This window comes from Colias croceus, chromosome 25, assembly GCF_905220415.1.
Source record: "Colias croceus chromosome 25, ilColCroc2.1".
Classification (NCBI taxonomy): domain Eukaryota; kingdom Metazoa; phylum Arthropoda; class Insecta; order Lepidoptera; family Pieridae; genus Colias; species Colias croceus.
Window position 1 is genome coordinate 2,035,724 of NC_059561.1, and position 123,216 is coordinate 2,158,939.

General features: G+C 33.0%; 7 protein-coding genes across 8 annotated transcripts; 4 read left to right on the top strand and 3 right to left on the bottom strand.

The window, feature by feature from the left end:
• Positions 1–2,228: 2,228 nt before the first annotated feature.
• LOC123703271 (ATP-dependent RNA helicase DHX30-like) lies at positions 2,229–31,072 on the top strand. 2 transcript variants are annotated; one of them, XM_045651217.1, is made up of 22 exons: positions 2,229–2,465; positions 2,797–2,946; positions 3,435–3,633; positions 4,141–4,358; positions 7,975–8,067; positions 8,413–8,460; positions 9,388–9,532; positions 15,802–15,997; positions 18,641–18,758; positions 19,418–19,574; positions 20,207–20,366; positions 20,966–21,117; positions 21,669–21,832; positions 24,085–24,165; positions 24,618–24,690; positions 25,815–25,951; positions 26,420–26,608; positions 27,511–27,675; positions 28,399–28,600; positions 29,840–30,029; positions 30,604–30,674; positions 30,848–31,072. In XM_045651217.1, exons 1-22 carry the CDS (start codon positions 2,357–2,359, stop codon positions 31,053–31,055), a joined length of 3,225 nt encoding a protein of 1,074 aa, XP_045507173.1. In that variant the 5' UTR covers positions 2,229–2,356; the 3' UTR covers positions 31,056–31,072. The 2 variants fall into 2 exon arrangements, with proteins under 2 accessions (XP_045507173.1, XP_045507174.1); XM_045651218.1 differs by lacking the exons at positions 2,229–2,465; positions 2,797–2,946 and having other exon boundaries at positions 3,444–3,633; positions 4,146–4,358.
• Positions 31,073–31,863: 791 nt separating this feature from the next.
• On the bottom strand, positions 31,864–37,914 carry LOC123703273 (serine protease inhibitor 77Ba-like). The gene is made up of 2 exons (XM_045651221.1): positions 37,885–37,914; positions 31,864–33,241 (listed from the first exon to the last, which is right to left on the bottom strand). Exon 2 carries the CDS (start codon positions 33,213–33,215, stop codon positions 32,004–32,006), a length of 1,212 nt encoding a protein of 403 aa, XP_045507177.1. The 5' UTR covers positions 33,216–33,241; positions 37,885–37,914; the 3' UTR covers positions 31,864–32,003.
• On the top strand, positions 34,169–35,716 carry LOC123703272 (serine protease inhibitor 77Ba-like). Its single transcript, XM_045651220.1, has one exon. The coding sequence runs from the start codon at positions 34,258–34,260 to the stop codon at positions 35,491–35,493; it is 1,236 nt and encodes a 411-aa protein (XP_045507176.1). The 5' UTR covers positions 34,169–34,257; the 3' UTR covers positions 35,494–35,716.
• A 4,041-nt stretch (positions 37,915–41,955) lies between the features above and the next one.
• On the bottom strand, positions 41,956–84,511 carry LOC123703014 (photoreceptor-specific nuclear receptor-like). The gene is made up of 12 exons (XM_045650883.1): positions 84,487–84,511; positions 84,054–84,131; positions 63,142–63,270; positions 62,564–62,678; positions 57,077–57,180; positions 47,582–47,696; positions 45,185–45,321; positions 44,372–44,462; positions 43,718–43,826; positions 43,234–43,348; positions 42,521–42,640; positions 41,956–42,227 (listed from the first exon to the last, which is right to left on the bottom strand). Exons 1-12 carry the CDS (start codon positions 84,509–84,511, stop codon positions 41,989–41,991), a joined length of 1,377 nt encoding a protein of 458 aa, XP_045506839.1. The 3' UTR covers positions 41,956–41,988.
• Positions 84,512–84,939: 428 nt separating this feature from the next.
• On the top strand, positions 84,940–103,324 carry LOC123703239 (meiosis-specific coiled-coil domain-containing protein MEIOC-like). The gene is made up of 10 exons (XM_045651179.1): positions 84,940–85,081; positions 87,521–87,603; positions 87,988–89,012; positions 89,588–89,693; positions 90,906–91,128; positions 91,463–91,662; positions 93,333–93,445; positions 100,032–100,141; positions 102,066–102,182; positions 102,879–103,324. Exons 1-10 carry the CDS (start codon positions 85,016–85,018, stop codon positions 103,086–103,088), a joined length of 2,253 nt encoding a protein of 750 aa, XP_045507135.1. The 5' UTR covers positions 84,940–85,015; the 3' UTR covers positions 103,089–103,324.
• On the top strand, positions 95,233–96,531 carry LOC123703240 (putative nuclease HARBI1). The gene is made up of 2 exons (XM_045651180.1): positions 95,233–95,505; positions 95,636–96,531. Exons 1-2 carry the CDS (start codon positions 95,270–95,272, stop codon positions 96,498–96,500), a joined length of 1,101 nt encoding a protein of 366 aa, XP_045507136.1. The 5' UTR covers positions 95,233–95,269; the 3' UTR covers positions 96,501–96,531.
• A 12,600-nt stretch (positions 103,325–115,924) lies between the features above and the next one.
• Positions 115,925–120,020, bottom strand: LOC123703061 (elongation factor Tu-like). The gene is made up of 7 exons (XM_045650937.1): positions 119,600–120,020; positions 119,092–119,196; positions 118,650–118,798; positions 118,084–118,207; positions 117,507–117,757; positions 116,918–117,146; positions 115,925–116,596 (listed from the first exon to the last, which is right to left on the bottom strand). Exons 1-7 carry the CDS (start codon positions 119,901–119,903, stop codon positions 116,391–116,393), a joined length of 1,368 nt encoding a protein of 455 aa, XP_045506893.1. The 5' UTR covers positions 119,904–120,020; the 3' UTR covers positions 115,925–116,390.
• Positions 120,021–123,216: the final 3,196 nt, after the last annotated feature.

The window sequence follows — 123,216 nt, forward strand, 5'->3', positions numbered from 1 at the left end:
TAAAAGAGCAATATATTGCGTATACTAGCGGTCCGCCCCGGCTACACCCGTGGTAAATATCTTCATCCCCTTTTTCAAAATTAAAAGATAATTATAAAATCTGGCTTAGATCTATAAATTTCCTCTTTACTCAGGAGCAGTGATAAAAATTGGCAGATATTTGGCGCTATCTTTATCCACACACGAGCTTCGTCGTCGATAAATCTATAGATACTAATATTATAAAGCTGAAGAGTTTATTTGTTTGAACGCGCTAATCTCGGGAACTACTGGTCCGATTTAAAAAAATATTAGGTGTTAGATAGCCGAGATTATATCGAGGAAGGCTATAGATCATTACGCTAAGACCAACAGAAGCGGAGCAATGCGGGTGAAACCTCGGAGCACAGCTAGGTACTTTTATAAATTCTAATCTAAAGGCTAATGCATTCAAAAGCTTATCTTATCATAATCCATGTCACTTTGTCAGCTTATGCATTGAGTAATGGATTCAAAGAACCACTTACCTACAGTGAATCAGAAAGGATTCAATATTTTTAAGAAATACTTACGCACCGTACAATAATTTTATGATTACCTTGCGAATAAAACATGATTGATACTTCGAATATGCAGTGTCATCAGCCCATATTTGTTCCCACTGCATACACGGGCCTCCTATGAGGGTACGGCCATAATCCACCACGATGGCCAAATACGGGTTGGCAGATGTCCCATGACGTCAAAGTTTTTGGTTTTTTGATATACGGTTTTCCCTCGATGTTTTCCTTCTACAATTGAAGCAATGATGTGGATAATATGCAGAATTGACAAATTAATTTAATCTCCTGTGACGCGAGTTGCTTTATCCCCTGACTCAGTGGTTTTTTTGTATTCGGTATGTTTGCGTAGGTACCTATAGGTCGTAGATACTAATCGATACTTATACTAATCTATACTAATATACTTAATAATATTAAGCTGAAGAGTTTGTTTGTTTGAACGCCCTAATCTCAGGACTGGTCCGATTTGTAATATTCTTTCTGTGTTAGATAGCCCATTTATCGAGGAAGGCTACATAATATCATCACGCTAAAACCAGTGGAGCACTGCGGGAAAACCGCAGGGCACAGCTAGTATTATAAAACATTGGAATTACAGGTTTACACTTTAATCATGTAGCGATAGCAAACCAATATAAATTAATAAATATAGTTATGTACTATAGAAACTATAATAACGTTATTAAAATCCATTATTATTAGTATTATTAGTAGTTGTAGTAAGTATAAATTATAATACTTAATACTTACCCAATTATATTTTATACGATGAGAATTGAGAACTACACAATACAATATATTACAAGAATAGCCATGCATTGATTACGTGAAAATGCGTCAGTATACTTCCACAATTTCAAAATACCTGCATAATTATTAATTTATTAGTATCGTGGAACCTTTGTTTAATATTGCGAATTTATTTATGTACATAAAAGTTTTTTTTTTATCTCAATCGGCGAAAGAATTTAAAACGACTAAGAAGGCGAAAATGTAATACCTAATAACTGGTATTTCTTGTTTTCATTAATTTGTATAAATGATTAATTAAATAAGTAAACCGTTTATATTTAAAAAATCATGTACTTACGCCACAGATAATATAAGACATAAGACGTAGCAATTTACTAATAAGCCTACAGTCTACACGAAAAAGAAACATAAATCGAAAATTATAGCGACATAGCGACTAGCGTAGGTATTGTGAGTTTTTTAAAAGCTTAAAAGAGTACCTATACAAGTATACAGCTTGTTGTACAGTGAACAAAAAATTTAAATACATAATTTATTATTTATGGATGGTACTCTCCCGCGTTTTCTTATGGACTAAAAAAAATAACAGCTCTTACCAACTTGTTAATCATACTATTTGCGACTGTTTGAATTATATAAAGAAATGATACTTGTTAATAACATTATAAAAATACAATAACGAAGTCTACACTAGAAATAATTTATAATTATTTTTATTTATCACAATTAAGATCTTTTCGCCTTAAAGATGCAATTTTATTAATCAATTAGACCTTTTATCAAAATTTTGTGGGCATTATGTGGAACGTATTTTCCGTCGTCCCAAGTGACATCACTCAAAAGTCAACTGTCAATGTGCGTAATGTCAGTGTCGAAGTTTTTCGCGAAATTTAAATTACTTTATTTTTAACAATAATTTTAAAATTAAAATATGATCAATAATATAATTGTAAATATAATTTGAATTGTCTGTGAAGAAAATGTACAAGTTTTAAGCTACGAACGATACCTATCTCTTCTTGAAAAATTAGGTACAATAAAATTGATATTATTACATAAAAATGTTTTTAAGGAGAATTTTCATTTCGAAAACTAATAACTGTAGACATCTCAAACTTCTGAGACATACCAGTAATGTAAATTACGACATAAAACATCAGAATTACAGCAGTAAGTTATTTCACCTTTATAACCTCTACCATTATTATTGTCATATTGTTTTTAGTTTTGCTGTATTTATAATAAAACTAGCTGTGCTCCGCGGTTTTACCCGCAGTGCTCCGCTCCTGTTGGTCTTAGCGAGATGATATATAGCTTATAGCCTTTCTCGATAAATGGGCTATCTAACACCGAAAAGGATTAGCACGTTCAAACAAACAAACTCTTCAGCTTTATAATATTAGTATAGATAAAATAAATCTATTTAGTATATTTATATCTTCTATTTATTAATCCGAAAGGGATAGTCAAAATTAAAAAAAAAATTATTCTACTTTTTCAGGCATACCTCATTGCCAAAATGTTTGTGCAAATAAAAACAACAGGATACCACAGAGGCTTACAACATATTCTTATCTGATTCATACTAAATATTACTCTAAACAACTAAGTGATAGTTTAACAAACGAACAGAAGGCACAAGAGGAAAAAGGTATGTCTTACTGCCTGTTGAGACTATTTTTATTTTTATTGATTAATGTTTAATTAGTTTTAATACTATTGAACATAACAAATGTATTAATTAAAGGACTTATTAATATTAAGTGACTTCCTCCAGACAACTAAATTAACATATATAAATTAAATCAAAGGGCAATAGAGAAAATTCTTTAAATCATTTATTTCTATTTTAATTTATTACCAACTAGCTGTGCCCCGCGGTTTTACCCGTATTGCTCTGCTCCTGTTGGTCTTAGCGTGATGATATGCCTATAATTTTCCTCCAGAAACGGGCTATCTAACACCGAAATAATTTTTCAAATCGGACCAGTCGTTCCTGAGATTAGCGATTAACTCTTCAGCTTTATAATATTACTATAGATTTTGTTCTAGCATTTCACATAGTAATATGTAAAATAAATTAACAACACATGCCAATTATCATTTAAAAGTAAACAATTATTAAAAAATCTGTTTCAGAACTAAACAAAATACGTGAATTATTCTCACAACCGAGGGTAACGCTAAACGAACTTGCAAACAAAACTCCAGATAAGATATTCGATATACATTACAAGCAGGCCTCTGTCGCACCAAAGGGTAGTAAAAAGAAAGTGCAGCAGAATGACTGGACATGTACATATTCGTTTGTTTGGCCGGAAAAAGCTAAGTTTGAGGGGTAAGTTTTATATTTGTTGCTATTACAAAATATTGATACATAATGTGGTCACAATATGTCGCCAGTGCCAGTGTAGTGTTTTAATTTAACTTAAAATTAAGTTTTTTTTTAAATTGCCATCTGCAATCAGTTGTTGACTATAAAGGTACAAGTCCGAGACGGGCCCCAGACCGCAAACTGCAACAGCAAACTGCAAGCGACACCACTTTTTTCTATGAATATCTATGAATCGCTGCGCGTTGCGTCTGCAGGCAGCAGTGTCGCCGCGCTTAGAATCAATTTCATAGATGTTCATAGAAACAAGTGGTGTCGCTTGCAGTTTGCTGTTGCAGTTTGCGGTCTGCGGCCCGTCTCGGACTTGTACCTTTAGCAGATATTTGGGTCAGTATATTTGGCGGTTGAAGAATTATAGCCAGTGCCCTAATTTCCTGATTTAATAGCTGTAAATTATGTACCTGTAAGAATATCTACTTACCTGTACCTTTACTGTTAAATATAACTTTTCAGTACAGCACTATCAAAACGTCAAGCAGCTGAAAAAGCAGCAATCCAATCGCTTCATTGGCTCTACTTAAACAGACGGATAAACAACAAAGGCGAACCCATATATGATAGAGATGTTCTCGATGAACTGAAGAGCACATTGAATAGTCCTATTGAAGTGTCGATTAGTGACAAGTCGATGAAGGCTGTGGATAAAGTGTGGAATGAATATGAGAAGATTAGTAAGTTTTATTGTTGATTGGTAGAAATTGATTTGTGGTGTAAGCCTGATATGTAGTTACTTATTATGTTAAACTAGCTGCTCCGCGCAGTTTCACCCCGTGGCTCCACTACTGTTGGTCTTAGCGTGGTGATATATAGCCTATAACCTTCCTCGATAAATGGGCTATCCTAACACCGAAGAATTTTTCAAATCTGACCAGTAGTTCCCGAGATTAGCGCGTTCAAACAAACAAACAAACTCTTCAGCTTTATAATCTAATATATAAAAATCAATGCCACTTTTCGTTGTAATTCCATAACTCGAGAACGGCTGAACCGATTTCGATAATTCTTTTTTTATTATATTCCTTGAAGTACGAGGATGGTTCTTATGTAGAGAAAACGTTAATATGTACCACGGGCGAAGCCGGGGCGGACCGCTAGTATTAGTATAGATTAAATTGTTATATTGATAATTGATATGATTTTAAGAGCAACTATTAAAAATATGTTATAATAATTCAAAAGTGTTCCTAGAAGAAGTCTAATAGAATAAATAAATGTTTGAGTTTGAGGATTGTAAATAAAATACGGAATTTTTCAGTATAAGGGCCGATTTTTCAATGCCCAGATAAACAGCTAGATAGACTTTATTCTTCAGTTAACAAAATATTCAATTTTTCAATAGACGAATAGGACATATCTATCGAATAACTACGTTATTTGAGGACTAAATCTATCTGCTCCTCCAACGGCCAGATAGCGTGCTATTCGACGATTAGACGTTTGAGTTGACAACTGACGCGTCAAATTTGGGATATTTTCGTATGTAATAACATAGAGCGTAGAATTTTTACAATAAAGCCTCTTTCTATAAAATAATTATCAATTAAAATCATATTGAAATTGATGTTTTTGATAGTACCTACTGATGATCATGCCATTGAAAATTTGCCGGACGCTGCCTTTATGTCGTTTCCATCGTAAATTATATAAATTTTAACACAAATTTAATCAAAACTCTTTACTCGAATCAAAACAATATTCAACAATCATAGAACCAAGAAGCTTATATCTAATACACTGGAGATTGCACTATGACCAATAACTTGTAACAAGAAAATATGATCTAGAATGACGTCAGTCATGTTTTTTGTCTCTTTCTGTTGAGTGACCACGCTGGTTTGTAAATTCAGGATTTTTCAAAATAGAAAAAACTAAAAATCATGGTCTATAAATAATAACGACAAAGGTATATTTTTTAACAGTATTTATATTATAATATTATGGTCATACTTTATAGGTACATACAATTTTAATTGGTATAGAATGATAGTTTTAAACAACTTTTGGCTACAAAGCTTGGATATGAACCGATATATAGCATTAACATCCTTTGTAAATAGAGGAAAGTTGTGATTTGCATCAGATGCTGTTTACCAAATTGTAAGCTACTCAGATCTTCTTTTGAAACGCGTTGCGCCACGGTCTGCGTCACGTCACGCCACTGGTCAATTTCAAGCCAAAATCATCAAAGAAAAACTGTTTAGCGGCCTTGCACAAATTTCAGCTAACTTTACAAAGTTTATTTTTCAAAAGGTATTTTTTTCTGGGTCGTAATCCTCAGTAACCTTGATGGGCACATATATTTCTTTTTATTTTACTTTTTGGAAAGCTGAAATACGTAAAACAAAAAAATATAAGGTAAGTTAAAAAAGTATAAATTTCAATGTAAAAACGAACAATCTTATAACTACATGTGAGTGCAATACCGATGTCGTGTGTTGTTTCATTACTAGTAACAATCTTTAAAATGGTGTTCTAAATTTTCATCATAATATTGTTATTACAATATATTCTCCTCGCTATCCATAAAAACTCGTCATCATGGTTACCTTACTTGTTAAATTTGTTTATTGAAAACTTGTTGAAAAATGATAAAGTATTGGGGAAATAACAAATTTAACATGACTGCTTACTAAAATGATGCTAAATTAGACAATTTTTGCCATTGAAATGATTCTAAACAGGTAAATGCAGGAGTATTGAGGAATATTGTAAATAACGTAAATATACACTTGCCTGTGAAATTCTATGCCAGAATTCGGTGTCCAAACGCTTCTGCAATTTTGCACAATACAATGCATTCTTTATATTCGGAAAATATTCATTAAATAAGCAACAATATTAACTTAAATATTCGAAGCGACGCAATTTTTTTGACACACATGCCATATTGACAAAGTGAGAGTTGCTACAATTTTATTATGGTGACTACCCATAATCAGGGAGTATCGCTTTTTAATAATTGGTTCAGATACTTATTTTATTTAGCATAAATAATAATTGTCTCATCCAACAATGCTTCTGAATGACGTTTTTGGCAATTTATCAACAAACTCATGTACAAAAACTAACCTTTTGCACAGAATATTACAGCATACATAGTAGCCTTGGGAAAACTTCGTATTAACAGTGGCAATACCAAGTTAGGTGTGAAAGTGATAAAAAACATGAACTGGGCAATATTTTCTTGTTACACGTCAGTGTTCATACCGAAATCTCCAGTGTATTAGATATAAGCTTCTTGCATAGAACACAAGATAAACTTAAAATGCACTCCTGACGTGAGTCATAATGACGGTTGTTGACATATTGCAAGTTGACTCTATCCCGCTCTAACCTGACTAATTTAATATGTTTGTTTCGCCACTCCAAGAGCAGAGCTGCCAATATGGAAATATTTGGTCAGATAGTTATTCATCAAATAAATCACGATTGAAAAATAGGCGAGCCGTTATGAGTTAGATAAGCAATTGAATAAATCTATTCGAGGGGTAGTTATTAGACTGTTTATCTGGGCATTGAAAAATCGGCCCTTAGTGCAATAAACCTTTCAATTACAGAACTGTATTTTTCAAATTCAAATAACAATTGAAGACAGACATGCAAAAATTTATTTCTGGTATAAATGATGGAGAATAAAATTTAGTCAGTAGTAAAATCTAATAAACAAATATTTGCATCTATACATAATATAATAAATCTGTAGAAGGGTCAATTCTGTACATTGAAAATATTGAAAAAATAAATAGCAGGGGGTGTTACTGGATCGATACCAAGCCCAAATATGTGATTAGAAAAATTTTTGTCTGTCTGTCTGTCTGTCTGTATGTTCAGGCATCACGTGAAAACTAACGGTTCGATTTCGATGAAACTTGGTATAATTATTCCTTATTATCCTGGGCATAAAATAAGATACTTTTTATCCTGGAAAAATACGTAGAAAAAAAATAAATCTTAATTTTTCTTAATTTTTCCGCGCGGACGGAGTCGCGGGCGGAAGCTAGTTTAAAATAAATTTATAGTATGCCAAATATTATAGCTACCTATATATTATATTTATTTTTACAGAATTGATATGCGAAATCCATACTAATATTATAAATGCGAAAGTAACTCTGTCTGTCTGTCTGTTACTCAATCACGCTTAAACTACTGAACAAATTTGCATGAAATTTGGTATGGAGATATTTATATCGAGAAAGGACGTAGGCTACCTTTTATTGTGAAATATGTACCACGGGCGAAGCCGGGGCGGACCACTAGTAACCTATAAATTTATCTACTTTACAGAATCAATATATGATACAACTTTCAATGAAGCCAAACAGAGGAGTTACAATTTCCCAATAAGTATAAAAAAGGACTCTACAATAGATGAAAATGGTAATTATTTATTTAGTAGCTGTGCCCCGCGGTTTTACCCGCGTTGCTCTGCTCCTATTGTTCTTAGCGTGATGATATATAGCTTATAGCCTTCCTCGATGAATGGACTATCTAACACTGAAATAATTTTTCAAATCGGACCAGTTGTTCCTGAGATTAGCGCGTTCAAACAATCTCTTCAGCTTTATAATAAAAGCACAATATTAGTATAGATTTATTCAGAATATCTAACCGATAGCTGTTTTTATTGTATTTTGTTTTATATTATTAATGGTTGTTTTTGCATGATACTTAGACTTATAGATGTTTTTTTAATTAATTTTGTATTATATGTTTTTGTTGTAGATGGCTCTGAAGATCTCAGTATAGACAGTGAACAGGATGTCCTATCAGGTATGTAGCAAAAACCTATCTTTAATCTTAATATATATAAATCTCGTGTCACAATGTTTGTCCTCAATGGACTCCTAAACCACTTAACCGATTATAATAAAATTCGCACACCATGTGCAGTTCGATCCAACTCGAGAGATAGGATAGTTTTTATGAAAAAAAAACGTAAACCTGTAGGTACCACGGGCGAAGCCGGGGTGAACCGCTAGTTTTATTATAAATATTAACATAGGTAACACATCTTAATTTTTCTGTTTAGCTTATCTGTCAGTTAATATAAAATGTCAAAAATATCTAAATCAAAATCAGCGTTTTTGCAGTGAAACTTCTTTAGGTGCGTTGAGAGTAAAATTTCAAGGTCATCCGTCATGGCACGATTTTGGTATCTTTGAATATTGCCTAAGAAGTTTCACTTCTGACACGTATGCTCGGCACACACGCTCATTTTTTATTAAGTTTTAATTAAAATAACTCTTCTATAATACTTCAAAATATTTATATGATATATGATAGATATATATGATATATAGATATATGATACTAGCTGCTCCGCGCGGTTTCACCCCCGTGGCTCCACACCTGTTGGTCGTAGCGTGATGATATATAGCCTATCTAGCCTTCCTCGATAAATGAGCTATCTAACACCGAAAGAATTCAAATCGGACCAGTAGTTCCCGAGATTAGCGCGTTCAAACAAACAAACAAAAACGACGTGTGGCACTCGGGGACTGCCGCGGTTGCGCTATTGCATGCTATGCCTTCAAGCCACACCTCCGCCCGTCGGAGTGGGGAGCGTGAGGTTTTTTCGTTACGGAATTTCTCGATTCGGTCCCCGCGCTCAAGGCCCGCGATAGAAGCTATGCAATAGTTTAAAAACAAACAAACTCTTCAGCTTTATAATATTAAGTATACATAATTTTTCAACAGATTTCAAGAAACACGTGCACCCCGTGTTTGGAAAAACATTAGAGCCGCCATCTTCCACAACTCTATCGAGACGAGAGAGGAATTTAAACAAAATGTTTGAACATTATGACGAATCTCTCACTCCATTGCCGATTGATCAATATTCGTGAGTTTATTTATTTTTAGCAAAACCAGTGGTTTGTCCCAGCTACAGGCTACGAAAATTACATATAAATCTGCGCATAGCTTGCGAACGGCTGAACCGATTTCGTTATTTATTTTTTTTATAATATTCCTTGAAATATGAAGATGGTTCTTATGGAGAGAAAACGTAAACATGTACCACGGGCGAAGCCGGGGCGGACCGCTAGTTTTGTATAAAAATACATACATTAAACCAATATCACACAGGCATTACGTAAATATACAACAGTGACACAATTTTTGAAATAATTTTGGTAGTTCCTACGTTACGTTCCTAGTTTAGCGCGTTCAAACGAACAAACTTTTCAACTATTGCTTTAGATGATTATCGTTTAAATGTCCTTGTTTATAATAAGAGCTAGCGCCCAAGAGCAACTTTTGTCTCCGCAACTATTTTGTCTCTCCCATCAACTCTATGGGGAGTTGCGTCGCTACGTGCGCGCACTTTCTTACTAGCCCATAGAGTTGATGGGAGAGACTAAATAGTTGCGAAGACAAAAGTTGCTCTTGCGCGCTAGCTCTAAATATTATGAATATTTGTCTTTCTTTCACATGAAAATGGGGCGATTTTGTAAAATAATTTTTCGTCTCGATATAGTTCGAAGGAAAGTTAAGTCCCGTGTCCCCGTAGTGGGTTAAGGGGCAGATGCATTATCCATACATCTGTTTCACTGATCGATTTTCTTACAACAAGTAGGTGATCAGCCTTCTGTATCCTACCAGACTGAGGCATTTTTTTTTTCTTTGTCTCCACCGGTAATCGAACCCAGGATCCCTCGGTTCTATGCTCACGCGTCAACCACTGTACCGAGGAGGCGGTCAGGTTCGAAGGAGCACACCATAAAATCACTCCTTTACGAAGTGAAAGAGAGATAAACAAACACAATTTCGAATTTACAATATTATTAAGCAATAGCTCGCGGTTTTACCCGCGGACGAACCCTCGAGCAAAATCAAGTAATTTTATAGCTCATTTGTTTTTCTGACCTTTAACCTTATATTTCTGTAAAGTTTCATCAAAATCCGTCTAGTAGTTTTCACGCGAAATAGTAACAAACATCCGTACATCCATCCATACTTACAAACTTTCGCGTTAACAATATTACTAAGGATTATACTAATACACTTTTACCTCAAACTTGTATCACTGGGTTACCCACATGACCCCGATGTTTCTGCGAAAGTCACTTTCTGACCATAATATAATACAATGACCGAATAACCGAGTTACCGATTCTCTTTAAAGTTATACGTGACATGCTTTTATTTTGGCGAAACAAAAGGAGAACCTACATTGTTTTGTTAAAGATATATTCGATCATATTTTGGAATACATTTGATTATGTCTATTTGGTTTGAGATATTTGCTTATGTTGAAAAACAATTGACGATCTTTTTTGAAGCTTGGTTGTGGTGTAATTACAAAAAAATATATAAGTAGTACAAGTTCAAATAATATAGTAATGGATTTTATAGATTACTTCTTAATTCCGTTTTTGTTTCAAAACAAATAGTAAAAATATATAGATACTTTTTTTTGAAGTGAAAACTTCTTTAGCGGCATTGGGTATAAAATCTTACTCGCGTCAGGACACGTGGCCTGATCGAAAAAGCGTAAGACTTACTTTTTTTTTAGCCCTTATATTCCATGCGTAAGATGGATACCATTCCAAAATATCAAACATGCTGAACGTTAATAATCAAGTTTTCACTTCTGCCGGCACTCCCGGAGTGCAACCCGTCTTTTTTTTTTGTAATGTGTTTTTTGTTTTGAGTTTCTTTGTGTAATGTGTTGCCTTTTGAACAGATTTCATTATTATTTTATTCGAAGCACATATTCCAATTAATCTTGATCATGAGCTTCAAAACGCGTTTTTTTCTCACCTTTTTGTATTTCTTTGGCAAAAAGAACTGTTAGAACTAAAGTGATATCATACAAATATTTTTAGTTCAGACGGGGATTTTTATTTTTATTAAATCAATACAGAATAGACTGTACTTTATAAATTCCAAATTGTATTGACGTAATTATAAAGTAAATACGCATGAGGATTTTGTTTTAGATAAACATCAATGTTTGTTTTACATTAAAAAATAATTCTTGGAATTACATTAAACTATTGTTTGATATTTATATTTGGACTTATGTAAACATTTTGACTTTATGTAAGTTACTAGCTTTCCACCCGCGGCATCGCCCACGCATACAAAGAAAAACCCACATAGTTCCCATTCCCGTGGGATTTCCGGGATAAAACCTATCCTATGTCCTTTCTCGGGTATTACAACATCTCTATACCAAATTTCATGCAATGTTACTGCATGGTTCAGTAGTTAAGGCGTGATTGAGTAACAGACAGACAGACAGAGTTACTTTCGCATTTATAATATTAGTATGGATATATAGGTGTTTTGTGGTAAATAAATGAATCTGTTATTATTTTAAATGTTTTTAATTGAAATAGTGTCTAAATTCACCTTTAAAATGATTTATGGTTAAATGTTATCTACTGGTTCAATCAATACACGTAGGTACTAGCATTGTTTCCAAAATCAGATATAATTTTTATACACCATAAAGTAATGTTTATAAGGCCATTTTGAAGGCTGTTTGTTTTATAACCTAGCCGCTTATCTCTGCTTCGCCTGAGTTGATCAAAAGTCGCAAGAATAATCTATACTAATATTATAAAGCTGAAGAGTTCGTTTGTATGTTTGAACGCGCTAATCTCAAGAACCGTCCGATTTGAAAAATTCTTTCGGTGTTTGATAGCCCATTTATCGAGGAAGTCTGTGGGCTATTATCATCACGCTAAGACCAACAGAAGCGGGGCCACGCGGGTGAAACCGCGGAGCGCAGCTAGTAAAAAATATAGCCTATATTTATGTAAAGTCTAACTTACTCTTTAGTGCTTCTAAAAGTAAAAATATTTGTTTAATTCGGACTATAATTTTAATATCAATCTTTAAAAACAAAATATCTTATGTTTTCTCAATTCTCTTATAATATTAGTTTAAATCTGGGACAGTCCTATTAACCTGCGACCTGCGTTCAAACGAAAGCGAAAGTCTTTTGAAATCGAAAGTGTGACGCTTCTTACGATTCAAAACGTCACTTAACGTCATTGTGACGTCACTGTGACGTTTCATTTTACGTCAAGACACAGAAAGCGGAAAGCGAAAGTGTTTAGAGTTTAGACTATTATAGAGAGTAATATGTGTGTGTTGAAAGTTATGTTGGGATGTTGTGATATCGAATTTTAGTAGAAAGCGTCTAAATATGAATTGAATACGAAATATAATGTTCTAAATGTAGGTCAGTTGTATCATATACGCGGTTTCTTATCAGCCTTTCTAATCACATCTACCCTACTTGCGGATTTCTCCAATATACATGTGTCAATTGTTTCTATAAAGAATGATGCTATTTGTATAGGTACCCATTTCATTTGCAAAATTTCTCGTAGTTTCTAAAACTATAAATTTTGTAATAACTGGAAATCTTTAACTAATCCTCCTTAAAAAGGGGCCATCCATAAAGTACGTCACATGTAAAGGGGGGGGGGAGGGGGTCGACAAAGTGTGACATGGTGTGACAAGGGGAGGGAGGGGTCCTATGTTTCGTGACATCACATTTCAAAATACTAATCATGTAATTGGAAATATAAATTAAACTAAAAAATATGTCCAACTCATAGAGATAGAGAGATGCCAATCGCTTGCGCTGAGTACGAAACCTGGTGTCTCATAAAAATTTACTACACGGCCGTACTACCCGATCGAACGTTTTGTTAGCTTTAGTATGTTCATTATACATTGCGGTATTCGAACTCCGCGTTTGAATAGAGTCACGTACAGAAGAAGCATTGTAAACTATTTACATAAATTATTGTGACTGTCGTTCTGTCACATAATAAAACCAAGAATCACTGTACGTAATATTGTTTTTGATATTTTAGTAAGAAAATCGTATAATTTTCACTACTTACCGATGGTATGTGATTCCATTTGACTTAAAGTTGCTGGTTTCACTTCGGTTTTTACAAACTTTAACGGAACAACACGGCATTGTCAAATAATACCCGGCCGACGGTCGAACGTCAACTGAATGCAACAAACAGCATGTGTTCTTTTTTTGGGCATATTGCTGCGACACCGGCCCCGCCCCCTAACCATATCTCCCTTTAGTTTCTGTGATCTGTGGTCCAACTCTATCTTAAGGGCAATACGGTTTAAGTTGTTTGGTTGACAATTTATATTTATTCATTAGTTTATTTTTTGCTATTGTTTCAAATATTTGATATCCTAAAAAAGTACTTAATTTAAATAGAAATAAGACTAATTTCGGAACTGCTGTATGTGACGTCACACTAGGGAGGGGGGGGTCTCAGAAATGTGACCACCTGTGACAAGGACGGGGGGGGACTCAAAAACTCATGAAATTAGTGTGACGTACTTTATGGATGGCCCCAAACCCTCTGACACATAGCTTCCATACACTTCAAATGAACCTACGTCACAGTGACGTATACATGACGTTGACAAGCGAAACGCGTCTGACGTTTCGGTTTTCACTTGAACAGCGTTCACTTTTGTTTCGCCACAGATGTTGGATGGTAATAGAAAGTAGGTCATGATGTTATGCGGGCAAGACGTCATTGAAATGATGTTAAAAGATGAACTCAATTTTTGGTAGTGTCGTTGATAACGTAGTTAAAGCTTGTGGGATTAACTATGTAGGATTTCAAACAACTTTTAAAAGTAATAATTATTTTTGATTCGATTATGTTTGTTAGGTTGAGAGTTTAATGTTACTCTATAAATAAAATGAATTTACAAAGAATATTAAGCTGCAAACCTTGCATCATAATTTCTCATATTGTATACAATGTAGTATGAAATCTATATTTGGCTGTATAGTGTATAATGTACATATATGTTATGTTGGTTACAACCCATAGAAATATCTTTAATCTTCCTCAAACCCACGAATTTTTATTTTTCCAACAAAGCTACAACTAATTTAGGTATTTGCTTAAAAGCAACCATCTACAATAGACATGTACCTTCTCAGTTAAATTGACTATTATCTTCGCGACATTAAAACTGGCATAACTCAAAGCAAAACAATCTTACATCCTCATTCTCTACTTGGAAAAGTTCTTTTGAAAATGTACCTATACTGAATACTCTATAAGTCTATAGCTTAAAACTTAAAAGGATGTTTAAATACATTAACAGTAGACAATAGATGCGTACAAGACTAAAAACTTACCATTATCTTGGCGACATTAAAAATGACATTACTTAAAGCTAATTCTAAACAATCCTACATCCTCATTCGCTACTTCGAAAAGCTCTTTTGTCCAAGTCGTGACAGATAAACAAAAAAACCCATCATCGTATTATTTATCAGTGATTTATGATACAAGGAAAGTTTACTATCTGCTCGTTCATCATGCTCTGTGGTTAACCCAGAATTTATTATGCCCGTATCAATTAGCTTTACTAGATAAGCGTTGGGAAAACCATATCGTGTGTTAATTTTCTTAATGTAAATGAGCGTTGAAAATCGATTTGATAGGTATGATAATTGCCTGTTGAAATAGCGCAAATGTCTGTGGAATAGGATTGTAACATGGACTATGAGTTGTGGTCAAAGATTAATGGATGTGTAATTTTATGAATGGTTTTTTTTATGATTTAATGTAGGATATAGTTTGTAAGTATTTCTGCAATCTAGATAGATAATCTTCACCTTCACGTGAACCTACTTTGGTTTAACTAAATTTACATTAGTCGTTTTGAGAAATTTTCCTACTTTTTACAATGACAAAATGTCTAAATTATGTCAATGGGTAGGTATCAAGAATTATTTTTTATGTGAATACAATGGTGTGAAGACGAAGGATTGAATTACTTATAGGAAAATATTCTTTATATAATTTAAATTATAGTTAATTACGGACAGTTTTTTCATTTCATTTTACCGGCTCATTTCATTTTACTTTTACTAGTTCGCGCCATTCTTCATTGATCATTGAATTAACTGCAGCTCGAAATATACAACTAGCGCCATCTACAACTTACTACATAAATAAATTAAAATATGCAACTACAATTACAATTATCTATAACTATGCAACTATAATTATATATAAATAAACGTCTTTCAGCGGCCCAATAACCAAAACACAACATAAATAAATCTTATTACTTTTCAATTTTCAGCGAGCAAATAACAACCACGCTACAAAACTCCCGCGTTCTAGTTATAGTAGGAGCGGCAGGTTGTGGTAAATCGACTCGAGTACCGGCGGCCATTTTGAGGGGTTGTGGGGTTGGAACCACCGCGCTAGTGTCGGAACCGAGGAGGGTTGCGGCTATTGGTCTAGCGCAGAGGGTTGCTGATGAAATGGGGGAGGGGGTAGGTTATATTTGACATATTTGGTGTGACATTAATTACTATATTTTTCCTCCAAAATGCCACATATTAAGATATACATATTTTTCACTGTTTTTAAATTATTATTTTTAATTTATATGTAAAGACTGTGATAGCAAGTGTATAAACCAGAATCATTTTAAACTATTGGATCAATTTTACTGTGATATTATTTCGGTTATGCAATCATCAGCTGAAAGAAGTTTTAATAATAGGAAAAAATGTAAATATAAAATAGTTGGTTGGAATGCTCACGTTAAACATTTTCATCTACTCGCTAGGCAAACTTTCTTGGAATGGGTGTCCTACGGTAAGCCGCGTTCGGGATACTATTTCGATGCTATGTTCTCGGCACGTAAAGAATTTAAGACTGCACTAAAGTATGTTCAAAATAATCAAGACAAAATAAAGTTAGATATTTTAGCTCAAAGTCATTCTACCGGTAATTTTATTGAATTTTGGAAGGAAACTAAGAAAATGGACTACAAAAACGTTTTACCTGCATGCGTAGATGGACAACAAGACCCTAAAGCTATAGCTAATCTTTTCAGGGCACAGTTTAATACGAACCCTATAGCTAATGCAAATGGTAATGTATCAACTTCAGCTGAGACCGTACGATCAACTGAGAAACGTAAGCTAAGTAATAATATCATAACATCTAGGGACGTTTCTCAGGTGATTAAAAATATGAAGCGCGGTAAGTCACCGGGTCATGATGCTCTTAGTATGGAACACGTTTTATATGCTGGTAAAAACATCTACCCTGTTCTGGCTCAATTCTATACTCTCTGTCTCAAACATTGTTATTTACCTAAGGATTTAATTAAAACTATAGTTATCCCTGTCCCTAAGAATAAAACCGGTAGTATCTCGAGTGTGGCTAATTATCGACCTATCTCGCTGGCAACAATTGTGGCCAGGATACTTGAAAAAATTTTGCACTCTAAGTTGTCACCATATATTAATATTGACGATGCCCAATTCGGTTTTAGACCTGAATTGGGAACTGATATGGCTATATATACATTAAAAGAAATTGTTAACTGTTATAATAATCAGAATACTAGTGTTGATGCATGTTTTTTAGACTTAAGTCGTGCCTTTGATACCTTGAACCATGAGATATTATGGAAAAAAGTTCGCAGCAGTGATGTTTCTTCTGACGTTGTTGGTCTTCTTACATATTGGTATGATAATCAGACGAACAGCGTTAGGTGAGGCAGTACTCTGTCCGACAGCTATATTCTCCCGTGTGGTGTTAGACAGGGCGGAGTAACCTCTCCCGATCTGTTTAACTTATATGTTAATGATTTGATTGTGGAGCTGAGTAGTACTGAAGTTGGACTTAAACTAGATGGCAGATATGTCAATAATTTGAGTTATGCTGATGATATGGTCCTGCTCAATCAAAGGGCTTCGAAAACTTGTTGGCATATGTGAAAGATATGCTCTTTCACATAGTCTACAGTACAATGTAAAGAAAACAGAAATGTTGATATTCAGATCGGGTAAGGGACCGGATAACATTCCGCCAATCTGCATTAACGGTCACCCTATTAAAATAGTAGATAGCTTTAAGTATCTTGGCCACATTGTTACATCCAAAAGAAAAGATGATGCCGATATTGAGCGACAACGACGTGCACTCTGCGTCGTCGGCAATATGATCATCCGGAAATTTCGTAGGGCATCCAATTCCGTTATAATTCATTTATTTAAGACCTTCTGTCAGTCCCTCTATACTTGTCAACTTTGGACTAATTACACCAAAAAAGCATACGATGGCATTCGAGTAGAGCACAATAACATCTTCCGATATTTGATGGGGCTCGACAAATTCTGCAGCGCTTCGGAGATGTATACCAACTTTAGAGTAAACTCCTTGAATGCCATCCAGAGACACAGAATTGCTACATTTATGTCCAGAGTTGACAAGTGTAGAAATAAAATTGTACGTAGTCTGTCTGACAGAAATATAACTAGTAGTATGTATAAAACTTGGATCTCAATTATTATGATTTAATTAAGTAATGGCTTTATGTGTTCATTGGTTTTTTCTGTATTAAAAATTATGGGACTAAATTGTATACATGTAAATTATGGGACTAAATTGTTCTGAAATAAATAATTTATTATTATTATTATATATTATTATTTTAACATTATTAATTTATTTAATTTAAATAGAATTACGAATTTTTGCTCATTAGACAAACACGAGAAAAACTCTGCTTAATACATGACTGGTAGGCAGAGTTTTGCTTCTTACAATTATTGGGCGCGATTGTATGTCTATTGTATTTTGTATTCACTTGTGTTTGATTTTACGCGTGTATTATACATTTAGAAATTAAAGATTTTAACGGATTTTAAACGCGATTTATTCATTTTATTATTATCCCGACGTTTTGAACATTCATTTTATGAATAAATCGCGTTTAAAATCCGTTAAAATCTTTAATTTCTAAATATATGTCTGGTTGTTTATTGTAACGCATTGATAACAGGCCGAAATGCAATATCTTCAAAGCTAATAACATAGACTCTTTTTAGGTATTTTACAAAAAACCATATTCATCGACTCGTCTTTTAAAATCGATTAATTACAATATATTTCTACAGGTAGGTGAAACAGTAGGTTATCAAGTGCGACTGCAATCGAAACCGCCTCGACCGCCAGCAGGCGCCATCTTGTATTGTACTTCAGGCGTGTTGTTAAGAAGATTGCAAATGAATCCAGGTTTGTATTTTATAGATAGTTTAAGTACATTATTTTGGTAATTCAAGCTATTTTTTTTTTTATAACTTAATGTCTAAATTGCTAGAAAAGAGGCATAAATGTGCGCATATTTTCTTGTTAGGTAAAATCGTTAAAGACACAAGCTCTACTTGCTAAAAAATAGCCTTAGCACTCTTGAAGGTACTATCTAATTTTATTATTAAGGTCTAAAAACTCACTTATGCATACTAAGTGGATGAATGGTTTGGAAATTATTAAAAAATAAATAGAATTAAATTAAACAAGAAATACATAGCTGTATTTCACACTACATGGCATTTTATCCATTATCTCTTTCTCGTTTAAAAATATTCACTTATTCATTCATTGTCGTCATTCTGTTGTTGTTGAAGCGCCATTTGCAATATTTGCATAATATGTACTAGTTATCCGCCCGCGGCATCGCTTGCGTTGTCTAAAACTTAGCTAATTTTATGCTTAAATATTTCTCGATAATCACACTATCCAATGATGAAAACAAAATGACAATCGATGCAGAAGTTTTTGATTTTATCGCGAACAATCATACAGATACGAGACTTGGCGGAGGTCTTTATAGAATCTAGTGATTAATAATGATTATGATTATTATTAATTCATTCATTCATTTATTCCTTCAGGTCTCGAAGGCTGCAGCCACGTTATAATAGACGAGGCTCACGAGCGTGACGTCAACACTGACGTCACGCTGTTGTTGTTGAAACGAGCGTTAAACATCAACAAGGATTTGAAGATTGTTGTTATGAGCGCCACGTTGGATATTGAAGTTTTTACAAGGTAATTATAATGATTTTTATTTAAAACTAGCGGTCCGCCCCGGCTCCGCCCGTGGTACATATTTACGTTTTTTCTACATAAGAACCATCCTCGTACTTCAAGGAATATAATTAAAAAAGAATTATCGAAATCGGTCCACCCGTTCACGCGTGATGCCGTGACAACGCGAAACGGGTTTAATTTTTTTATATAATATTATATAGATGTTGTATATTCTTAAAATGGGACAAAAGTATTCCAGAAATGTTCATACATCTGTTTTTTTTAATGCATTTGTTAAAAGTATGTTTGTTATGTTACCTACCGTGAAAGAAAAGACGCGGGTTCAATTCCCGCCTCGTGATGGATTTTTTTTTCTAAAAATTATATTGTTACGGTGTTATTAAACATGACTACATAATAATCTAACAAAAAAATCCCTAATAATAGCATTAGGGATTTTTTTTGTTTGTAATAGGTACCTACCCGCGCATAGCAACTGATCAATTGAGCAATCCCATTTTGTATTGTAATAAATACAATACAATGTAAATTCAATTACTTAATTGTAATTGACATAACATCATAAATGTTGTCATTACCTTACATAATACTTGAAAAAATAAAATGGTATTTATTTATTGTCTTTTTAGGTATTTCGGTAATTGTCCCTTAGTTGAGGTACCAGGTCGTACTTACCCCGTGGAAGACTTATATTTAGAAGATTTAGAAAAGAATTTCAATATAAAATTTAGGAATACCAAAGAAAATTGTACTAAGGAGGATGGTAAGCCGCAGATTAACTGTCAAGAGGTTAGTTTATTTCAATAATAAATATAATATACTAGCGGTCCGCCCCGGCTTCGCCCGTGGTACATGTTTACGTTTTCTCTACATAAGAACCATCCTCGTACTTCAAGGAATATAATAAAAAAAGAATTATCGAAATCGGTTCAGCCGTTCTCGAGTTATGGAATTACAACGAAAAGTGGCATTGATTTTTATATATTAGATTGTGTACATAATATGTAGATATGTAAAATGTATGTTTGTGTCTGTTGAAAAACTCTCGTATTTTAATACTCTATATATATATATATATATATTTATAAGATCTATATTATGATATTGATTGCATCAAATTTCAGCATAAGGAAACCCATTCTTCTCAATTCTAAAAAAGAAAGAAGTGATGGTTGGTGTGTGTGTGTGTGTGTGTGCGTCTTTAAAATTAGTATTTTTATAATAAACGAATCTGTCTCATATTATAAAAGGAAAATAAATATCAATTTCACCGAAAAAACAAACATAAAATGATTCGGCTCGACATACCGATAAAATGTTTACGAACAAATTATCCTTTTATAGGTAAAGAATATAATTATTACAATAGAAGATTATTGAAATTTCAGGTAGTGGATTTAATAACAGCAGTAGACAAAACAAGGCCAGAGGGTGCTATACTAGTTTTTCTCCCGGGTTGGGCTGAGATCAAACAAACTAAACAACTATTGGACGAAATATATAAAGATGGATTGCATCTAATTCTGCCTATACATTCCAGGTATGTTCATTTATTAATTTACTAGACTTTTGTACTGGCTTTTCCTGGGTTGCAATCTCTTTTTCAATTTTAGTTTTTCTTGATAAAAAGGTAAAAAAATAATTCAATATTTTCCAAGCTATACGCGCACTGAATACACTTCAGCTATTTATTCTTACTAGCTCCAGTTGGCCTTAGCGTAATGATAGGCCTATAGCCTTCCTCAACAAATGGTCTATCTAACACCGAAAGAATTTTTCGAATCGGACCAGTAGTTCCTGAGATTAGCGCGTTCAAACAAACACTTCAGCTTTATAATATTAGTAAAGATGTAGACTAGTCGAACTACGTTTTATGTTTTATTTCCTTTGTTTTCACATGGGTATTATGCTGTACTTTTATGAACTATTTTTTAAACTTTTAACTACTCTATAGCTTTTTTTTTTTAGATATCGTCCTCTATTTTGTACCTTCTAGTCCTTTAAAAATAAATTGTATGATAGATTTTTTTATTATTATTAATTTAATTTCTAAACTGCATTATTTAATAGTGTAATATAATTATTTTCCAGACTATCAACGCAAGATCAAACACGTATGTTCAACGCACCGCCCCCCGGTATCCGCAAGATAGTGCTATCGACTAATATAGCGGAAACATCAGTTACAATACCAGATGTAGTGCATGTTATAGATACGGGAGCTCATAAGGAGAATAGAGTTAAACCGGGGACTGGTAAGTGAATAAAAAAGAGCAAAAAATCACAAAAAGTCGAAAAAAAAAAACGAAATTTTCAAAAAATTTGGTAAAAGGTAATTAAAAACGCTTTGTAAGACTCGTCAAGAGCACAAAAGTACCAAAAACGTATATATTACAAGAAAGTAATTATTAACGAGATATGACTGTATTTTATTTCGCTGATGACATTTGTTTAACAATTCCTGACGATCTGAAAGAGACTAATTATAACGTGACTTTAAATAATTCTATTCATAATATAATAAGCTGGTTAAAATGTAATGGATTGACTCCAAATTTAACAAAAACAAAATGCGTGCAATTTTTAAATTATAAAACGCAGAGATTTCCTATTAATATTAAATATAATGACGAACAGATACAACAAGTAAATAGTATACAATTTCTAGGACTACGATTGGACGAAAACTTAAATTGGAAACTTCAATGCGACGCAATGTGCTCTAAAATAAATAAGTTTGTTTTTGCTATAAGAAAATTAAGAAGAACTATTTCATACGAAGCTGCTTTAACTGCTTATCATGCTTATGTTGGCTCTGTCTTAAGATATAGCATTATTTTCTGGGGTAACTCGACAGACGCCATTAAAGTATTTATTGGTCAAAAAAAATGCATAAGAGCACTTTGTAACGCATTTCCTCTGGATTCCTGCAGACCATTGTTTAGGAGATGTAGAATATTGACGTTAACTGGAATTTATCTATTAGAGGCTGCTCTTTTCGTGAAAAAACATTACAAGATCTTCAATAGTGCAGGGGAGAACTGTCAACTTGGACAGAGAGACCCGACCAGGTTGATAATACCAAAGCACAGAACAACTTTATGTAAAAAAAGGCATATATCATGGCCATAAATATATTTAACGCCTTACCTAAAAATATAAGAGAGCTACCGTTAGATAGATTTAAGTTTAAGCTTAAAAACTGGTTAATTGACAAATGCTATTATAATTTAAATGAATTTTTTGATGCAAATATGTAATAATTTATTTTAATTTGATTTGAATCTCTGTCATCATCGCTAATAAAATGTTTATAATTTATATTAAAATTTAAAATGTAACAAGCACTGTAAAATTTAGTTAATGTAACTATTCGCATGCCAGCTGAGACTGGCGAATTGTGTAGAACATGTTCTCTCATAACACCAATGTATTACCACTTTTCTTGCGAATAAATTCATTTCATTTCAACATTATTAAAGTAAAAATATAGCGGAAACATCAGTTACAATACCAGATGTAGTGCATGTCATAGATACGGGAGCTCATAAGGAAAATAGAGTTAAACCGGGGACTGGTAAGTTAAAAAAAACAGCAAAAAATCACAAAAAATTATTAAAAAAACCGAAAAAAAATACGAAATTTTTCAAAAATTTCGAAAAATAAATAAATAAAACGTATGTAAGACTCGTCAGGAGTACATAAGTACCAAAAACTTATATATTTAATAAACTTATTATTAACATTATTATAAATAATAATATAGCGGAAACATCAGTTACAATACCAGATGTAGTGCATGTTATAGATACGGGAGCTCATAAGGAGAATAGAGTTAAACCGGGAACTGGTAAGTGAAGAAAAAAATTTGAAAAAATCGAAAAAAAAAAATGACGAAAACAATCGAAAAAATGACTAAAAAGCTTTGAACTCGTCAGGAGAACATGATTGACAGACAAACTTTTGAATTTATAAAAAAAAGGAAAAATTAACTTTTAAAAAATTGTATTAAGTAAAACAACTGAAATGTCTGTTAAAAAAAATCGATCGTAAAAAATGTCTCTAAACGTCGCTAAAGCAATAAAAGTCGTTGTTTACTTCTCTATACAATAACTAGTTGCCCCGCGTGGCACCACTCCTGTTGGCCGTAGCGTGATGATATATTATAGCCTATAGCCTTCCTCGATAAATGAGCTATCTAACACCGAAATAATTTTTCAAATCGGACCAGTAGTTCCTGAGATTAGCGCGTTCAATTAAACGAACAAACAAACTCTTCAGCTTAATAATATTAGTATAGAAATATAATTTCATCATTCAATTAATTTAAATCTCATTCGCCGGTTCTTCTCCATAGATTGCTTTCCGAATCGGTGGTAAATGTTAAAAATATGTAATGACGATTCAAAAGTGCTTCTGAGAGAAGTCTTATTGAATAAATAAATGTTTTAATTTGAGTTTTATATATTTTTTCGACATTTATTTATGTAGATCTATCTATTTCCAGGCACAGCAAGTCTAGAAACAGTATGGGTTTCATACGCGGCCGCGAAACAAAGGGCCGGTAGAGCTGGCCGAGTGCAACCGGGTGAGATATTTGTGTAGTTTAATGTTATGGTATTTTATGTTTAAGCATATGATACTACTAGCTTTCCGCCCGCGACTTCTTCCGCTTTGTCTAAACTCTATCTATTAAAAAAACTGTATCAATATCCGTTGCGTAGTTTTAAAGATTTAAGCATATACAGGACATAGGTATTAGGGACAGAGAGAGCGACTTTGTTTTATAATATTTAGTGATAAGATACTTTGATGGTTGGATTCGATCTTTTTCGTCACTTTAAAGATTTTATATTAAAAACACAACTTTCTTTTATGCAATATTTTATAGATATTAGATGACATATAACTTACTCCCACTTCCTTCCCGTGAAAATTTGCTTTCACTCTGCGGGTGAAAAGCTAGATTATATTTCATTTAACTGATTTTTACTAAAACTCATATTTTAGAAATTGAACGAATGAATTGTTAATTTTCAGGATTCTGCTATAAAATGTACACAAAGGAGAAAGAAGCTGAATTTTCGCCTCACACTACGCCAGAAATATTACGGCAAGTTTTCTAATTTATTATTCTATTAAATACTATCTATTCTATATCTATACTTATAATAAATCTATAGAAGGGTCAGTTCTGTACATTGAAAATATTGAAAAAATAAATAGCAGGGGGTGTTACTGGATCGATACCAAGCCCAAATATGTGATTAAAAAATTTTTTGTCTGTCTGTCTGTCTGTATGTGAAGGCATCACGTGAAAACTAACGATTCAATTTCGATGAAACTTGGTTTAATTATTCCTTATTATCCTGGGCATAAAATAGGATACTTTTTATCCCGGAAAAATACGTAGAAAAAAATAAATCTTAATTTTTCTTAATTTTTCTAGTACATATAAACTAATGTATTTTGTAAAATACGTTCGTTTAGTAAATGACAACCTTTTAATAGCTATAATAATTCATTTTCAATAATACTTTAACTAGAAGATTTACCGTCTTATTACAAAATCTTAAATAAAATAAAATTAAAATTAAAATATCTTTATTTCACAACCAAAATTACAAAATATACAAAAATGATGGTCCCGTACTAGACTATAGTCTGTATTACGGGTACCGATGTCCTTCCATGTTACAGTTGAGAAATATATTGACGTAATTTAAACAGAGAATAAAGTAAAAAAAATAAATATATTATATAAAAGTTGTGTCTGTGGGTGTGTTTGTGAGTGTATGAGTGTGTGAGTGTGGGTGTGTGTGTGTCCATGTTTGGAGGAGTTCATGTATTGTTAGAAGAGTAGTAGAAGAAAGTAGAATGTGTTTACGTTTCTATAACTAAATAGTTTAAACCCGGATTATAAAATCATGGTTTATCTTTAGTACAGAGGTTTAAAATTATCCTTGTCATAGAGAACGCTTAACCCTAAAATTTGTTTTGTACTAGCTGTGCCACGTGGTTTTACCCGCATTGCTCTGCTCATATAGGTCTTAGTGTGATGATATCAAGCCTTAGCCTTTCTCGATAAATGGGCTATCTAACACCGAAAGAAATTTTTCAAATCGGACCAGTAGTTCCCGAGATTAGCGCGTTCAAACAAACAAACTCTTCAGCTTTATAATATTATATTTTGATGCTCAACTAAAATAAATAAAAGCAAATATCTATAATTTTCAGAATACCCCTAGACCAAACAGTATTAGACTGCAAGAGCTATGCGTCAAATGAAAAAGTGGAAAGTTTTCTATCGGAATTACCTCAACCGCCAAGCTCTGAGGCTATAAGATTCGCTGTTAGAGATCTTATTGATATAGGTAAGTATTTAATTATTTAGTTAAGTTTGTATTATGTTTTTGTGTTTATTTTTACTATAATTAGACTTATTTCCGATTTTATGATGTTTAGATATGTTCTGTTTAACGTATTTATCAGGTAAAGACAATAAATGCAATTTTAAACACAAAAAATAGTGAGTAACTACAAGCTTTTGTTTTTTTCATTTCATCTAACATTTACTTTATCTTCTTCCAAATTGATTCATATAGTAGAGACAAATTCTCTCAATTTTCAATTTTATAGACAAAGTTAAAGTTCAAACTATAAGTGCTTGAAAAACACATTTATTTTAAATTACATGACTGATGCTTACATACGACAAGCGCCACTGACGTACGCACTGATGGTCGGTGTAGCTCTGCAACCGGCCTTATTTATTTTATTTTCTATTTAAACACAATTTATAATATGTCAATCTTTTACATACATGTTCTTATTTTCCCCAGGTGCCCTATCAAAATCGGAACAACTCACGCGTCTCGGCACTTTAGTATCACAACTAAACGTACCGCCGCGGTTGGCACGCGGCGTTTTGCACGCCGCGATTGTTGGCAATGTTGTAGCGGCTGGGAATATGCTGGCTCATTGTGCTGATAATATTGAGGTGTTTAGCAACGCTGGGGATAGGAAGGAAGGTGAGCGGTTGGAACGCGGCGTTTTGCACGCTTCGATTGTTAGTATATAATATAATAATTATAGGGCCATTGAAAAGGGACGTTTTACACGCCAAAATTGTGAGGACATAAGATTGATAGAGAAAATCGTGAGCAGTGGGAACGTGGCGTTTTTTTGCGTGCATGTGTAATGTGTATGTAAGCAAGAAGTTAGAACGCGAAGTTTTTTTTAGAATAATAATCTATACTAATATTATAGAGCTGAAGAGTTTGTTTGTATGTTTGTTTGAACGCGCTAATCTCAAGAACTACTGGTTCGATTTGAAAAATCCTTTTGATGTTGGAGAGCCCATTTATCGAGGAAGGCTATAGGCTATATAATATCATCACGCTACGACCAACAGAAGCGGAGCCACGCGTGCAAAGCCGCGGAGCGCAGCTAGTAACAAGTGATAACTGCGTTAAAAACAACCGACTTCAAACTGGCACTTGCAACATTTACAAATACAGACAAAAATGCTCATAAAATAAAAACTACTGGGCCTATCCGAATAAAATTTTTATGGGACCAATTCGACACCATCCCGCATCGAACAAAAAAAGAATCACGTAAATCGGTTCAGAAACCTCGGAGTAATCGGTGTACATACATATAAAAAAAAACATACCGGCCGAATTGATAACCTCCTCCTTTTTTTTGAAGTCGGTTAAAAAATAAACAGCTGCAGCCGTTAGAAGATGGAAGTCGCCGTTTTTCAACTATCGTAACAAACAAACGTTATATCAATAAAATAATAAAATGTTTACTTATGAGTTAGGTATCGTAAAAATAAACTACATATTTCCCTAAACTCATTACTAATTGGTCATTATATATTATTATTAATAATAATTAATTCTCAATAAAAAACCATTTATTCCAGAGATACGCAACATAAAACGCAAATACAGCAAGACGTCCGACCATTCAGCGCTAAACTGGATACAGGATGACTTCGAACAACAATTGGATGACGTTGGATGGAAGAACGTGGATGTATGGTGCGATAAGTATGGCCTGAGGAAGGATAGACTGGGCTATGTTAAGTGTAAGTATGAAATTAATACATTCGAATTCTAAATAACTTGTTTGGAACAAAAAACCAAATGGACATAAATTGAAAATACGACAGTCACAAAAGCTCAAAAGATTTCACAAAAATTAAGAGAAATAAGGCATTAAAAAGAGCGTGTGTGCCGAGCATACGTGTCAGATGTGAAACTTCTTTGGGAATCTTCCCATTATCCAAATAATTTGAATCTTCAAAGATACTAAAATCGTCGTCTTACTTTATGACGTGACGGTATTGCCATGACGCGACCTAGAAATTTTACTATCAACGCACCTATGATAAAGAAGTTGACTTCAATAAATAAATAAAATGAATATTTTGTACATCGTAGGTATGGTTCTTATGTCAATATTTATTTTTCAAATGTAGCCTTATCAAATACTAGCTGCTCCGTGCGGTTTCACCCCCGTGGCTCCACCCCTGTTGGTCGTAGCGTGATGACACATAGCCTATAACCTTCCTCGATAAATGGGCTATATAACAGCGAAAGAATTTTTCAAATCGGACCAGTAGTTCCCGAGATTAGCGCGTTCAAACAAACAAACATACAAACAAACTCTTCAGCTTTATAATATTAGTATAGATTGACTTGCATCAATTATTAAATATACTTTTTTGATATGGCAACATTATGTTTACCACATTATTTCTTTCAGACGCTAACTTACAATATTTTTATTATTTTTAACCTTTTTTCAGCACTATCAAACCTTCACCTAGAACAAATACTAAAATGCGGCATCCTAGAAGCGAACCCGGACCCACAGACACTAAATCAATTCTCGAATATAGATGAGTACACGGCGGCCATTTTGTTGTCCGGCACAAACACGTTGCTGTTGACGAAAAGGCAGATAAAGATGAAGGGGAAATTGAAAACTGCCGCTGGGTTATTCACGAGGTAGTAAAAAACTAGCTTTTGCACGTGGATTCGCTTGAGTTAAAACCCCTTTGTAAATCTGAACTCTCGAATCCCACAAACAAAAAATTCATTGAAATCGGTCCAGCCGTTTAGGTCGTGTTCAGTGACAAACACAGGCACAGTATAAATATTTCGTGACAATTTTCACACACGGCACGATCTGATCCCATACTAAGCTTTCGCTTGTGTTATGGGAACCAGATGGCTGATAAACATTCATTTTATACATCCATACTAATATTATAAATGCGAAAGTAACTCTGTCTGTCTGTCTGTTACTCAATCACGCCTAAACTACTGAACCAATTTGTATGAAATTTGGTATGGAGATATTTTGATACCCGAGAAAGGACATAGGCTACCTTTTATTGCGATATATGTATCACGGGCGAAGCCGGGGGGGACCACTAGTTTTATATCATTTGAAATAACTACTTATATAGATAGTTAACACCCAGACACAGAGCAAACGTCTATGTTCATCACACAAATATTTGCCCCGGGTGGGAATCGAACCCACGACCATTGGCTTGAAAGGCATGGTAACTAACCAAGCCAACCGGCCAGTCTATAATATATTATATACTTAGTATAAATATATTATGTAAAATGGTAGATAAGCAGAAAAACACACATATGGAAAGGCACAAACACTAACTGCTCGCTGTTTGTGCCTTTGTACTTTATGTTAGTAAGGATAAAAATAAGTGATTTGAACATTGGCGTAAAATAAACATTACTCACAAGAACGCTCAAAAATTGTCCGCATCAAAACTCTTACCACGCGTGTATTAAGCAGAGTTTTATAATCGGCGATGCAATCGATTTTGAACACTACTACCACGAAATAAGGTATAAATTTCAATGAATGTATCGGTCTTTTTTTATTTATAATAAGCGACTGTGCGTCTAATTGTTTATAGTATGTCAATATTTGTGACTCTTTTTGAATTGATTTAATTTGTTGAAGTGAAACTTCTTTATCGGTGTTGGAAAAAAATTTAGTGTAACATTTTTTCGTTACGCGTGAAATTTTTCCGTTACGCGCCATCTTTTTCTTATCCCTACCACGCGTGATTCGACGTATTTCTGTAAAGTTGCATAAAGTAAATTATTTTTTTGAAAAATAAGGTCATAAAGAAGTTTCACTTCTTACGTTTGTACAGTAGTACACGCACACATTTTTTTTTATTTGAAATATTTACAATTCTTTTTCAGCAATGGTGATCTAGCACACATAGGCGGTGAAAGCATAAACTACGGTATAACGAAACGCAAGCACCACACTCACTTACTGACTTACTTTGGCGGTTACCATTCGACTGAAAGACGAGCCCTTGTGGTGTATAAAACTTCGCTAATATCGCCCTGCTGCGCTCTGTTGTTTAGTATGGGAGATATTGTAAAGGTAAATTATCCTACATCGAAATTTTGAATTATCCTACATCAAAATTTTCAGCCACTCTCCTCAAAAATCCTACAATCCCACATCAAAATATTGCAGAAATATTTAGTTGTTTACAACTCTTTATTCTTAATTCCTACCTTATACCTTGTTTTTTAAAATAATAATCTATACTAATATTATAAAACTGAAGAGTTTGTATGTTTGTTTGAACGCGCTAATCTCAGGAACGACTGGTCCGATTTAAAAAAATATTTCGGTGTTACATAGCCCATCTATCGCGGAATTTTATATATTACTCTGAGAATAACAGGAGCTGAGCCACACGGGTGAAACCGCGAAGGGCAGCTAGTATAACATATTTCTCGATCAAACTACAGCGTGCTAAGTTTTACAATCCTACTCCTTGTTTTTTAATAATACCCGCCTATAATTTAAAAGCTGAATCACTACACACATATAAATTAAAAAAATTGAATTAAAATCTGTTACAAACACAAATTTGTTTGTAATGTTCATAACTGCTTTCATAATATGTATGGGATTTATTAATTTATAATATTTTTATATTTTACAGAAAGAAAACAGTGAAGATGTTACAGATTTGTATCTACCAAGGCACAGGCTTACTATACAAGTACCAGCTAGGTAACTATTTTTATAAACTACCCGCTTTTATAATAAAAATATTTTTTTTATATAGGATGATTTTATTTTAATTTCGATTAATATTCAGGGATTTTTAAGACATTTTAATTGCTTGTTATTATTTTTTTAATGAATAATTAAATGTTTTTTATATAATTTTATTTGTTTTTCAGTCAAGCAGATCACATACTAAAAGTAAAAGAAATGTTGTGGAATACTTTCCAGTATTATATTGATAGAGATGTAAATAATATATCGTATGAAGAATTCACTAATACACAAGAGTTTAAGACAAAACTTATGAAAATTATAGGCAGGATTTTGGTTGAAGCGAACGAGGAATATGTAGAAAAATATATTAAAGATAGTGATTTTAGATAATTAAATTTTTAATGTTATTGGTGGTTTTATTTAACCTAAAAATATGCTTATCCTTATACTAATGAGTTATACATGGTTATACTATACTAATCCATACTAATATTATAAATGCGAAGGTAACTCTGTCTGTCTGTCTGTTACTCAATCACGCATAAACTACTGAACCAGTTTTCATGAAATTTGGTATGGAGATATTTTGATACCCGATAAAGGACATAGGCTACTTTTTATGAAAATGACGCAATCCCGGAAATCCCACGGGAACGGGAACTATGCGGGTTTTTCTTTGACTGCGCGGGCGAAGCCGCAGGCGGAAACCTAGTATCATAATAAATGAATAAATGAAAAATTATTTATAGTACACCTTATAGGACAATTTAAAACACATAATAACTTATTTAAGAATGTACAGAGGGCGGCCTTATCGCTGACAGCGATCTCTGCCAGGCAACCCAAACGACTAGGACAAATGCTAATATCATACTAAATTTATGAGAACGTTTGTGAGGATGGATGTTGTATGTTCGTTAGTCTCACGAAAAACAACTGAACGGATTTTGATGAAACTTTTCAGTATTATAGAGCAAAGCTAGTAATATTTATTTGCGTGAAAGGTTTGTGGGAAGATCTAATATGGCGCACATGTCAATTTAATCCGAAATCTATAAATTCTGATAGATGGCGCTATATTATGTAATGTGTAAGTCTGTATTTGGTCTGTATGTAATATACAGACGATGTAATGAAGGAAAAACAGATAAAAAATATGTATCAACAAGAGTAGGCATAAGACAAATAAATATCCAAAAAAATTTAGTAAAGCTTTTATTTAAGTAGGAGTTACATAAAATATTTTTATATAAAAAGTACATATTCTTAAACGATTCTCTGAACCACATAATTTCGGACAAGATTATACATTTAAAAATATTAAATCGTTTAACCAACTCATGTAGGTACTACATAGAATCCACAAAACATAATTGTCTTTGTAATTTTCTCGACTACAAAATATACGAACGGTCGGTTAGCTATAAAGGTGAGACCACCCACTCGGGTACCAATCACACTATTCATTGCTTCAGACTTAGTAACACCTTCCTCATTAAGATCTATTTCTACTTTATGAATGAATTTCTTTACATATATCGGCCTTTTAGCCATTTTCGGCAATGAAATGTACCTCTCAGTATCAAATAAATCATAAACGCCCATATTTTCAAGCGTGTTTCTCAAATTTATGCGCGATTTTGTGCGTATCTTCGGCATAACAACAAGAATTTCTTTCGGGCTCTCTGTAGCACTCACAGTCTGTTGAAATTCATCGAATACTTCACTGAACGATGTTTTGGCAAAGTTTTTAAAAGCGTCGTGCAAAGACACGCCCGCGTACGGCAAAAACACCATCATGGACAATTTATTGTCATTGGCGAACGGTAATTCGACAGCATGTGCTTGTAATATATCAATATTAACGTTCGAAAATGTATGTCGATTGTACATCATGTCAACCTCCCCAATTTTATTTCCATTGTCATCGTAGAACGGCTTTTTTGTTGTAAAATGTGTATCGAAATGATATGTCCACAAACCTTTATAATACAACGCGCTGTAAGGTAGCATCATGTCATTCTCCAGGTGTAAATCATCATCGTTGATCAGCTTTAATGTATTGAAGTGAGCCTGAAGCTTCTTTAGGTCATTTTTTATTTTGACTGGATCCAATACGTCCAGAGGTATAAATGTGGTTTTGTACTTTAATGCTTCTTGGAAGAAGTCCATTTCTGGCAGTCTGTTTTTGTCAATGAATATTCCGCTCACCTTTTGTAGGTCTAAATGCGGTGATTGGATTTCGTGATTTTTTATGAAAGCATTGAAATCACTCGTCAAATTCCCTTTTCGGAAGCTGCTAGACGCGACGCGAATAGCGCGGCCTATTTGTCTTTGAATGTCGCCTGTAGCCCCTACCTCCAGAACTATTAAAGACGTCCACACCGTCACTGGAGAAATTACTAAATTAGCCCCATTAGATGAACTATTTGAAAAGAATAACAACTCGAGTGTGAAGTTATTAATTTTTTCGGATAAGAAATTTAGTTTGGCTTCTTCAGTTCTACAAAATGTGAATAAACAACACACCGCAATCACGTAAAGCTTCATTTCAGCGTTCTGGTTTCCTGTATGTCCTGCCGAATTTTAATACATAGTACTTAGCTTTAGCATAAAATTAAATAAAAATATTTATTAAATAATAAATAAATAAATAAATAAAAATCGTTTATTTAGTACTAAGTTAATACATAACACAATACAATTTGAACTCGACGATCGCCTCAACTAGGTATAAACCTGTGCTAGAGGCGACCGACGCCTTCCACACAAGACATAGCCAGTATAGCACTGTACAAAAAATGACAATGATATTCTGTAACAATATCTATAACTAGGTACCTTAGTACCTTTAGTAGTTACTTTTTTAATTTACTATTATGGTAAAGCTGAAGCTAGGTAGATATTAAACACCGAAATGAAGCTTAACACCGAAATGATTTTTCAAATCGGACCAGTAGTTCCTGAGATTCGCGCGTTCAAACAAACAAAATAAACTCTTTGTAATAAACGACATCTATGAGACATACTAGATAACATGTTCAAAGTAAGCACAATCATATTAGTACTCTGTGCATAATTATTTTACTATTGATCGAATGGCTCTTTGGAACCAAATTAATCAAGCAGCTAAGCTAATAGATGGCACTCAAAACCTCACAAAAACAAACAACATTGACATTTGACATTGAAATAACTTTGCTGCTTCCTCCTATAATTCATATCATAAAATTAAAAAATATTAGTTTAATTAATTGTTCACTTACTTGAATAATAACGTTACATGTTAAAATATAATATAATACAACTATTTCGCCTAATTCAATTCGCGCACTAGATTGAATTTTATATTCTAAAATAGTCTAAACTACTATGATGTCGATAAAACTATACGAGTACCTAACATATAAACCGGTTCTATCTATATTATTATTGGTTTTCCCCAACACGATTAATTATTTGACTCTGTCTGCACACACGAGTCACTTGCTGTTTGGGCTGTTTGTAGGAAAATGGTGTACGAACTGTAAGGTTGTTTTTTTACATTTATAAAATAATAATAAGTTCATAAATTTATCAGAACCTAATAAAAATGCGTGCTTTAGTGAGTGTGTTATTATGTGTGCTCGTGCCTTTGTGTAGTGGTCAAAATGCAGTAATTCCTGATAAAAAGAACCTACATCTGGGACTATCTGAAAGAATAGGCAATTTTTCAGTTGAACTATTGTACTACACTACCGCAGCCCAAGAACGAGGTACGAATTTAATTATATCGCCTATAACTGTATGGACAGTCCTTGCAGTGATAGCTGAAGGTGCAACTGTGAACACACTGACTGAAATATGCAAGGCCATACGAATTGTACCCAAAAATAGACAATTAGTTCGTGATAATTTCCAAAACATCCAACAGTTTCTAGAAGTCAAAACGAAAACTGTTGAATTGCAGAAATTGAACTCGATGTTCGTCGACCAGACGAATCGGCCAGAATCAGATTTTATTGAAATAGCCAAACAATACGAAACGTCGTTGATCCCACTTAATTTCTCTGATCCGGATCATACATCCAACACTATTAACGATGTTATATCGAATTTCACTCATGGCAGGATTTTGAAGTTAATAGACAGCAATGACTTAAGGGACAGTCACATGGTTTTATCCAGTGCTTTGTACTTTAAAGGACAATGGACTCTTCCATTCAATTCATCATTCACAATGAAGCGGCCTTTTTATAACAGTGCTGGGGAAGTAATAGGTCAAGTTAACATGATGTACAATAGATATACTTACCCATTTGCTAATATAGAAGCCTTACAAGGTAGAGTGATAGAAATACAATATGGAACTGAGAACCGTCTGTCCATGTTAATAATGGTCCCTTATCCAGGCGTATCTCTTCCAGAGATGTTCTATAATTTCAATAACATCTCTCTCGACTTAGTGTTTGCAGAATTGAAGATAGCAAAAGAAGAGTATGCAGACGATGAAGTAGATGCATTTATTCCGAGATTTAAAATTGAAACGAACATTGATTTGACCGAATCTCTCAAGGAAATGGGTATTCACGATATGTTTGATGAAACTAAAGCTAGGTTGCCTAAAATTACTAGAGTGCCCACTTTTGTCAAGAAAGTGGTGCATAAAGCAGAAATAGAGGTAACTGAAGAAGGGACAACTGCATCGGCAGTCACTGCGGCTGAATTTAGCAATCGTATTGGTGTCTTGCGTTTTGAAGCAAACCGACCATTCTGTTATTTAATCGTTGAAAAGACCACTAACACCATTGCGTTTGGTGGGTTCTACCAAGTTCCAGAATTGTTCTAGTTTTTAGTGGAATAATTAATAATAAAATATAAGATCTGGTCATTCTGTGATTACTATGATCTAATTGCCCTAGATTGCCTAGATTAAGTATTCTTAGATTATATTTAAGTTACTTGATATTTGTGAATGAAATTTATAACAATTTATTCTATATATTGTCAAGAAAATAATAGTCAATTCTGATTAATACATATCTGTAAAATAAAAAAATATTATAAAACTACTGGTTTTTTGATACTAATAAAGTGACCTTACATATGTTTTAGTATAATAATTATAGAAATGGACCAAAATATGTGATGATTTATGATATTTTTTATTCTCCTTAGGGCCGAGTTTTCAATGCTTGGATAAAACTTATCCGTCCAATATAGTACCTATTACACGATAATATTAAAATGTCACGTAAACTGTCAAATACGGGCAATTAGAATACGTTTTTAAAATGGTAGTTTTATACATTATTCGACGAATAAGTTTTAACCAAGGATTGAAAAATCAGCCCTTAATCATGTTTGTCTAGAGGAAATAGTTTGATAGAGGTATCGAGAGTTCTTTTTTGTAAGTTCTCTATGCAATAAGTTTTCTATTTATGCCAGCCAATTTTCAAATTTAATTAAAATATAATATATTTTGTAGATAGCAGAATACTCACTGCACAAGTGTTATATCAAGATTTTTTACTTTTATTAATATATTTTTAAACATTATTTTTCATAGTTTCATTTTAACACCCTTGAGACATGAATACTTACTCCTTTTTTGCAATATTTTTTTTAATGTTTTATTTATTGGACTTGTAAAATATACACACAGGATTTTTTTTATATACTTTTTAAACTAGGTATTTACCTAACTACATCATTGTTCTCAGTTTTTAAGTAAGTACTCTTTACACTATGATTGGTGTATTTTTTTTTCTTGTATACTTATAGAATTATAGATATGGTTGAGGCAAATTAACAGTTTCTGTCCTCTAATGTACCTACCTACATATTTTTCCGCTATTTCAATCTCTTTATGTTCTGTTTCGTGACAAAGGTATACTCCAAGGTACAATCTGTGGTACAATCTATCTTATACGTCCAAATTCATCCAAATCGGTTCAGACGTTATAACGTATCACACAGACAGCCTTGTGCATAAATTATACCTATTTACTGCACGCCGTTTTCCATAATGTAAAACTATTGTCTATTGGTTTTCCCTACTATGTATGGTTCATGTTTGTTATTACCTATAAGATTATTATTTTATTCTATACTAGCTTTCCGCCCGCGGCTTCGCCCGCGTTTACAAAGAACAATCCGCATATCTCCAGTTCCCGTGGGATTTCCGGGATAAAACCTAGCTTATGTGTTAATCCAAGTCACTCTCCATATGTGTGCTAAATTTCATTCTAATCGGTTCAGTAGTATTTGCGTGAAAGAGTAACAAACACACACATACACATCCTCACAAACTTTCGCATTCATAATATTGAATTAAGTAGGATAATACCTTTTATATATTACGCAAGCAAAGCCGGGGAATACAGCTATCTTTAATAGAAGAGTAGCCTTATATTCCAGTTGAAGTATAAAAAGCAACGATGTTTACCAAAGTTTACCTTAACCCAAAGAATATTTACATTTAGAATGCAACCAGTTTTTTTTGCGTGGGTTTGACCACTTTCTTATTAATAATTAATTTATATAAACAAGCTGTGCAATATTACCCTACATTAGCCAACAACAAATAGGTATCTGTATCAGCTTTTCTCTAATTCCATTCATATAAAGATCTATTTTAAAGGTACATTTCTGTTAAAAAATGAACATTTTAATTTTTATTACTATTTAAGATAGTTACTACATAGACAGACATTTATAGATACCTACTAGGGACAAAGTTAGTACTTATTTACATATAATAAAACGTAATTAGGACATAGGATAGGTTTTATCCCGGAAATTCAAAAGGAACGGGAACTATGCGGGTTTTTCTTTGACTAGGTACGCGGGCGAAGACGCTGGTGGAAATCTAGTTATTTCCACAGACTAATAATAATATACTACGTACTTACACTATTATTTCATAAGAAATTTGTTTTATATTAGCCGTATTGCACTCATTTTAGACCATGATAAAATTCACGTATTTACCCATTATTTTCCTTCTGTCGTCGAGAGTTTTGTAGTACTAACTAGGTATAACGTATACTTACTATTAATTAGTATTTTATTACGATTTTAGGCCTGGTAAACCACATGACATAATAGTTAGATAGAATGAATAAGCTGTAGGTACCTAGGCCTAGAAGACCTTCAATATTGGCATTGTTAGCTAGGCTTTATAATTTAAAAAATTGGTAAGCTACTAGTCCTAGTAAAATTATTTAAGCTTACCTACCTATCTGTCGATAGAACGCTTTATTGTCTAGAATTTTTGTTTACTATTGATCCAGTTGTATTAACACGTCTGTCTGTTCGGTATACCGATTAGGTACTGAAATCTGAATCAAAATATTACACAAGGGTAAATAACACAAACACAAGTAACTACATATCTATAAAAAAATTACTTATCTGCAAACGCTGTAGGTATAATGAGGAAAAAAAGAAATAGGTAAGTACTTAAGTAGTTTCGTCATACGAGTGACAAAATTTCGAGGAATGGTTGATTATACTAAACATAGGTAGGTACCTACCAATTCGCAAGATGGCATTCACGGTTTATCTGGAATTAGGATTTACGTCAGAATCTATACAAAAATAATAATTACATAGGTATTTATACGCCGCATGTCCCAAACGTAAGTTTAATTTCCAATATTAAAATAATACTATTAACTAATAATTTAATAATTAACTAAGCATCTACAATCTATAGTACCTAAGTACCTACCTACTTAATCATTTATTGTTATTCTTGATGTTGTGTCGAGGAATAAAAAATAATTGAACAAAGATATGCACAAAACATCATAATAATTAATAACTATTAATATCTTATTAATATTATTCAAACCGGGACTTTCCTATATTTTGTAACTAATGATGTCACACGATTGCTCAAAAACAGGAAAATAAACATAATGACTATGCACCTTGGTTTACTCATAGTGTTATTAAGTAGTTATTTAAATATCAATCAAGTCTGAGCATTTGTGATATTATGTTCTTCCCATTCCAAATTTTTCATTTTCATTTATTTTGTATCATACCTACCTAGTAGGTACATCCTATCCTATCTTATCATATTACTTGCTCTGTGATCCTTTTTTTTTATCCTACTAATATTATAAATGCGCAAGTTTGTGAGGATGTGTGTGTGTGTTTGTTACTCTTTCACGCAAATACTACTGAACCGATTACAATGAAATTAAGCACACATACTTATAGAGGATAACTTGGATTAACACATAGGGGGAACTATGCTGGTTTTTCTTTTAAAACGAGGGCGAAGCCGCGGGCGGAAAGCTAGTACAAAATAAAGTCGCTTCCCGCTATTTGACCGTCCTTAAGTAGGTTTGGATCTATTAAAACGCAACGGATTTTGATGAAAAGAGTGTCTTATGGGTCTAAGTAAATAATTTGTTAATTTTATTGATTATAAAGCTAAATTCACTCATTCAAAAAAATATCAAAACATTTTTATCTCAGGTCAATGATTCTTGATAATTTATAAGTACGCCGGGCCTTCCCATTAAAACCGTTAGTCATCTGAAAATATATAAATACCTACTAATGTACCGTTATAAAATTATGAAATATAAATATAAGATTATTATGAACAATTGAATTGTAAAATTAAATTAATTATCTGTAGCAACACTAATCGTTTTTTATAAAATAAATTTATTGGCACTTGTACTAGAATCTCGTTAAGATAAATAAAAAATAATTAATTTGTAGTAGACTTAGTATGTAATAGTAGTAACTAGAAATATCTGTTACTTGTCATAAAAAATCTGAATACGAATACGAAGTTAATTTAATAAAGTACGAAATACTACTAAGTATATAATATATCATACAAAATATACAGCAGAAAAAAATTCGCGTTCGCAATAATTTGAAGAAAAAAATATCTAAGGTCAAAAGTTCACATACCTACGTCTACATTTTGAGAAGTAGCAAATATTTTATTTGTACCTATGTGGAAGTTTTGAACCAAAAGCCAAAAGACATCTGTTTCTAAACGTTATGTTTTGATTTTTATTGGCTGTAATTATTGTATTATTGTAAAAAAAACTACACTGCCATTTACAAAAAGTATGTAATTACTAATTATGTAATAAGTATTATATTTTTAGTTAGCTAATAGGTACTTAATTGGCGGGAAAACGTTAATTTTCAGAATAATAATTCGTAGTCATGCAGTCGTTAATTAAATGACATAAGAAATGAATGAACTTGATTCATGTACAATCTCAAAAGAGCTATGTTTATCTCACTATTGCTATAAAATTAATTTTGCAATTTAACTGCGGAAATAATAATCATTTGTTTGTTTGAAGGCCTTGCCTTGTCGCACGCAGGGATGTTTACACAGACGTATATTAGCATTTTTTACATTAATTTACTGACGTTGCTTTAAAAGTGTGAATAAAATATAATATTATTTCGACATCAAAAATAATTTTAAATATTAAACTATGTAATGAATAATTAGTACCTATTTCAATCATAATATTTCAATAGAACATAAAAATATTATAAAAGCGCCATCTATTGAATAATTTAAGAACTTTCTTTAAGTATCACGTCATGTAGTAAATATTTTTAATACTGAATAATAGATGGCGCTTAAATAAAATAAGAAGGTTATAAATAAAAAAACAATATATATTTTTAAACATCACATTTATTACATTGAATTAAATACATTAGACAAGTAATTATTTGGTAGATTCAGCGCTTATCTATGAAAAACTATTTTATAAGTAATCATTGACTTTTCAAAGAGGAACATGAAGCTTTTTACAAATTTAATTATTATTCTAGTTTACATAATATAAATTTTGTAGTTATATTTACATGTGCATCACATACATCAATATAGTGTATTTACAAGAAAAATGTTATAAGTAAAATTACAATCTTATAAATAAATTGAATACACGTCTATAACTGGAATTTCAGAGTCTACTTTTATATAATATAAGTTAGTATTCCCTTACATTTTTGCACTGCAAAAGATTGAAGCCTTTACAATCTAAGTACTTTTCCTACCAAAATCTTATATTACACGTCATAATATGTATACATCCAAATTGTACATGAACTACCTATTTTCATATTTCTGTAATACCTACTTTAATGATTTTAAAGTTTAAGTTGTTTTTATTGGAACGAAGTTCCTTATCGTGCGTTGCGAAAGAGGGCTAGACGGAAAAAATTAAGACGAAAAGTTGGGACGGCACTTTTTGGTGCGTGTTTCTCTCTCTGTCTCTATCTCTCTCTCATAGAAAGTAAACACTTCGACTGTAACTTCGTTCCACCGGTGTCCCTTGAAACGTCCTATAATATTTTTATTTATTTAATTAAATATAAAAGTAGGTTTCATAAGTAGTTGAAGCATTCAATTTTGAAAGTGAAACTTTACATTTTTTATGTAGTAACTAGCAGATAATATATTATCTTACATTAAAATAATACTATTACAAACTTAAATTTAAGAGGCCTTTAATTCGTTTAATTGTTTTACAACTTACACGCTATTAATAAAATAAAATAACGCATTTATATACAAGTTATAATAATAATATACTTACTTTAAAATGACTAGTTTAAGTTTAGTAAAACTACATCAATTATCAATAAGCAACGTTGCATTTTTACAATTACATAGTTAGTGCGTTCTTTATATTATTAATATTGGTTACCCCCAACGTCTGATTTTTACACAAAAATCGTTTTTGTGTTGTTTTTTTTTTTCATTTTCAATATACGCAATACTGATAAAAATCACTAGTATCTTACATTTTAAGCAAACTTCTATATGTAGGTATTTCTAATTTCTATACGCCAATATCTATCAGCTTATGTCTAAGGGGGCGTCCATAAATTGCGTGAGGTGTTTTTTTCAATGTCGCTGGAACAGCCGCATGAATTACTGCCTAAGGCGTAATTTATTCTAGCAAACAATTCCAACTGCCCCAGGGGCAAATTAAGTAATAGAGGCAATAATAAACTATACACAAATACCGCTTAATCTTCCGAAAAATGCCAGAAAAAGCCCTAATTCTTATACATATCAGCCAGCACTTTTTCTATAGGAGTGTGCCCTATTATAGTTCTCGCAAAGAATTGCCTTTCCAACTGCCCCGGGGCACAGATCTTAATAGGGGCAGAAATAATAACAATATTCGAATCGTCCTTATGCCAACGCGTTCATTACTGCCTAAAGCGTAATTTGTTCTAGCTAATAATTCCAGCTGCCTCAGGGGCACATTTTGAAATAGGGCCTTTTAAACTTTACACAAATACGGCGTTATCTTCCGAAATAGCCTTAATTCTTATACATATCAGCCAACACTTTTTCCATAGGAGTATGCCCTATAGTTCTCGCAAAAAATTCCCTTTCCAACTGCCCCGGGGGCACAGATCTTAATAGGGGCAATAATAATAATAATCTGCCGAATCTAGCGGGTGCTGCCGCGTGGGCAGTTCTAGAGTGGGACATGAGCATTACTTGAGCTTGGTCTTGTAAATTCTCGATTTGGAGCGGATCTTTGAGACCACGGGTTTCTGTGGATAAAAAGACATAAATAAATATAGATGAATAATTAATAAAAATAAATAATATATGGATGATTAATAAAGAAAAAATAACTACAGTCGTGAAATTGTGAACACCTTTGGATATAATCTATTCTCATTTTTAAGATATGTACTTAGGCATACTATATTTTTACAATACAATATACAAAAATAAAATTTCTTTAGACACCTTATAGCCTTTTTAAACATGTATATTTCATGTGTACAAAATTCTACATCTAAATATTAATTTTCACCATTATAATTAACAAAAAACTCACCAGACTTAAAAAGCACAATAGCCTTCATACACGCGAACTCAGCCGGATCGACTAGTACAGCGCGATACCGGGACAGTACTTCGCGCAAGCGACGCAACGTGGCTGAACTAGTGCCGTTTTCTGTAATTTATTATATTATTTTAGTACATATAACAATATAGTATATGGTATCGCGTTAAAACAAAAAGATACAATAAAAATTACTAGAACGACTTGTTGGAAAAAAAACTTGAAAGGTATCAAGTGACACTCGGATGGAACGAAGTTCCTTTCGATTAATTAAAGAGACAGAGAGAGACATACAGAGAAACATCCGCACATAAGTATATCAAAAAGTGTCGTTACAGCTTTTGTTTCCCATCTAGCCCCTTTTCGCAACGCGCGATATGGAACTTCGTTCCAAAAAAATTTCCAGTACCAAAATGTCTTTAGAGTCAATAGAAAATTGATTTTAACTTTAACCGTGGTCTAGAAATAGTTTAAACGTAGTTTAAAAAATAAATATCATTTGTAGCCGAATTTTACCGATTCGTCACAGTCACTCGTTCCTTTTTGCGGCAAAAATTACTATCTAAACCAACGCTAAAAAGTCGCACATTCAAATTCCCGACAAAACCTATCCCATACCATTTTCCATTAAAATACAATTAAACATTTTTATCCCTAAATTATTTTCTATACAGTTTCAATGAAATAATATAAAAACACAATACCTTGATCAGTTTGTTCGTTGCCAAAAAGCGCTGTACAAGCGGCATCCAAAGGCAGGCACCATTGTATCGCGTTCAAGAGAAACAACTCCGACCACGCTTCTTCTAGTAATATTACCTGTAAAAAATGTGTTTTTATTTCATTTCTAACATAAAAATTATGCGAGGGTAGTTTAAAAAATCATAATTAATTTTATGTATAAGTAGTCGAAAACATATTTAAAAGCCGATATATTTTTTATATTAAAATATTGGAACGATTATAAAAAGTTGAAATTCTGTTCAATCCTTCTCTTGTTATAATTAATAGTGTAAGTAACTAAAACTATTTTTCATCGAGGTACAGAAATTTTTCAATGTAAGTATGTTATAGAAAATAATTGCATTAATGTTTACCTAAAATAGATATATTTCTTTTTAATTTTATGAAGGATATACCAAAAAATCAAGTACAAAAATCCTAAAAATCTAAATAATAATGCCTTACCTGATCTCTAAAAGCCAGACTAGCGAAGGAAGGCAAATTCTTGGCCCATTTGACCGCCATGAATAAAAGTCGAGCCGCTGTTTCTGCCGCGCTTTCTACTCCTAGAGGACTGTAATAAAATATAATTATTAATACAACTTACAACACAACTTATAAGGATTATAATGAAATATTTTTTTACAATAAACAACGAAACTCACAATTATTATGTTCAAAAACTGTCCGCAACAAAACTCTGCTTCGGTGCATAGGCAGAGCTTTCTAATCAAATATGCTTAACTTTCAATAAAAAACTAGACTCATAATAAAAAGTGTCCGAAACAAAACTCTGCCTTTGCGTGTTATAAGTATAGTTTTCAAATAAATGTTTGTTTATAATAACTGTACTGATAAAACTAACAAAAAACTCTGCCTACACACTCTGTGATTGGCAGAGTTTTCTAGTAACTGTTTGACGTACGTTAAACAAACGCAGACTCACAATCTCGCTCAAAAATCCAAAACAAATTATTACTACGGTACTAGGCACATTAATATCTTAGGTATTACTAGATGTCGCTCCTAGTATTACATTAGTTACATATTTCGATGAACAAACAGTTATAGTACGGTTATTATACATAGTTTTGGTAATAATAGATTAATTTCCCTTACCCATATGGCATGCAGTTCTGGGGGTAGCTGGTGACATTCGGTGGTGAATATGAAGTCGAATCTTCTTCATTTGTTACGTCGATACTGTCATCTAAAAATAAACCACAGAGCCTTTTAAAAGTGGCTTTCATTGCTTTTTGGGTCCATTTTAATTTTATACGCATACCTACTAACTACTACATAATAAAGCTAAGAGAGTTTTCTGGTCATCATCACGATTAGTATTATTTTTATATATATAAGCTTGCCATTGAGGCATTTAATTTTAAATGTAATTACCATCAAACTGCATGGTCTGGTAGTGATAGCGGGCGAGGGACAGCGCTACAAATGGTCTGGTGTTATGACAATGTCTCCTATTAAACCCCGTGTTCCCATAGCTACACAGGTACTCATCAGCTTCACAGGTGGTCTGGTGTTATGACTATATTAACTACCATTAACCATCGCTATGAGTATTCTCTATATAATCACTATCAGACTAAGTATTCTCGATAGCACGCGAGGGACAACGCTATTGCTAGCTACTCAGAACTCAGATGGCCTGGTATTAGATATCACTAATCTGAAGAATGTGACAGACAACACCATATTATTATGTTTAAGTTCAACCACTTTTTTACGATTTACAGTTACTTTCATTAATATTATATAATTCTAATACAGCTATAATAGGTTACTATCAAAATATTTAAATTTTCTGTTTCCTTAATATGTTATCTCAAAATTCTTGAGATACCATCAACGTCTTATCATCTCTGTCAGACCGCGTTTTCACAACTACACAGCTCGTCTGGTGTTAGCTACACTTACCATCACTATCAGACTGTGTGTTCTCGTGGTGGTCGTGCGAAGAGTCTGGTAGCGGCTGCGGCGGCAGCGGCGCGTAGTGCGGCGACAGCAGCGGGTAGCGGGCGGGGGATAGTGCCATTGCGAGCGATACAGGTGGTCTGGTGTTGGGATAATATTAATTTAAGTATATCACCACATTATTGGTTAGATTAAAAAAAATAACGCACTAAATCATAAGTAGGTAGGTATTAGAACACAATGCTGACCAAGTAGGTAGGTATATATGCAAAAATACTTAATAAACCTATCTTACTATTAGGCCATTTACCACTGAAAGTAAATGTACCTAACCGTTTTTACTTTTAAATTAAATAACTGCCTTAATTCCTTTATTACACTCTAGAAATCGATATCTGACCTAACAGTTCCTTATATCGAAAATATTATTTTATTACACGTATTTTAAACACAGCGACAATTTCCATGTCAAATTGAAACCTTTAAAAAGCATTAAACCAATACAATCATAACGCTCCCGTACAAACACATTACGCCCCGGCGACCCCATAAAATTCCCATACCGTTTGCAAATATTACATTAGCATACTCCTCCCATGATTTACCACTACAGCGTTGTGCACTCTCTCGATTGCGAGATTTGACTGCCAAATGTGATTGTATTGAATCGTATTTGATTTGCATGGGAGCGTTTTCTTTGCGAATGGTTTGGGTCAAAGGGCAACGGATTTGGATTCAATTTGTTGGATGGAGACAGTTTTGTCGGAATATTGATATGTTAGAGAGAAATTGATGAAGGCGTAAGTATAAAAATGATAATAAGGAACGCAAATAATACATATATAGGTACATTTGGTATTTCTTAATCACCATGATTTTCATTTCACCAAATTTAAAAAGAGTTTACTTAAAAACAACTTGGTCTTATAGATCAAATGATTCGTTAAAGAAGGCGTCTATATAGTTAAACAAAGTTGTTTATAAAACAATTTCATTTAAACACAACAAACAAGAAAGCCTTATATTATCGATTACCTATATCCAACCATTACATAGGAGTTAACGGAACCAGACGCCAGTCACCCGTCCCTGAATCCCGACCCTTGATCACTTTGAAAGTTGATTTACGTCTCAATGATTTGACGTCAGCCAACTCTAAACTGATATGTACACTGTACAGTCTGGTTATAAAAGGAACAGTTATTTATGCTGTGACGCTATAAGTGACATTATCTATTAATAGGTGGAAATATTCTAAATATGTATTGAGAATTTTATTTATGACTAACTATATTATTATAATGGGTGGAAATAGGATTGGTTGATAGAAGAACGCTTGGTCTGGTAAAGGTAAGATTATGTGAAGTGGTAAATTTTTCTAGGTTTAACAGTGGATTTCTTGCTGATTTGATAATATTAAAAACAATAGTTAGAACGTAAAAATTGGAAATATGCTACCTACTGTCAGACATATTATAAGATACCTAAAAAGAGGAGATTTTTTTTATTTGGTAAGCTGAAAAAAAAATTTTGCTTGTGTGTCTTTTCAACAGTCTTTCAAAATTAAAGATAATTAGGTGGTACTGTATACGTATATTTGATGATAGGGACCTATCTATTTTCGCAAGATTATAATTATAAGGCCAAAATGTAAAATTAATAAAAAATGTGACAAGTATCACTATACCTACTTACATATACACAAATAAATATCCTTATAAACCCACATCTAACATTTTCTATAATTCTTTAATAATTCTACCTATATCATTATACCTACCACTCAAAAGACATTTATTCACAACACAGTTTCCATAGTCCACAGCATATAGTGAACAAAGTATTTCAAAGGCTTTCCGATAGAAGAGTCAAAGTGCAGTCACTCGCGCGAATGTGTATGGTCCTTTGGAGAATATACGAATAACAAAATATTATGTAGTTTTTTAGATATTGTTTAGATATTGCAATGTTTTGTGGTGTGTGGTGTGTGTGATAAATGCAGTTAGAATTATATACGTGTAGGTATTTGAGGCTAGTTCTACTACCAGAAATTTTAGTTTGGTTTCTAAGTCTACGTCACAATAAAATATCTATTACCCAAATAGGTAGGTACCTACCTTTTCGTTAGTTAAGTATGTGTAGGTACCTGCCATTTAATAACGAACAGGTATTAAGTATTTGGGTCATAGATATTGTAGCAATCTAGTATTTTAAGTAGGTTAGGTACTTATAAGCTCTTCATTTTTAAATTATAGGTACTATTTTTTACCAAACATATTTATAACTAGGTATCTTAGGACATGACTTTGCAGGTATCCCCTTATTACGAAAATTGAATGTATAGAGAAGATGAGAATGATGCATAAACGAATTTCAAAATGAATTTTATTATAAACTTACCCAAACACTCCTACAGCAACCGCCGCTTCTCTAAGGGCTCTCTCTTGGTCCATATCTCGTAGGGCTTCAGGTCGGATGGTGGCCGTGTTTCTGGGTTGACGCTCGTTTTGTACCGCTGCAGATAAATATATTATATTACCTTACATGTTTCATTTAAATAAAATTCTAGTATCTTCAGTGTGCATATGCACCTGGGAAACAGATTATTATATCTTTTCATTTGAATACAATTTGTTTCGTCAGTTGTTATTATGGTTGTTATAATAAATAGTCCTGCGAAACGGCTTGACTGATATTTATGGAATTACCTATGACGTTTAAACTAGCAAAGGAACACCCGCATATTTCCCGTTGTCGTTAGATTTCCGAGGAAGAATTAGTCCTTCTTTCTCAGCTAAAAATAAGGTGGGTACATAAATTTCATCAAAATCGGTTACGTTGTTTAGGAATTAGGCGTGAATACCTACGTCTTATGAAGTCTTCTCTTACGTGAAGTAGAGATATTGGAATGTCCGTCTGGGAAAAACTGATCAATAAGCTAGATACTATAAATCTAACTACTTATAGAACTATAAATCTAACTACTTATAAAATGAATGAAAATAATATTCATTCAATCATGCCAACCCCATTTAAATTCATTAAAGAACTAGTTACAAATTTAAGACACTCGTCAATATAGCACTGAAAGCACTAAGTTCTCCTTTCTCGTAAAACCTACGGTTCGTAAATTATTACAGTCACGTAGGGAAGCTAAAATAAAGTCTCCCGACCCTTCATTATATGATGGTATCTTTACTATTGAGATGAAGAATACGTTACCGTAAGTAACAAAAATTATTTCTATATAGGTAGGTAATATTACAATGTTTTCTATTTGCAGAGTCAATACATACCTAATATTAAAAAAATTGATTTGTATATTAAGTATTTTGATTTACTTCAAAAACTGTAGAGCTGGATATGTTTCATTTCAAATGGTATAGGTATCTATTTGATTTTATATCCTTTTTAAAATCTCAAATTATTTACCAATTTAAACACGCAATTCGATAACATCGAATACTAACCAACAAGTCTCGAACAAACAGAAAAAAACTGCAATAAATATACAGCTCTACAATTATTCTATTTATTTTATTTTATTTATTTTTATTTAAGAAGCATATTTATTTACCAGCAATACCTTTTGTCACATAACACAACCTTTCGTTCTAGCATGTCACCCCTGTAAAGTTACGAAGGGACGGAGGCTTTTATTTAATTTTATTGCCCTGAAACTGTAGGCACTGTCTAGTGAACTTCGATCGATGCCGTTGTTTGAGACAGTGTACCTATACCAGCTACCTACGTAGGTATATTACTTTCATGTTTACATTTTTACCTACCTACATACCTACTTGGAAATAAAATTATAGTATACCTACCTACCTACTGTCTGTAAAAATATGACTGATTAATTTATTTCTTATAATTATTTACAAGAACTATAATAAAATAATAATTAAAATAATCCGTTTTTTCATTTATTTTCTGTCTGCCATATTCTTAAGTATTTGAATCTACTGTGTAGGTACTTTAAGGTAAGTAGTTCATTATTAATTTTTTAGGGTTAATAAAATGGGTTAAATTATAAATAAGAAATTAAGTTTGTTAGGTATATGCTCGAATACTTAGATGAATAAAATACAATAAGTCCATGATCTAAAAGAAGAAATAGAAAAAGAAACATCTCCACACGGTTTGTGAAATCCAAAATATCCATACGATAAATTATTTATAAAACCTTATCCCATTCCACAATATACGAAGAAGCAATTAATCGCTATCATAAATAGATTAACAATAGCATAGGATTAAACTATGTTTAATCAAAGTCTAGAATTTATACTAACTTATAACGTGTAGTTAACGGTAACCCCTCCATAGCCCACTATAAATCAACAGGCCCCGCCCACTTCCGACCGCCATCTTTGAGCTCTCACAGCTCACTTCCGGAAAGGGATGGACTGGTTGGTTTGGGAATATTTTTTATAAGTATGTATTTTTTTTAATTACACATACTATGTGTTAAAAGGAGGTTTTATTAAAAATCTGAATAAAAGTAAAATATAATAACAAATTTCCATCTGTAAGGTATTTGCAATTTTACAAATTATTGGAGAAAATAAAAGTAAAAAACTCAAATTCCTACCTACACTAAATTAATTTATTTTTATTCATTCGTCATCATTCAAATATATTATGCAGAAATAAAACTCCATCTGTTTAAATTGTACTGAAATAAAATTACCCTTTCAAAAGACTAGCATAATTGAAAAATAAAATCAAGATCAGGTGCAAGCCTCATCTGCTACAGATCCCTAAATCCATTCCGCACGAAAACGACTAACATCATACCGTCTCCCTCACACACACACGATTTCCATCCTACCCTCCCTGTCTACCGAGCTACAAATTCATTCGGCTTTACTGGTTATTGATTCTTGGGAACTCGCCTCACATAAATGTGCACTCAAACGCCAAAGCTTAGGGTCGAAAATGCTTTAATCGCGACCGCAGATTTATCATTCTGACAGTTCAAAACGCGACCTTAAGCCTTTTGAGATTGAACGCAAACTTGGACGCCTTAAAAGTTAGAAATCCTTTCAGGTACTTCATTTGATCGTTACTTCATTATTTATGGAAATTGAACTTCAACGTTATGGGGATAGAGTTCAATATTAATGTAATGGTGGTTGTGACGTTTTGTAAGGGGGGGCGATTAAAACGGGTCGGATTTAGGGGTTTTATGGAAGGATTAAAATCGCATTAATCAGTGTCTATAGCTTTAACTCTGATATAAACAGTTAAGTGTTAGGGTACGATGTTGGATTTCAGTACAGTCGCGACGCGAAAGGCTTATAAATTATGCGGATTAATTGAAAATACCATTTTATCGAATGTGTCGTGACAAAATTCATTCGTCGTTTTCAATTCCACTTTTTACTTTGTCTATAGGCATTTAAATGTTAATTCAAGACCTTTATCAGAATCAGTTTATTGATTGGTTGAAATAAACTGAGTTACTATATGAAAAAGTAATATTTTGTTCTAATTAATAGTTAGGTAGGTAATCCAGGACTCGAATGTGACATAATTTACAACTAAATAAAACGAACGTGTTCTTATCGTTGAAAAATGGAACAGCTCAAAAATACCTATACAGTATACACATTAAGTTATTGATAATAATATGTATTACACAAAACAAATAAAATTGGAAATTTTAAAATATTGATAAATATTAATCACATTGCAAAACAATTTTGTACCCGACGGTTCGCAGAATACCGGGCTTAAAGCTCCGTAGTAAAGGCAGAGTTGAGATTAAAACATGAAATCATCCCATTAGCATTTCATTTCCCAAATGAATCTTTAATTTTCTCTTTTTCAGCTTTTCGTTAGAATCTTTTGTAGGATTATTGATGGTTTTTGAAGTATAAAGAATATGTTAGTTACTTCGAAGTTCGAATGCTGAGTCAGTTGCTTGTTAAAATGTTATCTATATTTTTTATCTGAGTTTTAAAATTTATTTTTAGAAAGAATTCACGCAAAACAACAAGCAGTCTATAACCATTTACTTGAGTAACGTTATAATTTTACACACAATAATAAATTCAAATGATAAAAACGAGAAACAAAACGCAAATTAAATTCCGCCAATTAAGTAGCAAAGGAAGAAGCCGAGGCGTTTGACAAAGTGAGCCATCGTCACAACCCAACATAATGAGATTGTCGCGTCGACATCTCAAAGTGTAACTCAATTAAGCTCTCCTTTACACTGCAGAGAGCCGAGAGCAAAATAATGCAAAGCTTAAAGCAATAAAGGCCAGAATATACGTCGGGTGTGCCGCAGGGAGGCGCACCACGCCCTCATTACTTCAACATCTTTTTGTCAGTTTCTCTTCGTGTTAAATTAAATCAATGTGACATTGTTCGAGCACTCGGCGGTTATGGTAATCGTCGGATGGAAGTTTCAAGTTTGATTGCGGGGATTTTTGTTTGCTCCGAATTCGAAATGTGCTTTGTTTGCCGAGTTTTGTTATTTTTCTTACTTAAATTTGATCGTGTCGAGACAGTGTACATTTATATTTAAAATGCTTTATTGTAGAGTGTAGAGGATTCAATTGAATGATTGGGATATAAAAAAATAATAATATATGAAAGTTATAAATGTATGATAAGATATCGAATAGGTTATTAAATAAATAGTACACATACACATTTTAAACCTAATGGTAACTTTTTTCAACATACAGTATACGAAAAAATTTGATTTTCTTTTTACTTACCTACTCTCCATCTCCATCCACAAATGGGAAATACACAATGAAAACTTTAATAATAATTCTATGTGCATGCATCATTCACCACCACAAATAACGATCCAATTACTACATCTTTCACATAATCTAATGTTATTTTTTCATCACAAAGCGTAACCACATCCACCTTCACGGTAGGGCGCTCATTTGAATAAGTGTGAACCGCTGTAGGGCACAGCTTTGTAGTTTCTGTCTAATTATCTACATTTGGAATATGCCCATCATTATCGTGGAGGCGGGAATCTTTGGATCCGGCTTAGGGGCTTGTGGCTTTTTTAATTGTTGCGTTTGAATGTTTAATGATGTAGGTATAGTGGTTTGGCGACAAATGATACTAATGTACTGTAAATTTAAAATTTCTATATTTAATAAGAGACGATGTTTAATAAAATTGGAAATTTAGATAAGATGAACATCGTTATATTTCATAACCAATCTTCGAAATTTTACGTTTTTAATTTTTATCCTAAATCGATTTTCGTGTACATTATCAGTTATCACGCTGCTTTAATACATTTTATAAGCGATTGTGTGTGAAACAACAAGAAGTTCTTCTATTGTAGGGGAGGGGGGGCATAGCGGGGCCACGGGGCATAGCGGGGCAAGCCTTACGTAGCTCGAAACGAACGCTGTGCGAACTGTCAAACGGCTCGCTTTGATTGGTCGTTAATCGGCGCGTGACCTCCATATGCGAACCACGCCATTTCGGTACGCGTTTGTGTGATGTAAACAAAAATATCAAAACCAGTGTTTTTCTTAAAATTTTTAGTGAAATTGAACAGTAATCCTTTCTAAAACGTACTTATGTACTGTGGTGTGTTATAGTTTATTATGAATCAGTTCCCTTTCGGTTCTCTTAATCAACAAGCACAAGGTCATTGAATCAAAGGTAAGATGCCGTCAGTTTGTGTTTAATTTTAAACGAGCTGGTGGGGCATAGTGGGGTATGGTGCCTGGGGCAAAGTGGGGCACCCCTTTTTTATTATAGAAAAGTGCCCCACTTTGCCCCGTTTTAAACACTTCTAAGTTGTAACATATTTATTTTTTACGTTTTTAGCCAACATGGTCCGCACATATAAGAGGAAGACTGAACAGCATTCATGGTCTGTGGAAGCTATGAAACAAGCTGTATACAGTGTTGTGTCCGGAGAAATGGGCTACAGAAAAGCAGCAAATATGCACAACGTTCCACAAACCACTCCAAGAAATTTTGACCGGTAACATAAGACACCACCATCGCAAATACTACAACAGGATAGTAATATACAAACCCCACCTAGGCAACCTTCTCCACAGCCTGGTTGTTCTTGGATGGTCGATAGGCCCTCGAGTTTTACAACAACTCCAGAACAAATAATGCCAGTGCCTAAGGAGAACAGAACAGGCAAAAGAGTTAGTAAGCAACGAGGGAAAACAGCAATCATCACAGAATCGCCGTACAAAAACGAGCTTCTAGCCATAAAAAAGGCCGCAGAACTAAAAGAACAGAAAAAGAGGTTAGCTAAAGATTTGAAATTGAAATCCATCAAACAGAAGAAGAGAAAGATTGTCAAAAAGAAAGGCAGCAAAAGCTCTGCAGAAGAAAATGCTGAATGCATCTATTGTGGTTACTTGTGGTCAGAGTCAACCGAGGGATGGATACGTTGTCTAAAATGTTCTCGATGGGCACACTACTCTTGTGCTGGAGAGGATGAAAAAGATGAAGAGGCTACTGATTTATGTGCGTTGTGCATTGAAAACTAATTTTGTTAAAGGTTAAAATGATTAAAAATATTTTTTTGAAAGCCAAAATGTTTAAGTTTGGAGATTTAAAGATGTATACGAGTAGTTACGTTGATTTTTTGTTATCTTGATTGAAATTTTAAAGTAGATGATTATAACTAACTAAAAGTAATTCATTACTTAACTGTACCAAAGTTCTGTATTTCCTTTTTTTAATATTTAAGTTTTATAAAAATAGATATGTGTTAGGTACAGTTTTTTGTGTGATCTCTGATTTCTTTATCTTACATAAATAATAATAAAGAGAAGTTTTTGTAGTGAATTTGTTTTGCTAAAGTGTTGTTGTTTTTATTTATATATATTTTATTTTTTTAAACTGTCGTTATGTATCTAAGAAATAAAACTATTTCGTTTTGAAGTTGTGTTTCGTTCCTTATAATGACTACCCCACAATGCCCCATACGAGACCCCACTTTACCCCTATACATGGGGCATAGCGGGTCAAATGCCTTTTTTCATTTAAGTAATTATATCTCGTAGATTAATAACGTTATCAACATAAATGTATACATAGGCATTCGCAATGAATTAAGCTATGATTCTAAGATAAAATTTTTAATTTAATTACATTATTTTAGTTTTTAGGAATGATTAAACGTTAAGTACCCTACTTTGCCCCCCCCTCCCCTACCTACTAATTACCAAATAAAAAGGCTCTTTCAAGTTACACCTTACGATCTAAGTTTTTCTAGGTGAAAAAGTCTATTTTTCAAAAGACTATGATGTTTTTAAAAATTACAAGTCTATACATACTAAACTAAATTTGTTTAGTAAATACCCACATCCCGGATAACTAAAATTTTACCAGAATTAAAAGGAAAGCGCACCAAAGACAACATGACGACTATTAGAGCGAATTCAATTGTAACAATGGACTAAGCCTCCGGCAAGGGTTACTAATAACAGATTTACTAGCGAAGGGTGGGCTTGCTTAGATAATGACACGAGTAGTGACATATTGATTGGTACTTGGGAAATTGATTGGGAATAGAAAGATAATGTTCCCACGTAAAGTGAAGGTAAAATTATACAAATAGAGGAAACGTTGGAAGATGTTTTAGACATTGTAGCAAAAAAATAAGATATGAATTCGAAATCTGGATATAAAGTAAAAATACCTAGTTATGAGAGAGAGAGAGAGAGAGAGAATTACGAAGATAAATAGTGAGTCAGTTAATGCTTAACATACATTCTAAAACTACATACCTATAGAATTAATTAATACTCTATCTCTATCGCGATTCGCGATCCTTATTCGAATTGACACTATTCAATTATTTCATTAATTAAGTGAATAAAACAGATTTAATTGAACGCAATTAAATGATATGTTCACCTATACCATCTTTAAATCCTTTTTTTAAACACTTTGAAGACACTACCAATCCTGCCTTAATCATTAAACTTTGCATACTTTTATCTTTTATTTCATGTTGTTTTTCATCCGAGCAATTACTCCCACCATTTAAATTATTACACCATTTCAATTCCAGCGGAATAGATTGCTAAACTAACAAACGTATGCACGGGTTAACCCGAAAAAATTACAATTTTTAGGGTCCCTAATCTCCCATTTGTATACAGAAAAGTTTTAACACGTGGCGGCGCGTGGCTGTTTGATTTTAAAAAGCGTCTTTAAGTATGACTTATACGATTTGCATAATCTGTGATGTATATTCTTGTTGCTATTTCAATAATTGTATGAGCCAATAGATGTATTCCAATTGTTTGTTTGTTCGTAACATGAGAGAAATTTTTAACCGTATCTAATAATTTTCTGGGAATTAACGCTTCGGACTATCTGCCAATGAAAAGAATGGAAAATGCCAATGGAATCTTGATGATCTTGAAAAACATTTTAAAGACAGAAAAAAATCAATCATGAGGCGTGATTCGAACCAGTGTCTTTCGCCGTGGTAACGTCTGACCTCTTCATCTTTCTAATACATATCTTCTTTTCTTCCGGTTTTATGTGCCTTAGAGACACATGAACATTATCTCAACATGAACAAATTATAAATATTCAAAGCAAATCTTATCTCTTCTGACTACTTGATTAGATTCATAATTTGATGTCATTTTTCATCTTATAATAAATATTTTAACGCGCGAAATATTTCCAATAAAAAAGACCTGAACATAAACTCATAATCAATCAAATCCAGACCTAAATTCCAATCCAAGCATGAAATTTCGTTACCAATATTTGCAAACACGTCAAATTAATAAGCTTAAACAATAAAAAGCTCGGAATCGTTCCCATAAAGCCCGAAACAGGGAATAATATCAAATATGGCATCCGTCAAGTGCAGGGCTGCGTCAATTAGACCGTGAGATATTGGAGCAGACAATTGCCTAGGGTTGGCAACTTGGAGAAAAATATAATAAAAAAATTATGAGAGATTTGTGTTTTAACGTTTGGATGATGAAATTAAAAACTATTGGACTTCAAAAATTTTTTACCGAAATCTGTATTATTTCTCAATTCTCATTGATACATATTTTGTTTTCGTTTTAATCCCGGGTTATGTTGTACTTGCACCGCCCGCGCCGCGCCGCCGCGCCGTCAGAACTCAGAACGCGTGTCTCGAATTTTTTTCCGGTTTTTTGTCAATAAGTTGAACATAATCAAATACTGTTTTGTATCACCTATTTTTTTTTTCTGAAATATCAGAAATTTCAGAAATATGCAAGATATAATGTGTACTATTTCATTGAAGTATTAAAAACATAATCAAAAATTGAAAAGCAAATAATAATAATATAACAAGTATATTTTGAAGCAATTTTTTATCAAAATATTTCCAAAACTACTTATTGACAGCCCTATTCTTCTAGTATGGGGATATTTCATAGTAGCTGAACAATTAAATATCCGAGATAATTTATTGAGTGCTCGATTGTTATATTGTGACTAGAATGAGAAATGTTATTGATTTCTTACAAGAAATTTTATTATAAACCAGATAGTTTGACATCTGAAACGTAGTTTTTGCAATAAATACGGGGAACTGATTTAACTGGTTCAATCCTCTGTAAGTATTAAAATTCCTCTTCCTTAACTCAAGGTACCTAATTTATTCAATTTTGTAAAATCTATCCATGGAGATTGTAATAGTCGAAATTCAGATACAAGGTAAGGCATTAATTAGATTGGTAGATTAACTAAATCTCATTTACGCTGATAAACAAAAAATTCTGGCATTTTTTAGAATGTGTATGAAATTTCATACTGTAATAGGCTGTAGCCGTCTTCCTAATAAACCTAAAGTTGCAAAAAATCCATAGAATCACACTACATAGGTACCTACTAATTATAATACTGCCAAATCAAAAATACACTCACCATCTTTATTCATGCCCATAGCCAAGCACTTCTTTAACCTGCAAGCTTGGCATTGGTTCCTATGAGCTTTGTCAACCACGCATCGACCCGTCCCCGCTTGACATCTACGGAGAAAAATAGTACATTTTAATATTGCTTGAAAGTAATTGAATAAAGGAAAGATTGGGTGGTTTTTATGTGTGTAACTGTAGATATTTGTTTTTGCTTTGGATGAACTTTTATGTAGTACCCTCATAGGAGGCCCGTGTCTAAGCAGTGGAAACGTATATGGGCTGATGATAATGATGATGATGATGATGAACTTCGACACTTGGACCAATCGCAGTTCGTTTCATGTTTTTCATTGATCTGAGAAATAGACATGAAACGAACGACAATAAATTATAAAACTGTCAAAGCAGATAAACTGCAAACAAGGTAACTGCATGCATGGTTTTCGAGACCCTTCCTAGGATAATATGTAATAACAATTCTAGGTCTGTTAACATACAAAGGTACAAGAATTAGTATTGCCTTGAAAAAAAAAGACGACTTTCAATTTATGTAGCCACTACCACAATACGCATGATTACAACGACACTTCATACAAACATACACTCCATCTTTGCCGTCGGATAATAATATAAAAATGCATAAGTAGGTAATTGAAATTAGGTAAACCGTAAAACAGGTGACATGACCATTTGTACAAATGATAAGTACAGATATTTGTTTTACACATATAATTATATTATGATATTACCGTAACTGTTTTCCGTTCCGACTACTCAAGTATCTAATAATCTACTAGACTAAGAATAATCTAGGAGTTTGTTTGAACGCGCTAATCTCAAGAACTACTGGTCCGATTTGAAAAATTCTTTCGGTGTTGGATAGGCCATTTCACGCTAAGACAAACAGACGCGGAGCCACGCGGGTGAAACCGCGGCACGCAGCTAGTGTTCAGATATTTGCATTTTTGTGAAATATCGAGACAGCAATTTTTAATAGGATCTCTATTGATAAAATACATAGAAATATCAATTAGTTCGCAATCCTAATAAGCGAATATCTCTTCCAATTATTCAGTGATACTTCCTTGATCCTATTAAAATAGTTCCGTTCCTGTTTACTAAGCATAATTCTTACAGAGATTTCGCAGCTTCTGCAATCTCGATCCGTAAGAAATGCCTCAAAAGGAATCTATCAAAGTGAATGGCCACAATCTGTACTAATAAAGATTAAAGATATTTCATTACTCGTAAGCCGGGGTATAATAGGCTTTGGCTGGATGACATTTGTTGCAAACTAAACTATTGGAGGGCTGTAAGGGCATGTTATGTACAGGAATAAGTGTAGTGTTGTTTACTTTTGTACCTATCTAAAAGGAATTTTAGGCGTAAGTTAAAGTACTAGGTATCTATTAGGTAGAAATAATGTACTTAGGAGTTGTAGTTTGTGCGTAATACCTACAGGTACTTAAATACACAAGTTACAGTACATAAATTATTATAGAATATATAAATCTAGGTATTATAAACAGACAAATATTTTTGAAGTGAAATTTCTTTATCGGGGTTGGAAAAGAAATAAGTAAGTGTAACATTTTTTCGTTACGCGTGACATTTTTCCGTTACGCGCCATCTTTTTCTTATCTCTACCACGCGTGATTCGACGTATTTCTATAAAGTTGCATATATAGTAAATTATTTTTTGAAAAATAAGGTCATAAAGAAGTTTCACTTCTTACGTGTGTACTGTGTACACTAGTACACGCACACATTTTTTTTATTGATACGACAACAACAAGAAAGTAGAGAGACAAGAAGAAAAAGTTATACATAGCTAACGAAGAAAGAACGTTTAAAGATCTTCAATTGTTTCCCTTACTACCACTTACCACAGATAATTAAAAATGAGAATAAAATAGAAAATCATAATTCAATAATTAAAAACACATTAAAATACTGTAACGAATCAAACAGACATCTCCAATCACAACATACAAAGGGCAAAATCAATTTGTTCATAAAGAACCACATGTCACACTTATATTTAGGGGTGACTTCAATTGATAACATTAGGCGGGTGCCGAATTAATTGCAAGGGGATGAGATCCAAATGTTAAACGCTTTTTAATATATCTATCTACCCTTGTATCTATTTGAAGTATAGCGTATGATTTGCTGGTGGCAAAGATTTGAAAACATTTACCTAAAAGATGGTATTTTACGATAACGTTAAAAACCTGGGTTCGGGAGGTCAACCAAACAGTCGAACAGTAAAGGTATACATATACCTCTAGTATAGTAGAATAAAGAATTAAACTATAAGGAAGCTTTTAAACTTTTCAGAAGATACTGATTATAATAAAGATCACGAATAAATGAAGAAATTGAGTGGAAGAACATAAATTTAAAAAAGTATAGGTACTATAGATGACTGATAGACAATAATTAATGAAATGAAATGAAATGATTTATTTTGCAAGAAATGTGGAAATTTACAGATGTTACATAATTTATTGTTCAGCACAAATCGCCAATTGATTGGCATGCAAAAATTAATAGTTATGAAAAACGAATAGTTAGGTTATGGAATGTTATACGCTTCTTCAGTGGTTAATAAATTAATGTCTTGTGACTTAAACTTTTCTAATCAAGCAAGTCATTGTTAAAAAGTTAATGTGTTTCTATAAGTAGGTAATCTCTTTCATCCAAAACAACATAAACGAACACGTGACCATCTCGTCACATCATAATACTGTTTTGTTGCTGTGAATAATAGACGAACCATACATTCAACGACCTACATCTAACTGACAGTTATAGGTAACCCAGATTGTATTGTCTGATTTTACAGATTCTAATTCTAAAATATAACATATCGAATAAAACCAATCATAATTATTGTTATACAATATTGTTGATTGCTCATTTATGCATTTATTATTTATTATTCTCAAATGTTCCAGAACATCATTCTTTAAAAAAAAACCGCATTCAATTGGTCAGAACTGCACTAAATTTAAATTCGGAATTCGGAAGGCACTATAGCTATCAAATAAATATAGAATTATCAAAATCCGGTTATCCAGTCGAAAACTCTCAAGTAACAAACCCAAAAATCAATCCAAAAACCTCCTCCTTTTTTGAAGTCGGTGGAAAATGCTACAAAACGCTCCAACTCTGACCAGGGCCACAGATGCACGAAGAATTAGAAATATGCTCACAATGGCTTAAGTGGATTCGGGCCATCCCCATTGTCATAGCTGCAGTAAGGTTACAGATGTGTACCAGGTTTTTGATAGGGATTAAAAGATTTTGCGTTTTTGATAGCAAGGGGTCCGAGCACTTGATTCCGCTGTCGTTTTTGCATTGTAATTCGTATTCAAGTATGATGGAGTATCACATGTAGCGTGTAGGAAATTAAATGGTTCTACGATTAAATTATAAGTAGTTGTTTTTAGTGGATAGTCTTTTTGAATTATGTTTTTCTCATATTGATATTATACTAAATTAATAATTATTTAGTAACAGGTTCATAACCGATGTTGATTTAGTTTTCGGTATCATTTATTTTAACTGATTTTATTCTTACATAAGAAACAATACTCAAAGTCAAATATTAATTTATTCGAGGTCTAATTACCTCTTCTAGAAGTAATTTTTAATCGTCAAAACATATTTTTAACATTTACGACCGATTCGGAAAGTAGTATCTATATGGAGAAGAACCGGCAAGAAGCTCCAAAGTTGCTCTTTTAATATATCAATATGTACCTACTCGACCTTTCATTTCAACCTTCAAATAAATACAATCACATTCCTGTCCGTTCCAACTTGTCCAGTCCCAATTAGTTTCTCTTTTTCCTTATGTTATGTCATACAGAATTAAAATATTCATTAATGTTAATCTCAATTAGTCTTCACTTTACTTTATACATTCCGTATGTTTTCTATAAATGTATCTATAGGTATTTTATGTTTAACTAGCTGTGCCCCGCGTTCTAACCCGCGTGGCTCCGCTCCTGTTGGCTTAGCGTGATGATAATATATAGCCTATAGCCTTCCTAGATAACTAGGCTATCTAACACTGAAAGATTTTAAGAAATCGGACCAGTAGTTTCCGAGATTAGCAACAAATAAACAAACTGTTCAGCTTTATAATATTAGCATTAGATTTGCATCTAGATCTATAGGAATCTATATAGTTATCTTGGGATTAATAAACCTTCTTTCTTCTTCCATTTCACCATCCGCATGTTAATTAAAACTTAAACTATCAAAAACAACACAGAAGTCATTGAGGTCACAACTGTGGCATAGTTTCAGACGGATATGATTCCACTACACTTGTGTCAATATCTTATGATCAACCGAAAAAAACAAATTCAACTATTGATTTGGGCTACTGAGTCACAGGTGGTTTGTGAAATGTCAATATATGAATGACTTTTATAATTTTCAGAATTTTTCAAGCGAAGAGTGAACCGGTACCTACTAGGGAAGCGCGTACCATCTTAGACCACATCTCAGCTTTCCATCAGGCGAGATTGTTATCAAGCACTTCGTGATTGTATTCCCTATCTACAATTTTAAAAAATGTAGGATTTATAATCGATGGTATGTAATATGTAGAATGCGTTTTCGGATAGTCAGAACAAACGGAATAGGAATAGGAATAGGCAATGCATTTTCTATTAGTTACAAATCTATTTAGTAATAACAGCTATGAATAACTATACTTCATGACGTCTAAAACATAATATAGCATTTTGCCTTAACCGTTATTGATTTTAGGTAGTTAAAAACATTATCATAGAGAATGTGTTACAACAAACATCCAAAACGAAGAACAACACATTTTTAATGAAAATGCAGAAATGGGAACATCAGATTTTGAAATTGTCTGACATCGTAACAAAAGCAGTTGAACAAACAGATGTAAGTATATTTGAATAATCTATATTTGAAACAATTAACTTCGTTGATGAAATGTTTGATGATGTTATTACAAACATGAGTTCATACACCCTAAGAGCTAGCGCGCAAGAGCAACTTTTGTCTCCGCAACTATTTTGTCTCTCCCATCAACTCTATAGAAAGTTGCGTCGCTACGTGCGCGCACTTTCTTACTAGCCCATAGAGTTGATGGGAGAGACAAAATAGTTGCGGAGACAAAAGTCGCTCGTGCGCGCTACCTCTAAAACTACAGATTACTAAATAGTTACTACATCTTATATGGTAGGTATGTATAACATGAAGCAGTTTAAAAACTGCGTGAGGTTAACAATAGGAATTTTTTGTTAAATTTACATTAAGTACTTAGTAGTCAAGTACATGCTCTGAATAAAATGTGTTAAGTACCAAACCAATAACAATATTACCTGCATAAAATAAATCAGCAAGGATGCATTAAAATTCCGAATCAACATTCAACAGCCATTCAGACCCAAAAGAAATGATAAAGCCTAAAAATAATTTCAAAGATAAGTCAGATATTTACCTGTAAATAAGCTTTCTTCTAACAGACCGTTTGAAGAAGCCGCTGCATCCGTTGCAGGCGAGGATCCCATAGTGCTTGCCCGAACTAGTATCACCGCATACCACGCACACCAGACCTGATGAAAATGATGTCTAAGGTATTATAAATTCTTCCGATTTCAAAGAATTTTGATAATATGGATCAGCTAAATAATAACGTACGTACACAATACGCATGATAGATGGCAGTTGGTAAATGTTTTATTATACAAAAATGTATAATTTTAATATTTCAAGCCATTTAACATTTATGCAAATTTTCCCTCGCTTTATCTAACTTTCTTGTTCAAAAACACGGTAAACATTTTATATAGATCTAATTTACTGATGAATTTTTAATCTTACTAAATTAATAATCCCGAGATTTGAATATTAAACAGCGAACGTGGTTACGCCACATTTTAAACGACACGTCTGCAATACTTAAATGTAAGTATTACATGTTCGTGAAATCAAATATAAGGAAACATGCCTTCTTTTTCTTTCTTTAATAGCAGCTATATAATATAATAAAGTTGATCTGATGCCAACCTGTCTTACCCAAGTGGTTGGTCTTCTTACTGGGCGGGTCTGGGAGCCATGGTCTCAAGGTTGGTGGAGCGAGCGCTGCTGCGACGAGCGCGGCAGATGTTGGTGGTGACCAGCGAAGTGGTGATGTGTTCTCTTCTCCTATGAAAAGAGAATCTTTAGTTCAAACTCAAATATTTATTTATCAGATGTTTATCAGCTATACTAATATTATATAGCTGAAGAGTTTGTTTGTTTGAACGCGCTAATCTCAGAAAATACTGGTCCGATTTGAAAAATTCTTTCGGTGTTAGATAGCTCATTTATCAAGAAAGGCTAATATCATCACGCTAAGACCAACAGGAGCGGAGCCATGCGGGTGAAACCGCGGAGCGCAGCTAGTTCAATTGTACTTCTTTTAGAAGCACTTTTGAATCGTCATTACATATTTTTAACATTTACCACCGATTCGGAAAGCAGTATTCGGAGGAGAAGAAGCGGCAAATAAGATACTTTACTTAAGTACCTAATCATTAAGATAAACTCAATTTACTTATTCAATTAGACTTTTTCTTGAAACGCATTTGACTCTTCATCTAGATTTAAATAAGACATTATACTTTACAATATTGATAAAATCAACTTTATAGCAATTCAAGTCAAATCAAAGTTTAATCATGCATTTATAAACATAGAAATGCTTCAAAAGGTGTAACGATTTATTAAATACACAAATTAAAATAACTATCCTAATAACTAGCCTAAGCTACACAGAAAAAGTTGGGGATGCTACGTAGCATATTATTCATATTTTTCTGAGATTTGAGAAAGTTATTAATGTATAGGTTAAAATATGTTTAAAATTGATATAATACCCGACACATTAATAATATTAAAACTGTTACTATATTAATCTACAAATGGACCTGCTACATCAGTCCTTCATTTCTAAGCATCGATACATTTAATCTCAATAACGCTAATAAAATAACCATTGCAAATCACACCCTTTATTACTAATAGCATTTCTGTACACAATATAAAATAGGGGACCGTGAATCGACCCTTGAGAACACCCGATTTAAACGTACGCGATTTTAGCGTCTCTTCCCTTGTAATAAGGTTCATAGAACGATGTCAAAATAATTGTTTTAATGTGATGAATCAATTAAGTTATTGCTGGTCGCCACACACACGTACCCGATTAGATAATACAAGCGTTGCCCGTGACGTCGTCCGTGTGATGGAGAAATTAAACCTAAGTGCACGTTTAAAAATCACAAACAGACAGTGTTATTTTCTTTAAATCTTGCTCGTCGTATGCATGCTTGGGTTTTTTTTTAAATACGCTCTCAAATTTCAATACCCACATAAGGCCTGCCACGGAAACATGAATTTGTATTTAAAAATAATATACCTTTATGCACGTATTTAAACTTAAAAAAATATTAATTAAACTTCAAAAAAAAATATTTATACGTTCAGGAAATCAAGCATTAATCTTATCATCACTTTTCATACAAAAAAAAAAAACTTTTCTGTCCACACATTTTACCTAGTAAATAAACATAACGAACACAGTGATTGTAGTTCAATTATCGCTAACTACCCTCACTATAACTAGATTTAACACACCAGCGGACTCCGCAAGATTTCGTAATTTACAAAGGTATTTGATTTACTGCATTTATTACACGAATATTTTAATTCTTTTTTATATTTCAGATAGAGATTTTTCAATTTTATAGGTCGGATTTAATTGAAAATGAAGAAATATTCTTGGACACGCGGCTTTACCCATAAATACAAAGAAAATTCTTTGACAATTGGGAATGAGATGTTTTACTGAAGTAAAAATTAGCCAATAATACTTTCTAAGTTTTTAGCTTCCTAACTATCTAGGTATCTCCAAATACAAAAATAATTTTAAAAGCACTCCCTGGAGATGCGAAAAACATATTTGAATATGTAGGATATCAATATATTACTAGCTGCTCACCCTATCTCCTCCCTATTATTTATCGTAATTAAATTGTAAACTCTAAATTTTATACGGCAATTACATAAAATATAAAATTGATATGTAAGTAGTTTTGCAATCCGCAGAGGACAAACAACGTGCCACTAACCTCGTGCCTAATTTATTAAGCTATATATTTTACTAGCTGCTCCGCGCGGTTTCACCCCCGTGGCTCCCCTCTTGTTACCCGTAGCGTGATGAAATATAGCCTATAACCTTCCTCGATAAATGGGCTATCTAACACCGAAAGAATTTTTCAAATCGGACCAGTAGTTCCCGAGATTAGTGCGTTCAAACAAACAAACAAACAAACTCTTCAGCTTTATAATATTAGTATAGATATTAAGATTAGTACCTAAGGATACAAATTATAAACCTACCTACAGTATATGGAAGATGACGATAAAAGCATATAATATTATGTACTTATTATGTAGTTAAATATTACTATATGTAATATTGACATGATTATACCTGAAAGCGCAACTATGGAGATTCTTGCCAGTTCTTCTTCATAGATACTACTTTTCAAATCGGTGGTAAATGTTAAAAAATGTTATGATCTCTCAAAAGTGATTTTATTAGAAGTCTAATTGAAGAAATAAATATTTGAGTTTGAGTTTGAGTATACGCCCCAAATATCTATACATACTTACATATGTAGACTTTGTTTTATACTATGTAGACTTTGTTTTATACTTTGTAGACTTTGCTTTATACTATGTAATATGTATGTATTTAAAGCGGTTTGTAATATTAGTAATAGGAGCGCATCGCCAACAAACTGCTCTACAGTTTGGCGAAAATTTGTAAAAGCAAAGATTTTTATATATCAATAAATAAATTAAAAAAAAAATACATACCTACTAATAAAAGGCAAAAGATAAAGCTAGCAGTTATGATGTATCGCACGTCGCGATACAATATCGATTTTGTCCGACCGCGTCCGATCTCTGGACAAGGTATAGACTATAGATAGGTCAATGTGTGGAAAATTAGAATTAAAGGAATCTCGCCTTTTTGTTAAATAGTAATAAAGTAGAAAATGTATTGATTGTTCCATTAATACGAAAATAAATTATTGTAACTGAACTTATTTTTGAAATCAGTCGCTTTATGATTGTAACTGAAAATATATAAAGACATTTTATTGTATCTATTGGTATCTATAAATATTGAAAAGTGTAAAATAAATACAGTTTATATTTTGATCACTTAGGGACAAATAGCGTTATTTACTTTATATACATTTTGGTATCTCATGTAGGTAACTAAAGATAAACGCATCCCTAAAAACGTAGGTACGTACGTACTTTTATTTATTTATTTATTTTAATTAGGCACACCAACAATAAATACATTTGACATTGATATAATTAACATTATTAATTAATTAATATTATGTACTTTTTCAATAAAAGGTGTACACAGCATTTATAAATTAAATAGAATTATTTATGAACATAACAGATAATTAATTACATTACAATATAAATATTTATTTTTTATTAGTGTTATCTATAATTAAGTATTTATAAAATTATTATTAATCGTTTTACAAATTATTATTAATCAAGCAATTAATAATTTTATGTTTGTATTGTGCAAGAGATCCAAAGAATATATCAAGGTCCGGTATAGAAGTGACAAATTGGTTATATGCTGCACACATACGAGGCAATGGTGCTTGACGTACTAAATTAGTTCGGCTCACTGGTAAATCAAAGAGATTACTAATCGGTTTTCTGGGTAAATTAGACGGGATTCGAAAAGTGATACCAGAAACAATATCCTCACAGATAGTTAAACCATTTACACAGTTAAAAAGAAATACCAAGTCGTGTAATTTACGGCGATCTCTTAACGTCATCATTTTGAAGTAATGTAAGCGCTCAGCATACGGACAACGATGTGAGATACCTGGGGAGGTAAAAGCCAAATGCCTAGTGAACGATCGCTGTATGGATTCTATGCGCTGCGAGTGCACGGCGTGATGGGGATTCCACACAACACATGCAAACTCGAGGTGACTCCGTACGAGTGCATTATATAAGGCAATTTTTGTTGATGCTTTAAAGGATGTAGCATTTCTTTTAATAAACCCAGTCATCCTTGCAGCTTTCTTAATTATTATATCAAGATGAGATGTAAGTTTGAGTTTACTATCCAAAGTTACACCCAGGTCGACAATTTCATGCTGGTGAAGAAGAGGAACATTGTCGATACTGTAAGTCGTATTAAATGGTACTTTTTTCCTTGTAAATCGAATGAATGAACACTTATTAGAGTTAATTATCATATTATTATTTTTACACCACTGACCTATATTGTCTAAATCATTCTGGATAGCAGCTACATCCGCCAAGCTGTTTACAGTTTTGTAAATTTTTAGGTCATCAGCGAAAAGTGCATAACTGCAGTGTTTGATAGAGTCACAGATGTCATTGATGTAAGCAACGAACAGAAGTGGACCCAGATGAGATCCCTGGGGAACACCAGATGTAGCAGTAAACACTTTAGATCTGAAACCTTTTACAACAACTTCTTGATTCCTTTTATACAAGTAAGATGCAATCCATTGTAAAATAGGACCCGATATACCATAGTTTTTTAATTTTGTGATTAAAGTCAGATGATCCACCTTGTCAAATGCGCTACTGAAGTCTGTGTAGACTACGTCCATTTGGTTACCGATGTCCATCACATGCGTCAGGTCAGACAAAAACTTAACAAGGTTAGTTTGCACTGAGTGACCCTTCCTAAAGCCATGTTGATGTGGAGTTATAAATTTATCTAAATATCGAGTCAAAACTGGACAAATCAACGATTCAAACACCTTTGATAAAGAAGATAAGATAGTTATGGGCCTGTAATTACTGACTGCACCTAGATCGCCTTTCTTGTGTACGGGCACAATTATAGAGGTTTTCCAATATTCAGGAAATATACCTTGTTTAAGTGACTCATTAATAATTATAGCGAGAGGGGAGGCAATTGCGACAGCGGCGCGTTTAAGAAATACAGGAGGAATTTGATCTGCACCAGCACCCTTATTTATATCAAGTTGTTTCAACTTGAGAAGAACCTCTTTTTTTGATACAATAACCTTTGCACAAGAATCCCAAGCGGCTTCTCTAAACTTTACTACAACTTCTTCTACTTTCAAGGAAAAATATCGTAACTATCAATTTTTATGAACAAAAAGGTGCTTAGACATTTAACGTTTCAAAAGAAACCGGGTGGGAATTAATCAGGGCGGGCGGCTTGAGGGTACGTCAAAAGAAAACCAAATAAAACGGCAAGCGACAAAGTTTCCTGACTGTGGCGCGGACAAGGAAAACTGTGGAGCGGATGAAACTGTACGGGAACTGTGTTGAAATGTAAGAAAAGCTTTTCGTTGGAAACATTTCACTTGAAAAACACAAATTATTTTGTAACATTATTTATTGTAGGTATATGCAGTTTCAATTCGTTCAACTGTGTGATTCACAGTAACGCAGAGCGTTGATACCTATACGTCATTGATATACACCTAATGTAAAAATCATGATATCTAATATATAAAAATCAATGCCACTTTTCGTTGTAATTCCATAACTCGAGAACGGCTGAACCGATTTCGATAATTCTTTTTTTATTATATTCCTTGAAGTACGAGGATGGTTCTTATGTAGAGAAAACGTTAATATGTACCACGGGCGAAGCCGGGGCGGACCGCTAGTACGGTATATAATTTACTATAAACGCATCCATTATCAATACAGAATAAGGCGAAAGGTTTAAAAATACGTTCCGACAATTTACCGAGTTGATTATGGGTAATATTATATTTTACTCGTTGCAATGTTTATAATTAAAGCATTCTTTTCTTATATAACAATCACTACAGTTCTTAAACCACACGACTATTATTGTATCATAACATTGAACCGCGACTCCACAGTTTTCCCTGTCTGAGTGCCTCTCTGTAGTTCTGTACAAACATTGATTTATCTTGATACAGGGATTTACTTCGCTCTCTGCGCGACTTCCAATTTCGCAAACTGTACTTTTTATGTCTCAGACAATTTTCTTTTATGTCCCTTGCCGAGTATTGCGTACATAAAAATATATTGTATATAAGATGTGGTATTTAGCTGTCGTGCGAATGTATGTTTTACCGGGTTTAAGAGGGGAGGTTAATGATTTCATATTATTTAAGTTAAGGGAAATAGCATGGTTGTTGAAAAATGATCAGAGTAATGTAGCTTATGTTATGTAGCATATAATATACCTACAGTTTAGACATAGAGATAATATGTAGGTACTACGTACTACGGTAGTTTAGATATGTAATTAATTTTGTGTACAATGTACCTACTTGACCTATATTAGCACTTTAATTCTTTTTTTTTTAATTTAATGTTGTTATTTTGTTACCTTTATGTTTTAAAATGTAACCTGCAGCATTTTTTTAACCTCATTTCGCTTAGTCATTTCTTCTATCCGATTTGAAAAATTATTTTAGTGTTGAATAGCCTCTTAAATTTATCGAGGAAGCCTATGGGCAGGTTTTATTAGGTATATCATCACGATTCACGCTAATAAAAATGAGAGCGTAGATCGGAGCAATACGGGTAAAACCGCGAGGCACGGCTAGTACCTACCTAATTAATATTTAATAGGTAATTCAAACTTCGAAGCCTGTTTTCTGTGTGAATAATTTAAAATTTCAGACATTGTTCTACCATCAAGCACAGACTAGATACCTACCTACCTTCTTATAGTAAAGTTATTTTAAACAACTTGGTTTGGTTCATGGAATGGTTATTATGTTTTGCCTAGTACCTATTTATGAAACACTTTTTTCTCAAATAATTAGATATACATACCTACCTAATAATATTATGGATGTATAGGTAGAGGGACATTACCCCTATAATATCTTGTAGGTATTTAAAATATTAAGATCCCACAAGGCAATGTCACGCAATGTTCTCAATTCTTGTTCATTTCTTTCAGAGAATGTATCGCTTGCTTCTTCCAAAATGAACTGTATAAAGAATAGGCAGTTATAACTTATAAGTACTTAAAATCAGATAATATAATAGGTAAGTAAACTTCATAACAAAATGAAATTACAATCAACATCAAATCATAACCTACAAAGAGCTTATGAGCTGAATTATTCGGAGCGCGATCGCATAATTCGAATTTAGAACATGAAAATGGAACTTGTCTATTGGCTATTTTGTATTCAAAACATTCGCTGACAGGGGAAGTGGCAAATCATGGAGTGGCTGAAAATCAGTCGAATAGACCCCGTGTTACTGGCTGCCGTGGGCTGAATACTGATGCGTTGTCTATGGTAAAAGTGAATAATGGCTGGCTGTCAATTGATTTTTTTTCTTTTCTTTTTTTTTGACAAGGCTGTGTTCTTTTTTTTTTTTTGAAGGAAAGAAGGTTGGTTATGTTTAGGTTGATGATAATTGATTTGGTTTGATAGTTCTTTCGAACGCAGCTTAAACGGTTCTTTAAAACAATTTAGCAATGGGTCATTTCTGTAATCTGTTCCTTTATATGTATGGTTTTTGTGCCTTTACAGAAACTATATTATTATAACTACCAAATTAGTAGGTAATTACCGTACTAGTTAGCAATTAGTAAAGTGATTGATTAGGTAGGTACGCTAAGTAGCCTGAAGTAGGTAGGCAATCTTTAATTTATACTAATACCATAAAGAAAGATTTGTATGAGGGTATGTTTGTAACGAATTGACTCAAAAAGTACTACCATGATTTGAATAAAAGTAGTTTATATACTTATACCTAACTCTAGGTAATCTAGTATACCTATCTGTAAAATAGGTTTTGCATCAGAATAACACATGAGCCTAGAAATACTTGATTTTGCCCGCAGGTGAAACTGGTGATACCTATAGGTAGTAGGTGCCTAAGTTATTAGATACTTACAAAAATAATTAAGTATTAGGTTTTTTTTCTTTAACAGGTATGAAACAACAATCACACATGCGGGTGGCAAATGCCAGTTAGGACTGTACACACATAGTCATACATAGTTTTAAGAATTTATCTAAGAGATTTAACCCCTTATTGCATGAATTATTAAGGAGATGAAATAAAAATTATTTTTTTGCAAAAAAGTGTTTATTAGACCTTACATTATGAGATCAAATTGAAAAAAAAAATTATTTACTTATATTATAGAAAATATATAACGGCGCCATATATGGACTCGTATGCAGTGTTTGTTGTATTTTTTCTGTCATATATGGCTTCGTATGCAATTAGAAAAAAGTAACTAATTAATAAAATAAAAACATATTCCGGATTAATTTCACACACACGGTTGCTAAGCCCCAAACTAAACTTAAGCTTGTATCCTGAATGCTTAGTCAACTGATATGCTACATATACTTTACATAAATCCTATCCTACTTATATTATAAATTCGAAAGTTTGTGAGGGTGGATGTATGTGTATGTGTTTGTTTGTTACTGTTTCACGCAAATACTACTGAACCGACTTCTATGAAATTTAGCACACATAATATAGAGGGTAACTTGGACTAACACATAGGATAGGTTTTATCCCGAAAATCCCACGGGAACGGGAACTATGCGGGGTTTTCTTTGAAAACGCGGGCGAGGCCGCGGGCGAAATGTTAGTACTTTATATGGATACCTAAATAACACCCAGAATCACAGCCAACTTATACTTCGTGAAATTGCTTAAAACAATTACGTTTGTCATTATAACATAAAAACACGTTATATTTTTCACATAACGTGAAGGAACGAAATTGGAACAATATAGGCATAGCTGACGGGCGTTCTTCTTCCAAATTCGGTAATGACTAATCCCATCAGACCGTACAGAATCAAAGTGAAAATCTAGATGTCCTGCAGGAGTTTTTCGTAGCTTTTTTGCGGTAATTGGCGAGTCAGAAATACTGAGGAGACTCCAGAGATGCCGATGTTTCTAAGTTTTTGAGAGACGACCACGTCTTTTGGTAATAAGAGCTTTCCCTGACTTTCGCATTTGCTCTGAAACGGCTAATTAAAAATCATACAGTGGCATATAGCATGAGTCTGTATTTATTGATGATGATATAATATTTACATGCTTAGCATAGTGAGATAAAAGTGTCTAGGATCGATACTGGAACAATCAGTGAAAGTATCCTTGAATGCTGTGCTTGAATGCATACCCAGCCACATATGACATAATATATTTTGGACGGAATGCATACGAAGCCAAATATGACAGATTTGGAAAAGTACAAAAAAACATGATTAAAGCAAAAAAAACAACCTAACCAAATGTTTTACCTTATTTTAGAAAGACTAAAGAATGAAGAAATATTTTTTTTCATGGCTTTACTCACCTTTTTGATATTGAAATCTTAATTTGAAAATCACGGTTTTTTCCGCGCACCCAAACCGTCGCACGCCCTAGACTAAATCTATAATATATCTGATGGATAATATTTACACTGTATAAATTAATTACATTCCAATTCTCGATGAAATGCTGTTTAAGATGTAAGGTAGTTTTTTTAGATATTGTTTATAGTTAGCCTATAAAAAATTCATAAACTTCGTCGTCCATATATGGCTCTGTATGCGGTAAGGGGTTAAAAATGTATTTATTTTAGGTATTTTTACGTAATCAGCGTATGAAAAACTAAAAGTTCCATTTAGCATCCGACGGCGGAACGGCCTGTACCAATAACATAGGTACATAATCGAATATCAAATGTTAATAATTTTTTATGTTTATCATAGACTATATAGTTTAGATCATATGAATAAACTGTATATCTTATTCTTAGCAGTAGGTACCTATACCACAAGCTATGCTATTCTCATAGGTACCTATCGAAAAATAATAACAAGAACGTTATTAAAAAACTATAAAAATAGCATTTTCCTACAGCCTCATTCTAATTTCTAGCAATTCGTTGGACTTACAATTACCTACTTATTGCTAACTGCTTGGAATCTTATTACTTAGGTACTTAGGTAGTACCTAACATAAAAGTTAACTATTTTTTTTTATTAATTTTAATACTAGGTACGGTTTCTACTATCATGTTAGGTATATCCAAAGATAAAATCACACTTAGGTAGGTGTTGGCAACCAGCGTGAGTTTTACATAATATCTATTAGGTAGATAGGGTAAACTTGCATAATTCGTACCTGCGCTTAAATCGTACCTCGTCTATATCTCGGCTTGGGTAATAGTTACCAGCGCCTCTGGTGGCATAAAATGTCAATAATAGTCGGCCCTATTGCCATGTGACAAATAAATACCTGTTACGTTGCTCCCGACTAAAATATTTATCAAGTAAGTTTTTTCTTACTTTTTGAGTAATTTTTTCGCACACTTCACAAGAACTGTCTTCCAAGTATACCGTTCATAAGTTGTTTAACTGTTTATTTTATATTTATGCGTATATTTGTGAATATATTTCACATAGTAAAGCCGGCTTGTTCGTTGACAGTTTTTTTTGCGGCAAATTTGAAATTCTTTTGATACTTGTGCCTATTTCGTACTCGCAGCAACTTCTTAAAACGTACCTGTACGAACGAACGAAAACACCTCAAAAAGGAAACAAGAAAAAGAAACAAGAACAAGATGAAAATGACAGTTGGTATTGCAAAATATGTCAAGAAGACGTTAAAGAAAACATGATTAAATGCGGTAATTGTGAAGTATGGGTACCTACCCATACTTCACAATTACCTACATGAGCTATGTGCAGGGACAACTAAAAAAACAAAATGTTATTACTGCGATGACTGTCAGGATTTGGCAAAGACCATCCGCTGTATTAAGGCGCTGCCCTGAGCAAGCATTTCATTCCACTCACACATACACGCCGCGCCACAGCTGCAGCCCGACGCCATACGCGAATCATTACGAACGGGCCTCGGCCGGTAGTGTCGGTACACAGGCGTTCACGCACACATGCGTACGTTTTTGGTTTGGGAATAAGAATTTGCGATTTACACGAAATCTATTGATTGGACTAAAAAAATAACACAGTATTATATTAGTATGTTGCTTGTAGAATTATTTGCCGAAAAAACAGAATGATTGCATGTAGTTTAGTATGGTTTTTAAGCATCAAAAGATTTTTTTAGAGGTACCTTTGAGATTTTTTTCTATCGAGTAAAATAAGTTGTATTGTGTTTTCAACACACTATCGAACTAGTTTATCTCCTGAAGAATATCATATATTTATCTGAGATTTTTTACTGCAGTTAATCATATACTTTAAAGCATTATAATTTAGCAGCAAACTCGCGTTTTGCTCTACTAGTCACCTTAATAAGAATTAATCTAGGTACATTAAAATTAAGAAAAAGAGGAGAAGATTATTAAGATTGTGATTTTTAAGACTGTAAACCAATGATAGGATCTCAAAGTACGATTTAAGAATATACTAGTACGATTTAAGATGAATGGTCTTAAATCGTACTTTTTTTAAGTTTTTGAAAATTGTTTATTTCTCAGAAGTTTATAAGATATATGTTATTTTTTGTTGAAATACTAATAGAACATTAGTGAAATTATAATTACTTAATATAAATAACTGTGTATCATTGTTCATTTCCAAAATTTTTGAGGTTCTCCTTAAGTGGTACGAATTAGGCAAGTTTCCCCTACTAGATATTATTGGTATAAATTAAAAAAATTATAAAAGGAACAATAAATATAAGGCATACAATATAAATAATATTGTATGCCTTATATTTAATATAAATAATATTGTATGCCTTATATTTATTGTTCCTTTTATAATTTTTTATTAAAGAATAACAACTGTCTACAGTAAGATATTTTAAACAAATAATAAATGTACTGACTTGTAATCCTCCCATCCTGATGTTCCTGCGTTAATTGCAAAGGTGTTTGAGCGACTTCCATTTTAGTAATCACAGAATTATCACTCAAAAGTTCATTTATTAATTGTTTTAATTAGGTACAACACATCACAGTCTTTATAATTCAAATGTATTAATATTTAAATCAATTAAGCATTAATAACAATATCTATTAGTGCAGTTAAACAACGAGCTTTTTATGAATAATATCAATTACAAATATATTTATTTACTACTAAATTTACACAATAATCAGAATTAAATACGCCGTGTCTACAAATCAATGAGCCGCAGTCCAATTTAAAAAAAAACATCTAGACAAATAATTTCGAATTACGCGGTTACTTTTGACGTTCGGCCTGACAGCGTTTCGCGCGCCCGCCGCGGCTGCCGTCACACTTTTGACGTGCGTTCACTCCGCTCGTTTGACGGTCTGAGGCGTGGCAGCCCCGCCCCGTTGCTTTGGGGCCCAGGGGGGTTTGGGTCAGCTGTTAAACGCCCGTTTTAAGCTTTAATTTGTGGCATTACGCTGTTGCGTCCCGCCATTTAGAATAATGACGTCGATTTTACGGGAACGGTTTTCCGATTGCGATTGCGTTCCGTTATTTAATTGTGTTGTTTAATTGATTCTGATAATTGGGAAGTTTAAATGGATGGCTGTGACGATGTTCTTTTTCTAGCTGTTCTGTAGTTTGTAATTTTATTATGCACTAAAAATAATTGACACAGCTTTAGATAAAATATTGAAAGATAACTAAGATGGTCACTGAAATTCGTACCTACCTATAAGTAGGTAGATATTAAAATACTCTGTAGGTACCTAGACGCAAAAGGACATAAATTATACAGTAGGTACCTAGGTATTGTGACCACTACCTAACCAACGAATAATAAAAGTCTTCGTAATAGGTACCTATCTTCGGTAGGTAGCTAACTATTATTTATGTAATGAAGATTTTATCTCAATGGGGATTGAGATCATCATTCATCTACTTTCTTATTTAAACAAAGTTTTATGTGATATGTATTTTTTTGAATGTGGACTCAAATATATCATTCCGTTATTATTTTAAATTTAACTATTTTACCATAGATATACCTATTGTACGCGATAATCATGCTTTTATATTTTACTTACCTAATACCTACGTTTTACAATGTCAGTCGTAACATTTGACATTTGATATCTGATCCAATGGGAACACAATATTTGGCAAGGGCGTGGCGTTCCCGCGAAAAATGACATCAGAGAGGAAAAGTCAACGATTTCCCGCGTTCTTGTAACCAATGGGATTGGCGGGATTTAATGCCTACTAAGTGTGTTTACAATTTCAAAATATTATCTACATATTTCTTGTAGCTTAGCGTGAAGTGGTTTACGGTTATTTATATCTACTTATATCAATTATTCAATGTGAAATGTATTCTCTGTAGCATAGGTCCTACCAAAATAAAGCTTAGGAAAAGCATTTTTACCTAAGTCAAGTGAGGTAGGTAAATTTGGTTGTCATATACCTACTAGGTATTTAGTTAGGTACCTATCTTAATATTTAAAAGTGATTTTTTGTCTAAATAGATTTAAAATACAATAAAGTAACCGTATAATGTGTTATCATAAATTCGAAATCTATAACATTACGTTCTAGGGCCTAGGCAGAACTTAGTAGTGCAGTGGTATCGACTATCGTATAAATAGCTGTAACGTAGCACAGTGTAACACAGCGTAGGTAGGTACCTACTAACGCATAAAATTAAAGTAGGTAAACTATCTATATTAAATGTAGGCAATTTAAAGATTTTTGATAAACTATTAAAATAACTTAGTTAAATCATTGAAAGAAACAAAAATGTCACACAAACAGTTCACTCAAAGTGAAATCTAATTTTCCACGAAAATTTCGTCAGAATAGTCGCGTTTGAAATAGTCAAAGGATCCCCAAAACTACCCGCGAGTCAATCACCAAACTCTGCTAGGTGCCCTCCCACCCCCCTACGACCTTTCCCCGTTTACCCCCGAATTACCGCTCACCCCTAAACCGCGGCACAGATAATATAATACTCCGGTCTTCAGTGACAGTTCAATAAGGCACGGCGACCAATCGCAGCAAACATCGGCTGGTATAAGCCAATAGGATTAACGCTATACCCGTCTCGGTCAAACATGTTAGATTCTACATAGCGCCATCTCCCTCCCACTCACGGTTCACGAATTCTTGACTCGAACGCGATTGATTTCTTTATTTGAATTCTTTGTTTTGAATTTCGGTGCGGATTTCATTTATTGGCGGCGGTATTAGGTTCGTTCTGAAATTTATTATGCTTAGCTTCTTTTGATTACTTTCCTTTACTTTATTTATTACTTTCCTTTTGGGGAAGAACGACTTATGAAGTTTTGTATGATTAATTATATTGGGGAAGGGCATTTAGCTTGACTCTATTAAAAATTTAATCTTGAGTTGAAAAACTTATAAATCGGTAAGGTTAAAAATTTTGATTTCTCATTCATTTTTCAACCGACTTCAAAAAAGGAGGAGGTTGTTAATTCGACAACCTACATTTTTTGTGTTTGTTATCTCAGAACTTTCGAATAGCTGAACTGATTTGAAAGGGTGCCCTGCTACGTGGTACCTACAATACCTAGGTATATTGTCTGGTTTTTAAGTTTTTGTTTATCAATAAAAATAATTATTTTATTCGAAGGTTAAGTATGGTAGTAGGTTCTAACTATGTACCTATTTAGTAATCTGTGGTACCTATAAGTAGGTAGGACTAATAATAGATCCTGTAGCTACAACTTAGTTTTTATTTATTAATTTAACACTTTATTGTGCAATAAACCAGCTACATTAAATAACAATTTACAATAAACAAAAGCACAAAGGGCGGCCTTATCACTATGCAGTGATTTCTGCCAGGCAACCACGGGGAGAGGGCAAAGAAGCGAGATAATAAATTGAGAAACAGAAATAAAAAACAATTATTAGAAGTAATTACATAACATAATACCTACCTACAATAAAATGCATACACAAAACACACACAACGTAGGTACTCTACATAAATAAAAAATTAAATACATCTTTTTAGTTCCGAAGATAACTACCTACACACATTTACTAAGGAAATCTATATTTACCCACCTACTTAGGTCTACAAATTTTATGTACCTACCTAGGTGAAATTCGACTTTTTTCAGAACTTTCGACTAACTAAACCGATTTTAATAATTTGGCAATTAATTATTGACTTGGACCTTTTACTATCAATTTATTAATAACGGAAAAACCATCATAAAAATACAATTTGTTGAAATCAAAAATTAAATCAATCATTAGAAAGCATGTCACATTTAATAACAATTAAAGAGTCATTACGCTATATCAAACAAATCACAAATTAAATATTTTCATTTTAAATATTGATAAGTATGAAAAACACTGAGACATAATTATTTTTCTTAATTCCAGATTCCTATTAGGTAATTCCTCCAGTGGTCACAGAAAGTGAAGCTGTAGGTATTTCAAGATACCCTCAAATGTTTTCATGACAAAATAATTCTTATTCTCGCTGTAATTTAACATGTCTTGTCCCTAAATTAATACTTCGGTATACCTACTTTTACTTATCGTATTTATTTGCTGAGAGGAAAGAAAAAAAAAACAAAAACAGATTAAAAAACTTCCCGCCAATTTATCTGTCAAACGCGTTAAAACAAGCATGGAGCGATGGAAAAGACTGCAATCATAAGCAAATGTAATTGGCAATTATTAACGTTGAATGTTTGCAGATAAATTGAATAATAGCAGTAAAGACTCCCCGCTGAGACGTCGAGACCAGGTGACGGCGTTGCGTTGTTGACATTTGTATTACCAAAATGGCGGGAGCGGAAATTTACTCTGGTTTGTTTTGTCTGTGGTCGAAGTTGGACGGTTTATTGTGGAAAAAAATACTATTTAAATCTAAGAGCAATTAACCTATAGAGTACTTGTATCGAGCGTATACAATTTACATACATTTGTTTCTCTCTATCTAAAGAAAACGTCGTATGAAAGAATGAGACAGCTATAGACAACAAGCTACGTTTCAACATAGTCATGGCACCATTTTTACTATAGGCACGTATTTAGATAGATAGAAGGTGATAGTGATGGGATGTGCTTCAATCGATAAAATCGTGAATGTATTTTGCATTTACGGTTTCGTGAAATAATAAATAATAAAAAAACAAAACTTATAATTAATTTCAGTTGAATACATTATTTGTTTAATCCTACGTATATAATAAATGCGAAATTATGTGAGAAGGGATGTTACTCTTTCACTGCGGAACCGATTACAATGAAATTTTGTACATACACACATAGGTTAGGTTTTATCCCGGAAATCCCACGTGAACGGGAACTGTGCAGGATTTTCTTTAAAAACGCGGGCGGAAAGTTAGTACATTATAAAAGAAATTTTAAAACTTGAAATGTAATTTAAAATAAAGAAGGAAATGATGATAAAGTTAAAGGAGTGAGGAGAAAGGCACAGTCAGCATGAAGGAATCATGCAGCATTTTAACAAGTTAATAAAAGGACAGTCTTAATGAAAACATTTTCCTAACATCCTACTAATAAATCGAAAGTTTGTGAGGATGGATGTTTGTTACTCTTTCACGCGAATACTACTAAACCGATTACAATGAAATTTGGAAAAATTACTTTTGATCCCGTAAATCCAACAGGAATGGGAACTATGCGGGTTTTTCTTTGAAAACGCATGTATATTAAGTATGTATTTCAATAGTAGTTTCTCATCTATGAGAACTGTCATTTAATCAACCGTTTAATTTTCACATAGTTACACATTTAAAGTAGGTAACTTATGTGTAAAAAATTTCAAAATAAAAATTCACTCTCTTTAATCAAATGTATTTATTATCTACAGGAACAAAAAAAAAACGTAAGCGTAAGATTGCACAATTCTTCTAGAGTATCCATCTTGATAACACGTAGGCTCGAAATGCAGTGAACACAATATTGCAAATTGTGGCGGCGTCCAATCAACTCATGTCTCACGTTTTATACCCATTTTTTATTTAGCTCTGGAAATCTAAAACAAAATGAATTTATTAATAATCTGAAAGAGAAATTAATAAACAACAAACGAAAACTAAAACACATAGGGCAAATAAAACAACCACGTGGTATGTTTTATTTTCCTGCGGTAAAAAATTTACATCTATTATTTGCAACAACAACTACATATAAATCTGATTTATGAAACAAAATAAATAAATCAACGTTAATATGAAATAGATTTTTTGTCATAAATCGATAATATACGCTAGATGTGTTACAACACTACGGTGGTAAACAAAATGCCAAACGTGATATTATTGTGACGTTTTTTAAAAATTATTTCATTATTTTATATTCCACAACCCCATAAAGTGGGTAAATGTTACAGTTACAACATAAAATTACAAAAAAGTGCTTGATAAAACCTTCAAATAGGTTTAAAACATAAATATTTATCAATTTGCTGAAAATCACTTACCGATGGAAAGATATTTTTACATTGTTTTTATCCAAAACTCCCATTCGACTAGTGATAGCCGGTTGCTAAACATACAATAGTTATTTTAGCACACTGACAAATAAAAAGAAACACTGTACACTTTATATTTTCTAAATATTTCGTTAAAAACACTTGACGCACTGAGCCCACCAGCTGGTTGGAAAACAAACTGACTGCCGGCGCGCTACGTTTGAAGACAGTGCAGATACTCTATCGCTATCTCAATCTGGCTTATGCTGTTATTGACTAAGAGTAAGTAGATTAGAAAATATGTATTTTGTTCTGTCTTAATATAAGAACTCTATAGGTTAATTGCTCTTAGATTTAAATAAATAAATGAGAATCAGGCTCATACTTGACACTGGCAAATGCGGCAAATGCTCACATCTTCTTGCCATGAAGAAGAAGAATAAAAAAAAGGAATCGGGCGGTTTTTGAGGCACTTTTATAAATTGATAAGAATATTTTGACGGATTTTTACAATTTTTGAAGTGAAAACTTCTTTAGCGGCGTTGGGTATAAAATCTTAAACTCGCGTCAGGACACGTGGCCTGATCGAAAAAGCGTAAGACGGACTTTTTTTTTAGCCCTTATATTCCATGCGTAAGACGGATACCGTGCCAAAATATCAAACATGCTGAACGTTAATACCCATAAACTTACCCAGTATGTTCACAACTTCAAGGGCCCATAAAAAAATAAAATCACATAAAAAAAGTTTTTGGACGAAATAACCCGAAAATTCATAGTAGCAAAAGAAACTATTAAAAATGATAAAAGGGCATTCAGACATTTAAAAGACAACTTTTTACGGTGATGTCGCACTTACATTAAGCAACAGCGGGGTCATTTTAAAAATTCTGGTAATTAAACACCTTGTTATTGGTTTTAATTTGTTTTTATTAATCATCATGTTAATTCAATTTTTGCACTTACCACATTTAGATTTCAATTTTTCGATTGAAGCCTTCTGAATATTAAATTGAAATTTTCAGGGTAGTTAGGTACCTGATAGATAGAGCAAGTTTTTAAAAGCAAAACGGAAAACTTTTTTTATGTGATTTTATTTTTTTACGGGCCCTTGAAGTGGTGAACATACTGGGTAATTTTATCTTTCTTGGTATTTAATTCTTTTTTTTATTCCATTCAAAGGTCTGACGATAGTAAATGTTACCATACTGAATTGGCCTATCTTTCAGCTTAGCACAAAAAAAAATCAAGCATCTAGCGCAATAATTGACGTCACCATGAGTGAAAATATCATCGTACTCGGCGATACGTGAAAAATTGAAAAAAAAAAACGTCATAACTCCGAAAATACGAAAAATCGCATAACATACATGGCGGTGATTCGGATAGCCCTTTAGGTCCTCTACCTCCCAGCTTCCGTTCATCACTACTTTTTGGGACACCCTGTATAAAGCGGAAAGGTATGTAATTATGTATGTGTGTATGTATGTATGGTTTTCACGCATAAACTACTGGACAGATTTTGATGAAATTCGGCACAGACAATCTTTGCACCCTGAGAAAGAACATAGGGTAACTTTTATTGCGAAATATGTAGGTACCACGGGCGAAGCCGGGGCGGACCGCTAGTCGTAAGTATATAATTTACGTGTCACGTTATTTGTGCAATAGGGACTTCTGTCCTAAAGAAAAAGTTTATTTTATAGCAGGAACGAATATGAAAATTCCAGTGTGATGTAGGTACCTAATAATTGTAAATGTAGGTAACAATTGACATAATATTATTACGTAACAGAAGTTTATTATCAAAATAATAATAGTTTAAAAAAACTAAAAAACACGCTTTTTATAGAAAACCGAACTAAAAAATAGAAAATTTTATCAAGTGTATTGTCATCGGTCCTCAATAAATCTACAAAGTTTGAACGAAATCTGGCCGTTTAAAGTGGGTCAAAATCGCGCCCAAAGAAGTAGGTTACAAACATACAAACATACAGGTGAAGCTAATATAAAGCGTGTAAAAAGAGAGAACACGTGTCAGAAGTGAAACTTCATTGGCAAGATTCAAAGATACCGACATTGTCGCCTTACTCCATGACGTGACGGTAATGATGACATGATGCGATCTTGAAATTTTACTCTCAACGCGCTTAAAGAAGTTTCACTTCAATAACAATATGAAATTTTAAGTCGGCATCGGGATCTTCTGCTCGGAAAAAGTCGTTGTCGTACCAAAAAGAAAATAAAATTTTAGAGGTAACCTACATAGACGTTAAGATAGATTAGGTATAAGTAGGTAAAATATATCAAATTCATGCAGTTATATCGTACTAAATGCATAGAGGTAGCTTAATTCGTTTACAATAGACAAGCGTGCACTAATACAATTGCATTGCTCAAACAATCCTCAAAGAGAAGGGTTTCATGCCTCACGGTTTGTAATTAAAGCATTCATGCACTATAGTCTGTATTATTCGATTATTGTTTTGACAGTTTATCGTTTTGGCGGGAATTTATTATCTGTGAATTAATGTAAAAGAAAAAAATGTTTAGTAGTAGCTACGTATTTTGTATGAATGCACTAGCCTGACTCTAAACAATTTAATGCTCTAAGACACTAGCTGTGCCGCGCGGTTTCAACCGCGGACGAACCCGGATGCATAATCAAGTATTTCTATACCTCACATGTTATTCTATTCTATATTCTATATTCTGCTGTAGGTATAACCATCCCTACTTACAAACTTATTAGTATGATAATACAATCGAAAACAAAATAATTGAATAGTACCTATAATATTATAGTGCGATTATCGCGAAAAACAATTTTATTCCTACCCGACTTTCTTTGAAAAAATTAGGTGAGAAATTAAAATAAAGGTATTCACTAATTAGCAAGTAAATAATAAGGTTGCTAAGTAAGATTGTTAAATCATGTAAGGCTTAGACCACACCACGGCAAAACCACGTACGTAATGAATACAAGCAGCCTCACTTATGTTTTTTCCCGATTTGATTTTAAAACCGCTGGGTGTTAAAAATTCTTGCGGATATGACCGCGTAACCATGCAACTCACGCGGTTTTTCTGATCTACACTAATATTATAAAGAGGAAAACTTTGTTTGTTTGTTTGATTGTAATGAATAGGCTCATAAACTACTGGACCGATTTTAAAAATTCTTTCACCATTCGAAAGCTACATTATCCACGAGTAACATAGGCTAGGTTTTATCCCGGAAATCCCACGGGAACGGGAACTATGCGGGTTTTTCTTTGAAAACGCGGGCGAAGCCGCAGGCGGAAAGCTAGTAATAAATATAGCGGCTAACCGCTCGCGGCTAAGGCTCGCGGCAAAAAATTAGTAGTGCGGCCTCAGCCTAAAACATTGTAAATAGTCTTTATCAAAATTATGAAATCAGAGCCATCTTCTCATTTAACAAAAAAAGTTTATTGAAGTAGTAAGTAGTATCATGGACGAATATAAGTATTTAAAACTTACCTCCGCTTTCAGTCGTAGACCGTTTATCTGAAGAATTTATGAACGTCTGCTTTAATAGATGGCGCTTATTACCTACATAGACCTACATATTTTCATATAACATTTAATTGTAAAATAAATATGATGTTAACGCTAATATGCAATTAAATTAAGCAGCTTCATGATTATGAAAATTGATAAAATAAATAAATAAAAACACAAATCAACTTACGAACTTTACTGTTTCTACGTCATAATGACGTTGACAATTATTGACGGTTGACAAATGACAAGATGGCTCTCACAGATAATTAAATGGCTCTGAAGTCTGAAGTTGCCATTTTTAATAACTTAAGAAATCTGTCAAGAATAGGTACATTAATATATTAAATACTGTGATTAAATAGGTACTAGGCGTATTTAGGTACCGAATTAGGTGTCTTTATTTATTTACTTTGATTGGTAGTATTGCAAAGCATTTTGTGCATTTCATAATTTTTGTTTTGTTTTGGTCAATAATTATCATAGCGAATTCTTAGTTCCATAATTAAATAAATACTTGCATTTGTTATGTTCACTTTTACTAATTTTTTTTGGAAAATTAATTCATTTTGAAATTTTACAACGCATTAGCAAAAAAAAGTTAAAACTAGAAAAAAAATAAAAAGGCGGGAAATTGTGAATAATTTATATTTTCTGAAAATAGTTAATAAAAGTAATAGGTACCTACCTAGACTTTATTATCTAAGGTAAGTAATAAGTTATTAATATGTTATGATTGTTTTTAACTTGTTTAATAAATTAACATCGAATAATAATTATGCGATAGAAATATTTCTATAATATGGAAGACAGCGAAGACAGCAACACCAATGGCAAGTTTATAGGCTATAGCACGATTTTTATACATATAGGTCAGAGAAAAAATGGCTTTGCACTCGTAGCTCCTATGTACCGTGGCAAGAAATAATTTTAAATTTTAAATGGCCTTCAGTGATTTATGCCACATAAGTAACGCGTTTAAAAACGTTGAAAATGAAGCTGATCAGGTAAGTAATTGGTCTGTTAGTGAAAAGTGCCTTTCCCATGGGTGTTGTAAATGTCCAATTGGAGCTGTCAATATGACCCAAAATCCGGGAAAAACTCATAGTGTATAGTGAAACTGTGTATTAAAGTGGAAAATGAAGTTAAAATTAAAAGTTACTCGGTTTACGCCTTCGCATAACGGGGTCTCCACCAACCACGTATGATTTTTCGAGGTGAACGATGACATATGAATAGTGCACACAATATTTTTAGAATTATGTAGTTAGTGCTTTAGAGGACACAACAACAAGTGACTTTAATTTCAGTATTCACATAAATTACGATCAATAACTTTATAGATATCATGATCTGCCTCAATACATCGAAATATTAAATACGCAGTAGCTGCGCCTACAGTTCCTACTTTCTCTGTCGATTTAAAAACATTTGTGTGTCCTTCATTTAAACGAGGAACTATTGAATCAAACACATATTGTAACATTTAATCACAGCTTTTATCTATAACAATTATGTTAAACAATTCTATTTATATGTACTGTGATAAAAACAATAATATGGGTCATTTAAGATACAGTGCACTATGATGAAATGATAGAGGTTTAATAATTAATGTTATTGTAACAAATTATTACATCATCAAAATGTTATTTGTGTACCTATTGATAGTAAAAGGCATATGCATTGATATAGGTACATAGGTACTTAGTGGGTGTAACAAAAAGATTTATTCTTTGCTTCATATTAAAATGCACCCACATAAAGGTCATGCTTGAGTATTAAAAATAAACTGCCTTTGAGTGCTTGTCTATGTTGTTGCTCAGGAATAATCTGTAATAAAGTAAGAATTTGAAGATCTTATAACTTTAAAGTTTAATATTTTGGCCATTAATTTGGTATTTTAAAGTTTTAAAATCTAATTGTTAGTATGGTTATTTGAACAATGTTTAAAAGTTGATCTAATATCATTCATACTCATAATATAAACATAAAAGTATCGGTCTGTAATGTTTTCATCATTAAGTACAGTTTATCAGATTTTGATTTAATTTATTACATGGATAAAGGTTTTTATAATATTTTCACAAATATTAAGGGAATTCCAGGCATGCGTAAAGTTAGTTATCAATGAAAAACTTATATGCTAATACTTTTTTCTCAAATCACTTCTCTCCTTTTAAAAATTTCATAAATTAACATCACTTTAAATTTTATTTTATGCAAGGAATGAATTAAATGTATTTCAATTTAAACCAAGAAGTCTTAAGGATAATTTCCTATAGGAAACTTATAAGAAAGTGATAGTATAGCTGGCTGAATATCTACATTCTTCTAAATAATAATATATTTTAGTGAAAGAAGGGAATTGCTCAAAGATTTTGCACAGAATTTCACTGCTTTATAATTTCCATTAAAGAGCAAATTTTAAAGCTGTTAATACCAAGTGGGTCATATTCATATGTATGTATGTAATCATAAATGTATAGTTGTGTCCAATAAAAAGCTATAAAATGTTTTTGTTTACATTACATTTACGTATTTTATATACAACAGTTAGTATCTAGTACTGTTTAAAAGCAATAACATCTAACTTCGAAAAATAAATTATATGAGATTGTAGTACACGATTGTTTCTAAAGATGCAACAATTTGTTGCATATTCTGTAATGTATTTTTTTTGCAAATATAGCGAAAGGTAGTGTACTGCTGTTTCTTCTTTTCTTAGTGATGAGTGACCTATCTCAATTTAACTATGTTTAAATTACATTAGAGTGCCTATAATTTATTAATTGATTTAATATTTAAGAAAACAAAATATTTTAAATTGATTTGGCATTTATTTTAATTTGAACATGTTCTATTCCAAAGAGTAATTAGTGTTCATTTTTAATTTTACCTTCATAATATCCACACACCATGATTAGTTACAAAAAATATTGTCAGGTTTAAAAAATGCCAATTTCTTTTTCAAAATAAACCTCCTAGAAGAACATAACATTTTTGCCCCTAGTATTTTTATGTTGGTGCAACAGCAGGGCATAAATGGAAATCAATAATACAGCCTTGACTATATATATGTTGTTCAAGTTACCTAAGTTTGTTCTGGCTATGAAAAATTAATTACAATGACTACCTTCATCAAGCTTTATTTGTGGCGTGTTGTTTAGTATCAAATCTATTTCAATTATTTCTTTTGTAAAAATGACTATAGATTTTTTACTGAAGTTGAATAATTATAATACTAATTATATGTCAGTTATAGAATGGGACTCTGTTTAATTATCTATGTAAATGAATAGAAATGCCAACAGTAATTTTTTATTTAATTCTGTTATTTTTTTTAAGTTTATCATTGACAATCATTTAAAGCTTATATTCAAATTCAGCTGAAAAAACAAACTACCAATGAATTAAAATATAGCCTAATATGATTTTTTTTGCAGTCCGACAGAATTATGGAAGAAAACTCAATGGTACGAGATCTCATCACAAAGATTCTCGATGAACCTGGACCAGAAAGTAACAGGTAAGAGAAACTTGTCTAATATCCTATTGATATTGTTTCTAAGTTTGTAAGAATGAATGTATGTATTGTATGTGTGTTGGTACTTTATATTTGCTTTAAACATTGGGTAACAGATTAAAATTGCACATAAACAAATAAGGCCTAATCAGTTACTCAAGTTGAAATAAAAGAAAGGAAATTTTTATGAAATATTCTTTGAGTTTATTCTCTAATTAGGAGAACATTGTTTCCTGGTAATAATTGTACAATAGATTGAAATTATAATAACACACAATCCATATTTATTTAAATTGGGATGAAATAAAATATGTGAACGTGACTGTTTATAAATAGATTACATCATCAATAAGAGATATACTCAGTTTCATTGACAATTTATTTCAGTTCCATACAAACACCGGAAAAAACATTAGGCGGGCTACAGTCGGGCCTAAACCAATACGCCAAAAACGACACAGGAAGTTCATTCTTATCGCCGCCGTTCAACTCGTTTCAAAACAATCCCTATTTGAATCAGAACGAAAACGGTTTTTACATGCAGAATGGATTTTCAAACGGATTTGTCAATTACCCCGAGAATGACGATCATTTGCTCGGCATAGAACCGATAAGTGACGACACAGTGACACCGGAACAGTTGAATTTACTGCGCTTAGCCGCTCAAGAAATTGGCGGCGCACAATTCACGAGTCCAACAAAATACGACGAGAAATTCTATAATTTCTTCGAACCGAACCAAAGAAACTCTCTGCCAGAGACGAACCTGTTCAACAATTTCAACCAACGGCCGAACAGTTTGAATCTAGACGCGAATTACTCGAACTACGATTACACCCAAAGATATCCAAATAAATTCGACAATTCGTTCGTGAAAGAACAGAATACAGACCCTACGGATTTGCTCACATACTTGCATCAGTTGAATATATCATTGGACAGATCAAGAGAGGATAATTTGATGCAGAACAACTTTAAAATACCAGAAATGAATGGGCATTACCCGAACGAAGAATACAAAATGCAAGATGAGAGAAACAAGGTGTTTTTCAACCGTAACTTCCAGCATCCTCCGGCAAAGTTTAACGGGGAGAGCTTTTATCCGAATGAAATGATGAATCAAGTGGATAGGAACGGCTTGCAGAACTTCGATTTCAATCAACAAGTAGCAATGAATTTCAAACCGAATGGATACCCGCAAAATGATTTTATGAGGCGTGACGTTCAAGGTTATCAAAATGGAATGGATCAGAGGCAAAACTTTGATAATGGTATGAATAGAGATCAGCAAGCATTGGTTCGTCAACAAGAGTTGGCTCGGCAAATGAATATGCTGATGAGAAATCGACCGCCACCGAATCAATTGAATGTTGATGTGTCGTTCCTGCATGAGAACGCTCCATTTAATCTTGGTGAGTGTGTATGTTTATTTTTGTTTGAATAATAGCAATTTTATTTTATATTTAAAATAATGAAGAAATTTTCAATAATGTTATTGAATTCTATACAAGTATAATAAACTATTAAGTACAATAAACACTGTTAATAATGACCAAATTTTTAACTAATTTTTTGTTGTTACATTCTAGTTTTAGAGCAAATTAAACATAGTTCTCAAAATTTTTATGCCTGCTTATTTAAAAATATTATAAGTCTAATTTCACACAAAACATGGCAACACTTGTTGAATTCAATATTTTAGTTCTACAGTATTAAAATCCGCTATACATATAAAATAAACTTTCGCCAAAGACTCGGGTTCGATTCCCGCCTCGTGTTCGATTTTTTAAGCTATTGCCTAGCTTCTATCGCGGGCCTTGAGCGCGGTGATCGAATCGAGAAATTCCGTAACGAAAAACCCTCACGCTCCCCACTCCGACGGGCGGAGGTCTGGCTTGAAGGCATAGCATGCAATAGCTTTACCGCGGCAGTCCCCGAGTGACACACGTCTTTTTTTCCTTGTAATTTATGGCAACACTAATTCCAGGTTTGAACGCGTTACTCGGCCCGAGCCCGCCAGTCCCACCGCCAGTGTTGCCATCGCCAATGTTGGATATGCCACTCGCACCGTATTATGCTATGAGGAATATGAGGTAGGTTTATTTTTTAATTTTTACCAACAAAAATCTATACTTAATATTATAAAGCTGAAGAGTTTGTTAGATAGCTCATTCATCAAAATAGGCTATATATCATCACGCTAAGACCAATAGGAGCTGAGCAACGCGGGTAAAACCGCGGGGCACAGCTACTAATTCATATTTAATTTTAAATTAATCATAATTTAATTATGTTTTTGACTTAAATATATATAAGATATATTATTGAGGATTTTCAAGGAAACCAATTTGTTTCTCTGTAAATTAAAAGTTTTATTTTAATAGTTTTCACAATAGTTTAACATACAAATAGTTTGTTACTACAACAACTTAACATATGTAATCTCACCTGTAAATTAAAAGAAAGTACATTTAAAGTCCACATATAATAAATCCCCAATTATATCCCTTCTATCTTTCAGTTTTATTATAAATTGCGTTGCACACCAGCACACAATACTTTAATCCTTTCTCGCCATTTTTTCTTACCGCTACGTCAATCCGTGCCACAGATAACGTGAACGCACGAATCGCGGCAAATTTGAATATTGATGAAATGGCATTTCATTACATATACATGTAATAGACTTATGTTTAACATTAAATAGAATGTTGCCTATATAGAAAATACATTTACCTTTGTATGTTTAGATTCACTATGCATACATAGAATATTTCTGTATGGATTTTGCTGATAAAGTATCAGGATCTAACAATCTTCTAATCTTCCTTTTGTACAGTATTAACCTTGACACTAGAGAAGCTACTAATAGAATTGTATGCTAAATGCATTGTGCTTTTCTAGTATCTTGATATTTATATTGTGATAATATCATATTGCATACAAAGGTCTTTAAAAATAGATCTAGTGATTTACAACCTGCATCCTTACATAAAATTATTTGTTTGAAACAATAGTCTATACTCTATGGAAATTATTATGTGAAATAAAAAAATGTGCATGTTAAAATTAATGTACATTTACATATTATAACAATAATGTGTATTGAAATATTGTATATTGAATAAATTAATAAATACATGAAAATCTAGCTAATGTTTAGTTTTTAGACAAAGATGGCGAAGCCGCGAGCAAATAGCTAGTTGTTTAAATTTTTTTTCGTACAATACAATAAAGTAATACTTGATCATGTGTTTATTTTTTTTTTTATTGTGTATAAAAAAATATTATTTTATCAATTCCAGGGGTGCGGTAACATCATCAAGCATACTCCATGCTCGTCTAGATGCCTGTTACGAACAGTGGAAGCAATTGGAACGGGAGAGAAAGCGTACAGAAGCAAGACTTGCCCTCGCTTACCCTGGAAGAGCTGTTTCTTCTTCCAACTCTATCCCCGTACCAAGATTACCACCTTGCCCCACAAGAGTGGACAGACTTACCGTTGATATGCTCCGAGAACATACTAAAGTAAGCAACTTACTCTTAGCTACTTAATCTAAGAAGGTAGCTGAAAACCCGAATAAAACATATGATTCTTTTTTATCCCGGAAATCCCACAGGAACGGGAACTATGCGGGTTTTTCTTTGAAAACGAGGGCGAAGCCGCGGGCGGAAATCTAGTTGATTCTTATTTTAAACCTAATTTGTAGTTTTATCTGGCAGACAAGCTAAACATAACATATCAGGACGTGGCGAAATAGTCCTTAAACAAGCCACATAAAACACTTGATATTTAAATAATAGAGGACTATACATATAAAAAAACATTTAGAAGTTTTCTTAAAATAATTCATCTTTCAAGGTATTAACATTAATGGGCAAAATGGAGACGCTCCGTGCGAGTGTGTGCGTGCAGAATAAAAAGCCAAATAAACCGGAGGACGGGAAAATAACGGTTTTAAAACGCGGTCAAGGGAATGTTTCTGAACAGGAGAAGGGTTTAGATCCGGATACCTTCGATCCTACCACTTGGAGGGAGGATGTTAAGAATATGGCTGAAATGTAAGTACTTTTTATTTTTATTTTAGATGTTTTGCAGTTATAAAATACTAGCTTACCGCCCGCGGCTTCGCCCGCTTTGTCTTAAAGCATACAAAGGGACATATTATGGACAGAGAAAGCAAATTTGTTTTATACCATGCAGTGATTTATTAATGGTTGGTAATGTGAGTAAGAAACAATCTCCATTATTACTCTCATCATTATAATATCATTTCCCATATGAATTGTAACTGTATATTGGTGTACGACCAAAAAAATGGAGCCTGCATTGCGCAGCGCCATGCATACTTACTAAACTTCAATTCTCTATATACAAATAAGATCTAGTTCAGCCAAACAAACTATTCATACACACTCAAAGCTCACCTTTCCTTCCATACTAATAAAACACACATTCCAACGCACCGATAATGAGCGCGATGCTCTCATAGCGCAGCGCTATCGAATAACTACACACGAAATTAACCACTAATTCCATACACCTATGGTCTACTTTAACTAAACAATAAAAAAAAAATAATGTGTGTGTATGTGTACTAGTGTACACACGTAAGAAGTGAAACTTCTTTATGACCTTATTTTTCAAAAAATAGTTTACTATATGCAACTTTACAGAAATACGTCGAATCACGCGTGGTAGGGATTAGAAAAAGATGGCGCGTAACGGAAAAATGTCAAGCGTAACGAAAAAATGTTGCACTAAATTTTTTTCCAACCCCGATAAAGAAGTTTCACTTCTTAATTAATCATTGATTTTCCAAAAACATCTCTATACACATGTCGTGGTCATATCGTAGATTTGATCATTTCATGATATGAGTGGCCATTTCACGAAATGGTCGCATATCGTGAAATGGCCAACATAGTTTGATCAGATCGTTAAATCGTCAACGTTTCACGATTTGGTCATCCACATTTGGCCAGATCGTATAAAATATAAAGAGTCCATAAAATATTAAAAAAATTCAGAATAACTATATTCTAAAAACTTGTTTAATGTCATTTAAGTTAGTGCCGCGGCAGCGGCCGGCGAATGCCAGAAGCGAATCGTTTTTGCAATAGAAAACAGTTAGGTTAGGTTAGGTTAGACTTTGATAAACAACGCACGAGCCGAGCGAGCAAAGCGAGCGTGCCGCGGCAGCGGCCGGCGAGTGCCAGACTTTTTAAAAAACAAACAATTATAATAATATAGTAGTAGTTTCTTAAATTATTTTATTTAAGTCGCATTTTTTCTTAAATATATATAAGATATCCACATTTTCCATAGTACTCGTACCTCTTCGTCGTAAATTCTTTGCTATGACTTTCTTCATAATATTGTTATTAAACGAATTATGAAGTTTTTAACTGCGAATAATTTAATTTTCGCCAGCGGCCGCCATCTTATCACATAAACACAGAGCTTGCAGCGCCTCTACCAACGATTAATGTAACTATTTTACGATATGATCAAATAATTTTGATCATTTCATGAAAAAACCGTGCGTTAATTGGCCATATCGTGAAACGATTTCTTATCATTGATCTGCCCAAACCACATCATGATGTGGCCAAACTAAATTGGCCATTTCACGATATGCGACCATTTCGTGAAATGGCCACTCATATCATGAAATGATCAAATTAACGATATGACCACGACACACATACTAATAAGACACAATTTGCAGTGCACCGCACGGTGAAGTGGAAAGCGCAATGTTGGCTTGGCGCAGCGCGGTCGCCGGAGTTCAAGCGGCGAGACGCAGAGAATTAGCACCGCACCGGTATTTGCATGCTGATCGTGAGTATATTGTGTTATTATATGGTAGTTATGGAAAATTATGGTGTAGTATATGTATCCAGATAATAATATAAATAAATAAATAATTAATGTATGCTTTGTATAGAGTAAACTCATGTGGTTTGTAAAGAAATTAATATTTTTCTTATTGTCGTAAACCACGTGTGAAGTTGTACTTGTCGTAATACGTTACAATGTGTAGTGTGTACATGTCTTAATCACACACGTGTAGTTTATGCTTTCTGTAAATTCAAGTGGGTAGTGTGACTTGTTGTTTTAATTGGATTTCACTTTAACCTGTGTTCTATTTTTTTTTTTTTTACATTATTACACAAATCGACCTAGTCCCACAGTAAGCTCAATTAAGGTTTGTGTTGTGGGTACTAGGCGACGATAAATATAATATTTAATAAATACATATATAGATAATAACACCCAGACCCAAGAACAAATAATTGAGTTCATCACACAAATATTTGCCCTGACCGGGATCGAACCCGGGACCGTCGGCTCAGTAGGCGGTTACTTTAACCACTGCGCCAACCGCGTCGTCAATGAAATACAATCCATAATTAATTATAGTCGAGCCAATTTAATAGGCAACATTTGACGCCTATCAATTTTATCTTCGAAGAGAGGTAACCTGCTTAAAAGCATCGATTAAAGTGTATTAATCGATACGGATTTGAAACATTTGTCAATCGAATTTATTAATTTATGATGATTTTTATTCACAAGTTATCAATGCATTCGATTCTAGATGTCAGATTTCGATTTTTTGAGTAACGTCTCTAGCATTTAAAAAGAAAAAAGGTTTATTGACACAAAATTGTAGCGACGTCAGTTCTTCAATTCAGAAATTGTTTAATATGTTTAGGATGGTTTATCAGTAAAATGAAATCTTAAAATTACTTGTATCGGTCATTATTATTATAAATAAATAAAAAAAAAATAAAAAAAAAAAATAAAAAAGCCCATTTATTTTCTACAAACAAGTTACAATCATTTAAGTAAGACTAATTTTTATATCTACGTTATACACACTTGGTTAATCCATTTACATTAAAAGTAAGTTAGTTGTAGTTTATTTGTTTGTTAACAGTATAACTTTATTAAATTTTCACCTTATTTTAAGTTTATGAATTGTCATTTATTTTCTTATTTCTTTAAATTTTTTTTTTTTTTTTTTTTTTTTTTTTTTAAGGATTGTATGTAGAAACCCCGTATTGGGTAAAGGCCTCCTCCAAAATATTCCCTGTCCTGTGCAATCTGTTTCTAGTTTGGACCGACAGTCCTCGTCCCAAGCAATAGTATGTCGACAAGGTCCTAACGCGACGTTATAAGTTGCTACTTTCAATTGAGTTGATAGTTTATTAATTCTGATCTCTGGTTGTGTGTATTCATTTGGAGGGTTGTGGTCATTATCTTCCACGGTGACCAGCCGGGTTGGAAGATGTTCTTGGTATCTGGTTCTTGTTGTGCTGTGATCTATGTTGGAGGAGGGGCTTAGTTGCTATATATTCTTATTATTTACGTTTTGAGTGTTATTTGTTTTAGGGCCGATTTTTCAATGCCCAGATAAAGAGCTAGATAGACTTTATTCTTCAGTTAACAAAATATTCAATTTTTCAATAGACGAATAGGACTTATCTATCGAATAACTACGTTACTTGATGAATAAATCTATCTGCCGCTCCAACGGCCAGATAGCGCGCTATTCGACAGATAGGCGTTTAATTTGACAACTGACGCGTCATATTTGGGATATTTTCGTATGTAATAACATAGAGCGTATTATATATTATCAATTAAAATCATATTGAAATGGATGTTTTTGATATTACTGATGACATTGCCATTGAAGAAGAGGCCATAATAAACGAATACATAAATCCAAGCATAAATCCAACAGGAAGAAAAGACAGAAATGTAAGATCAAGACCTGAACATTTTACTCAGTGGAACGCAGTAGAATTTCATCGCCGATTTAGGCTTTTGAAAGAATCTGTGAGAAGTTTGCTAGACCTGATTGAACATAAAATCAAGCATAAAACAGAAAGGTAAACTTTTTTTGGATACCTACCTGTCCTGAACTGATCAAGTTTTAAAAAACCTCGATAGTTAGTTAGTGATCTATACCTACTTGCGGTATTGTAGTACCTACTAATAAATAATAATTTTCTTTTTCAGAAATCAGTGTGTTCCACCCATGTTGCAATTATTATTGACTCTGCGTTTTTATGCCACTGGAAGCTTTTATATCACTGTTGGAGATTTTGGAGGCATTCATAGCTCCACTTTATGCTGCATTATAAAAAGAGTCACCGAAGCAATAGCGTCACTAACGCCAACTTTATTAAAGTTACCCCGTTGCAATGAAGAAATAAGGAAGTGTCAAGAAGAATTCTATAAAATAGCCAGATTTCCAAGAGTAATTTCAGCCATAGATGGCACCCATGTTAGGATTCAATCCCCCGGTGGCAACACAGCAGAGAATTATAGAAACAGAAAAGGATTTTTTTCACTTAATGTGCAAGCTATGTGTTCAGCAGATTTGATGTTCCAAGATGTGGTAGCACGTTGGCCTGGTTCCACGCATGATTGCATGATTTTTGCCAATTCACGTGTCAAATTTCATTGTGAAAACCGTGCCTTTGGTAATGGAATTATACTTGGAGACAGTGGTTACGAGCAAACCAATTATCTTTTGACTCCATTTCTCAACCCTAGCACACCAGCTCAGAGTTTATATAATGAGTCTCAAATACGAACTAGAAATACAATTGAACGGTGCTTTGGAGTGTGGAAGAGACGTTTTCCAGTTTTAAGCATTGGGTTAAGATGTAAATTACCATTAGCCCAAGATGTAATTATAGCTTGTGCTATTTTACACAACTTGGCGAAAACTAAAAATGAAGAGGAACCACCAGTGGATCCAGAAGTTATTGTTCCACCTCAACCAATTTTTCCACCCTCATTAGCTGACCCGGTTGGTGGAGAAAGGTACCACACCAGAAACTTAATATTAAGTTATTTTAGTTCTTTAATAGAGTAGGTAGTAGTAGTAAAAATTAAATAAACTTCATTCATGAATAAAAAGTTTTTTATTTAAATTAAAAATCTAATATTTGTTAAATCATATTATTTGGAATAATTCCACATTTTAATTTTTCAATAAGCAAAGCGTGAATTTCATTTTTTCTTCGCTCATCATTTGCCAAGTGCAACATTTTCAACCTATGTTCCTCTTCCTTATATTCCAGTTCCTTTCTTGACGCCTCCATTTGAAGCTGAACAAGTTCCAAGCGAGCTTCACTTAATTTGTCTAATTTAGACGCAACACTTGCTCTGGATGCTGCCGGTTTCAGAACGTTGTGTATTCTGGTTTTCAGCGCCTTAGGATGCCACTTATTCCATTTGTTTTCTGAAAGCATTTAAAAATATACCTATGTAACATTATCATAATTATGAAAGTACCTTTATGAGGAATTTACTCTACAATGCACAATGCATTTGTACTAATATAGTGAAGTCCCGTGTCCCCTAGTGGGGTAAGGGGCAGGTGCACTATGCATACATCTGTTTTACTGATCCATTTTCTTTAGGGACAAGTAGGAGATCAGCCTTCTGTGTTCTGCCAGACCGAGACATTTTTTTTTCGTCTCCACCGGGAATCGAACCCAGGACCCCTCGGTTCTACGCTCACGCGTCAACCACTGTACCAAAGAGGCGGTTTATACTAATATAAGCAAAATAAATATTGCTGAACTACCTTTTTGAGAGTTGTCGTCATCAACTATTTCAAATATTGTAGAGTTGTCGGTATCTGAAAAACACAGATTCAGTTACTTCATGAATACATAAAAAGGAATAAATTTGTCTAATAAATTAGTTGGCTGTCACAATATAATATAAATTATTATGCACAAACATGATACACAAGTATATACCTGGTATAATTACATCAGCTTCAGTATCATTCTGCTTTGTTTCCTGTTGCTCTAATGTCTCCGTAGTAGAACATAATAGTGTTGGTTCGACCTCGTAAGTTTCAACAATGGGTACCACTGGATCAACTTCAGGCACTGAAAGATAATAACATGGTCGGTTTTAATGTTGCTTCGGTATTTAATAATGAAATTACAATTAAGTTTATTTTACATTTTACTCATGTATATGTATTAAGTAGTAAGTACCTAATCGTACAGACAATGCAACTTCCCGGAATACAATCCGTCGATGTTGCACCTTTGAATTAATTATTTTAACATAAAAACGTCAGTTCGCAATCGAAATCCGCTCCGGGTGGAGCTCTATCATAAATCCCAATCTCATCCCATTACAGTGAAAAAATAAATATCTCTATAAATCTCAATCTTGAATCTTATAAATTTCCCCAAACCTCTATCATAGCCATACAATTAATTCTGAAATTTTTGTCAGTACTTACTTGGGATAGTATCACTATCATAGCGGGCTTCCAGTCCTTTGATATTAGAGCAAATGCTCAATACTTTCTCTTCAATATCACTGAATTCGGGAGCATTTGAAGGCCCCCCTCCAGTCCTATACAATTCCTGCCTATGCGTAGAAGACTTCTTTTTAGTTATCTTTTTTAAACCCTCATATTTCAATTTGAGGGTTTTCCATGTACGGATACTGTTTGTAATTCCGCAAGAGTTAAAAGCATGTTCAACTTTTCTCCATGCGTTTTCTTTGTCGCGGTTTGTTGCGGCGTCGGTTTTTTTATTCTCTATTACGAGTTTATGCTTCTCCACCAAACTTATAAGTAATTGTACCTCAGCTAAATTGAAATTTGCCGAACGCTCCCTTTTTATCGTTTCCATCGTAAAAAATATAAATTGAAACTCAAATTTAATTTTTCACTCGAATCAGTGACGTTTGTTGACAAATTGCAGGAGTTGACTCTATCCCGCTCTAACCCGAGTAATTTAATATGTTTGTTTCGCCACTCCAAGAGCAGAGCTGCCAATATGGAAATATTTGGTCAGATAGTTATTCATCAAATAAATCACGATTGAAAAATAGGCGAGCCGTTATGAGTTAGATAAACAATTGGATAAATCTATTCGACTGGTAGTTATTAGATTGTTTATCTGGGCATTGAAAAATCGGCCCTTAACTGTATTTGTATTTACTAAAAAGTTTAACATGCCGGGTTTTATCACTCCTTCTGATATGCTATTTGATCTTTTGGCCGTCGATTTGAGCTGTTGTTGTTTATTCTTTTTATTGGCTTGAGTAGGTTTCTCAATTTTTGGGATTGTGCTGTTTTCAGGTGATAAAGAAAGTTTTCTTTTGTGCATGCTTTCGGTAATAATTAATTTGTCGTATTTGATTGTAGCTGTGTTACCCTTTTCTTTCTCTATTTTCAGTTGTTCTTTTAATCCTTTTCTCTTTTCTAGTATATATTTCGGATAGTCCGCTTGAACGTAGTAGGGAGTATCTTTTAACATCAGTTTTTTCTTAAGAATGTTTATTTTTATTCCTAAAGTAGAAAAAGTAATTACTATTGGGCGTGGTCTGTCGCCTTTCTTTCCTACTCTCCTTGCTTCTTGAATATCAAAATAATTTAGTTGAATAGAGAAGAACTGATCTATCCACTTGATAATGTTCTTTTCCAGGCTTTCGTACGATTTTTCTGTTTCCTCAATACCGAAAAAAATTAAATTTCTCTGTCTTGATTGCTTTTCTAAGAAATAGATTCTTTTTTCCTGATTTTCCACGACTTCTTTAAGTTTATTATGCTTTTCTTCCCAAAGACAACATTTTTCTTCTAATATAGTATTAATATTCTGTGTAACTTGTTCGGTAATATTTTTCCCGCTTTCCTGGATAATAATTTTCTGGTTATCCAATTCCTTTTGTATAAATTTAAGTGCATTTAAAACCTCTTCCATGTTGATAAAATAAAAATACGTACCTATACGTATCTATTGCAAGCAGATAAGTTCCTCAGCTTTATACTAGATGGCGCTGTGTGTCGCTAGGATATTGATTCATAGATACGAATCACAATAAATGCTTCAATAAATGTTAAAACTTTAAGGTTATGTTGATATATTTTACCCTTATATGTAATTGTTCTTCGTTTAAATTATTTAGAATCACTTCCGTGCACAATAAAACGGCATTCGGTTTTAGTTCGAACGATTAAGATTGTTGAATAAGTCCACAAAAACAGTAACACTAATGGTAGGTCTTCGCTATTATATTTTACAGTGAAATGTATTTTTCCGTGTCCACTTCTTTAAGTCTTCAATATATCACAGTAGTCACTCAATAAATTCACAAACACTATCGGATTATTTACCATAATACTTTGTTTTAGTATATTTAAATTAGTTTTTAGGCAGAGATAATGTTTACGACGGCACAGTAGCACCCTCTCTCCATTATTATAAATATGTAATCGTAATTGAAAAAAGTTAAGCAAATGTGCAGTTCTAACAAAACGAAATATCATGTTATTCTATGTCGTCGTTACTAGGTTACGTTGTTGAATTTTGTTGAACTGTCAAATGTTGCCTATTAAAATGGCTCTACTATAATAATATGTTCACAGCGATACTGCAGCTAGCGGGCGCAGTGAAGCAGCTGTGTGACAGCGCCCGGCGAGCGCGCTGCGCGATGTGGTGCGACCTCACGCTCACTGTGGCCCTCGCGCCCGCACACGTGAGTCACATGTGTATCACACATAATATCAAATCAAATCAAATCAAATCAAATCATTTATTTATTTCTCCTCACAATAGGCATGACGAAAGATTTTGAAATCCTCTTCCATAATGTGTGTATACGTTTACTATACAAGAAAAACCCTATATTTCGGTAATATACTTAAATTTAACGAAGATAAAAGCCATTTTTCAAAAAATATTTATTAACTGTGCCAAAACAGCTCGCAGGTGTCATGGCGTAGGCGTGACGTCACTCTTTAGTAAATACGTAATTATTTGTACGCATTGCGAAGAAAATTAAAAAAAATATTTATTTAATATGTGTTATAGAAACGAATTTCAAAGTTTATAAGTGGTGTGCAGTATTGCAGTGTGAATCCACATAAAAATAATGCTCAAAAATGTGTTAGTAATTATTTCAAGCGAGAAAATATTAAGAAATGATTGTATAAAGTTGGCATGGAGAACCCCGAAACCACGTATTCGTGAATTCGCAATTATATTTCTGTTCTGAAACGATAAAGCATACGTGAAACAATAGAAAATAAATAAAAATACGTATTCTTAACATATTCATAACAACAAAATACATCTGACGTGAGTTGTTTACTTAAGCGTGACGTCACGCGTGTTTTAGTCAAAATGGCCAACTGCAGAATTTCAATGTTTTATTTTATTGATAATCTCATTAATCTTAATGTTTTTAAGATTTTTAAGTCACTATATTTAATTTATTTATTATACATTTTCCCTTAAAAACACTAATACGATCATTTATGGATACTATCGTCATGCCTATTCAAGCGTAGAGTGAACAGGTACCATCTTAGACCACATCTCAGCTTAACATCAGGCGAGATTGTGGTCTAGCGCGTCTCTATTCCCAATAAAAAAAAATCTCAATCACATAAAATCTACATGCATACAAAATTATAAAACAAAATATCTCATAAATCATAATAAAAATATAGCACAATACGTCACACATACAGTGGTGGACGTTTAATTAAAAACACCCAACACGATGAATTAGTCATCAAATTTATTTAACACTAGCTGCTCCGCGCGGTTTCACCCCCATGACTCCTCTCCCGTTGGTCGTAACGTGATGATATATAGCCTATAGCCTTCCTCGATAAATGGGCTATCTAACAGTGAAAGAAATCGAACTCGTAGTTCCTGAGATAAGTGCGTTGAAACAAACAAATAAACAAACTCTTCAGCTGTATAATATTATTATGTCACACGTGGGGCATTTCACGCGTAGCGGACACAGATTTCAGGGTCAGGTTTCAGATTTCGGTTAAGTATATTTTAATATGTTACACCTGTATATAGCCTCGGTATGTATAAGAAAAATTTTTGCATTTAGAAGCTTAGTTTTCAAAATACAGGTCTTTGAAGATGTCAACAAGCGCGAGGTATGGGGGACTTTGAATGTAATTATCAGTACAAGAAAAGTAATTTTTAAATAAATTGATGACTGAATAATATACCCCATTAAATAAACTTTTTATCCTCATATTTCGAATTTCGAATTCATATTTAAATTCCTTAGAAAAATAAACCTGAGCCTGAAATCTAAGTCCGCTTCGCGTGAAATGCCCCACATATATCACAATACCAGCTTTCCGCCTGTGGCTGATTAGCCAAACTTAACTTCAGTAGTCACAACTCATAACTGTAAAGAAATAATTTTCATCAAAATCTTTTTTGAAGAATTCACTTGTGAATATAATTTCACTATCTAAAATTTAGAATTTCATGAGAATCGGTCCAGCCGTTTTGGAGGAGTATGGTAACTAACATTGTGACAGGGGAATATACGAGAAATTATTTGCTTTTCATCTAATTATTAAGAATACCTGTTATTTATAAGCAACACATTTGTAACTAATGAAATAAAAATCTTTTTGCAGACCGAACACTCCCCTCAGTATTCGAACAACCAGTCACCGAAGCATTCTCCGGATTCACAATTAAACAACAACAACAATAATAATAATCCGGGAAAACCAAATGGTGACAATAAAGAGGTAATATTTGTAAAAGTAAAAACAGTGGGAAGAATTAAAAATTATGCTGGATAGGTATCGTTACTACATACCTTTTTTGTATTTAAATAATCATAGACTTTTATATCTCGTCTAAGAAGACACTTATATTATTTACTAGCTTCCGCCCGCGACTCCGTCCGCGCGGATGTCTGTCTTCGCGTGGATGGTTTATTTCTCCATTTTGAGTAACTCTGACAATGACATCTTATAAAAAAAAAAAAAATCCACTGCGGGTAACGCAACGTGTGTTCGCGGTTCTACAGAACAACGTCTATGGATAAAACTGAAAAATTAAGATTTTCCAGGATAAAAAGTATCCTATTTTATGCCCAGGATAATAAGGTATAAATATACCAAGTTTCATCGAAATCGAACTGTTGGTTTTCACGTGATGCCTGAACATACAGACTTTTTTTAATCACATATTTGGGTTTGGTATCGATCCAGTAACACCCCCTGCTATTTATTGTTTCAATATTTTCAATGTACAGAATTGACCCTTCTACAGATTTATTATATGTATAGATAAATTATTATTTTCCTTTTGGTTTATAGTATAAAATATTATAAAAATTATATACCTTCAAAATCAATTACATTCAAACCCTAATATTTATCTTCATACATGATCTTAACTGATTCTTTAGTTGATCAAATTCCACATAACAATTTCAGAACAAGCCGAGCGCCGACTCGCCGAAATCTGACAACGGTACAGAGAAACAGACGAACAAACAAAACGACAAAGAGAAGAATCGCCGCGCGCAAAACTACAGGCACAAAATTAATAATCAACGTAACGATTTCTATCAGAAGAATCAGAGGTACGACAATCGATTTATGAGACATCCATATCACTATTTGGCCACCGGGCCCATTAATTAACGGCCGTTAAATTGTTGTTAAACGCCATTTATTGTGATTAAATTTGTTCGTTACAATGTAGGAAGAAATAATAAATGAGGTTAGCCGCTGTTGTTCAGTATTTAATGGCGGTTAACTCACTTATTTTTATTTCATTCTCATAAATTATTATTGATAGATGTTGTATCTGACGTATTTTATTGAGTTTATAATTAAACATGTCAAATTATCTTTGCTCAAAATTGTTAATTCCTATAAATATTTATTTGAAAGAACAAACACAAATGTTGACTACATTTGTGTTTGTTAACTATTGCATATTTTGGATTTTCAAATAGAAAATTTAATGATGACTAACCGATATTTAGTTTTGGTTAGTCAACATTAAATTCTAAATAATCCTACATTGAAATGAATAGATTTAAAATAATACTCAAATGAAAATCAATTATGCTAAATTGTTTATATATAAATTAATTTTTAATGGTTAATTTTATAAAATTTTTTGGAGCGGAAACTTGTATTATGTACCTGACAGAGTAAGGTTTCACACAGTTTAAGTTGAAATGTTGTGAAAACTACGCTTATTATTTAAAAATGGGAATTTTAATGACTTTTATGAAGGTTAGCAAGTGCCAAATAACGTACTCAAAACGGTAAAGATTTTCTTTAAACTTCCCATTTTATAGTTAAATGAGAACCCAATGAAGTTTCGATGTTATTTTTTTTTTGTATAAAAGATTTAAATGAATTTGTTATCTTAAGTTTCCCTCCAAAAAACAGGAAAAATGAATTCGATAATTGGCAACACTTGCGGAAAAATGGATATGATGGAGACCCCGGTTTTATCCAATTTTATCCCTCTGCTAGGCTTTTTTCTATTTAAGCTAACGTTTGACATTTTTGTAACTTTTTTACCGCGTAATATTTTTTTTCGGCAGTGTTGCCAATTTTTTTTTCTAAATTTAAAAGCATTTAATATGCACACCCCGTGCTGTTTTACGCCTTTAGACGTGTCTTAACGCATGTGCGTTTGTATTAAATTCTACGTGTTAATAAGGCTTTAAATGGTGGTGATGAAAAAACTGTGGAAAGAAGAATTGATTTTTACGGACTACTTATTATATAAAAAATAAAATGAATTTCAAAATATTTTAACGAAATTAAATGTGTAATTTAGTTTGACTTTAAAGATTTTATATTATAACGTTTACGAAACGAATGTTTTTTTTAACAGATTAGTTATCTATATATTTAAAAATGAAGTTTAAAAACAAAATGTGCAATATGTTTACTCTATTTAGTTGATTTTAAAAATTTATTTACTCAATTTAATCGTTTTTCTATATTCTCAGATATTAATTCTTTATTTACTTTAAAAACTTTTCTCAAATATATGAAATAAACAGATTTTTCATCATTCACCATTAAAATTTGACAAAACGTTTGGGCGGTGCCCAGTCATATCAACAAATGAAGTACACTTTGCATTTAAGTGTATTCGACCATTAGTCTATGTGTATAGTTGTGCTTGGCTAGGTAATTGTCTATGGCCCTGCTCTATAATACCATAGATCATAGATTATGCTAGATTTGTCTATGGTGTTACTTTTAAAAAATGAACTAGATACTATAGAGTATAGAGTTAACTGCCAAATTGAATATTTAATAACTATAGTATAAATAACGTGTAAAACACTTCATAATTTCGCTTTCACTGCTTAATAATATAGGTTTTGGATTTATAAAATAATGCCTAATTTCGTTCCAGAAAAGGTAAGCGTGTGACGTCATAGACAATTTTTTCGTACAATTTTGACTTATCTAGTTTAATATATGATCTGTGATCAATACATATTCGACTTTTAACGAACAAATGGGTATTTTTTAAATAAAAATATAACCGTTCGTTTTGAAAAGCGAATCGTGTCTAATAAAGAAAGGGCAGTTTATTCTATACATAATTTGGTCGGTTTATACTTGCCAAGTATGTCGGTGCGAGTGATTAGGGAAAATGTTCGTTTCGAAGTTTTAATATATTTATAAAACTTCGGATTTAGGGAAATTAAATTTTTTTGTCTATGGCCTGCAAGTCTATTGGTTAGGTCCCCGTTTTATATAGTATATAAAACAAAGCTGAAAAGCTTTTTAAATGAATTTTTTTATTAAATAGTTATGAACGAATACAGATAATATATGCAGAAATTGGAAACGTCTAATAACTCCAGTTTAGTTCAATTTCAAAAAATATTTTATTTATATCGTACATACAAACCTTGCATATAAATTCGCCTTGTATTGAAAAAAACTACTAGAAAATATTTGGAAATTTGGTTTTAAAAAGTATAAAATCTAGTCATATCTTCATAGTTTAAACTCACTCGCTCCGACGTTAATACCTTTATATGTGATGTCGTAGTTGGTTTAACAGTTTCCGGTGAAAGGTTAATAAAATATATGAATTAGTGTAAGTATTTGTCTATTGGTCGTTGATAGTCGGTTTTCTGGTGTCGAGAGAAATCCATGGTATCTTTATATCGTCAATTTTTTTCTTAAGTCGCGTATCGAGGCATACGGCGATTCGATTTGACAGTTCTAACCATAGAGTATAATATATTTTTTATCTGTGTCTGTCAATTTGACGTTTCGCGGTTTCGTCGGACGCTGTTCGCGCTATTTATATACGCTTTAATATTTTTAATACGGTTCATTAATTAATTACTATTATTGTATCGGTGCACAAATATGTTTTTTCACTGCCGACGCGGCGGAATAACCAAAACATTCGTAGTGTAATCTTCCATATAAGTTGTAGTTTTAAGTGAAAATGTTTAGAGCTAATTTTTTTTTTCGTTTCGTTGACGCTTTTTGATTAAATCAATTTGACTAAGGCCGTAATAAGACTAACGTCGAAATGAATTTATGGATGGCTATAACTTATTTTTTTTTTGTTTGTTTTCTCTATTCGTTGAACGTAGTGCCTTTTACGTACATGCATTTGGTCCCTGTACAAACCGTTAGATTTTATATCTGTTACTCGTGATCGGTTCTTGGTTATATCGAATTTTTTAATGGGGGGGGGGGGGGGGGGGGTTGGTAAGGCGTATGCCGTAGTATAGAGAACGCTAATCAAAGCGTTTCGTGTCCAAAATATAAGTAGATAAAACAATGTGTAGTTGAATATTTATAATTCCAAGAAGTATTTACCACTGGCCTAAAAGTTTGACTTAGATGCGGGCATTTTGTGGTAGAACGTTCTCGAAATCCGCTCAATTTGCCTGGTGGTTTATCCGAGTCGCAATTCGTTAGGTAAAGTTTATAAGCTTAAATGTTTTAAGTATTACAGAGTTGGATAAGCCGTTAAGGGGCGGTCCAATAAACGTTGAATCTTAGATGTATACGTAATATATTTTGATGTGATTTCCATTTAGTATTAAGACGCGTTACCGCAGCTATGTACCCACTGAATATACCAACCCCGTATGAAATAACTTCCATGTTGATAGTTAAAAGCTATTAGTACAATGAATTTGCACTTAAGTTTTTTTTTAGGGTAGTCAAAGATCTATTTCGCAATGTTTAGCACAATGAAATGTTTAGTTTCTTAGATAATTTTTAGTTGTTAGTTATTATATTTTTTATTGTTTATCGTCTTTAAAATCAATTTATTGGAATATCTCTGTTGCCATAATAGGAACTATTTACCTCAGCTCTTGACAATTATCGCAAAAATGAGAGTCCTATGCAAAAATTTAACAGTATACGCTTTGGTATGCGCAAATTGAAAGGATTTGCACCTATATTCGTGTTAAAAGATAGCATATTTTATTAACTAAAAGTTCTATTATTTATTTACTCTTTATTTGGATAAACTTTCCACAAGGCAATGTGTTTAGACGCCAAATATGTTAGCTTCGCACGCGGTAGCCCTTGTTATTGGTTATTTATTGTGTTTTTCCCAGAATTTATTTACTTATTTAGATTATAGCCGTAAGTACGGTGGCTATGATTAATTTGCATGATATTAGTATAATTTTTATCCAAATATATTTTATTTTAAGTACATCCTATGAGTGCCACAACTAGCTTCTTTTAAAATGCGAAACGATAACTTCATCGATTATATTAATAATCATGAAGGTATAAACGCCGTTTCACAAAAATACCCGAATTTAATTTAGCTCAAAAGTTCCTTCCGTCCATACAAATTTGGAATTTGCATAGACTAAGCTTCTTTCGCTGCATATCGTCAATACCTTGCATACGCTGAAAAACATTTCCAGATGTTTCTAGAAAAAAAACGTTTTTAAAAAAGTTGGAGTTTTTATAACTAACATATCCGTAGTAAAAAATGTGTGATTCTGCACACGATTGAGATTTTTTTATCTTCCTAAAATGTAATGTATTTCAATGTGTGCAAGATTGAAAATTGAACACCGCTTTCGCTTTTCGGTGGAAATATTTTGAATACTTTAGTTGAATTTAAATATGTACTAATGAATTTAATATTATATCCAAACTTTCTACTCGACCAACGCTTGTAACAGCATATCTTTTAAGAATCGTGTGATATAGCCTAATTATAAATTGTCCTTTAGTCCTATATTAAAAAAATACTAAAGAACAAACTAATCTGTACTTAATTTAATGCTACGCTATGCGGTATATATAAATTATTAAGGGATTTTTTAACTTCTAAAGTTAAGTGATTCGTCCTTTCTAAATTTATTCATTGTCCAATTTTTTTCGAACCCTAGGTATGAGGGAAAATATTGAAAAAATAATTATTTTAAATACGCACGTTTTTTGCCAAAAATATGAAGTTAATTAAAATTGCAGTACCGTGTTTCTACACATTTTTATATAGTGCAATGCATATACACTTAGTCAAATTCTAATTTCTTATTTCGGTCTGTTTCTACGATTTCGACGGAAGAACATGGTACTGTACTATTTAATAGTCAATAAAAACCTATGAAGCTAGATGATACTAGGTAGAATTCTGCCATAATTCCCTATAATTGTTGACTTATCATTTATTTTAGATATAAATTCTATAGATTTGTCTTATGCCCGCCACAGGGAGATGTTTTAGGGCCCTCGATATATATAGGGTATGATGTTGGTGTTTTAGATGTTCATTCAAAGTTCTTACGTGTTATTTGCTCCAAAAATCCTGAATGTACAAAATGTCTCAGCTAGTGAATTCTGTTAGATTTTCGTTAGGAATCGCTTAGATAATGTACCCTTAGCAAGACTGGAATTGTTCTCTTTTAATTTAAATATGAAATTATCTCACGCTTCTGTGTGGTGTTATTTATCTAAATGTTAATCGTTACAAAGATATCCCTAATATTTAGTTAATCGAATATTTCTCACGGTCGCTTTGAACCACTCGGCTGACTCCTGAGAACATATTTATGTGAATGTGGAACAATCTTAGAGCTTTATCGAATTTGATAATAATTTATGGAAAAAAATGTTTAATATAAAATGATACATAATGGAAAAAATAAATGTGGTAGCGAGTTTCATCACCGTTAGATAATTCCCGATATGTGTACCGTAGTCGGTTTTTATTCTATTTTAAATGATGCTAGTTGTGTAGTTAGCCTTCGCCGTTAGGTGGTATAGTATAGGCGGGTACGGCTCTAATGCTTATAGTACGAATCTTATAGTTACATGTTTAACCGTGCATGGTTCAAGAATCCTCTATAGATTTAAATGTGACTATTTATAATTATAGCATAATAATCGATGTGAATTTGTCGTTAAGGTGAAGGTTAGATGTTATGAATTTCGATGTCTTATGAGCAATTAGTGGCCCCACGGGCGCCAGTATTTTAATATTTCGCGTCGTCTGCACAAATACTCTGTGTATCCGTTTTGATATGGGATTGGAGTCGGTTAGTTGCTAGGTTTAGTTGGAGGGGGACAATAACACAGGGTTGTCCGTCGGTTGTATTGTGATAGTTGCCATGGCGTCGGCCGCTCTACCAACGTTACTTACTGTTTAGTTTAAGTTGTCGCTTCTACGAGGTTTCGCCGTAACGATAGGTTTTTTCTAATGGGTATTTAGTGGATTCGATATATTTTCAGCGGTCGTTTAGTGTGCATATGATAATATAGTCGTAACTAATATTTTTGCTACTCGCCGATTTGGTCATAGAGGTCTGTCCAATTTTATAGGAATGGCATCATGAATTTTTGATACGAGAGGACCAACAGTTTGGTTATATTTTATTCGAATTGAGTTTTTGTAAATGGATAAATACAGGATTTATTTTGCCAGTTCCTCTTAAATGTAAGTGAGAATTTCTAAGATATTTTTATAGTTGTAAGCGTCGATGAATTAAGTTTGTTTTTTACGATGTAGCCGCTGTGTAACGGTCGGTGGCTGCTTAGGGGTTTCTGTTTAAAAAATTATGCAATTTTTTCTTGTACTTGCGTATTTTTTTGCAGAATCGTATAATATGTCGTTGTTTGCACAAGTATTATAATCACATGAGTGCAGGATTGTATTGATTTCCGTTTTCACTAGCAACACTGTGCCCGTTACGTTGTAAGCCTATCGAATATATACTTATGTTTTTTATTGTGGTGCTATACTGCGTTTCTCGACAAAAATGTATTTCTATTGTTTAAGTTTAAGTGATATATGACAGTTGTTTAATTTAATGCAATACAAACAAAGTGTTTCGCGAAAGGTTTTTTTATTCTGTATAATGTTAAGATTGTTACTGGTTTATGTTTCATATGGTGTGTATCGAATTTAAGGTAAGGGTGCACTGTGATGCAAATTTTCTATGTCAAGAAATTGTTAGAAGTAACATTGAAATTTAACTATTTATTACCTCCTCTTAAGCGATTAAATTAAATCAGATGATTCAATTTTGACGTATTGGTGAAGTCAAAATTGAGCATAAAGAAATAAATGGTGAGCATGACTTTTTTACCAATTTTTTTGTAACAAATAATATATTTTTCCAACAAAATTTATTAATTTTCATAATAAATAGTTAAATTTCAATGACAAAGAAGTGAGGAGAAGAGTATAGAGTACACAAAATATTGTTCCTGTTAATCGCTTAATACTTACGTATTCGCTAATCTAATACTGAATAGTTGACATTTTGTAACATTTGTTAAGAAACGACCCAGCATTTTTTTTTTGTTAGCCGTTAATTAGTATAATCTGTTTATTGCACGGAAAAACGCTGTTTCTTTTTTTTCAGAGTAGATGCAAATTTTGAAGTTTTTGCAAAAAAATAAAATGTTGTGTGGTTTTATGAAACCACGGTAAAAGTGAAACTGTTCGAACGGTTCCGAACACTGCTTTGTGTAGCGCATGTCGCGTGCCGAGTAGGTATACCTACTCGGCAGCCGCGATACACGCGACATGCGCTACACAGACCAAAAAGTTTGATACGATGTAATAAAAGTTTCACTTTAAAAAACCTTTTTACATTTATATTTAGTATACTATACAGGTCGAATTATAACCATGGAATTACACTAACTTGAGTTCGATTGACTTGATACCCCTTCGTTACCGTACTTTTAATTTTTATCTTAAAAAAATAAAGCTTCTGTTTCATTTATTGTATTTTATATAAAAAATCTCTTATTTGCTCCTAGCCTCCACACTTCCCACTAATAGATTAAAATATCTTAATTTTTTTAATATTTAATGTATATTCACACGATACAAATAATGTGCAATAAACAGACAAACTAATTACCGGCACAGCCACTGCCAGTTTCCAAACTTCAACGTATTATTTAATTAACGTTTTCTTCATTATCTCTTGTTGTCGCTTCTCTAACGTTATGTGTGAAGTCGCTAGTCTCAACGTTTGGATCTGTCCGTAAAATGTTTGAAATTTAGGTGTTTTAGAAGTAAATTGATACAAAATATACTGTCTGTGGTGAATATCGAATTTTATGAGCTTATAATAATTCCTCCGGGATTCGCGTATTTGTTGTTAGGGTTTGATAGCGCGCGTCTAGTGCGGTTTTTGCAAAAGTTGCAAGAAATTGTAAAAAATTGCAATAAATTGCAAAAAATTGTAAAAGATTGCAATAAATTGCAAAAAATTGTAAAAAAATGCAATAAATTGCAAAAATTGTAATGGATGAAGATTTTGTCGCTCTCAATTTGTAAAGTATAACGGAATTTTTCATTAGAATGAATTTTGCCAAGAGTTCTATACAAAAATACGTTAACAATAAAGGTCAACGAATGATATGCTCATATCAACTTGCCAATTATTCAGTTCATTTTCATAAATAAAGTTAAATCTGATGCCTTTTCATCCGTTGATCTTTACTGTTTTTCTTATATCCTACATAATATAATACCAAATCATATTATCTTCATCCAAATTGCTGTACCGTTGAGTCATTTTGTATTTTTGTAATACAAAAACGTTTGTAATTTGGGATTGTTGTCGACTCAGCGGGAACGAGGCGTGCGCTATCGATGATTGGTGACTGCTATCGTGTACTTTGATTGTATTAAAATGTATTAAAAATTTCTTTTTTCAAATAGTGAAAAAAAGTTCTATAGTTTTGTATTTTAGTTTAGATGGCAATATCGTGATAATTATAATGTGATCTTTAAAAGCCACGAAATAGTAAAAATAAATTCTCATTTTTGTATTTAATAGTTTGATTAAATAAGAAAATAGCAAAAAAGCGTCTGTTTTCTTCAAAAAATTGTAAAAACAGGCTCTTTTTACCTAAAATCTCGAAGTACACGATACGCCGTCTTTGCACAATAAAAAAAAATTCTTCATACGTTTGGAAGATAGTATTTCGTAAGATGCCAAGTATCTGTCGCATGGACCAAGGTAATTGTCACTTCACTCGCTGGCAGTAAGCATTTTGAATGTGTAAACTTAGAAAAAATATATAAACTGACGTAGAAACGGTATAACTACGAAAAATTAGCAGTTAAAGCCGTTCCGCGTTATCATAAACATTCTTAACAAACATAGTAACGTACGCACGGACTTCGTAGTGAGACAAAGATAGAAAATACATTTAAACCATGAGCCAAAAAGAGACCAACGTTACCATAACGCAACCCGGCTAATAAGCTGACTTTAGTGTTTTTACGCGTATGCCGCTTCTACCTCAGTTTATATATGTATTCTTAGGGCCGATTTTTCAATCCCGAGATAAACAGTCTAATAACTACCCCTCGAATAGATTTATTCAATTGTTTATCTAACTCATAACGGCTCGCCTATTTTTCAATCGTGATTTATTTGATGAATAACTATCTGACCAAATATTTCCATATTGGCAGCTCTGCTCTCGGAGTGGTGAAACAAACATATTAAATAAGTCAGGTTAGAGCGGGATAGAGTCAACTCTTGCAATTAGTCAACAATCGTCATTATGACACACGTCAGGAGTGCATTTTAAGTTTGCTTGTGTTCTATGATTGTTGATTGTTGTTTTGATTCGAGTAAAGAGTTTTGATTAAATTTTTCTTTAAATTTAAATATATTTTACGATGGAAACGACATAAAGCCAGCGTTCGGCAAATTTTCAATGGCATGGTCATCAATACTACCAAAAACATCATTTTCAATATGATTTTAATTGATAATAATTATATAGAAAGAGGCTTAATTGTTAATAACTCTATCCTCTATGTTATTACAAACGAAAATATCCCAAATTTGACGCGTCAGTTGTCAAATCAAACGCCTATTCGTCGAATAACACGCTATCTGGCCGTTGGAGCGGCAGATAGATTTATTCGTCAAATAACGTAGTTATTCGATAGATAAGTCCTATTCGTCTATTGAAAAATTGAATATTTTGTTAACTGAAGAATAAAGTCTATCTAGCTGTTTATCTGGGTATTGAAAAATCGGCCCTTATTGTAATAAATACATAATATAAATATTTTGACCTGTCTCTATATGTTAGATTCGTGTATACATTTGTAATTTTAGGTACGGCGTAGGCGAATGCAACAGACTGATATAGTGCAGGTATATAAGGGACTATGTTCAGGATAGGCTCTGCTATTCGCAGTATTAGTGAGGGTAGTTCTCACTTTTTTTTTATTTGTGCTAAATATATTTATTTTCACGTTTAAGAGTTGAAAAGCAGTCAAAAACTGACATTTTTCGGGTTAAAACATGTCAAAAATTAATAAATAGGGTCTGAATAGGTTATCAGTATTTGCTGTTATGCACAGCGCTGATTTTCAGTAACGTGGTCAGTGCTCGTTTTTATGTGCTTTTGTGTGTAGTTTTTGATATATGTGTGTAGATTCGCCTATGAAGGGAATTGGATACTATTTTTAGATGAAATAGATTTTTTACCCAACTTTTAAATGATCAGACTCGTATGATATTATTTATTATGAAAACAGTTTATAATTAACACAAGTTAGAATTAGTTTGCTCTAGTTTTCACTAAAGATATTGCCGACCAAAGTTGGTGAAATACTCATTTTTGTACAATAAATGTGATTGATGCTATGAAATCCTAAATAGACATAAATACATACCTATATAGTTTTAGTTTATTTGTTAGAAAGTTTCCAAAATTCCTTATAAGGATATTAATTGCCTATAGTTTAAACACAACGATAGCGTTACAATGCTTAGTTAATTCTTATAATATCCCATATTATAAAAGTATCATAATTTTATAGTAAAATAAATCACTTGATATTTTTGTTAGTACGTCATAGATATTTAGCTCGCGTTACGTAGAAGTTTGAAATTTTATTTGTTGTTATATTATACTCCTGCCTGCCAATTTATTAGTATTTAGCGAATATTATTTATTTACTGGTTTTAGAGTTATGTGAATGGAGGGTAGTTGAAAAAAATACGAATCTGAAATACGTACTCGTTGTTTCTCGTAAACTGAAAGAAAAATGTCTACATATTTTATTTATATACTCTTTGATTCTGTAAGAATATTGGAAGTTGAAGTCGACTTTCAAAAGTACCCTCCATTCTCAATAACTCTAACACTACCATTAAGTATTTATAGACGAAAAAAAAACTATTCTTATAACAAAACCCTGCACAAAAAACATATCTATACATAAAAATAAAGAGCACATTGATAATAGTATAAATGTGGAACTACCCTCACCCCGTAGTTACAATTAGGCGTATCGGTGTTAGTTATGACGTCACGAATAATTAGTGTTACGCCATGTTGTTGAAATGTGAGTTGATGTAACAGTCCTGCAGTAATAGGGTATTGTTTATCTCAATATTCAGTAGTTAATGCTAGTTGCAGTCATGGTTTTTCTTACTAATAATTTGTTACTGTTTTGGCACGATATTAATTACCTTCTGACAAAAATATATAATGATGAAATTTTCTGTGTTTTATTTTGACCCTTGCCTTGGTAAAACTTATTTCCTGGGTTATACCTATCCTATATCATAATATCATAGTTACTATACACTACATAATACATAAACACTATCACCATATATTGAGACGAGGTGAGTAAGGTATATTTTAATTTTTAAGATCGAAAGTCGAAACAAAAGCAATTATTTAAGTATTTTCTATAAGTCAACGTTCATTTCTTAAAATCTACAAAATCAATACAGGATGCAAATTTTATTGTTCAAAACGTCTAGGTTCGATTCCTAAACTTATGACTCGTATGAAGGTAGTTCCTAAGAAAAATCCAAAAAAATATATTCTCAGACACTAGTTTCATATTCAGAGAAACAGTAGGTAGGTGGTAGGTATGTTAAAATGTAGTCAGCAGTATTAATTGGACGAATAATTTTATTCATACGAAGAAGAATAAAGAAAGGTGAACAAAGAACTCAAAATAACAAGACTAAGTCGTAAGCACGCGTGACATTGTCGCCGCTCAGGTGACCTAAGGGTCACCAGTGCGTTCGTCGCTGTTCAGGTGCGAGACCTGCGTGTGTAAACTGTAAACATGGTGTGTTGCAGCATTTCCCATAGTGTAAATTCTTCCACAAGGTGTAATTATACTAATAAAGGAATAACATTTTCATCGGACAGTATTTTTTTTAGAAAAAATGTCGATTTTCCTTAAAATTATAGAATTAAAGTAAAGGCATTGCATTAGGTTAATCCAGAGTGGCACAAATATCAACCTTATTACTATGTGTTGAGGCTGAAAGTTATATCCATCGAAAATTACCGCTCTCTGTTGTAGAAAAGCCGATTTTTTTTTCGTATTTGAATTTTCTGAGCAAAAAGAAACAAAACATGTACCTAGGGATGTTATACTAAAATAAACCGTAAAATCGTGCGTTCGGGTACATATTAAAATGCTGGATTCATTATTTAAGTTAGTTTTCATCCTAAACTTGTAATTATAAGGCATAGTTTACCTGCGTGTACTGTTTAGCTACACACAGGTAAAACGTGTGGGTTTTGGGGACAGTGTTTTTGATACCAATTATCCATTCTTTCTACATTTTTAAGTATGAAAGTAGGATGGCGAGGGCCGAGCAAGAAATCGATAAACCATATAAGTAGACTAAAAACCAACGCACAAGACGGCGACTTCTAGAATCGTCATTAGATACGATACTGTGTTTACAGCGGGCGAAGCTGCAGGCGAAAGGCGCGTGAATATAGAATGAAAATTAGTGCAGTAGTTTTTGACTTTATATCGCAAAAATACAGACAGACGCGGCAGAATATCTTATTAAAATATATGATGTAGTGATATCAAGGCTAAAGAATAAAGATGATATTGAAATAAAAACAAAATCACTATACCATTGATTAATTATTATTATAATATGCATACTTAAGGAGGAAAATAGAATAGGGAATGGTAAGTTGAAATAATGAATGAATGAAACAAAATATTATAATTATTAATAATAATTTATTTTATCTACGCTATATTTACAATGTTGAACATTTTTGCATACATTGAATAAAAACATATCACTAGCTTGCAAATAATATCTAACTTAGATGACTTATGGTGTGTTGTAAATTTTAATGATTATATTATTGTTATATTATGTTTTATGTTACAGCCATATTACCATACACTCATTTTATTTTTGGTAAATCGATGGCTAAATGCAATTTATTCATTCGCAAAATATTTTTCTTTTTTAGTTTAATTTTACTCAAAATGAATTCTCGCATTTCCCATTGGACACGTTCATAAAGTTTTGTTCACAATATATCCAAACGGCAAATTTAGAGGAACAAGCAAGAAATTATAAAAATTCAGTGTACCTATCTTACATTGAATTTTCAAAACAGGTTCAATAATTTTTTTAAGTTTATTTGTTATTTCTCGATTATTTTTCTTTAATTTCATGAAGCCAATTTCAGCTGTACCCTACCCAACTTGCCATTGGGTACATCCACATTACTTAATGTTTCTGTCACAATGCCCGTGGCCACGGTCACGTTATTCTCTCGTATCGTGAACGGTTGACCCGTGGTCATGACCATGCCTTCTAGTAGTGTGAGGTATACCTCTGCGTGGTCACCGGGCATTAACATGTCCATTGTGGGCTCTGGAAAAAAAGGTAGGTTAAAAATGTCTAAGATTGAAGATGAAGATTGATAAAGCTGAAGAGTTTGTATGTTTGTTTGTTTGGACCTCCTTCAAACAAAAACTGCTAAAATGAACTTGGATTAACACATAGAATAGTTTTATCCCACGGGAAAGGGAATTATGCGGGTTTTCCTTTCGGGCGAAGCTGCGGGCGAAAAACTAGTAATATTATATAGGTAGCTGAAGAGTTTGTTTGTTTGTTGGTTAAGATGGTTGAACAAAACATAGTTTTAAATTTTATTTAATGCTATTATAATAAAAGTATTAAGTAACATCTCACCCAAATCAATCCTGCAAGCGATATTCCAAGTTCCACTAAACATTTGCTGGGAATATTTCGAGAAAATCGGTTTTTTCCGCCCACCCTCACTTCTCGACAAAAAATAAACTTTTGCTTTAAAATGATTGCTCATGGACACACTACCGGCTGCACATAATAGCATACCGGTTTCTACCGCTTTGAGTTTTAATCCGCGAAGTAATGCACCTACGTTGTCACCGGCTAATGCCTATAAAATAAACAAAAATAAAACATTATTTATAGTAAAAAAATGGATAACTATTTAAGAAATGTATTTTATTAAATGACTAAACTATATTGTTTAAAAGAACGAACGAATATTCTTTTAATTCTACTGATTGAAATAATGTATTTTTTTATTATTTTACAGTTCGTGGAGGTTACAAAGATGTCTTATAGCAGTATTATACCTAGTGTAACTAGTGTAATGTATATCTATATGTATATTTCATGTGTAATTTTCACATGATTACTTGTTGTAAAATATGATGTATGAGGAGGTACTTTTTAAGATAAAAACTTCATATGTAAAAGCTATAAACACAAGTTATAAACTATATAAAATTACCTCAGGCACAGACTGTCTAAAAATTTGCAAATCCGACAGCGTAGTTTTGACGTTCAGCCCAAAACCCATTAATTCTGCATTATCATTTTTCTTCATAACACCTCTTTTTATAGTACCTACGACAACCGTGCCTCTACCAGGCACTGTGAACGCATTGTCTATGGGCATTAGAAATGGCGACTCTAGATCTCGCACTATGGTCGGAACATAGTTGTCTATGGTGTCTAATAGTTTCTTTATAGAGGGTACACCTGAAATTTGAAAAAAATTACGTAAGTATACATAGATAATCTGTACTGATATTACAAATTGATTTTTATCTTTTTGTTAAGATTAAACTCAAATCTTCTCGATTGATTTTAAAAATTCTTATGTATATTTGTTTTTTTGCAAGTTTTTAAAAGTATTCACACTTAGATTCAATATAAATTTACTGCATTGACCTAAGATTGGGACCCTTATAAATAAAATAATAAGAAAATGAACTATGTGAAGTTTTAAAATTGTTTCTTATATGGTGTACCATAAATAATTTTTCATTCATTGATTTTATACTATTGAATATAAAACATCTTACCAATTTCTGACGGATCCTCATTAAGTGCTTTTACTGCAGACCCTTTAACTATGGGCACATTTGCTCCGTCATAACCAAAGTCGGATATCATGTCTCTCATTTCTAATTCAACTAAATCTAAAACCTGATAATGAACATAAGTATGGAGTTAAATAAATGTTTATTTATATTTTATTCATTTTAATTTTATTTTAGTATCCTAATGTAATTGAATTCATGGATTAAAGAATCCGCTGTAAAAACCTTACTAATATTATAAAATAAATGAGTTTTTTGAGGGTAGATATTTTTTATAATATAAAACATTGAATCATCAATTTTGATGAAAATAAGCATGTAATTATTAATGCAACTATCCTTTGAGCAAAACTGAAGACTGAACAAGTTAGTGTCTGCCTATATGTGGCAAAAAATCATGCAACTAATGCACCGATTTTCAGCCGGTTTTCACCAATAATTATTATTAGTGTGGTTTTCAAGGTTTAAATATATAATTTGTTGACTTTAAGTGAACACAAAGCCGTAGGCAGAGAGCTAGTATAAGTACTACAAGACTTAAAACTCACCTCATCATCAACCAAGTCAACTTTATTTATATAAACTAATATATATTGTACTCCAACTTGCTTCGCCAATAATAAATGTTCTCTCGTTTGTGGCATTGGCCCATCATTTGCAGCCACCACTAGAATGGCTGCATCCATTTGAGATGTGCCTGTAATAGTTTTTTAGTACCTGATTGTTCATTTAATTTTTTTTGTCAAATTCTTTATGTATGCACATATAGAGGTGAGAGGAGAGGAGAGGAGATAAGTCAAAATAAGCTTTTTTCTTTTATGTTGGAATTGACGCAAAGGTAAGTGGTATGTTTCCTTATTTCTAAACATTATCAACATAAATAGAAAATGATTTTAAATTTTGAATGTAGACTAAAATGTTGAAACAAACAAGGTAGCATAGGAAATTTTCATTGAAACAAACATTAAAATAAATAAGAATGTTGTGTACCTGATATCATGTTACGAATATAATCAGCATGCCCTGGACAGTCTGTGTGTGCATAATGCCGGAACTTTGTACTGTAACCCACATGAGCTGCATTTATTGTTATACCTGAAAATTCAACCATAATAAAATATCTACTATTAATCTATACTAATATTATAAAGTTGGAGAGTTTATTTGTTTGAACGCACTAATCTCGGGAACTGCTGGTCCGATTTTAAAAATTATTTTGGTGTTAGATAGCTCATTTATCAAGGAAGGCATATATATAGCTTACAATATATCATCACGCTACAACCAGGAGTGGAGCCACGGGGGTGAAACCGCACGGAGCAGCTAGTATCTTATATTAAAATGTCTAATCTTAATATTCTTATATTAAAATAAGGGGACTACCTACTAAATCTATCGTGCAAGAGTATATAAAAGGCAGAAATCATAAATTAAGTACAATTAAATGCTAAATATTACATCTACCGATTATTAAGTACCTAAATAAATAAGTGATTACCTCTAGCCTTTTCCTCTGGAGCCTTATCTATTTCATCATAAGAGACATACTTAGCGCCGCCTTCTTTAGACAGAACTTTGGTAATAGCAGCAGTGAGCGTAGTCTTTCCATGATCCACATGACCTATCGTACCTACATTACAATGCTTCTTCTCAGTATCATCCGATTTCTTACTAGAATACGCTCGAATATCAACATTTATAAAGTTTACAATAACACGATTATTGGATATACTAGTGTGTTTTACAGGAAATCTACGAGGTAAAGTACATAATAAGGAACGAATTAAATATCTGCTACTCATTTTTCGACTTTATTTACAAAATATTTATCATTTCAAGGCAATTTTTCAGGTTAGATTCGGTTTCATAACATTTCGTAATGTCAAGTGTCACTGTGACACAGCTATTGAAATTGACTTTTAAATAACGTTTTGAATTAGACTATACGTTAAAAAATCAATGGCTATGTCAAACCACAGATTACTTAATATGATACAGAAAATTATATTATTTTGTGAATGTTTTCAACAGCGCGTATCGTATAAAATATTTTTTAAAACATACACATGGGATACATGTTTTAAAGTACATGAGGTCACTAAATAATGTACATTTTTAACCAAGAACACACCTCTCGTACAATGTTAAAGCTAAGTTACATGAGGCCAATCCCGCGCCATGAACATAAATCTTATCACATCTAAAGCTGGACTTAAACGCCTGTATTCACATATTATTATATTACTAACGTAGAACAATATCCCTTTTTACTTTTATGCCTAGATAATAAATCTATTGACAAGAATATAATCTTAGATTCAACATCTAATTAATTATTGTGTTATTTGATATAGGAATCTATAATATAAAAATGAATCCCAAAATGTGTTGGTAAGCGCATAACTTGAGAACGGCTTAACCGATTTCGTTAATTCTTTTTTTATAATATTCCTTGAAGTTCGAGGATGGTTCTTATGTAGAGAAAACGTGAATATGTACCACGGACGAAGCCGGGGCGGACCGCTAGTTTAAAATAAAATTTTAAGCATTGATTATGTTTTCAAATGAATTTCTTATAATATAATATTCTTATTATATATAATATATGCAGGTTCAAATTTTATAATACTAATTATTACTTACAAAATTGCTGGGTGTTTCATCTCATAAGCAGTATATTAAAACTCACAGGATAAAAAAAACTTATTTATTAATTTATTTAATTCTTATCAAATCAGTATAAATACTTTACATGGAATTCCGAGCCAAGCAGTTTCTCACAAATATTATTGACATATTTTAGCACTTATTTCCTAAGTATTGTTTACGTATACACATATTATTTTAAATGTATCAGTGAGGCAAGACAAATAACCTACATATTTTTAACCTGTTTACATGCACATTTCTCTTATATATAAGACATTTAAGTTACATCAAGTCACATTAAGATGAATGCATTTACTAATTTATTGTAAGTTTGAATACCGAATACCTAATTATTGAAACTTTGCATAGAAACATTTTAAGCGAATTTAATTTTATCATTAAAATCGATGTTTATCGAAACTAATAATTATAAATAAAATAAACCTACGGGAAAAACTTAATATTAAAATTTTTGTCAATTTGTCAAACAGATATTTTTTTTTAATTGCAACTGAGCTAGAATTTTTCGACGAGGTCATCGGTTGACACTTGACAGATTACATCAAAAACTTTTCACTACTATTTTTCTAATAATGTTTTTTTAAAACAGATTTAATTAATTAATTACCATAACATTTAGCGACATTACATTTTATATAAAAATTACATTCATAAAGGGGACACTTTCTGGCTTACTTTAAAAATTACTCTGAAGTATCATATATATATAAAGCTACACTACCACTCACTGACTCACTGACTGACATCGGTTTTCTCGGAAACTACGCGGAAAGTTGGGGGGATTTTGACGTGATCGTGTAGAGGTGCGCCGAGTGACCTCCGGAAAAATATTGACATCTCCAACACCCTGGACAAGAGAGTGGACCCCTGGAGGTGCGCAAAAACGGTGATACCTGGAGGGGGGGTGTCTGAACAAAAAATGCTCGGAACTGGTGGCGATTACCAGGGGTGGTGGAAAAATGGGGATTTTCGCGAAAACAAGATGGCCGCCGTACTTTGCCAAAATCGCCGTTTATGAATCCTTACGTCTCAAATTTGGCACACGTGCTCTGTTCGAGCCGGCGAATCGATCGGTGCCCCGTTCGAGTGGCTCCGGGCCCCCGTTTCCAACTTCCATACAACGTAAACTCCAACGGCCTGCGGAAACGGTGCGAGTTGGGTGGGGGGTGTCGGAACTAAAAATGATCACCACCCTGGGACGCTACCAGGGAGCCATAGTGGGTCGCTCGATTTTGGAATTTTTCCATTTTTGGCGCAAACATAAAACCGTAAATTTAGACAAGGTGGTGCAATGGAGAAATATACCAATGATGCATTCGTACTCGCCCAGCTCCCAGGATATCCAGAAAAATCCGAAATCTTAAACTTTCCCTCATCTCTCGAAGACGGTCAACGGCCCGCGCAAACGGTAGCAGCTACATCTGGGGTGCTCGAACTAAACTTGGAGTAGACCTCAAGCAATTACCACAGAGTGCAAAAAAAATTCAAAATGGCGGAAAAAATGGCCGCCGCCATACAAATTCTAAAACGGCCATCGCTGGTGTGATCGCGCTGAAACTTGGCACAGGGGCTTTAATCGAGCCTCACATTGAGATGGCATACTCATAATCGAGTTTCCATCGCTGGTTTCCGAGTTTCATACAACGCAAAATTCGACGGCTCTCTGAAACGGCGCAAGATAGGTGGGGGGTGTAGAACTAAAAAATGATCAGGAAGATGGGGTGCTACCAGGGCAATCGAGAAATTTCAAATTGGACGTAATTTTTTTTCAAAAAATGGCCAATTTTTCAAAGCAAGATGGTGGCACCGGTTCCGTCACGATCGGTCTGAAAATTGACTTCTGTGCTCTGATTGGTCAGATTTACAAAACTGCATACTCAGAATTTCTCTCCGACCCCCGGTTTCCATTTTCCATACATCACGAAATTCAACGGCTCTCTGAACTGGTGGCACTTAGGTTGGGGTTGCCGAAGTAAAAAATGTTTAAAAACTTGGTCCGCTTTCAGGCACATAAAAATGTTTGCTAAAAAGCGAAATTTTTTTTTTCGAAAATTTTGTATGGAAATTTCCATAGTAGGAAGGGTAATTGAATAGCATCGGCAAAAGACGGCACCGCGGGCTGCTTGCTGCCCGCGCACCGCGCAACCTCGAGGGTCGACAGCCTCCCGGAGTAGAAAATATTTATTAACTTTTGAACTACCGCACGAACCAAGCGAGCGAAGCGAGCGAGTCACGGCAGCGGCCGGCGTAAATATTCAAATAGGTAGCGAGGAGCGAAGCGACGAGCGTGTAAGGTTAACTTATGAACTACCTACCACACGAGCCAAGCGAGCGAAGCGAGCGAGTCACGGCAGCGGCCGGCGTAAATATTGAAAGAAGTAGCGAGGAGCGAAGCGACGAGCGAGTTAGGTTAAATTTCGAACTACAGCACTAGCCAAGCGAGCG

Coding starts and splice junctions, on each gene's coding strand:
- LOC123703273 (XM_045651221.1), bottom strand. CDS start 33,215: ATGAAGCTTTACGTGATTGCGGTGTGTTGTTTATTCACATTTTGTAGA.
- LOC123703271 (XM_045651217.1), top strand. CDS start 2,357: ATGTTTTTAAGGAGAATTTTCATTTCGAAAACTAATAACTGTAGACAT. Junction 2,947..3,434: donor GAAGGCACAAGAGGAAAAAG/GTATGTCTTACT, acceptor AATCTGTTTCAG/AACTAAACAAAATACGTGAA. Junction 15,998..18,640: donor CTGATGAAATGGGGGAGGGG/GTAGGTTATATT, acceptor ATATTTCTACAG/GTAGGTGAAACAGTAGGTTA.
- LOC123703240 (XM_045651180.1), top strand. CDS start 95,270: ATGGATGTTTTTGATATTACTGATGACATTGCCATTGAAGAAGAGGCC. Junction 95,506..95,635: donor ATCAAGCATAAAACAGAAAG/GTAAACTTTTTT, acceptor TTTCTTTTTCAG/AAATCAGTGTGTTCCACCCA.
- LOC123703014 (XM_045650883.1), bottom strand. CDS start 84,511: ATGCTTTGCAATACTACCAATCAAA. Junction 84,132..84,486: donor TTGCAATACTACCAATCAAA/GTAAATAAATAA, acceptor ATATGTAGGTCT/ATGTAGGTAATAAGCGCCAT. Junction 44,463..45,184: donor CACACAGTCTGATAGTGATG/GTAAGTGTAGCT, acceptor GTTTATTTTTAG/ATGACAGTATCGACGTAACA.
- LOC123703272 (XM_045651220.1), top strand. CDS start 34,258: ATGCGTGCTTTAGTGAGTGTGTTATTATGTGTGCTCGTGCCTTTGTGT.
- LOC123703239 (XM_045651179.1), top strand. CDS start 85,016: ATGGCCTTCAGTGATTTATGCCACATAAGTAACGCGTTTAAAAACGTT. Junction 85,082..87,520: donor TTGAAAATGAAGCTGATCAG/GTAAGTAATTGG, acceptor TTTTTTTTGCAG/TCCGACAGAATTATGGAAGA. Junction 89,013..89,587: donor GAACGCTCCATTTAATCTTG/GTGAGTGTGTAT, acceptor CACTAATTCCAG/GTTTGAACGCGTTACTCGGC.
- LOC123703061 (XM_045650937.1), bottom strand. CDS start 119,903: ATGAGTAGCAGATATTTAATTCGTTCCTTATTATGTACTTTACCTCGT. Junction 119,197..119,599: donor TCCAGAGGAAAAGGCTAGAG/GTAATCACTTAT, acceptor TTGAATTTTCAG/GTATAACAATAAATGCAGCT. Junction 118,799..119,091: donor TATTCGTAACATGATATCAG/GTACACAACATT, acceptor AAACTATTACAG/GCACATCTCAAATGGATGCA.